Consider the following 144,179-nt stretch of genomic DNA (forward strand, 5'->3'; position numbering starts at 1 on the left):
ACCCTGCTGCTTCACCTACTCATGAGGACGAGTAGATGCTCTATGTCTTCAAACCTTTTTGGTCATTACTGAAAAAAGGGGGAGAAGCATATGAGTTTGATAGTCTTCAAGCGGGTTCATAAGGGCGGTTGCTTTATATTTTGCCTAGTGTTTACAACTCTTGCTTTTGATACACTTCGTTCTTTGAGTTATAACACTTAAACTCGATGGTCGTCTGCTACTTATTTGCTCTTTCATGTGCGATGGTAACTTCCGCACTTAGATCATTCTGCAGACGTCCATTTTTCATTATGCATGTCATTCTATTTGCTATATCATTTCATGCATGATGAATTATCTTCATAAGTTGAAGTGGATCTCCACAAGTACAACCTACCATGTGCATTTGCATTCCAAAAGCAAATTACTTATATGCACATCTTCAGGGGGAGCCCTTGCTACTTATGAAGACAATACCCTATCCTTTACAATTTCACATACTTTATCCCCGTTGAAAACTTCAACCAGTTTGTCATCAATCACCAAAAAGGGGGAGATTGTAAGTGCATCTAGTGCCACCCCTAATTGGTTTTGGAGTATTGACGACAAAGTTGGTTGAGGGACTAATGCGTTTGTGAGAATTGCAGGATAACGCATGTAGTGTCCCTCATTGATTCGGTTTACCTACCGGAGATGACCCCTAAAAATGTATGAAGACATTGAAGACAATGATGGTATGTGAAGATATTCATATTGAAGACTATGACATGAGAAGACATTGAGTGAAGACTATGGAGCGCGAAGACTGTGTTGTTTCGCTGTTTCCTTTTCTTCTTTGTTGAGTCATAGGAACCACCGTACTGTTAAGTGGGGTCCAAGTGAACTAAGTCAAAATGACTGAAGTGATGCTCAACCCAAATCCTATATCTTTGAGCGAAGACAATGAGAGCAAATCTTATCCTGAGCTGGATAAGTCAGCTTTGCTTGTAGCCCAAGTAAAGTTGCCGTGTGTGTTTGAAATCTGACCGTTGGAACACGTGTCAGTTCCTTAGTGACCCAGGGTCATTTCAGACATATCAGGTCGGGTTGCCCAGTGGCTATAAATAGCCCACCCCCTACACCATAAATTGGTGGATGCTTAGAGTTAGTGCACGGCTTTTATCGTTTGAGAGCAACCCACCTCAAAGCCTTTGAGAGAGAAAAATCCTTGCGAGGACCAAGCCCAAACACCCAGAGCCAAAGAGTGTTAGGCATCACTGAAGTCTTTCTGTCTGTGTGACCTGAAGACTTATTACACTTGAGGACTGTGTATCCTCCAGCCGGTTAGGTGTCGCGTTCTGAGCATCCAAGAGTCATTGTGGATCGCTGGTGAACGAAGTCTGTGAAGGTTCGGAAGTCTACCTTGAAGACTTACCAGAGTGATTAGGCGAGGACTATGTGTCCTTAGCTCAAGGGGAATAAGGCGAAGACGCGGTCTTCTGAGTTGAATCTCAGCCTCCCTAACCAGACGTACAATTGTCACAGCAACTGGAACTGGTCCAACAAATCCTGTGTCTTCATCAAGTGACTGGTTCTATCCCTTCCCTCCTTTACTTTGAGTTTGTCTTCGTGAAGTCTTTGCTTATTTGTCCTATCTGTTTGACTTCATCGCTTGACTACTATCGTTTATTGGCTTCATACTATCTTCCATCCTGATCCTTACTACCTTGCTGATATTAGTCTTTGTACGTTCACATTATTGCATACTTGACTATGGCTTGCTTGTTGTAGTTTATCTTCCGCTGCATATCAATTAGGTCATTTCTGTTGTTTGACTTCGAAACTTCCACATTTTGAAGACTTTGATAAAAATCGCCTATTCACCCCCCTCTAGTCGATAACTAGCACTTTCAAGTACTACTGTACAAAAGTATACATTTTTTAAAAGGCTAGCGTACTGTTCTTCACATATATATATATATAGCCAGTTAAATTCTCAACCTAGAACAACGTTCATGCCATGTAGTAAACTGATCCGGAGTAAGTATAGTAAAAATGAGGTGATTTTACCCTGCGATCGGCGGGGGAGCATGGCCTGTCATGCGGTCCCACGTGTCATGATGTACCAAGGCGATGCGCATGTCCCTTTTGAGGCAGAAGCAATACTAGTACGTGGTTTGAGATGATGTCCAACCGAAGTGTGAAATAATGGTTGCTTTGTCCGTCTGCGAAGGTGCGGCATTGTGATTTGACGTCTCATTGCTCATTACTAACACTGGGCCGGTACGAGTGGGGTGCGTCCCCCCTGCTGTTCTGCACTGTTATTTTGTGTTTGACACGTCGACCCGGTTGCTATATGTCCCACATGTCGGCGAAAGGAAGTACATAATTCATGAAAGGGAGCGTCGACGAAGGAGTATACTACAGAATTCATGAAAGGGAGCGACTTAGTTTTGGAAAAATCTGTTTTTACGGAGTACGTACCCACCAGGGTTTATAGGGCTCATCTAAAAAACATTCGTTTTTCCATTTGATAAGTCTCAATTCTAGTACTATATTAGTACTCCCTCCGTTCCAAAATAGATGACCCAACTTTGTACTAAAGTTAGTATAAAGTTGAGTCGTCTATTTTGGAATGGAGGTAGTAGTAGTACCATTACATGTTGGATTTCGAGATGCGTTAGATCACCCGACGCAAGCAGTGTCAAGAGGAAACTAACCAATGCATGTACAAGTTCATGGAAATTTAGTGGTCATTCATGCATTCGTTCTAATTAATGCCTCGGTAAACATAACTTCTTGAGAAAAACAAGCGTACTGTGCAAACTACGAAATTAATTCGACCACTCACTGTCTACCTTGGTTGGAGAGATTTTGAAATTGAGCCATAAACTGGAAAGGAGGGAGTAGTAACTTTTGTCTCGATTACTATTTGTGGCCTTGTATAGATGCAAAATGTATTTTTTTATAGTGGCCTTTTATAAGTAAATAGAGGGAGTACTAACCAAAGTACGTAGTAGGGACGAGGAGTAAACGGAGGGAGTAGTAAAATTTTCTCCTCGTGCTACGAGCCACTGCGCGCGTGGGCAAGGGAGCGGGCGTAAAGGCGTACAGTAGTACTCCAGCTTCACCTCATCCTGCGAGCAACCGTGCCAGTGGGCGGGGGAGACGGCGTACTAAGCAAGTTTCTCCTCGTTCTGCGAGTTGATGAGACACATCAAAAGTACTCCAGTGTATAGAGCCTTGCCTCTAAGGTAGGCCCCACATGGTTTGCCTCTTTTTTTAATTTAACATAACGCGTCAAGTTGCAATTTGTTTGTTCACCCGTGGTAGAAGATCCTCCCTCCACCAAGTGGACAACCAATACACGTGCCAAATTACCACGTGGGCTGCCTTTTTCGTACAGAAATGAGCTCCACCGTGTACCCGCGCGGGTGTGGTTGGGAAAGAGACGGGAGTACGTGCGCCGTGCGTGCACCTCTTCTCTTCCTGCACGTCCCCCACCTATGTGGGTGTGTGTGAGAGAGATACAAACCTAGACATAATGCGCCGTCCATCCCCATGCCTCCGCCCAGTCCGACCACCAATCACCACCACGGCACCACGCCCCACTCCTCCTCACCTTATCTCTCATATTTCTCCCTCCATTTTTATATACAAGGGGCCACTATCAAAATTACAATTTGCAGATATACAAGGCCACTAACACTAATCGATGCAATATTAATGGTGTTTGCCTCGTGGTACTAGCAAAGGAGGACATTAATTATCCCTTGCATGCATGCGGGAGTTTGTAAAACAATGCATCTTGATGTTCTGTGCAATGCACGGGCATCTTGCTAGTCCATGAAAACAACACATGGCAAAATTCCACGGCGAACGAGAGATTTGAATCTGTTGGGAGGGCCTGTTTGGATCTTGCCCGGGGTAGCCAAAATATTGGCGACCCTTTTGTCGATCGGTGCCTTTGCCACCGATGAACGAGGAACGGCTCGGGTGCTCATGCTGTCATGCATCCTCCAGCGTGCACGTTGGAGACGAGCTCGCACGAGCTGTGTTTTTTGTCCCACAACGCCGCCCAAGCCGCCCGCAGACCGAACGGCGACCCGCAAATTACGCCATCCAACCGTAGCCACACACATTATGATAGCAACTCAACCAACCGGACGAAATTGACGCAAACACGTAGACAAACTGATACTCATTCACGCAACCACCGGAGTATTTCATATAAACAACGAAGGAAATCATATAAAATACCGGATTTTCACACAAACATGACGGATTTCATTACATTCAAATGAACTACGCGGTGCTAGTTCTGGACAACACAGGTATATAATACATGGCCTAAATGGTCGCCCGTCGATCAATTTGTGTTCCTCATGTCCGGCAGCACGATCACCGGACTGTCGGGAGCCCCGGAGGTATATGCTTCAGTGCAAAGGACAGCTCGCTTCCCCACTGCCCAACTGATATCATTGGCTGATGCCGAAGATGATGGTGGCCGGCACCGGTTCGAGTTCATCACCGGCCACTACTTCGCCATAGCCGGCACCATCTCGAGTTCATCCTAACATTGACCTCTTCCGTGGAGCCCATACGGGGTCGACGAAGGTCCTCGCAACAAAAGGATCCGGAAAGACACCTGCTGTGTACGCCGGTGTCGCCTCCGCGGTGGCCTTCATGGGACCCAAGCGGCGGCGGCCTCCCGTGTTCTACTTCTCCTCGATGATGGCGGTGGACGCAGAGGCGCTGGCCACCGACTTGTCGCTCTCCGTGCACCCGGCTTCTGTCGCTGCTTGCATGGCGCGGCCGCCGGCATGGGAGTCTCGGCCACAGAAATGGGAGACGCGGTACGAGGCGGCGGCATGGACGGCAGCAATGACGCCTGTGCGCTGCTCCTTGTCGAGTTGTCTTGGAGCGGCGAGTTGCTGAACCACGCGCCGGCTTGGGGCGGCAACTGGCTCCGTCGGGCGAGAGGAGGGAGGTGGATCAGCGAGCTGCATACCTCGTATCCGGCGGGCTACCCAGCCGGCTTGGATGCGGAATAACTACTCTTCGTAAGCCATTGTAAGAGTGGACAAAATGGTGGAGGAGATAGGGGAGCGGCGGAGGTGTGCGATTCTTGGCCGGCGTTTGGCCTCGTTTAAATAGGAGATTAAATAGACGGCGGACGGGAGGAGCTCGGCCGGCATTGCGTTTAACACCGGCTTGGTCATGAATGGACGTGTGTCCAGAGTGGGTTTCTCGGCTTCCACACGGGCGGGTTTCATGGAGGCGTTTGAATGCGGCACGAAGGCGTGTTCAGCCGGGCGTGCCGCGAGTGGCGCCCTCGACTCTGACCTAGGACACCGCGCCATTCTTCCAATGACGTGTGGGCTCTTTGGGTGCATGGCCTGCATGTCAGTGACCCAACGCAGGCAGCGCATAGTAGAGGAACCTTTGGTGGGCTAGGGCGGTCAGAAGCGGGCATTTCATAAACCAATGATTGTTCATTGAGTGTGACGTCATCTTTTTCATGTAGTTAAGCGTGAGTCTTGCATCGTGTGCTGTGTGCATGCAGGCGTGCGTGCAAGGGTGCGTTTCAGTGTTGCATGCATGGGTGCGTACGTGCAAGGGTGCATTTCTGTGTTGCATGCATGGGTGTGTACGTGCGTGTGTTCGTGAGTGCATGTGTACGTGTCAGTGTTGCACGCCAGCATCCATGCGTGTGTATGTTATGTGTATGTGTCAGTGTTGCACGCCTACATGCGTGCGTGTCTTGCGTGCGTGCATGTGTACGTGCGGGGTGAGGCTACACGTCAGTCGACTGACTTTTTCATCTCTGGTCATTAGATTTTCCAACCATTGGATACGAAATCAAGGGCCTCCAGTTTATCATCAAACTCCACCCCCCCGAGCCGCCAGCCACCACCGGCCGAATCGCCCGCCCCCGCCGCCCGCGGCCGGCCTGCCCTCCCCGAAACCACTCCCCATCGCCGGTCCACCGCCGCACCTTCGAGAGAGTGGGCCAGCATATATGATCTTGATATTTTACGAAATCACCATAGGTGCCTCGTAGTCGAGTGGAACGTCTCCTCCCACTGAACGTACATCGCCAGAAAATACTGAAATTAACACAAGATAAATTAGAGCACCGGGACTTTAACCTTGGTGGGCTCGAGAAACCACTGTCCTCTAACCATCCAACCACATGTTGGTTAGCATGACAAAATGTATGTGGTGACCGTTATGAGCTTATTCTGAAGTCCAGTGACCATATCGTGCTTTCGCTCCAAATACAATGACCATAAGTGTCGTCAAAAAAATACAGAGCACGCATCAAATGCAAAGTCCGTCAGTGTCATCAACAAAATATGGAGACGTATCGTGAGTTATATACCATTGTACTATTGTATATGCTTATTTTCTTAGTGGCCAATTGCGTGTGTGGTGTGGTGGGCACATCATTTCTAGTTGTGGTGGGTCAACATGAAGACTCATGGGTCGGTTCCATCCTGCGCCACATATAGGTTGGACCGAGACGTGTTATACGGAGACCCATGTGGAGGACTCGGCGTACACACGAAGCTGCCAGAGTCGCGGAGGACTCTATCCCCACTGGTGATAAGCCAACTATATATGATTTGTAACCCTAGACCCTTAGTATGTTATACATGCTTGGGGGCTAGTTCATCGATAGTATACACACACGCACAATGCCTGGTATTCACGTGTACTTTGTACACACCCCTAACACTAATATACAGTACCAGGAGTAGGCTCTTTCTTCAACTGCAAGGGTCCGATCCGAACTAGGGTAAAACTTTGCCTCGTATTACCATCCAGCCTAACAGCCAGGGATGTCCAACCGAATGATATGATGAAATCATATCTGCCAACTACTATTAGAGAGGTGTGTCGGGGGGGGGGGCAATGTGTGCGAGAGAGGCCTAAAGATAATGTGCGTGCGGGAGAAACGTAGGCACATATATGTGCGTATAGAGGGCTAGTAGAGACCGTGCATGTGTATATATGCATGTGAGAGAAATAGTGTTTTCCAACTGAGATTAGTGAAAAGAGTGGTACATAGTAGTCAGAAAGAGAGATAGAGAAACAGAGAGAGCATGTGCGTGAGACACCCCGACACCCTGAGAGAGATTGTGAGCATGTGTGAAAGAGAAATGCCGATGCATATAAAGTGTGTGCACTTATGCGTTAGATAGAGAGATATCTACGTGTAAAAGGCGGTTCTATGCATTAAATTAAAATATAAATGGCATTATTATTTGTGGATGAGATCATGAATTTTGCAAAATTGTGTATGGACGAAAATCGGTCTATCAGACACCCATACTCTATTGAACTCTAGCATGTTCATGTGTTTATTTCATATTATCGATCCATAGAGTGAGAGCGGTTTGAAATACAGGCAATGGATGCTTTTGCAATTCATATATAAACATTAATTAGTGCACTCCATGTTGTTAGTGTGAAGCACTTTATACATTTGTCACTTGCATGGATACATTCCAAATTGCTAGCTACGAAATAAAATACATGCCGAATTCAACATAAAGGGGGTTTCGAAGATTCCAATTCATAGGAAGTGCATTCATCTATTTGAACCCGAGATAATGGCATTTGTAAATCAGATGTAAAAGGGGCATCAATCTTTGTTGTGAGTTTGAACATGGTATATATATTCATACGCATATCTAACTTTTTTTTTGCAACCAAGGAGATTATACCTGGAACCATGCATGAACTGAGGTAAGTTGCATATTTTTTAATATATACTCGTGTACAATGTATATTAAAATGTACCCCCTCCATTCCAAAATAATCGTAGCTTTAGGATTTTCAAGAGTAAAGATTTGTGAAGTTTGACAAATCCTGAAAGTTCAATTCAAGAGAACCGAAAACGTTAATGCTTCTGCTCCCAAATATTGAACGAAGCGCCAAATAGGCCTCCGGTCACCCAAAACCGCGTGAGACTAATGTTTTGGTGGTAGGAAATTACCGTCCTGACTCTGGCCCATGTAGCCTATCGGCCCGATGTCCAAAGGTCTAAACCGGGGTAGGTTTGTAACTTCACCAAGACACCAGTCTCAACCGCCTCCGAGAAGCATTCATACGCCATGGGCGCCTAAACACCCATGCGCTCGGCCGAAATCTATCCCGCCCACATTTGGGACACCTGACATGACTGTCCTACCCCCAACCCGCAATATGTCCGAAATTTTAGATGGGGGCAAAGTTTGTAACTTTCCCCAAATTTCAGACAAGCGCGTCTCAAACCGAAACATTGTTCCCCCTTAGTTCCCCGCCTCCCTCCGTTTCCCCATTCATACTCCGTGGGCGCGAAAACGCCCTCTCCACCAGCCGCAAAACCCCAACCTCCTCCGTCCTCCACCCCATAGCGGCCAATCCACCGCCGCCCTCCTCCATCACGCCGGAGCCGGTACCCCGACGTCGTCGTCCAACACAACCGCAACTGCAACACCCTCAAGAACTTAGCAGCTGAAGCCGAGGCAGAGCTGCCTCCACGACACCGACACCGACATGCGCCGTACCAGAACCACTCCGACCACGCCGTCCTGCGCCTCACTACTGCGGCTCCACTGTCGCAACCGTCCACCGCACCGGAGCTGTTCCCGCTACGCCGTCGTTCGCCGCCTCGGATCTGCTTCCCCGCCGCCGACAAACGGCCACAGCACCACACTCAACAACTTGGCTATGGGTTCGTCCAAGGCTGCACCGTCATCCACAACTTCTGGTTTCCGGCGAACAACAAGATCGCCGGAAAAACAGAAGGAGGACACAGCACTGCCAGCAGAAAGAGGTACTCCTCTTCCCTTATTCGTGCAAATCTTACGTCTCCGCTCACACCGTATTCATCCCACGAAAGAAACTAGTTGAGCGCTTCTTACTGCATCTTCTTCGTGATACTAAATGCACAAGGTTTCTCCCTTTTACTATTTCACCTTTGCTAGAGGTCAGTAGCCCGCCTGGATTTCAATTCAGGGTCAGTTGAACCACAATTAAAAGAAGCAGTAACCGCTTAGGCGCGCGGAGCACCTAGTCCGCTTGTTTCCCGGGGAAGCGGCGCATCGGTGTCTATCATAGGGGTGTAGGGTGCAGGAGCTTCTTGCGCCCGATCTGGAGGTCGGCGGGGCTTGAATGGATGGCCGGGGGGGGGGTGCCAAGCACGGCGGTGCGGTGAGGTCGAGCGGAGGGCGCAGGCAGGGGAGGAATACTGGGCCGGTGGTCGCTGGCGTTTCGAGGAAGATCGTCAACACTGACTGGCTGGAGGTAGATGAAGGCGATCTCCCCGTTCTTTGTACATCGGACGGTGCAGAAAAAATGGACTGACCTATTTGCTTTCAGTCGACTATTATTTTCATAGAATCCTGTAGTAATTGAGTGTGCCATGCATGCTGTAGAGCTATCATATGTCTTCCGTCATTTATTTCTCACCGACCTGCTATCTGCTACCTTTACGCTGTACTAATTGTGCACACACTTCACCCATACTCACACTATTGTTTTTTTATGCATGGCTATTTCAGACTCTGACGCAGTGTTGATGAATGCAGAAAAGAAAAGACAGAAGTCGCTCCAGTATAATTTGAAGATAAGCAGTAAGCGTTTCAACGCTCTAATGGGTGCAGTGTCAGCAGTTGGAGACAGTAAAAGTAGCTCTGCAGTTGATGATCTCAATTGCCACACACAACCATCCCATGTGCTTGCTTTAACTTCGCGCTGTCAAATGTGGTTGCATGTTGCATATGGTGTCTAGCTTGTATTGCTTCCAATTTGGTTAAATTGCATCTGCTTACTTTACACATTATACCTTTGATAATGACATGCCTTCCTGTTTTTGATACATACTACATATGTCTATTAACCATGTTCTTACATCAAACTAATGCTCTTTTGTATCCCTCGTCAATCACTTATGATGAGACAGTCACCCGGGTGGGTTACTGTGAGACGCCCTACTCGTTTAAAGAGTGCAGTGTCATCCTCCCCACATGATTCTCAAGAAACAGCAAGGCTAAATGATGATAGTCAACGTAGCTCTCTAGTTGATCACCGCAATTCCCCTAGACCACCATCGCAGGTGCTTGCTCTTACTTGGCAGTGTGATATGTGGTTGCATGTTGCATATGGTGTCTACCTTGTAATGCTTCTAATTAGGGTAAATTGCATCTGCTTAGTTAACACATTATACCTATGAATATGACATGCCTTCCTGTTTTTGGTACATACTACGTCTTTCTATTAACCATGTTCTTACATCAAACTACTTCTCCTGTGTATCCCTCATCAATGCTCCTAATTTGTTAAATTGCATCTCCTTAGCTTACACATTATACATGTGAATATCACACACCTTCCTGTTTTTGGTACATACTACATCTTCCTACCACACCATGTTCTTACATCAAACTACTGTTCTTGTGTATCCTGTGTCTATCGCTTATGATGAGACAGTCACGCGCGTGGGTTAATATGAGACGCAATACTCTTATAAAGAATGCAATTTCATCCTCTCCACATGATTCTTAAGAAACAACAAGCCTAAATGAAGATATTGAACGCTGCTCTGTACCTGAAGACAGCACTTCCCCTACACCACCATCACAGGTGCTTGCTCCAACTTTGCAGTGTGATATGTGGTTGCATGTTGCATACGGTGTCTAGCTTGTAATGCTTCTAATTAGGGTAAATTGCATCTGCTTAGTTTACACACTATACCTGTGAATATGACATGCCTTCCTATTTTTGGTACACACTACATCTATGTGTTAACCTTGTTCTTACATGAAACTACCTCTCTTCTGTATCCTGCATCAATTACTTACGATGAGTCACCTTTATTCGTTGCATATTGCATAAGCCTATTGCCATGTATTGCTTCTAATTTGGTCAAATACATTTGTTAGGGCACCCTTTTAATTTGGCAGAGTGATATTGGTTTCATCTTTCATATGGTTTCTAGCTTGCATCGATTCTAACAAGTTCAAGCACCTTGTGCTTAGTTTACACTTTATACATCATACATGTCGATATGTCACGCCGTCCTGTTTTTCATACATATTCCATCCTCCTATCATGCGGCTGCCTTACATGAAAGTAGTGTTCGTCAGTATCATGCATCAATAAGTTCTGAAGAGCAAATTTTATTCCTTTTTCTTGTGGGTTTGACTTGACAAGGCAAAATCAAGAAAGAGGAAGGAAAAGAGTAAGGAAGGCAATGATGGTGGTCCTCTGCAGCAACGTAAATGGAGCATCTGTACTGATTCTCCTTGTACTGATAGTGCATTACATGGTCCAAGTCTCCGCTCCCCTACTCCACCATCCAAGGTGCTTGCTCTAACTTGGCAGTGTGATATCTGGTTGCATGTTGCATATGGTGTCTAGCTCGTATTGCTCCTAATTAGTGTAAATTGCATCCGCTTAGCTTACACATGATACATGTGAATATGACACGCTTTCCTGTTTTTGGTACATACTATATCTGTCTATCGCACCATGTTCTTACATGAAACTACTCTTCTTGTGTATCCTGCATCAGTCACTTATGATGGGACACCTTTAAGTTGGCAGTGTGATATTGGTTTGCGTCTTGAATATGATTTCTAGCATGTATTGCTTCCAGTTTGATGAACGCCACCTATGACGAGACAGTTTTAACTTGGCAGAGTGATATTGATTGCACCTTCCATATGGTGTCTTGCAGTGTTTCTAATTTGTTGAAGTGCCTTGTGCTTAGTTACCACATCATAGGTGTGAATATGTCAAGCCGTCCATTTTTTCATACATATTCCATCCTCTTATCATGACTTTGCCTTTCATCAGAGTAGTGTTCATCAGTATCATGCATGAATGAGTTCTGAAGAGCGAATGATATTCCTTTTTCTTGTCGGTATGACCTCAGAATGCAAAATCAATAAAGCTAAAGGAAATTGGCAAGGCATTGGATGATGGTGGTTCTTCCGAGCAACTGAAACAGAGGTTCTCTACAGATTCTACTCCACCATCCTCCCAACAAGATTCGCAAGACAACGCAAGGCTAGACAGTCAACGTAGCTGTGTAGATGATGAGCACATCTCCCCTACTCCACCATCACAGGTGCTTGCTCTAACTTGGCACTATTATATGTGGTTCCATGTTGCGTATGATGTCTAGCTTGTATTGCTTCTAACTTTGTTGAATTGCATCTGCTTACTTTACACACAATGCATGTGAATATGACATGTGTTCCTATCTCTACATCAGACTACTATTCTTGCATATCCCGCATCAGTCACTTATGATAAGGCACCTTTAAGTCACCACTGTGATATTGGTTGTGTCTTGCATATGATTTCTAGCATATACTGCTTCTAATTTGTTGAAACGCCATACAGTTTGAACTTGGCAGAGTGATATTGGTTGCATATTTCATATGGTGTCTAGCTTGTAGTGCTTCTAATTTGTTGAAATGCCTTCTGCTTAGTTACCACATCATAGGTGTGAATATGTCACACCATCCTGTTTTTCATACATATTCCATCCTCGCATCATGTGTTTGCCTTTCATCCGAATAGTGTTCATCAGTATCATGCATGAATGAGTTCTGAAGAGCGAATTTTATTCCTTTTTCTTATCGGTTTGACTTCACAATGCAAAATCATTACAGCTGAAGGAAATTAGTCCAGCAGTGGATGATGGTGGTCCTTCGGAGCAACTCAAACAGGGGGTCTCTATAGATTCTACTCCGCCATCCTCCCAACAAGATTCGCAAGACAACAGAAGGTTGGACAGTCAACGTAGTTGTGTAGATGATGAGCACATCTCCCCTACTCCACCATCATAGGTGCTTGCTCCAACTTGACACTATTATATGTGGTTGCATGTTGCGTATGATGTCTAGCTTGTATTGCTTCTAACTTGAATTGCATCTGCTTACTTTACACATAATGCCTGTGAATATGACACATGTTCCTGTTTCTAGAACATACGTGTACACGATGAGCACATCTCTCCTACTCCACCATCACAAGTGCTTGCTCTTACTTGGAACTGTTATACATGGTTGCATTATCCGTATGATGTCTAGTTTGTATTGCTTCTGATTATGTTGAATTGCATCTGCGTAGCTTACAACTTATACCTTTAACGATCACTTACCCATAAGACACATTTAACTTGGGACTGTGATGTAGGTTGCATCTTGCATTGTATTCTAGCTTGTACTGCTTCTAATTTCTTAAAATGTCACTTATGACGAGACACTTTTTACCTGATAGAGTGATATTGGTTGCATGTTCATATGGTGCCTAGCTTTCATTTCTTCTAATTTTGTTGAAATGCCTTCTGCTTACTGTTTTTCATACATATTCCATCCTCCTATCGTACGTGTGAATATGAAACGCCATCTTTTTTGTATATATTCCATCCTCCTACGCTTGCCTTACATCAAAGTAGTGTTTGTCTGTATCATGCATCAACCAGTTATGCAGAGCTAATTTTATTCATCTTCTTGTGGTTTTGACTTCATAAGGCAATATCAGAAAATAGGAAGGAAAAGAGTAAGTTAGGGGATGTTGGTGGTACTCCGCACCGACGCAAACAGAGACTCTCTAGATTTGCCAGTGCTACTGCTAATGAAGTTGAAGTCCCAAGTCTACATGATGAGTTCATCTCCCGCACTCCACCATCGCAGGTGCTTGCTCTAAGTTGACAGTGTGATAATTGGTTTCATGTTGCATATGTTGTCTAGCCTGTATTTCTTCTATTTTGATTAAATTGCACCTGCTGAGTTTATACGTTATACATGTGCATATGACATGGCTTTCTGTGTCTAGAATACACTACATCTATCTATCATACCATGTTCTTACATCAAAGTACTACTGTTGTGTATCCTGCATCAGTAACTCATGATTGGATGCTTTTAACATGGCCGTTTGATAGTGGTTGCATCTTGCATTGATTTCTACGTTGTACTACTTCTATTTTTTCGAATTGCCACTTATGACAAGACACTTTTAACTTGGCAGAGTAATATTGGTTGCATCTTTCATATGGTGTCTAGCTTGCATTACTTCTATTTTCTTGAAAATCCTTCTGCTTAGTTTGCACATCGTAGCTGTGAATATGTCATGCCGTCGTGTTTTTCTTACATATTCCATCCTCACACGGTTTTCTTAGATCAAAGTATTGCTTGTCTGTATCATGCATCAATGAGTTCTGAAGAGTGATTTTATTCTTTTTGTTGTGGGTACAGCTTGACATGGCAAAGTCAAAAAAGAGCAAGGAAAATAATATAGTAGGGAGTGCTATTACTCGTCGGGTGAAACGGAAAAGGATCTGCCGTCGAGATTCTGCTGGTACTTATAGTGCAGTAGAAGGTCCAAGTCCACCGGCTCAATCTACAAACACAGTATCACCTGCTCCACCAGCTGCAGCATCCGCTTCAACTGTACCAGCATCTCAACCAGTTACTCGTTCGTTTGCTCCGGAACTGGCCAGTTCCCAAGTTGCCTTCACACCTAACACTACTTCCGAAGCACTATTGACACAACAGGACTTGGCAAGATCAGAAGAACCTCATGAGCATCAACACCAAGACGGTACCTGACCGAGTCATGTTGCAGTTGCATGCTCCTTTATATGTACTCTCACAGTTTGATGTACACTAACACTTTCCATATTCGTTGTTGAACTAGCACCACGGTGCAAGCGGAAACAGACATCAGGGATAATGCTTGATAGATTAACAAAATCTAAAGGAGGAAGAATGGAGATCCATTTTGAGGCAGGTTTAAAAAGGCCACATGATGGTACAGAGTCAGCCAAGTTAGTATCAGAGGTAGCCGTTGCCGTTAGGTGTCATGCGCATATCCTCCCAACGTGGATCCAGTACAGGAATGAGAAAGACAATACCCAGCTTAACACCTTCCTTGACCATTTATCTGTAAGTAATGTTATTCATCGCAATTAGTAATATGGTCTTGCTCTGTCCCATACTTTCTAGCTTCCTCCTAATAAGACTCACATTCTTTTTTCAACAGATGAGGTTCAAGTTGGATCCGAAAGATAATGCAACTAAACAAGCATGCACTCATGTTTTTCAGTCTGCTCTGCGACAGTATCGGTACCACCTTAGAAAATCTCACTTTGAAGGCAAGGCTAACAATGAAATCACCCAAATATCTCCAGTGGAATATATTACAGATGAAGACTGGACAACCCTCGTTAAACACTGGTCTGATCCAAAGTATCAGGTAGGCTATATGTATTTGATCAGACCACATATTGAACTTGTATTTATGTATGTGCCTTACAAGTGTATCTTCTTCTAGGCTAACTGTTTGAAGAACAAAACCAACCGTTCTAAAGTGAAATTCTAACAGACAACAGGATCTCGTAGCTATATTGCACACTATGAGGCTCTTGTAAATAGCTGCTACTTCTTTTTTTTGTGCCATATTATCGTATCTATATTGACTTGTTCCAAATACAGCGGAAAGCCCGTGCGGACCAAAAAGAACCTGAACCGAATGCAGTGCAAATCTTCAAGGATTGCCACACCAGCAAGATGAAGGGCATGAGCACACCAGTTCAAGCCGCTGTTGTAAGTCCTTACTCCTCCTGCCTTGAACTGATTGGTACTGTGATGTGTTCATTTAACTACTTGGTTTGCAGCCAATGTCAGTTACTCTGTTCACTTTTATATACAGTTGTCTTAACGTATCATTTCACCTTACTGTTGGGGAACGTAGTAATTTCAAAAAACTTCCTACGCACACGCAAGATCATGGTGATGGCATAGCAACGAGAGGGGAGAGTGTTGTCCACGTACCCTCGTAGACCGTAAGCGGAAGCGTTATCACAACGTGGTTGATGTAGTCGTACATCTTCACGACTCAACCGATCCAAGCGCCGAACGTACGGCACCTCCGTGTTCAGCACACGTTTAGCTCGATGACGTTCCCCGGGCTCCAATCCAGCAAAGCGTCGGGGATGAGTTTCGTCAGCACGACGGCGTGGTGACGATGATGATGTTCTACCGGTGCAGGGCTTCGCTTAAACTCCGCGACAATATGACCGAGGTGGAATATGGTGGAGGGGGGCACCGCACACGGCTAAGGAACGATCCGTAGATCAACTTGTGTGTCTATGGGGTGCCTCCCTCCTCCGTATATAAAGGGGGAGAGGAGGAGGGGGCCGGCCAAGAGGGGAGGCGCGCCCTAGGGGGGGCAAACCTACTCCAAGTAGGTTTGGCCCCCCTTTCCTATTAGGAGTAGGAGAGGGAAGGAAGAGAGGGGAGGGAAGAAGGAAAGGGGGGGCCGGGCCCCCTCCCAATTCGGATTGGGCTTGGGGGGGGCGCGCCCCCTCCTTTGCTCCTTCTTCCTCCCTTCCACTAAGGCCCAATAAGGCCCATATACTTACCGGGGGGGGGGGTTCCGGTAACCTCCCGGAATTCCGGTATAGTCCGAATCTCATCCGGAACCTTTCAGGTGTCCAAATATATCTGTCCAATATATCAATCTTTATGTCTCGACCATTTCGAGACTCCTCGTCATGTCCGTGATCACATCCGGTACTCCAAACAACCTTCGGTACATCAAAATTTATAAACTCATAATAAAACTGTCATCGTAACGTTAAGCGTGCGGACCCTACGGGTTCGAGAACTATGTAGACATGACCTAGAACTATTCTCGGTCAATAACCAATAGCGGAACCTGGATGTTCATATTGGTTCCTACATATTCTACGAAGATCTTTATCGGTCAAACCGCATAACAACATACGTTGTTCTCTTTGTCATCGGTATGTTACTTGCCCGAGATTCGATCGTCGGTATCCAATACCTAGTTCAATCTCGTTACCGGTAAGTCTCTTTACTCATTCCGTAATACATCATTTCATAACTAACTCATTAGTTACAATGCTTGCAAGGCTTAGGTGATGAGTATTACTGAGAGGGCCCAAAGATACCTCTCCGACAATCGGAGTGACAAAACCTAATCTCGAATTATGCCAACTCAACATGTACCTTTGGAGACACCTGTAGAGCACCTTTATAATCACCCAATTACGTTGTGACGTTTGGTAGCACACAAAGTGTTCCTCCGGTAAACGGGAGTTGCACAATCTCATAGTTGCAGGAACTTTGTATAAGTCATGAAGAAAGCAATAGCAACATACTAAACGATCAAGTGCTAGGCTAACGGAATGGGTCAAGTCAATCACATCATTCTCCTAATGATGTGATCCCATTAATCAAATGACAACACATGCCTATGGTTAGGAAACATAACCATCTTTGATCAATGAGCTAGTTCAAGTAGAGGCATACTAGTGACACTATGTTTGTCTATGTATTCACACATGTATCATGTTTCCGGTTAATACAATTCTAGCATGAATAATAAACATTTATCAGGATATGAGGAAATAAATAATAACTTTATTATTGCCTCTAGGGCATATTTCCTTCAGTCTCCCACTTGCACTAGAGTCAATAATCTAGATTACATAGTAATGATTCTAACACCCATGGAGTCTTGGTGCTGATCATGTTTTGCTTGTGAGAGAGGCTTAGTCAATGGGTCTGCAACATTCAGATCCGTATGTATCTTGCAAATCTCCATGTCTCCCACTTGGACTTGGTCCCGAATGGAATTGAAGCGTCTCTTGATGTGCTTGGTCCTCTTGTGAAATCTGGATTCCTTTGCCAAGGCAATTGCACCAGTATTGTCACAGAAGATCTTCATTGGTCCCGATGCACTAGGTACAACACCTAGATCGGAAATGAACTCCTTCATCCAGACTCCTTCATTTGCTGCTTCCGAAGCAGCTATGTACCCCGCTTCACATGTAGATCCCGCCATGACGCTTTGTTTAGAACTGCACCAACTTACAGCTCCAACGTTTAATAAAAATACGTATCCGGTTGGCGATTTAGAATCGTCCGGATCAGTGTCAAAGCTTGCATCGACGTAACCATTTACGACTAGCTCTTTGTCACCTCCATGTATGAGGAACATATCCTTAGTCCTTTTCAGGTATTTCAGGATGTTCTTGACCGCTGTCCAGTGACCCACTCCTGGATTACTTTGGTACCTCCCTGCCAAACTAATAGCAAGGCACACATCAGGTCTGGTACACTGCATTGCATACATGATAGAGCCTATGGCTGAAGCATAGGGAACTCCTTTCATTTTCTCTCTATCTTCTGCAGTGGTCGGGCATTGAGTCTGACTCAACTTTATACCTTGTAATACAGGCAAGAACCCTTTCTTCGCCTGTTCCATATTGAACCTTTTCAATACTTTATCAAGGTACGTGCTTTGTGAAAGTCCAATCAAGCGTCTTGATCTATCTCTATAGATCTTAATGCCCAATATGTAAGCAGCTTCACCGAGGTCTTTCATTGAAAAACTTTTATTCAAGTATCCTTTTATGCTATCAAGAAATTCTATATCATTTCCAATCAACAATATGTCATCCACATATAATATTAGAAATGCTACAGAGCTCCCACTCACTTTCTTGTAAATACAGGCTTCTCCAAAAGTCTGTATAAAACCATATGCTTTGATCACACTATCAAAGCGTTTATTCCAACTCCGAGAGGCTTACACTAGACCATAGATTGATCGCTGGAGCTTGCACACTTTGTTAGCTCCCTTAGGATCTACAAAACCCTCCGGTTGCATCATATACAACTCTGCTTCCAGAAATCCATTCAGGAATGCAGTTTTTACATCCATCTGCCAAATTTCATAATCATAAAATGCGGCAATCACTAACATGATTCGGACAGACTTAAGCATCGCTACGGGTGAGAAAGTCTCATCGTAGTCAACCCCTTGAACTTGTCGAAAACCTTTCGCAACAAGTCGAGCTTTATAGACAGTTACATTACCGTCAGCGTCAGTCTTCTTCTTAAAAATCCATTTATTCTCAATGGCTTGCCGATCATCGGGCAAGTCAACCAAAGTCCATACTTTGTTCTCATACATGGATCCCATCTCAGATTTCATGGCCTCTAGCCATTTTGCGGAATCTGGGCTCATCATCGCTTCCTCATAGTTCGTAGGTTCATCATGGTCAAGTAACATGACTTCCAGAACAGGATTACCGTACCACTCTGGTGCGGATCTTACTCTGGTAGACCTACGAGGTTCAGTAGACACTGGATCTGAAGTTTCATGATCAATATCATTAGCTTCCTCACTAATTGGTGTATTTGTCACAGGAACTGATTTCTGTGATGAACTACTTTCCAATAAGGGAGCAGGTACCGTTACCTCATCAAGTTCTACTTCCCTCCCACTCACTTCTTTCGAGAGAAACTCCTTCTCTAGAAAGGATCCATTCTTAGCAACGAATGTCTTGCCTTCGGATCTGTGATAGAAGGTGTACCCAACAGTCTCTTTTGGGTATCCTATGAAGACACATTTCTCCGATTTGGGTTCGAGCTTATCTGGTTGAAGTTTCTTCACATAAGCATCACAGCCCCAAACTTTAAGAAACGACAACTTTGGTTTCTTGCCAAACCATAGTTCATAAGGCGTCGTCTCAACGGGTTTAGATGGTGCCCTATTTAATGTGAATGCAGCCGTCTCTAAAGCATAACCCCAAAATGATAGCGGTAAATCAGTAAGAGACATCATAGATCGCACCATATCTAGTAAAGTACGATTACGATGTTCGGACACACCATTTCTTTGTGGTGTTCCAGGTGGCGTGAGTTGCGAAACTATTCCGCATTGTTTCAAATGTAAACCAAACTCGTAACTCAAATATTCTCCTCCACGATCAGATCGTAGAAACTTTATTTTCTTGTTACGATGATTTTCCACTTCACTCTGAAATTCTTTGAACTTTTCAAATGTTTCAGACTTGTGCTTCATTAAGTAGATATACCCATATCTGCTCAAATCATCTGTGAAGGTGAGAAAATAACGATATCCGCCACGAGCTTCAACATTCATCGGACCACATACATCTGTATGTATGATTTCCAACAAATCTGTTGCTCTCTCCATAGTACCGGAGAACGGTGTTTTAGTCATCTTGCCCATGAGGCACGGTTCGCAAGTACCAAGTGATTCATAATCAAGTGATTCCAAAAGTTCATCAGTATGGAGTTTCTTCATGCGCTTTACACCGATATGACCTAAACGGCAGTGCCACAAATAAGTTGCACTATCATTATCAACTCTGCACCTTTTGGCTTCAACATTATGAATATGTGTATCACTAACATCGAGATTCAATAAAAATAGACCACTCTTCAAGGGTGCATGACCATAAAAGATATTACTCATATAAATAGAACAACCATTATTCTCTGATTTAAATGAATAACCGTCTCGCATCAAACAAGATCCAGATATAATGTTCATGCTCAACGCTGGCACCAAATAACAATTATTCAGGTCTAAAACTAATCCCGAAGGTAGATGTAGAGGTAGCGTGCCGACTGCGATCACATCGACTTTGGAACCGTTTCCCACGCGCATCGTCACCTCGTCCTTGGCCAGTGCTCACTTATTCCGTAGTCCCTGTTTCGAGTTGCAAATATTAGCAACAGAACCAGTATCAAATACCCAGGTGCTACTACGAGCTCTAGTTAGGTACACATCAATAACATGTATATCACATATACCTTTGTTCACTTTGCCATCCTTCTTATCCGCCAAATACTTGGGGCAGTTCCGCTTCCAGTGACCAGTCTGCTTGCAGTAGAAGCACTCAGTTTCAGGCTTAGGTCCAGACTTGGGTTTCTTCTCTTGAGCAGCAACTTGCTTGTTGTTCTTCTTGAAGTTCCCCTTCTTCTTCCCTTTGCCCTTTTTCTTGAAACTAGTGGTCTTGTTGACCATCAACACTTGATGCTCCTTCTTGATTTCTACCTCCGCAGCCTTTAGCATTGCGAAGAGCTCGGGAATTGTCTTGTTCATCCCTTGCATATTATAGTTCATCACAAAGCTTTTGTAGCTTGGTGGCAGTGATTGGAGAATTCTGTCAATGACGCTATCATCCGGAAGATTAACTCCCAGTTGAATCAAGTGATTATTATACCCAGACATTTTGAGTATATGCTCACTGACAGAACTATTCTCCTCCATCTTGCAGCTGTAGAACTTATTGGAGACTTCATATCTCTCAATCCGGGCATTTGCTTGAAATATTAACTTCAACTCCTGGAACATCTCATATGCTCCATGACGTTCAAAACATCGTTGAAGACCCGGTTCTAAGCCGTAAAGCATGGCACACTGAACTATAGAGTAGTCATCAGCTTTGCTCTGCCAGACGTTCACAACATCTGGTGTTGCTCCTGCAGCAGGCCTGGCACCCAGCGGTGCTTCCAGGACGTAATTCTTCTGTGCAGCAATGAGGATAATCCTCAAGTTACGGACCCAGTCCATGTAATTGCTACCATCATCTTTCAACTTTGCTTTCTCAAGGAACGCATTAAAATTTAACGGAACAACAACACGAGCCATCTATCTACAACAAACATAGACAAGCAAAATACTATCAGGTACTAAGTTCATGATAAATTTAAGTTCAATTAATCATATTATTTAAGAACTCCCACTTAGACAGACATCTCTCTAGTCATCTAAGTGATCACGTGATCCAAATCAACTAAACCATAACCGATCATCACGTGAGATGGAGTAGTTTTCAATGGTGAACATCTCTATGTTGATCATATCTACTATATGATCACGCTCGACCTTTCGGTCTCCGTGTTCTGAGGCCATATCTGCATATGCTAGGCTCGTCAAGTTTAACCTGAGTATTCTGCGTGTGCAAAACTGGCTTGCACCCGTTGTAGATGGACGTAGAGCTTATCACACCCGATCATCACGTGGTGTCTGGGCACGACGAACTTTGGCAACGGTGCATACTCAGGGAGAACACTTCTTGATAATTTTTAGTGAGAGATCATCTTAAAATGCTACCGTCAATCAAAGCAAGATAAGATGCATAAAGGATAAACATCACATGCAATCAATATAAGTGATATGATATGGCCATCATCATCTTGTGCTTGTGATCTCCATCTCCGAAGCACCATCGTGATCACCATCGTCACCGGCGCGACACCTTGATCTCCATCGTAGCATCGTTGTCGTTTACGCCATCTATTGCTTCTACGACTATCGCTACCGCTTAGTGATAAAGTAAAGCAATTACAGGGCGTTTGCATTTCATACAATAAAGCGACAACCATATGGCTCCTGCCAGTTGCCGATAACTTCGGTTACAAAACATGATCATCTCATACAATAAAATATAGCATCACGTCTTGGCCATATCACATCACAACATGCCCTGCAAAAACAAGTTAGACGTCCTCTACTTTGTTGTTGCAAGTTTTACGTGGCTGCTACGGGCTGAGCAAGAACCGTTCTTACCTACGCATCAAAACCACAACGATAGTTTGTCAAGTTGGTGCTGTTTTAACCTTCGCAAGGACCGGGCGTAGCCACACTCGGTTCAACTAAAGTTGGAGAAACTGACACCCGCTAGTCACCTGTGTGCAAAGCACGGCGGTAAAACCAGTCTCGCGTAAGCGTACGCGTAATGTCGGTCCGGGCCGCTTCATCCAACAATAACGCTGAACCAAAGTATGACATGCTGGTAAGCAGTATGACTTGTATCGCCCACAACTCACTTGTGTTCTACTTGTGCATATAACATCAACGCAAAAAACCTAGGCTCGGATGCCACTGTTGGGGAACGTAGTAATTTCAAAAAATTTCCTACGCACACGCAAGATCATGGTGATGGCATAGCAACGAGAGGGGAGAGTGTTGTCCACGTACCCTCGTAGACCGTAAGAGGAAGCGTTATCACGCGGTTGATGTAGTCGTACGTCTTCATGACTCGACCGATCCAAGCGCCGAACGTATGGCACCTCCGTGTTCAGCACACGTTCAGCTCGATGACGTTCCCCGGGCTCCAATCCAGCAAAGCGTCGGGGATGAGTTCCGTCAGCACGACGGCGTGGTGACGATGATGATGTTCTATCGGCGCAGGGCTTCGCCTAAACTCCGCGACGATATGACCGAGGTGGAATATGGTGGAGGGGGGCACCGCACACGGCTAAGGAACGATCCGTAGATCAACTTGTGTGTCTATGGGGTGCCCCCCTCCATATATAAAGGGGGAGAGGAGGAGGGGGCCGACCAAGAGGGGAGGCGCGCCCTAGGCGGGGCAAACCTACTCCAAGTAGGTTTGGCCCCCCTTTCCTATTAGGAGTAGGAGAGGGAAGGAAGAGAGGGGAGGGAAGAAGGAAAGGGGGGGGCGACCCCCCTCCCAATTCGGATTGGGCTTGGGGGGGGGCGCCCCCTCCTTTGCTCCTTCTCCCTCCCTTCCACTAAGGCCCAATAAGGCCCATATACTTACCGGGGGGGGGGGTTCCGATAACCTCTCGGAATTCCGGTATAGTCCCAATCTCATCCGGAACCTTTCCGGTGTCCAAATATATCCGTCCAATATATCAATCTTTATGTCTCGACCATTTCGAGACTCCTCGTCATGTCCGTGATAACATCCGGTTCTCCGAACAACCTTCGGTACATCAAAACTTATAAACTCATAATAAAACTGTCATCGTAACGTTAAGCGTGCGGACCCTACGGGTTCGAGAACTATGTAGACATGACCTAGAACTATTCTCGGTCAATAACCAATAGCGGAACCTGGATGTTCATATTGCTTCCTACATATTCTACGAAGATCTTTATCGGTCAAACCGCATAACAACATACGTTGTTCCCTTTGTCATCGGTATGTTACTTGCCCGAGATTCGATCGTCGGTATCCAATACCTAGTTCAATCTCGTTACCGGTAAGTCTCTTTACTCATTCCGTAATACATCATTTCATAACTAACTCATTAGTTACAATGCTTGCAAGGCTTAGGTGATGAGTATTACTGAGAGGGCCCAAAGATACCTCTCCGACAATCGGAGTGACAAAACCTAATCTCGAATTATGCCAACTCAACATGTACCTTTGGAGACACCTGTAGAGCACCTTTATAATCACCCAATTACGTTGTGACGTTTGGTAGCACACAAAGTGTTCCTCCGGTAAACGGGAGTTGCACAATCTCATAGTTGCAGGAACTTTGTATAAGTCATGAAGAAAGCAATAGCAACATACTAAACGATCAAGTGCTAGGCTAACGGAATGGGTCAAGTCAATCACATCATTCTCCTAATGATGTGATCCCATTAATCAAATGACAACACATGCCTATTGTTAGGAAACATAACCATCTTTGATCAATGAGCTAGTTCAAGTAGAGGCATACTAGTGACACTATGTTTGTCTATGTATTCACACATGTATCATGTTTCCGGTTAATACAATTCTAGCATGAATAATAAACATTTATCATGATATGAGGAAATAAATAATAACTTTATTATTGCCTCTAGGGCATATTTCCTTCACTTACATGGTTTAAAAGAGATGAAGGATATTCTTTTGGTCTTGATCTGTAATCTAGTTGTTATGTTCATATGCGCACACAATGATAAAATATCCTGTTTGTTTTATATCTGTTTGCCCATGATATGAATGATGTCATACTATGTTCATCCTACTTTAAACCATGTCTCTTTATCCTTAGATGTCAATGAATGTGTGGAAATAGACAATACAGTAGGCATGCTACATGGACATATGTTCTGAAAGTGATTTTATTATGTAGTTGGCACTACAATACATGCTAATGTATTACAGTAGTTCACCAAAATAAGTTATGTATAAATGTTTAACCTACTTTGTTTGTTTTTATCTCATTAGTAACTCAATGGACACTTTATCTCATTAGTAACTCACTGGTACACTAATCTACAAGTTCAAACTTTCAGGAAGCTATGAAACAAATGATTGAACAGCCACAACCACCTGAAGGTGATGAGGCTACTACAGGCACAATGTCACCTCTTGCTGCAGTGCGTCAGTATCTCTCCACTAATAGTGCAAAAAGCACCTTCCTGCGTAATTCTGGGTTGGTTGTCAAGGTAACCTCGTCCAAATCGCCTACTGAACAAAATCTTCCTGCTAGACAGAGTGATATATCTGTGCTCCAGACACAAGTCCAATCCCTAATGGACGTTGTTTCGGAAACAAGAATAGTGGTTGAGAAATGCCGTCAAGATATGAATGGTTTTGAAAACAGACTATCAGACATTCGCTTCATTGTTGAAGAGCAACGGCGGAGAAAAGGTGGAGATCGTGTTGCTCCATCAGATTCTACAGCCTGAAACATTAGCACTCAGGTCAAATGATCTGTGCTTCTATACATGTGATGGTGCTTTTATCTGGAAGGACTGTAAACTTTATGCCAACAGGCCTTTTGTTGTATGATTGGAATTTATTTTGTTGTGATACAACATTTATGATGCTGCCACAGGCTGCAGTAATTATAACGCTATTTTTGTATAGTGTATGTTTATCTTAGTAATGTATTCGGACGAAAGCTTCGTAGTAGCCCAACATGCCAACATTCGTCGGGCCCATTCCAATTGGGCTAAAAACGATTACGGGCCGAAATTGGCATGTAGCCCACTAAAAATATCTGGGCTTAAATTAGAATAAGCTTTCAAATTCTTCTGGTAGGCCTGTGCCCATAGTGGGCCTTTAATAGGCCTAAACATAATTTGGGCCCTCAGTAAAAGTAGGCCGTTTACAGGTGTAAATATGTTGAGCCCATAAAAAACATGGGCCTTTAATAGACCGAAAGTGAGATTGGGCCCTGATTGTGCCAAATAACCCACTGGAGTTAGCAGGCCGAAATGGTGGCCCATTTACGATGCGGATATTTGACAGGCCGAAATTCGGACGGGTCGTAAATGCGCCGACCTAATACACGGGCCTTTAACAGGCCGGAACATCGGTCGGGCTAGATTATCGTCATTTTTATATGGGCCGTTAATGGGCCCGATATGACATCGGGCCACATATGGCCCATGGTTTACGTCCGGCGTTAACGGGCCGAAAATGACAACATGCCTAAAGTGGGCCAAATCTATAGTGGGCCTCTAACAGGCCGAATGACAGACATGGCCGAATATGTCCCAAATCCTTCACGGTCGTTTACGGGCCGAAAGTTTTGATGGCCTGTAAATGGGCCCAAATGAAGCCAAACCTTTAACATGCTGGAAATACACCGGGCCGTAATTCGGCCCAATTACTTAGCAGACTGTTAACGGGCCAGAAGTGACCATGGGCCGCATTGATGACAAGTTTAGACCAGGCCGTTGACGGGCCGATTTGACAAAGAATGTTGGGCCTTTAGCTGGGTCGGCCCATTATGGTCTGCAGAATCTTGTGGGCCTTTAGCTGGGCCGGCCCATTGTGGTCCACAAAATCTTGTGGGCCTTTAGCTGGGCCGGCCCATTATGGTCCGCTAAATTTGGTGGGCCTTTAGCTGGGCCAGCCCATTATGGTCTGCTAAATCTTATTGGCCTTCAGTTGGGCCGGCCCATTTAAACTTTGTGGGCTACTTTTGGGCCGTTCCACGTGTCAACATATCATAGGCCCATCTCGACCATTGGATGAGTGACACCTGTGCCAACGCGGAGCTGACACGTGGATCCATCAGCCAATGAGAATTTTACACGTAGAAAATTGGCATTGGTCGTGGCTGTTAACGGGTTATCGGATCCAAAATCTGACCTGATAGCTTAACAGCATTCCGTTATGGTGGATGCCACGTGTCGGTCACCCTTGACGAAAGCACTTCTGTGATGCGCGATTTACCGTCATGGAAGTGGACACTTCCGTGATGATAATTTTGGTAATGTCATGGAACACTTCTATGACAACACAGGTATGACTATCTTGATTCTGTCATAAATTTGTCATGGATGTACATGCATGACAAAAAATGTGACCTACTGTGACAAACACATATCATCACAGAAGTGTATTTTTTTGTAGTGTTTGCTTATTTTGATGAATCTATGAGTAGTATCGGAGGGTATGAACCATGGATAAGTTAGAATACAGTAGATACAACACCAATATAAATTTAGAATGAGTTCACAATAGTACCTAAGTGGTGATTTGATTTATTATACTAACGGAGCTTACGAGTTTTCTGTTGAGTTTTGTGTTGTGAAGTTTTCAAGTTTTTGGTGAAGTTTCTATTGGGGAACGCAGTAATTTCAAAAAAAATTCCTACGATCACGCAAAATCTATCTAGGTGATGCATAGCAACGAGGGGGAGAGTTTGTCCATGTACCCTCGTAGACCGAAAGCGGAAGCGTTAAGTAACGCGGTTGATGTAGTCGAACGTCTTCGCGATCCAACTGATCAAGTACCAAATGCATGACACCTCCGCGATCTGCACACGTTCAGCTTGGTGACGTCCCTCGAACTCTAGATCCAGCTGAGGCCGAGGGAGAGTTCCCTCATCACGACATCGTGGTGACGGTGATGATGAAGTTACCGGCGCAGGGCTTCGCCTAAGCACTACGATGATATGACCGAGGTGGAAAACTGTGGAGGGGGACACCGCACACGGCTAAAGATCAACTTGTGTGTCTATGGGGTGCCTCCCTCCCCCGTATATAAAGGAGGAGAGGAGGGGGCCGGCCAGCCTCAAGGGGCGCACCCTAAGGGGGGAATCCTACTCCAAGTAGGAGTAGGTTCCCCCTTTCCTAGTCCAACTAGGAGAAGAAGGAAGGAGGGGAAGGAGAGAAGGAAGGGGGGGGGGCTAGTCCAATTCACTTTGGGATAGGGGGCGTGCGCCCCACCTTGTCCTGCCTCCTCTCTTCCACCACTTGGCCCATGAGGTCCAATAACCCCCCGGGGGGTTCCGGTAACCCTCCGGTACTCTGGTTTTATCCGAAACTTCTCCGGAACACTTCCGGTGTCCAAATATAGCCATCCAATATATCAATCTTTATGTCTCGACCATTTTGAGACTTCTCGTCATGTCCGTGATCTCATCCAGGACTCCGAACAACCTTCAGTACATCAAATCACATAAACTCATAATACCAATCGTCATCGAACATTAAGCGTGCGGACCCTACGGGTTCGAGAACTATGTAGACATGACCGAGACACGTCTATGGTCAATAACAAATAGCGGAACCTGGATGCTCATATTGGTTCCTACATATTCTATGAAGATCTTTATCGATCAAACCGCATAACAACATACGTTGTTCCCTTTGTCATCGGTATGTTACTTGCTCGAGATTCGATCATTGGTATCATCATACCTAGTTCAATATCGTTACCAGCGAGTCTCTTTACTCGTTCTGTAATACTTCATCCCGTAACTAACTCATTAGTCACAATGCTTCCAAGGCTTAGAGTGATGAGTATTACCGAGAGGGCCCAAAGATAGCTCTCCGATACACGGAGTGACAAATCCTAATCTCGATCTATGCCAACCCAACAAACACCTTCGGAGACACCTGTAGATCACCTTTATAATCACCAATTTACGTTGTGACGTTTGGTAGCACACAAAGTGTTCCTCCAATATTCAGGAGTTGCATAATCTCATAGTCTGAGGAACTTGTATAAGTCATGAAGAAAGCAGTAGCAATGAAACTGTAACGATCATAATGCTAAGCTAACGGATGGGTCATGTCCATCACATCATTATCCTAATGATGTGATCCCGTTCATCAAATGACAACACAATTCTATGGTTAGGAAACATAACCATCTTTGATTAACGAGCTAGTCAAGTAGAGGCATACTAGGGACAATATGTTTTGTCTATGTATTCACACATGTACTAAGTTTCCAGTTAATACAATTCTAGCATGAATAATAAACATTTATCATGAAATAAGGAAATAAATAATAACTTTTTTATTGCCTCTAGGGCATATTTCCTTCAGTCTCCCACTTGCACTAGAGTCAATAATCTAGATTACATAATAATAATTCGAACACCCATGGAGCTTTGGTGTTGATTGATATGTCTCCAACGTATCTATAATTTTTGATTACTCCATGCTACTTTATCTACTGTTTTGGACTATATTGGGCTTTATTTTCCACTTTTATATTATTTTTGGGACTAACCTATTAACCGGAGGCCCAGCCCAGAATTGTTGTTTTTTGCCTTTTTTAGTGTTTCGAAGAAACAGAATATCAAACGAAGTCCAAACGGAATGAAACCTTCGGGAACGTGATTTTCTCATCAGATAAGATCCAGGAGACTTGGACCCTCCGTCAAGAAAGCCACGAGGCGGTCACGAGGGTGGAGGGCGCGCCCTGCCCCCCTGGGCGCGCCCCCCTACCTCGTGGGCCCCTCGGAGCTCCACCGACGTACTCCGTCCTCCTATATATACCTACGTATCCCCGTATGATCAGAAGGGGAGCCAAAAACCTAATTCCACCGCCACAACCTTCTGTATCCACGAGATCCCATCTTGGGGCCTGTTCTGGAGCTCCGCCGGAGGGGGCATCCACCATGGAGGGCTTCTACATCATCACCATGGCCCCTCCGATGAAGTGTGAGTAGTTTACTTCAGACCTTCGGGTCCATAGCTAGTAGCTAGATGGCTTCTTCTCTCTTTTTGGATCTCAATACAATGTTCCCCCCCTCTCTTGTGGAGATCTATTCGATGTAATCTTCTTTTTGCGGTGTGTTTGTTGAGACCGATGAATTGTGGGTTTATGATCCAGTATTATCTATGGAAAATATTTGATTCTTCTCTGAATTCTTTTATGTATGATTGAGTTATCTTTGCAAGTCTCTTCAAATTATCCATTTGGTTTGGCCAACTAGATTGGTATTTCTTGCAATGGGAGAAGTGCATGGCTTTGGGTTCAATCTTGCGGTGTCCTTACTCAGTGACAGAAAGAGTTGCAAGGCACGTATTGTACTGTTGCCATCGAGGATAACAAGATGGGGTTTTTATCATATTGCATGAATTTAAATATCCCTCTACATCATGTCATCTTGCTTAAGGCGTTACTCTGTTTTAACTTAATACTCTAGATGCATGCTGGATAGCGGTCGATGAGTGGAGTAATAGTAGTAGATGCCGAATCGTTTCGATCTACTTGTCTCGGACGTGATGCCTATATACATGATCATTGCCTAGATATACTCATAACTATGCTCAATTTTGTCAATTGCTCAACAGTAATTTGTTCACCCACCGTAGAATACTTATGCTCTCGAGAGAAGACACTAGTGAAACCTATGGCCCCTGGGTCTATTCTCATCATATCAATCTATATCACTTTGTTTACTTGCTTTGTTTTTACTTTACCTTTAGTTTTTACTTTGCATCTATCTATCAAAAATACCAAAAATATTATCTCTATCAGATCTCACTCTCGTAAGTGACCGTGAAGGGATTGACAACCCCTAAGCGTTGGTTGCGAGTTGCTATTGTGTTGTGCAGGTACGAGGGACTTGTGCGTGACCTCCTATTGGATTGATACCTTGGTTCTCAAAAACCGAGGGAAATACTTACGCTACTGTGCTGCATCATCCTCTCCTCTTCGGTGAAAACCAACGCAAGCTCGAAACGTACCAAGAAGAATTTTTGGCGCCGCTGCCGGGGAGGCTTACGCAAAAGTCAACATACCAAGTACCCATCACAATCCCTATCTCTCGCATTACATTATTTTCCATTTGCCTCTCGTTTTCCTCTCCCCCACTTCACCCTTGTCATTTTATTCGCCCTCTCTTTCCCAATCTCCTCCTCTCTTTCCTGTTTATCTTTTTCCCGTCCTTTTGTTTGCTCGTGTGTTAGTTTGCCTATTTGTTGCGATGGTTCTACCTAGATTTGGTGACCTTCACCTTAAAAGGCTAGAGGAGATTGAAAGCAATGTTAGAAAGTTTATGGTTTTGCAATTTGAGCACAATAATTTCTTTAGAAACGAACTTAAGGAACAAAAAAGTTTTATGAGCTTTATGAATAAAGAACTCGATGATATGTCTAGAGAATTTGATGGTATAAGGGCCCAAATTGCTCGTCTTGAAAAGATGACCGCTGAAATTTCGGATATGCAAGCTACCTTAGTCAATAAGATGGCCGCTAAACCAAATTCCTATGAAAATCAAGATGAAGATCTAAAAGTTATTGATGTGTCCCCCATTAAATCTTTGTTTTGCAATATGAATCTTGATGAAACTGAATATGATCTTCCTTTACCTAGAAGGCGTTCTAAGAATTCGGAGTTTCTAGATCTTGATGATGAAATTGATGAAAGTGGGATTGAAATAAATAAAAACCGTGATGTTGCTAAACCCACTATTCTGGATCTCAAGGAATTTAATTATGAAAATTGCTCTTTGATTGGTTGTATTTCCTTGTTGCAATCCGTGCTAGAATCTCCTCATACTTATAGTCAAAATAAGGCCTTTACCGAACACATTGTTGATGCCTTGATGCAATCTTATGAAGAAAAACTTGAGTTGAAAGTTTCTATCCCTAGAAAACTCTATGATGAGTGGGAACCTACGATTAAAATTAAATTAAAGACTTTGAGTTTCATGCTTTATGTGATTTGGGTGCTAGTGTCTCTACTATTCCCAAAACTTTATGTGATTTGCTAGATTTCCGTGATTTTGATGATTGCTCTCTAAACTTGCATCTTGCGGATTCCACTATTAAAAAGCCTATGGAAGAATTAATGATGTTCTTATTGTTGCAAATAGGAATTATGTGCCCGTAGATTTTATCGTTCTTGATATAGATTGCAATCCTTCATGTCCTATTATTCTTGGTAGACCTTTCCTTAGAACGATTGGTGCAATTATTGATATGAAGGAAGGGAATATTAGATTCCAATTTACCTTAAATGAGGGTATGGAACACTTCTCTAGAAAGAAAATAAAATTACCATATGAGTCTATCATGAGAGCCACTTATGGATTTCCTACCAAAGATGGCAATACCTAGATCTATCCTTGCTTTTATGCCTAGCTAAGGGCGTTAAACGATAGCGCTTGTTGGGAGGCAACCCAATTTTATTTTTTGTTTTTTGTTTTTGCTTCTGTTTAGGAATAAATAATACATCTACCTTCTGTTTAGATGTGGTTTTATGTTTCAATTAGTGTTTGTGCCAAGTAGGACCTATAGGATAACCTACGATGATAGTTGATTTGATTCTGCTGAAAAACAGAAACTTTAGCGCTCACGAGATTAGCTGACATTTTTTTACTGGACAGTGATTTTGCGTTGATTCTTTTTTCTGCTGATCAATAAACAAATTGTACAGGACTTCCTATTTTTGTAGAATTTTTAGAGTTCCAGAAGTTTGCGTTAATTACAGATTACTCCAGACTGTTCTGTTTTTGACAGATTCTGTTTTTCGTGTGTTGTTTGCTTATTTTGATGAACCTATGGCTAGTAAATTAGTTTATAAACCATAGAGAAGATGGAATACATTAGGTTTAACACCAATATAAATAAATAATGAGTTCATTACAGTACCTTGAAGTATTCTTTTGTTTTCTTTCTCTAACGGAGCTCATGAGATTTCTGTTGAGTTTTGTGTTGTGAAGTTTTCAAGTTTTGGGTGAATTCTTTTGATGGATTATGGAACAAGAAGTGGCAAGATCCTAAGCTTGGGGATGCCCATGGAACCCCCAATATAATCCAAGGACACCAAAAAGTCAAAGCTTGGGGATGCCCCGGAAGGCATCCCCTCTTTCGTCCACTTCCATCGGTAATTTACTTGGAGCTATATTTTTATTCACCAACATGATATGTGTTTTGCTTGGAGCGTCTTGTATTATTTGTGTCTTTGCTTGTTAGTCTACCACAATCATCCTTGCTGTACACACCTTTTGAGAGATCCATTCATGAATTGAAATTTGTTAGAATACTCTATGTGCTTCACTTATATCTTTTGAGCTTGATAGTTTTGCTCATAGTGCTTCACTTATATCTTTTGAGCGTGATAATTTTTGGTCTAGTGCTTCACTTAGATCTTTTTGAGCACGGTGGTGGATTTGTTTTAAAGAAACTTGATCTCTCATGCTTCACTTAGATTATTTTGAGAGTCGTTAATAGCATGGTAATTTGCTTAATGTTAATATACTTGGTATTCAAGATATGTGAAACTTTCTTTTGAGTGCGTTGAATACTAAGATAAGTTTGATGCTTGATAATTGTTTTGAGATATGGAGGTGATAATATCATAGTCGTGCTAGTTGGGTGATGATGAATTTGAGAAATGCTTGTGTTGAAGTTTGCAAATCCCGTAGCATGCACGTATGGTTAAAGTTATGTAACAAATTTGAAACATGAAGTGTACCTGGCTTGTGCATCCTTATGAGTGGCGGTCGGGACGAGCGATGGTCTTTTCCTACACATCTATCCCCCTAGGAGCATGCACGTAGTATTTGAATTTTTGATGACTTCTAAATTTTTGCAACAAGTATATGAGTTCTTTTGACTAATGTTGAGTCCATGGATTATACGCACTTTCACCTTTCCGCCATTGCTAGCCTCTTCAGTACCGTGCATTGCCCTTTCTCACATTGAGAGTTGGTGCAAACTTCGCCGGTGCATCCAAACCCCGTGATACGATACGCTCTATCACACATAAACCTCCTTATATCTTCCTCAAAACAGCCACCATACCTACCTATTATGGCATTTCCATAGCCATTCCGAGATATATTGCCATGCAACTTCCATCATCATCATCGTGACATGCATTACTTTTGTCATATTGCCATTGCATGATCTTGTAGTTGACATCGTATTTGTGGCAAGGCCACCATGCATTATTTTCCATACATGTCACTCTTGATTCATTGCACCATCCCGGTACATCGCCGGAGGCATTCATATAGAGTCATATCTTGTTCTAAGTTTCGAGTTGTAATCCTTATGTTGTAATCAATAGAAGTGTGATGATCATCATTATTAGAGCATTGCCAAAAAAGGCCAAAAAAAAGGAAAGGCCCAAAAAAAAGAAAATAAAAAAGGGCAATGCTACTATCTCTTTTTCCACACTTGTGCTTCAAAGTAGCACCTTGTTCTTCATGTAGTGAGTCTCATATATTGTGCTTCAAAGTAGCACCTTGTTCTTCATGTAGTGAGTCTCATATATTGTGCTTCAAAGTAGCACCTTGTTCTTCATGTAGTGAGTCTCATAAGTTGTCTTTCTATACTAGTGGGAATTTTTCATTATAGAACTTGGCTTGTATATTCCTACGATGGGCTTCCTCAAATGCCCTAGGTCTTCGTGAGCAAGCAAGTTGGATGCACACCCACTAGTTTTCTTTTGTTGAGCATTCATAGCTCTAGTGCATCCGTTGCATGGCAATCCCTACTCCTCATGTTGACATCAATTGATGGGCATCTCCATAGCCCGTTGATTAGCCTCGTCAACGTGAGACTTTCTCCTTTTTGTCTTCTCCACACAATCCCCATCATCATATTCTATTCCACCCATAGTGCTATATCCATGGCTCACGCTCATGTATTGCGTGATGGTTGAAAAAGTTTGAGATTATTTAAGTATGAAACAATTGCTTCGCTTGTCATCGGGGGTATAGAAGTTGGGAACATCTTTGTGTGACAAAAATGAAGCATAGCCTAACTTTATGATTTTGTAGGGATGAACTTTATTTTGCCATATCATTTTGAGAAGACATGATTGCTTTGATTAGTATGCTTGAAGTATTATTATTTCTTTGTCAATATGAACTTTTGTCTTGAATCTTTCAGATCTGAATATTCATATCACAATTAAGAAGATTTACAGTGAAATTATGCCAAAGTATCACTCCACATCAAAAATTCTTCTTTATCATTTACCTACTCGAGGACGAGTAGGAATTAAGCTTGGGGATGCTTGATACGTCTCCAACGTATCTATAATTTTTGATTGCTCCATGCTACTTTATCTACTGTTTTGGACTATATTGGGCTTTATTTTCCACTTTTATATTATTTTTGGGACTAACCTATTAACCGGAGGCCCAGCCCAGAATTGCTGTTTTTTGCCTTTTTCAGTGTTTCGAAGAAACAGAATATCAAACGAAGTCCAAACGGAATGAAACCTTCGGGAACGTGATTTTCTCATCAGATAAGATCCAGGAGACTTGGACCCTCCGTCAAAAAAGCCACGAGGTGGTCACAAGGGTGGAGGGCGCGCCCCTCCCCCTGGGCGCAGCCCCCAACCTTGTGGGCCCCTCGGAGCTCCACCGACGTACTCCTTCCTCCTATATATACCTATGTATCCCCGTATGATCAGAAGGGGAGCCGAAAACCTAATTCCACCGCCGCAACCTTCTGTATCCACGAGATCCCATCTTGGGGCCTGTTCCGGAGCTCCGCCAGAGGGGGCATCCACCATGGAGGGCTTCTACATCATCACCATGGCCCCTCCGATGAAGTGTGAGTAGTTTACTTCAGACCTTCGGGTCCATAGCTAGTAGCTAGATGGCTTCTTCTCTCTTTTTGGATCTCAATACAATGTTCTCCCCCTCTCTTGTGGAGATCTATTCGATGTAATCTTCTTTTTGCAGTGTGTTTGTTGAGACCGATGAATTGTGGGTTTATGATCCAGTATTATCTATGGAAAATATTTGATTCTTCTCTGAATTCTTTTATGTATGATTGAGTTATCTTTGCAAGTCTCCTCGAATTATCCGTTTGGTTTGGCCCATTAGATTGGCAGTTCTTGCAATGGGAGAAGTGCATGGCTTTGGGTTCAATCTTGCGGTGTCCTTACTCAGTGACAGAAAGAGTTGCAAGGCACGTATTGTATTGTTGCCATCGAGGATAACAAGATGGTGTTTTTTATCATATTGCATGAATTTATCCCTCTACATCATGTCATCTTGCTTAAGGTGTTACTCTATTTTAACTTAATACTCTAGATGCATGCTGGATAGCGGTCGATGAGTGGAGTAATAGTAGTAGATGCAGAATCGTTTCGATCTACTTGTCTTGGACGTGATGCCTATATACATGATCATTTCCTAGATATACTCATAACTAGGCTCAATTTTGTCAATTGCTCAACAGTAATTTGTTCACCCACCGTAGAATACTTATGCTCTTGAGAGAAGCCACTAGTGAAACCTATGCCCCCCGGTCTATTCTCATCATATCAATCTATATCACTTTGTTTACTTGCTTTGTTTTTACTTTACCTTTACTTTTTACTTTGCATCTATCTATCAAAAATACCAAAAATATTATCTCTATCAGATCTCACTCTCGTAAGTGACCGTGAAGGGATTGACAACCCCTAAGCGTTGGTTGCGAGTTGCTATCGTGTTGTGCAGGTACGAGGAACTTGTGCGTGACCTCCTACTGGATTGATACCTTGGTTCTCAAAAACCGAGGGAAATACTGACGCTACTATGCTGCATTATCCTCTCCTCTTCGGGGAAAACCAACACAAGCTCGAGACGTAGCATTGATCATGTTTTGCTCGTGGAAGAGGCTTAGTCAACGGGTCTGCAACATTCAGATCCGTGTGTATCTTGCAAATCTCTATGTCCCCTTCCGACACTTGATGACGGATGGAATTCAAGCGTCTCTTGATGTGCTTGGTTCTCTTGTGAAATCTGGATTTCTTTGCCAAGCCAATTGCATCAGTATTGTCACAAAAGATTTTAATTGGATCCGATGCACTAGGTATGACACCTAGATCAGATATGAACTCCTTCATCCAAACTCCTTCATTTGCTGCTTTCGAAGCAGCAATGTACTCCGCTTAACACGTAGAACCCGCCACGATGCTCTGTTTGGAACTGCACCAACTGATAGCTCCTCCATTCAATAAAAATACGTATCCGGTTTGCGACTTAGAGTCATCCGATCAGTGTCAAAGCTTGCATCGACGTAACTGTTTACGACGAGCTCTTTTTCACCTCCATAAACGAGAAACATATCCTTAGTCCTTTTCAGGTATTTCAGGATGTTCTTGACCGCTGTCCAGTGCTCCACTCCGGGATTACTTTGGTACCTCCCTGCTATGCTTATAGGAAGGCACACATCAGGTCTGGTACACAACATTGCATACATGATAGAACCTATGGCTGAAGCATAGGGAATGACATTCATTTTCTCTCTATCTTCTGCAGTGGTCGGGCATTGAGTCTGACTCAACTTCACACCTTGTAACACAGGCAAGAACCCTTTCTTTGACTGGTCCTTTGAACTTCTTCAAAACTTTATCAAGGTATGTGCTTTGTAAAAGTCCAATTAAGCATCTTGATCTATCTCTATAGATCTTGATGCCCAATATGTAAGCAGCTTCTCTGAGGTCTTTCACAAAAAAAAAGCTCTTATTCAGGTATCCCTTTATGATATCCAGAAATTCTATATCATTTCCAATCAACAATATGTCATCCACATATAATATTAGAAATGCTATAAAGCTCCACTCACTTTCTTGTAAATACAGGCTTCTCCAAAAGTCTGTATAAAACCATATGCTTTGATCACACTATCAAAGCGTTTATTCCAACTCCGAGAGGCTTGCACCAGTCCATAAATGGATCGCTGGAGCTTGCACACTTTGTTAGCACCCTTTGGATTGAAAAAACCTTCTGGTTGCATCATATACAACTCTTCTTCCAGAAATCCATTCAGGAATGCAATTTTGACATCCATCTGCCAAAATTCATAATCATAAAATGCGGCAATCGCTAACATGATTAAGACAGACTTAAGCATCGCTACGTGTGAGAAAGTTTCATCGTAGTCAACTCCTTGAACTTGTCAAAAACCTTTCGCAACAAGTCGAGTTTTGTAAACAGTAATATCACCGTCTGCGTCAGTCTTCTTCTTAAAGATCCATTTATTTTCTATGGCTTGCCGATCATCGGGCAAGTCCACCAAAGTCCACACTTTGTTCTCATACATGGATCCCATCTCAGATTTCATGGCTCAAGCCATTTCGCGGAATTTGGGCTCGTCATCGCTTCCTCATAGTTCGTAGGTTCATCATGGTCTAGTAACATGAATTCTAGAACAGGATTACCGTACCACTCTGGTGCGGATCTCACTCTGGAAGACCTACGAGGTTCGGTAGTAACTTGATCTGAAGTTTCATGATCATCATCATTAACTTCCTCACTAATTGGTGTAGGAATCACTAGAACTGATTTCTGTGATGAACTACTTTCCAATAAGGAAGAAGGTACAATGACCTCATCAAGTTCTTTTTTCCTTCCACTCACTTCTTTCGAGAGAAACTCCTTCTCTAGAAAGGATCCATTCTTAGCAACAAAGATTTTGCCTTCGGATCTGTGATAGAAGGTGTACCCAACAGTTTCCTCTGGGTATCCTATGAAGACGCACTTCTCCGATTTGGGTTCGAGCTTATCAGGTTGAAGCTTTTTCACATAAGCATCGCAGCCCCAAACTTTAAGAAACGACAACTTTGGTTTCTTGCCAAACCATAGTTCATAAGGCGTCGTCTCAATGGATATTGATGGTGCCCTATTTAAAGTGAATGTAGCTGTCTCTAAAGCATAACCCCAAAATGATAGCGGTAAATCAGTAAGAGACATCATAGATCGCACCATATCTAATAAAGTACGGTTACGAAGTTTGGACACACCATTTCGCTATGGTGTTCCAGGTGGCGTTAATTGTGGAACTATCCCATGTTGTTTTAAATGAAGACCAAACTCGTAACTTGATACGTCCCCAACGTATCTATAATTTTTGATTGCTCCATGGTACTTTATCTACTGTTTTGGACTATATTGGGCTTTATTTTCCACTTTTATATTATTTTTGGGACTAACCTATTAACCGGAGGCCCAGCCCAGAATTGCTGTTTTTTTTTGCCTATTTCAGTGTTTCAAAGAAACGGAATATCAAACGGAGTCCAAACAGAATGAAACCTTCGGGAACGTAATTTTCTCACCGAACGTGATCCAGGAGACTTGGACCCTACTCCAAGAAGTGCCAGAGGCGGTCACGAGGGTGGAGGGCGCCCCCCCTGGGCGTGCCCCCCTACCTCGTGGGCCCCCTGTTGCTCCACCGACGTACTCCTTCCTCCTATATATACCTACGTATCTCTGAACGATTAGAACAGGAGCCAAAAACCTAATTCCACCGCCGCAACCTTCTGTATCCACGAGATCCCATCTTGGGGCCTGTTCCGGAGCTCCGCCGGAGAGGGCATCCACCATGGAGGGCTTCTACATCAACACCATAGCCCCTCCGATGAAGTGTGAGTAGTTTACTTCAGACCTTCGGGTCCATAGCTAGTAGCTAGATGGCTTCTTCTCTCTTTTTGGATCTCAATACAATGTTCTCCCCCTCTCTTGTGGAGATCTATTCGATGTAATCTTCTTTTTGCGGTGTGTTTGTTGAGACCGATGAATTGTGGGTTTATGATCCAGTATTATCCATGGAAATATTTGATTCTTCTCTGAATTCTTTTATGTATGATTGAGTTATCTTTGCAAGTCTCTTCAAATTATCCTTTTTGGTTTGGCTAACTAGATCAGTAGTTCTTGCAATGGGAGAAGTGCTTGGCTTTGGTTTCAATCTTGCGGTGTCCTTACCCAGTGACAGAAAGGGTTGCAAGGCACGTATTTTATTGTTGCCATCGAGGATAACAAGATGGGTTTTATCACATTGCATGAATTATCCCTCTACATCATGTCATCTTGCTTAAGGCGTTACTCTATTTTAACTTAATACTCTAGATGCATGCTGGATAGCGGTCGATGAGTGGAGTAATAGTAGTAGATGCAGAATTGTTTCGATCTACTTGTCTCGGACGTGATGCCTATATACATGATCATTACCTAGATATGCTCATACCTATGCTTAATTCTGTCAATTGCTCAACAGTAATTTGTTCACCCACCGTAGAATATCTATGCTCTTGAGAGAAGCCACTAGTGAAACCTATGGCCCCCGGGTCTATTCTCATCATTTACTTGCTTTGGTTTTACTTTGCCTTTTACTTTTCACTTTCTATCTATCTATCAAAAATACCAAAAATATTATTTATCATCTCTATCAGATCTCACTTTTGTAAGTGCCGTGAAGGGATTGACAACCCCTAATCGCGTTGGTTGTGAGTAGCTATCGTTTTGTGTAGGTACGAGGGACTTGTGCGTGGTCTCCTACTGGATTGATACCTTGGTTCTCAAAAACTGAGGGAAATACTTACGCTACTTTGCTGCATCATCCTCTCCTCTTCGGGGAAATCCAACGCAGTGCTCAAGAGGTAGCAAGAAGTTTCCAGCGCCGTTGTCGGGGAGGCTCACGCAAGCAAGTCAACCATACCAAGTACCCATCGCAATCCCTATCTCTCGCATTACATTATTTGCCATTTGCCTCTCGTTTCCTCTCCCCCACTTCACCCTTGCCGTTTTATTCGCCCTCTCTTTCCCAATATCCTCCTCTCTTTCCCGTTTGCCTTTTTCCCGTTGCCTTTCTGTTTGCTTGTGTGTTGGATTACTTCTTGCCATGGCGCAAGATAATACCAAATTGTGTGATTTCTCGAATACCAATAATAATGATTTCCTTAGTACTCCGATTGCTCCTCTTAATAATGATGAGTCTTGTGAAATCAATACCGCTTTGTTGAATCTTGTTATGGAAGATCAATTCACGGCCTTCCTAGTGAAGATGTCGCTACTCATCTAAACAATTTTGTTGATTTGTGTGATATGCAAAAGAAGAAAGATACGGATAACAATATTGTCAAATTGAAGTTATTTCCGTTTTCACTTAGAGATCGTGCTAAAGTTTGGTTTTCATCTTTGCCTAAAAATAATATTGATTCTTGGAACAAGTGCAAAGATGCTTTTATCTCTAAGTATTTTCCTCCCGCTAGGATTATCACTCTTAGGAACGATATCATGAATTTTAAAAACCTTGATCATGAGCATGTTGCCCAATCTTGGGAAAGAATGAAATTAATGCTTCGCAATTGCCCTACTCATGGTTTGAGTTTATGGATGATCATACAAATTTTTTATGCCGGATTGAATTTTGCTTCTAGAAATCTTTTAGATTCGGCCACGGGAGGCATGTTTATGGAAATTATGTTAGGAGATGCTACAAAATTGCTTGATAACATTATGGCTAATTATTCTCAATGGCACACTGAAAGATCTTCTAGTAAAAAAGTGCATGCTATAGAAGAAATCAATGTTTTGAGTGAAAAGATGGATGAACTTATGAAGATGTTTGCTCCTAAAAATACTCCTCTTGATCCCAATGATATGCCTTTGTCTACCTTGCTTGAGAATAATAATGAATCTATGGATGCGAATTTTGTTGGTAGGAATAGTTTTGGAAACAACGCGTATAGAGGGAATTTTAATCCTAGGCCTTATCCTAGTAATCATTCTAATAATTATGGAAATTCCTACAACAACTCTTATGGAAATTTTAATAAGATGCCCTCTGAATTTGAGAGTAGTGTTAAAGAGTTTATGAATTCACAAAAGAATTTTAATGCTTTGCTTGAAGAGAAATTGCTTAAAGTTGATGATTTGGCTAGGAAAGTTGATAGAAGTTCTCTTGAAATTGATTCTTTAAAGCTTAGATCTATTCCTCCTAAGCATGATATCAATGAGTCTCTCAGAGCCATGAGAGTTTCCATTGATGAGTGCAAAGAGAGAACCGCTAGGATGCGTGCTTCCAAAGATGCCTTTATTAAAGCGTGTTCTTCCAATTCCTATGAAAATCAAGATGAAGATCTAAAAGTTATTGATGTGTCCCCTATCAAATCTTTGTTTTGCAATATGAATCTTGATGAAACTGAATATGATCTTCCTTTACCTAGAAGGCGTCCTAAGAATTCAGAGTTTCTAGATCTTGATTATGAAATTGATGAAAGTGGGATTGAAAGAGATAAAAACCTAGATGTTGCTAAACCCACTATTTTGGATCTCAAGGAATTTAATTATGAAAATTGCTCTTTGATTGGTTGTATTTCCTTGTTGCAATTCGTGCTAGATTCTCCTCATGCTTATAGTCAAAATAAGGCCTTTACCGAACACATTGTTGATGCCTTGATGCAATCTTATGAAGAAAAACTTGAGTTGAAAGTTTCTATCCCTAGAAAACTCTATGATGAGTGGGAACCTACTATTAAAATTAAAATTAAAGATTATGAGTTTCATGCTTTGTGTGATTTGAGTGCTAGTGTCTCTACTATTCCCAAAGCTTTGTGTGATTTGCTAGATTTCCGTGATTTTGATGATTGCTCTCTAAACTTGCAACTTGCGGATTCCACTATTAAAAAACCTATGGGAAGAATTAATGATGTTCTTATTGTTGCAAATAGGAATTATGTGCCCGTAGATTTTATCGTTCTTGATATTGTCCAGGACTTCCTATTTTGGTAGAATTTTTAGAGTTCTAGAAGTTTGTGTTAGTTACAGATTTCTACAGACTGTTCTGTTTTTGACAGATTCTGTTTTACGTGTGTTGTTTGCTTATTTTGATGAATCTATGGCTAGTAAAATAGTTTATAATCCATAGAGAAGTTGGAATACAGTAGGTTTAACACCAATATAAATAAAGAATGAGTTCATTACAGTACCTTGAAGTAGTCTTTTGTTTTCTTTCTTTAACGGAGCTCACGAGATTTCTGTTGAGTTTTGTGTTGTGAAGTTTTCAAGTTTTGGGTGAATTCTTTTGATGGACTATGGAACAAGGAGTGGCAAGAGCCTAAGCTCGGGGATGCCCATGGAACCACCAAGATAATCCAAGGACACCAAAAAGTCAAAGCTTGGGGATGCCCCGGAAGGCATCCCCTCTTTCGTCCACTTCCATCGGTAATTTACTTGGAGCTATATTTTTATTCACCACATGATATGTGTTTTGCTTGGAGCGTCTTGTATTTTTTGTGTCTTTGCTTGTTAGTCTACCACAATCATCCTTTCTATACACACCTTTTGAGAGAGCCATACATGAATTAGAATTTGTTAGAATACTCTATGTGCTTCACTTATATCTTTTGAGCTTGATAGTTTTGCTCATAGTACTTCACTTATATCTTTTGAGCGTGATCATTTTTGCTCTAGTGCTTCACTTATATCTTTTAGAGCATGGTGGTGGATTTGTTTTAAAGAAACTATTGATCTCTCATGCTTCACTTAAATTATTTTGAGAGTCGTTAATAGCATGGTAATTTGCTTAATGTTAATATACTTGGTATTCAAGATATGTGAAACTTTCTTTTGAGTGAATTGAATACTAAGATAAGTTTGATGCTTGATAATTGTTTTGAGATATGGAGGTGATAATATCAAAGTCGTGCTAGTTGAGTAATTATGAATTTGAGAAATGCTTGTGTTGAAGTTTGCAAGTCCCGTAGCATGAACGTATGGTTAAAGTTGTGTAACAAATTTGAAACATGAAGTGTACCTAGCTTGTGCATCCTTATGAGTGGCGGTCGGGGACGAGCGATGGTATTTTCCTACCAATCTATCCCCCGAGGAGCATGCGCGTAGTACTTGATTTTTGATGACTTCTAAATTTTTGCAATAAGTATATGGGTTCTTTTGACTAATGTTGAGTCCATGGATTATACGCACTCTCATCTTTTCGCCTTTGCTAGCCTCTTCGGTACCGTGCATTGCCCTTTCTCACCTTGAGAGTTGGTGCAAACTTCGCCGGTGCATCCAAACCCGTGATACGATACGCTCTATCACACATAAACCTCCTTATATCTTCCTCAAAACAGCCACCATACATACCTATTATGGCATTTCCATAGCCATTCCGAGATATATTGCCATGCAACTTCCACCATCATCATCATGACATACATTACTTTTGTCATATTGCCATTGCGTGATCATATAGTTGACATCGTATTTGTGGCAAGGCCACCATGCATTGTTGAGGGATTGTTATATGATCTAATTATGTTATCATTGTTGAGAGAACTCGCACTAGTGAAAGTATGAACCCTAGGCCTTGTTTCCAAGCATTGCAATACCGTTTTCGCTCACTTTTGCTACTAGTTACCTTACTGTTTTTATATTTTCAATTACAAAAACCTATATCTACTATCCATATTGCACTTGTATCACCATCTCTTCGCCGAACTAGTGCACCTATACAATTTACCACTGTATTGGGTGTGTTGGGGACACAAGTGACTCTTTGTTATTTGGTTGCAAGGTTGTTTGAGAGAGACCATCTTCATCCTATGCCTCCCATGGATTGATAAACCTTAGGTCATCCACTTGAGGGAAATTTTCTATTGTCCTACAAAACTTTGCGCTTGGAGGCCCAACACGAGTCTACATAAGAAGGTTGCGTATAGACATCAGTGCGGCGCGGGCCGGCCGCTCCTAAGGGTGCTCGGGGGTGGCGATGGCGGGCGCTGGAAGGCTGGGGCAGCGGCCCCAGGTCACGCTCGGGGTTAGCATGCGCCTCCCTCACGGAGGTGGTCCGGCGGCTGCCTGTGAGGCGGCGGATCCGGGGCCTTCGCGCCCGGATCTGGTGAGGAGGCGGGCTGTCGGCCTCCGGCGTCGGTCTGGCTGGCATGCGCCTCCCTCACGGAGGTGGCCTGGCGGCAGCCTATGAGGTGCGGATCCGGGGGCCTCGCGACCGGATTTGATGAGGAGGCGGGCCGTCGGCAGAGGCGTCGCAACGGCGTGAGGTTAAGGCAGCGGTGGTGCTGGCCTACGTGCAGGGTGGAGACGCGGGCTGGGCGCGGAGACCACACGAGGATGCGCGCGGCGGGGCGCGATGTGCAGCCATGAGTGCGGTGTGCTGGTCGCCGGTGCAGATCTGGCGGGCTCGGTGGCCCCGCGGGCAGGCCTGGACGCCACGGATCCAGCCTTGGCAGCACAAGATGGGCAGTTTTCTATGCCCTGTTCTGCTTCTCTGGAGTCCAGGGGGCCGGAAGGAGACGGCTGCTGGTAGGAGGTCCGTGGCTGGCGGTCCAGGAGGGGCACTGCCAACTGCTGGTGGTGCCCGGTTGCCGCTTGTTGGAGCAGGGTGGCTCCGCTGCGGTTGGATGCGGGGTGCAGGACCCGATCTGGTCTCTGCAGGCCCGTCGTCGAGGAGGTTTGCGGGTGGCCCTACATAGCATTGGCGTGCCCGTTGTGTGGGGGATGTGCGGTCCAATGGAGGTACGGGTCGACCTCGGCCTGTTGTGTGGGAGTGGCTGCACTGGATGAAAGCCTGGCCGGTGCTGACCGGCCGGCGGCGACGGCGCCTATGGGCGTCGCTATCCTCCTTGGAGGCGTCGTCAGGGATCTTCACAGTCTCTACTCCCAGATCAAGTCCTTCTGGTGAAAGCCCATATCCTGCTACAGGGTCAGGCGGTGTCGTCGTCTTCAACGTCGTTCCCCTCTTTAGGGCGCCGTCTTGAAGAATTTGATCCCTTTGGTGCTTCCTATGACTGGACATGCACGGTGGCTTCTGTAGCAATGATGACAGTGGTGAGCAACGTCGGAAGCATGGCTTTGGTCGTGGTAGTCGGCTCTTCTTCTCCGGCATGTCCATGGGAATGCCTCGACTGCCTGGTGTTGTGAAGTCGAAGCCGCGGTGGGGGGCCGCTGGTATACGACGACGCGTGTCAGGTGGCTCGTTCGGTGATCCCTCATGACGCCAACCTTGCCTCGTTTCTTTGTGGTTCATCTTCGGAGTCGGAACTGCGTTGTCTAATGTGGATTGTATGGAGTGTTCTGTTGCAACCATTAGGGCTGATGTTTTTCTTTTTCTTTTGATCTTCGAATCTCCTGGTCCTAGGACCTTCACCACCTTGTTGTTTCCGTAATGAATGCCAGCGAAGCTGGATCTTTCAAAAAAAAAGAAAAAACTTGGCTCAGAACACACGAGGCAATGTGTGGCCATGGCTGGAGCAAGATCCCACGGTGGCCGAAGAAATCCCACGGTGGTCTCTGGCTAGAAATTCAACTCCTTGTCTGCCTTAAAGATTTTTTTTTTCTATAATACCTTAAAGATTCTTAGGCATGTGGCAATGAGACTCGACTCCTTGCGATGAATTTAGTTTAATGTGTTGTTAAATTTTGTTGGTTGGAATCAGAAATTCCCGTTGCTGCTTGAATGATGCACCTGGAATCTCCATAACAATTCTGCTTTCTGTATCATCCCAGGAAAGCTCCGCATCTCACAAATCAGCCGATGTACCTGCGGACTGGTGGACTCGTGGTGCTCCCCGGCAGCTATATCAAAGCTATATACCTGGGGAGGCAAAATGTGGCGGCAAAATTCAAAGCAAGCGAACGCTTTGTACGGTTTATTTTCGACAAAGGACTTTTGGCTCAATATTATGAGAGTAACACAATAATTTGCTGCAAATTTGTCTTTTTTTTTTTTCCCGAACGACCAGTCTAAAAAAACGTGTGCGCCACCCAAACAAATTTTGACATATTGGGAACAAAATAAACGTTACTCTGAAAATAAATTATTAGATCCGAATAAATTTGTGCTGCATTCGAAGCGAATTTCAGTTTGCAATGGGAACAAAATTCTATTGTACCGTGTGTAATCTTGAAAGCGGAAGAGTGAGAAATAAATATAGCAATTCTGGAGTAATTCTTACGAGCAGTTAATTCTTGGGGGAAAAAGGGGGTTAGAATCAGCTAGTCTTACTAGATGAAATATACAAGATTCCTCTACAAACCTAGTGCCAGTTATAACTTTTATGGGTAATGGCAGCACTTTAACCATTTTCCTCGGCGACGAGGTTAACCCTCATTTTTGTATATACTTGGACAAAGATAAAGAAGACTTATGTGAATGAGTGGTAGACTAATAGTAGCACTGAGGCTAAACAATAAATATAGTGCACTGCTGCATTGCAGCGATAAAACCAACTCCTAGCAGGTTAAATATCATGCCTTGACAAGCCAGCCACCTAATCACAAGTCATGAACGAAAACACCTAGCACTAGCAGGTTACGAACCAAGTAAATATCATGCCTTGCCAAGCCAGCCACCTAATCACAAGTCATGGAACACAAACTCCTAGCAGGTTGATTATCATGTCACCACAATATTCATCATGATATACTACTTAGGTTCGCAAAACCAGCAGGTCCTCCATCAGCCAAGATCATCTATGAACCGTATTTCTAGCAGCGGTCGATGACAACATGCCACAGTGTGCTCTTGACGACTTTGAAGGTGCAGATGTCTCCTGCCTTGAGCTCGTTCTCCTTACAGAAGGCCTTCCAGCCTCTCGTAAGACACCTTCCACCTCCCAAGACTTGTTCCTCTCCACGGACTTGAGCGTGATCTTGCAACGCTCCAGGAATCCGAAGCGCGCTGGAAAATGCTGCAAGCCATTGCGATCGCACGGGTTATTTGTATCACAGTTCGTGGGTGTATGATGACAAATATTATGCACCGAGTTGATAATAAACTGGCATGTCAAGTAGTTTGATTGGTTGGTTGGTTCCCTTATTTCCAAAAGGTGCACTCTTATTTCTTACTCTCTTTTTCAAATAATGATTGTACTTACAAGATATCTTTTAAGCGCGAGTTCGTTGATCTCCTTCCTTAACCAAGCCTGCGACCCCATCGACCCAAGCTCACAGAGAGCCTTCTTTCGGTGTTGTGAAGTTGTGGATCCGTCTAGCATGCTTTTGACTTCGCTTTGTTTCCTTTTCCGGGTGCAAACATGTTCTTCCTCTTGGCTTTGTGCTCCAGGTGCTAAGAGGACAATGGTAGTAATCAATTTAATCTATTACCAAGACATATAGTTTTTCAGAAAAAGTTGAGGCTTGTTTCATACTTTTGCCATTGCTTTGTTTCCTTTTCTGAGTGGACACAGGTTCTTCTTCTTGGCTTGTGCTCCAGGTGCTAAGAGGACAATGGTAGTAATCAATTTAATATATTACCAAGATATAGTTGTTCAGAAAAGATGAGGCTTGTTTCATACTTTTGCCATTGCTTTGTTTCCATGTCCGAGTGGAAACATGCATGTTCTTCCTAGTTTTTCAGAAAAGTTGAAGCTTGTTTCATGCTGGAATTTTGTCTATTTTGGGCCAGCCCAATAGCAGTTTCAGAAATTTCTAATAAATTCTAGAGGTCCACGCAGCCCATTCGTGCAAGGCAAGAGGTGGAACTAAAGTTTAGTCCCACATTGCTAGTTTAGAGGGAGTTGGACCTCTTTATAAGGGAGGTTCTTTCCCCACATGTATGAGCATGAGAACAAGAGGGACATTCATGCGCGCTCCTCCTCCGCCGCCCGCCGCGCCGCTGGTTGCGGGAATGAGCCGATGTCTAAATTTTTGCCATGCACTATGGGTATACGGAAGCTGAAAAGATTTTTACGATAGTGGAGTTTGAATGCGAACGGTACAGCCCTTCGGCTGCTGGCTGTTCGCTTCATCTCCGTCTCTTCGTTTCGCCTCCCGTCGCTGCCCTCTCGCCTCCTTCTCTTGCGCCTATAAAAGGGAGGTCGCTCCTCTCAGAGAGACGCACCAGAACTACTTTCTCCTCTCGCCACCGGTTCTTGAACACTGCGCTGCTGCTATGATCTTCCTCATCCTGGCTTGCGGCGTGCACCGCAGGTCGGGACAGTAGGCCTTTGAAACCGCACCTCTTTGAGTCCTGTACGGGAGAAAGGTGATAAGGTTTTTGGGGAGCACTTTGCGTGACTACTGACTTCTTCGTCACGGATGCCCCAGACTCAGATGACTGCTTCCCCAATGACGACGTCGACAACCTCTTCGACGACATGGCCACCGAGGATGTCGACCCCAAGTCCAGTGCCTCTGCTTCTGCTTTGTCCCGTACGTGTTTTTGTTTTTCCTGTTAGAGGTCCTGTCACAGTTCCTTGTTCTAGTGTTTGCCCTAGACATGTTAGGCTCTACTTCATTTATGCATCTTGATCTACTGTCTGCTCTAGAGATGATCGGTTCTAGCTCCTATATGCAGATGTTATTTACCTTCTCTTTGTCAAATCGCATGGTTTGTTTTATCACTGCTATACTAGTCATGCTTTATCTAGTATTTCTGTTAATAAAATCATTCGGTAAATCTCTCATATTTCCAACATTTCGTACTTATGCCATTGCTTTGTGTCCTTCTCTGAGTGGAAACATGTTCTTCCTCTTGGCATTGTGCTGCAGGTGCTAAGAGGACAATGGTAGTGATCAATTAAATCTATTACCAAGATATATTTTTCAGAAAAAATTGTTTACTCACATTACTCGCTTTGCTGAGATGAGCTTATTTTTTTCCTCGGTGTGCTCATTATTCCCATTTTGGAAGGTCTCGAATGAGAAGTTCATGCACCCCTGATACTTGATCAACAGGACATCGGTTTCAGCAATTTTAATGTAGGCCAGAAACTTTAGCCATTCGGAACCAGTGAAGAAGACATTCGGGCCATCCTTCTTGAGCTCGATATGCCAGGATTTTAAAAAAGTGGCTATTGGTCTCGGTCTGTTCAGGTCTTCTTTCAAGATGTATCCTCGTTGCAGAAACTCGGGAGGAATAGGCTACGAGGACAGGTGAAACAGCATAATGGAGTGAATATATTCAACATCTTAAAGATGGTGCACTTAAGGACTTGGTTCTGAACATTTAAACAAGAAAAGTAAGCAAACCATCTTTTTCATGAAACTTCTGTGAAGTGGCACAATGAACTGTGGCTTACGAGCAAAGGCGTTCTCAATCTCAGCTGGGCTCAAAACTAAACATGAACAAGAGTGAATTAGCTATGAATTTTTAGGCCGAAAGTACGAGTAACTGTGAAAGTCCAAACACACCAGTGATTGTTAGGCCGAACTCTTTAATGACAAAGCTGGCGTTGAATGCCTTTAGAGTGAGCACGCCGCATCCTTCATGCACTAGTAGAAAACAGGGCTTTCGTTCGGGCTAGTTAAGCCCATTAGTCCCGGTTCAGTCACAAACCGGGACCCATGGGCCCATTGATCCCGGTTCGTGAGGCCAGGGGGTCTGCCGGGCCTCGTGGAGGCATTGGTCCTGGTTCGTCTGGCCCCTTTGGTCTCGGTTGTTGGGACGAACCGGGACCAATGGGCCTCGCTCCTGGCCCACCACCATTGGTCCCGGTTGGTGGCCTGAGCCGGGACCAAAGGGTGGTCTTTAGTACCTGGTCAAGCCACGAACCGGGACCAGTGAACTAGCCAGGGGAGAGGGCTTTTGTGTGTAAAACATTAAAAGCAAAAAGAATTTTCATAAAATAAATAAAAAAGCAAAAAAGAAAATAAAATAAATAAGTAGAAACAAAATAAAATAGATAAGTAGAAACAGAAAAAACTTTAATAAATAAGTACAAACAAAATAAATTTAATATAGTAAAATAAATAAACTATAATAAAATAAATAAAAATAGCAACAGTAAGTAGAAACAAAATAAAACAAATAAAGCAAAAAAGAAAGAATTTTCATAAAATAAATAAAAAAGCAAAAAAGAAAAGAAAATAAATAAGTAGAAACAAAATAAACTTTAAAAAAGTAAAAAAAATTATAAAACCTATAGTATTATTGAAACTAAAATTTATGCAACTAAAATTATCAACGTATTTTCTGTTCAAAACATTAAAAGAAAAAAGAATTTTCATAAAGAAATTTTTTGTTAGAAAACTTTAATAGCAAAAAGAATTATCATAAAGAATTTTTTGTTAGAAACTAAAATAACAAAATATGTTTTTGCATATAATGATAAAACACAGTAATATTAAATAGCAGGAAAAAGAATCACTCAAAAATCTAAGTTTATAGTAAAGTTATTCAAAAACTAGTGATTCACACAAATTTCAAAAAATTCAAATTTAAACTATTCAAATTGGAAAACAAATTGCACTAACAGAAAGTTTATAATTTTTATTACCTAAAAGAAAAAGGAACTAAAAAATAAAGCAAAAAACAAAATAAAATAAATAATGCAAAAACAGAAGAAAAAAACTGGGAAAAATTAAAAAAAATGCCACCTACTAGGCCACTACGACGTGAATACGACTATAAACCCTACGATGGGCCAAGATTCAGGCCCGCAGAAGGCCCAATAGGGCCAAGAGGCATAGCAGTGATAATTAGGCCCGTAAGCCTGCAATCGAGAGGAGCTCGAGAGGGGTGCGGCAGTGGGGCTTATAAACCACTCCGCGCCCCTCTCAACTAGCAAGGTGGGACTAAAGTTTTGGCCACAGGCAGCACGAGGTTTGGTCCTGGTTCGTGGCCCCAACCGGGACTAAAGGTGGGCATTGGTACCGGTTCATGGGACCAACCAGGACCAATGCCCCCCTTTAGTCCCAGTTGGTGCCACCAACCGGGACCAAAGACCTCTGCTTCCCGCCCTTTGGGCTGCTGAAAAGAGACCTTTGGTCCCGGTTGGTGGCACCAACCGGGACTAAAGGGTGGCATTGGTCCCGGTTGTTGTCACTAACCGGGATTAAAGGCTTTGGTATATAAGCAAACACTTGTGAAAATTTCACTTCTCATCTCGCAGTTGCCCCCCCCCCCCCCCGACAATGCCGACGACATCGACGCCGCCAGGCTGCCCCAACGCCGCCCGCCACCCCCGTCGTCGCCGTTGCCGTCGCCCGCGCCCTCGCCCGACGCCGTCGCCTCTCCGAGCAATGCCCCGACGCCCTAGCCGGCCCGCGGTCGCCCTCGTCGTCGCTGCCCGCTCCTCGTCGCCGCCGCCCCGGCCCATGCCCCTGCCCTGACGCGCCGCCCCTGCCCTGACGCCGCCCCACGCCCCTGGCCTGCCCCGACCACACGCCACCGCCATGTTCGGTCCGGCCGGTGCTACATCTTGAGCTTGCGTTGGTTTTCCTTGAAGAGAAAAGGGTGATGCAGCAATAGTAGCGTAAGTATTTCCCTCAGTTTTTGAGAACCAAGGTATCAATCCAGTAGGAGGCTCCTCAAAATTCCCACGCACCTACACAAACAGACAAAGAACTCGCAACCAACGCAATAAAGGGGTTGTCAATCCCTTCAGGGCCACTTGCGAAAGTGAGATCTAATAGAGATAGTATGAGAAGATAAATATATTTTTGGTATTTTATAATATAGATGCAAAAAGTAAAGATGCAAATTAAAGTAGATTGGAAGCAAATATGATAAGAGATAGACCCAGGGGTCATAGGTTTCACTAGTGGCTTCTCTCAAGATAGCATAAGTATTACGGTGGGTGAACAAATTACTGTCGAGCAATTGATAGAAAAGCGAATAATTATGAGATTATCTAGGCATGATCATGTATATAGGCCTCACGTCCGTGACAAGTAGACCGACTCCTGCCTGCATCTACTACTATTACTCCACACATCGACCGACTCCTGCCTGCATCTAGAGTATTATGTTCATAAGAACAAAGTAACGCTTTAAGCAAGATGACATGATGTAGAGGGATAAACTCATGCAATATGATATAAACCCCATCTTTTTATCCTTGATGGCAACAATACAATACGTGCCTTGCAACTCTTTATGTCACTGGGTAAGGACACCACAAGATTGAACCCAAAGCTAAGCACTTCTCCCATGGCAAGAAAGATCAATCTAGTAGGCCAAACCAAACTGATAATTCGAAGAGATTTGCAAAGATAACTCAATCATACATAAAAGAATTCAGAGAAGATTCAAATATTATTCATAGATAAACTTGATCATAAACCCACAATTCATCGGATCTCGACAAACACACCGCAAAAAGAGTTTACATCGAATAGATCTCCACGAGAGAGGGGGAGAACATTGTATTGAGATCCAAAAAGAGAGAAGAAGCCATCTAGCTAATAACTATGGACCCGAAGGTCTGTGGTAAACTACTCACAACTCAACGGAGGGGCTATGATGTTGATGTAGAAGCCCTCCGTGGTCGATTCCCCCTCCGGCGGAGCGCCGGCGAAGGCTCCAAGATGGGATCTCGCGGATACAGAAGGTTACGGCGGTGGAAATTGTGTTCCGTTGGCTCCATGGATGTTTTCGGGGTACGTAGGCTTATATAGGAGGAAGAAGTACGTCGGTGGCCGCCCGAGGGGCCCACGAGACAGGGGGCGCGCCCTATAGGGTGGGCGCCCTACCCTCTCGTGGCCGCCTCGGCTGCGTCTTGACTTGCACTCCAAGTCCTCTGAATCACGTTCGTTCCAAAAATCATGCTCCCGAAGGTTTCATTCCGTTTGGACTCCGTTTGGTATTCCTTTTCTTCAAAATACTGAAATAGGCAAAAAAAACAGCAATACAGGCTGGGCCTCCGGTGAGTAGGTTAGTCCCAAAAATGATATAAATGTGTAAAATAAAGCCGATAAACATCCAAAAGGGGTAATATAATAGCATGGAACAATCAAAAATTATAGATACGTTGGAGACGTATCAGCCGGCTTCCTCTCTGGGTTTTTTTTCAGATTTTTTGTTAATATATATGACAATTTGTTTTTTGCATTTTTATAAAAATGTATATATATGTATGTATGTTCTCTGTCTATACATGTTCGTATATGCAAAAGTTAGATTTTTAGAAAAGTTTTATCTATGTATGTTCTCTGATTTAGCGCATTTTAGGTTAGTTTCATTTTTAGAAAAGTTTTATATATTTAGGAAGAAGGAAGAGAAGGAAGAAGGAAGAAGAAGAAAAAGTTTCATATATGGAAAATTTACATTTTTAGAAGAAAATTGTATATCTAGCTAGGAAGAAGGAAGAAGGAAGAACAAGAAGAAAAACTTTTATATATGCAAAAGTTACATTTTAGAAAAGTTTTATCTAGGAAGAAGGAAGAAGGAAGAAGAAGAAAAAGAAGGAGAAGAAAAAGGAAAATAATAAGAAGAGGAAGAAGGAGAAGAAGACGGAGAAGAAGAGGAGAGGAAGAAGAGGATAAAAAAATAAGAATAGGAAAAAAAGAGGAGAAGAAAAAAGGAATAGAAGAGAAAAAGAAAAAATAGAGTAATTTCTATTTATTTTCTTCACCTCTATTCCTTTCTTCTTCTCCACTTTTTTTTCTTTATCGGGTATGTCGTTGTCGATATACCACCTTCCCAATAACTTTGACATGAGGGGGGGGTCAATATACCCCCTCCCCAATAACTTCGACATGAGGAGGAATAGGGGTCGAGGGGTCGAGGGTTAGAGGGTCGTCGAGGGTTCGAGGGTTCGAGGGTTCGAGGGTTCTAGGGTTCTAGGGTCGAGGGTTCTAGGAAAATGCAAAATTTAGAAGTTTAAATGTTCATAGAATTTTTTTGGTGATATTATTGTCGAATATACAAATGTTTGTATGTTCCTATGTAAAGAATATGTCATTTTTTCTAGTAGATGATGATGATGATATATGAAAACTTGGTGAATTTTTTCTGTTGTAATTTTGTTCGATGAATGTTTTCTGTTGAAACTCGTATTAAGTTTGTTCGATGAATGTTTCATGGGAGAGAGGGAGTAAAAACTCATCAGACATGAGGGGGGAGGAGTCACCCTCCGGTTCCTAACTCTCTCGGGAATTCAACATATATTCAACATGAGGCGGGGGGGGGGGCGATACCCCCTCCCCGATAACTTCGATATGAGGGGGGGTCGATATACCCCCTCCCCGATAACATTTTTTTCCATGTATGTATGTCGTCGTTGTCAATATACCCTCTCCTTTACCAAGTTAAAAGAGCGTTGTCGTCGAGGCCACCCCGAACCCTTTAAGCGTTGCCGAGGCCACCCCAAACCCTAGAGAAGCGTCGAGGCCATTAATTAATATAATTCCTTGTTGTGAATAGCTATAGCTAGGTCTACGTTTGCCACTAATATATCCATCTGTCATGTTTGTATAATAATTGCCATGTTGTAATATTTGTAGAAACTATGGAGCACGGCCGAGACGGGGAAGTAGAACGGGTGTTGGGGGACATAATTGCAGCTGGAGCTGATGTCATGTCGTATCTCAACGAAACCAATGGTCTGGAAGGAGAGGGTGAAGAAGTAGGCTACGGTTAGAACAACGGAGGAGTAAGGACATGATTATGATGGCTCCGGTGATCGAATGCCGGTGCAAGAAGGAGGCCGTGATGACGACTCCGGTGACCGAACAGAGTCCGACCAGGTATATATATTAATTAGGCCTGTGCTGACTAGCTAATTGATGCATTCATTGTTTTGGTATCTACACATATTAACTCTCGTCTTTCTTCTTATTTCTAGCCCTTCGGATCGAGCACAACTTTGGTAAAGAGACAAGGCCCGAAGAAAAGTTGCGCTCAGAAGAAAGGTTCACGATCACAGCAATCGCGCGCGATGGCCAATAGATTGAACCCCTCCGGACCAAGGAGGCATTTACTGCTCAGTGCGGGGTTCTTGTTAGGGACATGATCCCGATCAGCATCGAGCTATGGAATCAGCCTAAGGATGAAGAGCTTCAAGTTTCTTTTGTCGAAGATAGACAGAAAGATGATCTTTGGAAAGCGCTGAAGGTAAATTTCACCCCACTGGAAGAGGAGGATCCGTAGAATCCAGTTATGGAGCCAATGATCAAGTCGTTTGCATTCAAGAAGATGGCAGATCTATTTAGGAGGTGGAAGAATGAGCTGAAAGCAAAGTTTGTCGATAAAAAAAAGACACCAGAATTCGTCGGCCGATTTGAGAAGCTCAGAGATCAATGGGACGCATTTGTGGACAACAATACATCGGAGAGGAGTAAGAAGATGTCAGCGATAAACAAGATAAATGCTGCGAAGAAGGAGCATCACCATCGCACAGTGTCAGGTAGCTACCTCAAAGCCCGACCGTTGTGGGCCAAGGCTGAGAACGACCTGCTTGATAAAGGGGTCGAACCAGAGACATTGAACTGGCCAGACCGTTGCCGGACTTGGTTCTTCGGGGTTGGCGGAACCTTGGACCCTGTAATAGGGAAGTGCATTTGGACGAGGGAGCAACTGTGAATACCCCTCATGAAGCTTCAACACTATATTAACGCAGCGCAGGAAGTGACGTTCATTCCAGACAGAGAGAAGGACGAGCTCATAATGGCCCTCGGGAATCCTGAGCACCCTGGACGGACACGAGGCACGCCAGACTTCGTTCCGTGGAAGCCTGAGTTTCCGGACACAGGCGGTTACAAATGCCAAGAGAGGATGAGGAAGGTGGAGCAGAGCGAACTGCAGGAGCTGCACACAAGGGTACAAAAGCTAGAGGAACGAGATGCAGTTTGAAGCAAGCGACCTGCCGAAGCTACCCCGACATCTCAGCGGAGAAGCAGCGTGGCTTCCACCGAGCTACTTTAGGTGGAGCCTGTCTTCATGGCTCCTGCTAGCTACCCCGTGGATGCTATCACATTGTCTCAACATTGCCACCTTATGACGCAATGGCAGAAGTACAAAGTCAAGGCGGCTGTCGGTTCTGTTTGACCTCCTAAACCAGGCGCAACTTTTCACTGCCGTCCAATTCCAAAAGGATATGCTAGGGTGACGGTGGAAGAAATAACGAAGGGATTTGAGGAGCTCTTGCTTGACCACCCTACCGGTGAAGGGGAGACTCGGCTAGGTTCTGCTTTGAATACTCCATGCCTATGGCGGAAGGAGCTCATCAACCTTCCGAACTGGACGCCTTCGCCTCCTCCTCCGCCTGCTCCTCCGGCGAGTGATCAGGGCACTCCGCCTCCTTCTCCACCTGCGCCGGCGCGCCCGACCAGCCAGCCTCCTCCATCTCCGCCTTGTCAGCAAGGGCGGAAGAGACCTGCCGCCACTCCAGCTGCTCCGACGCGTCGCAATCCTTCTCCTCCGCCTCATAAGCAACTAAAGAAGAAAGCCGCAGTCGCTCGGCCTGCTCCGGCGTCTAGCAGTACAGGCGGGAGGCAATACATATTCGGTCCATCTCTCAAGACTCCAGAGGAGTTACCATACGAGATGACTGTCGGTGTCAAAACCGGCGGATCTTGGGTAGGGGGTCCCGAACTGTGCGTCTAGGCGGATGGTAACAGGAGACAAGGGACACGATGTTTTTACCCAGGTTCGGGCCCTCTCGGTGGAGGTAAAACCCTACTCCTGCTTGATTAATATTGATGGTATGGGTATTACAAGAGTTGATCTACCACGAGATCAGAGAGGCTAAACCCTAGAAGCTAGCCTATGGTATGATTGTTGTTCGTCCTACGGACTAAAACTCTCCGGTTTATATAGACACCGGAGAGGGCTAGGGTTACACAGAGTCAGTTACAATGGGAGGAGATCTTCAATCGTATCGCCAAGCTTGCCTTCCACGCCAAGGAAAGTCCCTATCCGGACACGGGACGGAGTCTTCAATCTTGTATCTTCATAGTCCGGGAGTCCGGCCAAAGGTCATAGTCCGGCCAGCCGGACACCCCCTAATCCAGGACTCCCTCAATGACCGAGAAGGAAAACGAGGAGATCTGTCAAGCCTAAGTGAAGGACTACTTCGCAATGCAAAGAGCTAAGGGACATCCACCTTCGGAGGAGAAGATAGATCCGGTGAAAGCAAAGCGCACTTTGGATGCCCTGCAGCGACCACCACCGCCTCCGCCGCAAACCAACTATGAGTGCATTACTGAAAAGACATATAAGGAAGCGAAGTGGTCGGGAAGTACTTGAAGTGACAAAAGGTTACAAGAACGAAGAACTGGGAAAAAAATTCCCCAGCTCGACGAACAAGCAAACCAATCGTGCCCCCCGCTCAAGGTGTCTAGCGATATCGTCGCTAATCATCCGGGGATCTTGCCCGGTACCAATCCTGGAGATTACGACGATGCACATTTTGATATAATGGAGGTGGACGAATTCAAATACGAGTACGGGAAGCCTCTCGTCAAAGATAGAACTACTCTAACAATGATGATGCGAAGATTCCATGATTGGTACATGGAAACCTGCAGAAAGCAGTCAGCTGGGAAGAAAATCGATACTTTGACGCTGAAAGTTAAAGAGGATCAACACGACCTCTTTGGAATTAAGGAGTTGTCTGTTCCATTTGAGGAGTTCTTCCAGTTTTTTAATCTAAAGGCCCTCGACAAATTAACGGTCACTTGCTATTGTCTGTAAGTACTACTTCTGTCATTAAGTCCCTATATATAGCTCAACTCTTTTATTGCATGTATATATAATTATCCTCACTATATTATGCAGATTGAAGATCGTCGAATGCAGAAAAGCTGAAATGTATGATATTGGGTTCATTAACACAAATCTCATAGATGAATTTACGGTTAAATTTCATGCCGAAGAAACCGAGGAGAACTTGCTACGATCATTGGTAATAAATCAAAAAAAGATACAATACTCTTTCCTTACAACTTCAAGTGAGTGTTACTGTCTTGTGCATATTCGGTTTCCCTTAATTATTACTCGAGGTTATAGTAATTAATGCAATTGATGAGTTATATGCATGCATGCGCAGTTTTCACTATATTCTCCTAGAGATTAAGCTTGAGCAGGGACTAGTAAGCGTCTTAGACTCGAGACGAAAAAATCGCGAGGAATATGCGGACATGTCTAAAATGCTCGAGAAGTAAATTGACGTGATGCACAACCAAAGTGGGGGTCGTCACGGAAGTAAATATCAGAATTTTAGATGGACAACAGAACAGTAGTAACAGTGGTGTCGTTCTTACAAGATATTTGGAATCAGGCAATTTCACACACTGCTGGATCTTGATTGTCTTAGCACAGTTACTTGACAATCCCATTGCTTTAACAGATCCAAGAAAGAAGTTCCACCACGTGCAAGCAGTGAATAACATTTAAATGTGCACCAGAATGACAGAGAAATGCATCAATCAAATCAACTTGGGGACCGAAGCATCAAGTGTAAAAGAACGTTAAACAGTTTTTTCAGTCTTTTATGTACCGAAGAAAAGAGTCGGTAACTGCAAAGGCCCGCTTATTAGCTTGCATTATCTTCTGATACAGTGACTCTGTTCCAAAGCAACACTATGCAGAATAGGTGATCTTCTATAGTAGTACAAATGTATGGAGGCTAGTACAACTAACAATCAGTACTCTGTTATGGGCGTGTGAAAAAAAGGGGGCAGACTATTCTGAAGAGAAAATGAATAGCATATGCAACGAAATTTCAGAGATGGATCCACAGCATGAAAATTAGACGGCTAGGCCGAATTAGGTGGCGTTGGAACCCGATCCTAATTCTCTTCCATATGGAAGATGCACAATTAGTGGTACTCAAAGCCATAGACAGTGAAGGCAGGCTTGTTGGATCCCCATATGTGTCCTTGTCTTTCGACCCTTGAGCGAAGAAAAGGGGAGCACCACATCCGGGGCCGCCGCCCCGACGTAAAGTCAAACCGCCCCCTCTGGGTCGCATCGACCAGGCCGACGACCTCGCTACCCACGTAGCACCAAGTCGCCACCAAAACAATGCACAACTGCGACTCTGCCCCATAGAGCCACCGTTGCATCGCTATCCAAGGCCGCCACCTCGGCGTAAATCCACCGTCCGGAGCCGCCGCCCCGGACTCCATCACCCCGACGACGACGCAACTCTGCACCACTGCCATGAGACCACCACCTCCACAAAGGTCATCAATATTGATTCTTGTTAGTTTGGTCCAAACTGAAACTATTTGTGATGCTCTTCTGTCATGTGAGTGCAATTTCGTGCATACAAAGTAGCCCTCCATCGGAGTCTGATTCTTTCTAGGATTTAGAACCATGTGGGATTAATTACCCACTAAAATCACAAGGATACATCAGCAGCACACTAGATAGTATTACTAAGCTACTAGTGCATCACGACTCACTTTGGGTAGCTTCCACAAACTGCTCGATGGATTACAAACAGCTAGCAGTTTTAATTATTGCAGTTAACTTACTTAAGTAGAAACCCCAGTGTTCTACTCTGCTACTAGCACACATGGTGGTTAGAATTTCCTGTACAACAGAGTAAAAAGGCCACAATCCCAATAAAGGCCCTTGTTATTTTTCCTTGTCTCCATGATTGAGATTCCATTGTTGAGCAACCTGATCGATTGCAAACAACTGGTAGTTTTAATTTACCGCCGTTAACTTAAGGAGTAACCTGATCGATTGCAAACAGCTGGTAGCACACATGCATGGTGGTTAGCAGGAACTTCCTGTAGGACAGAGTAAAAATGCCACATTCACAGTAAAAGCCCAGGTTATTATTCCTTGTCTTCATGATTGAGATTCCTGTATGCTGTCTCCACTTACCAAGGGACCCATGGGTACCAGTGTGAGGTGTTATTTTTTTTTTCTGGAGTGGAGAACAGTAAATTAAGGACAAGTACTTTACTTGGTTCACACCCTGCTTCTCCATCTGTCCAACTGCTTTCCTGTCTTAGTTTGCATGTCAAGGAAAAATGCTGCTGCTAGAGGAGTACTCCTTCCGTCCTGTTTTCTCTCTCTCTCTCTTTCCAATAGAAACAAGCAGTAAAATGCGCACGTTCATGTCACGTGTCTTCTAATTTCCAATCAAATTCTGCAAAATAGCTCAATCAGTGTAGTGCGGTGCATGATGGAGTGGAGTAACAAATAAACAGATATATTACAGCAAGGGAAGGTTGGAAACAACTAGTACCCAGTGATGGAATTGTCAGTGCTCACTTTAAACTCCCCTATTTCAAATAGACACATGCTTACTGTTGGAAGCGATCTTGCATCACTAGATATTGTTACTTGAGTTTGTATGTGGTTCATATCCTTGGGAGCCTCATTTCATTTGGCCATGGAAAGAGTGTTGGCCAAAGGTGTGGTTTAGGCAGTCTTCGTCCCATGTGATATGTTCAAATCTTGGGCAATCACTATTATGAAAGATATGTTATTAACTACTCCCTCCGTTTTAAAATATTTGTCTTTCTAGAGATTTCAACAAGTGAGTACATATGAAGCAAAATAAGTGAATCTATACTTTAAAATATGTCTATATACATTCGTATGTGGTAGTCCATTTGAAATCTTTAAAAAGACAAACATTTAGGAATGGAGGGAGTATTATAGTGGAGGTAAGCAAGGGAGGGTATGTGCAATACTGAAGTTATGAAACGACATCAAAATACACGATTGAAAAATAAGCTATCCTCCACTGCCTCTTGGCAACATCATTACATGTCAGTGAACTAGCCTTCGCTAATTAATTATTATTCATTTTTCTCTTTCCACCACCGTTGAACTGCCCGCTCCTAGGTATACTTTGGATCTTAACGTCCCATTTCTCGTTTGGTTGGAGCGAGTGAACAAGACATGATGATTCACGAGGGAGGGTGGGAGGGTGGCTACCAGTTTGAGGTGTATGTTTTCTTCCTGTTGTGGAAATATCAGCACATTTTTTAATAGACTAATTCACGAGTAAATGAGAAGCATGGTAAATACGGTATGCAACTCATACCGATACCTAAGCATATGAGCATGTACAGTATATAGAAACAAAACATCTATGAATATAGCATATACGGCTAGCACATGTACGAGGGATGAACGGATCATACCCTCCGGTTGGCCAGGCCAACGCGGCGGCGGTAGGAGCAACCTCAGCGTCGTCCATGACCTTTTTCTTGGCGGCGGCGTCTTCGACCATGGTGTCGATGTAGGGGAAGTAGTGAAAGCAGAGGAGAACGGAGACGGATCGGGAGCAGCCGCATTGAGACACTTCCTAAAAACCTTATTCCCGTTCTCCTGGGCAAGATCTCGAACGACAGGGTTCCGGAGGCACCTACTCTCTCGACCAACCATGCACAGGATCGTCGCGACGGGATCGTCAGAAGCAGCACAGAGAGAGGAACGGTAGATGACGGCTAGGGTTGTGCAGGAGGGACTGAGTGAGTTAGGGTTCACTACATAGACCAGCACCTCTTTATATATGTCGTCGGGTATATGGGCCTGGGCTGCGAATAGCTCACGGTCCAACGTCTCGGACAGTGGCACTTTCGTAAGCGACTCGTTAATTAATCCACAATTATTAACCATTCTTGACTGGAAAAATAAGGCTCGGCTCGGCTCATTCCCGCAACCCGCAGCGCGCGCGTCGTGACAGGGCGAAGCGTGGCGAGGCGGCGGCGAAGGAAGAGGAGTGCGCGTGTACAACTCCTCTTCCGAAGCGCCCAATGGCATGTGGTAGAGCAGCCCTTATAAAGGGGTCTCACTCTTCTTACTCTAGCAGTATGATACTAAACTTCCCACCACTTGACATGCACATAAATGGGCCTTAGAGATTAACCAAGGATTATTGTCTTATATGGGCCTAAGCTCATCTATAATCCAATATTGTGTTATATGGGCCTAAGCCCACTATAATCCAATAACCCCCCCACCAAATCTCGAGGCACATAATTTTGTCAGCTATTCCAGACAATATTTGATATACCAGAATTTCTAGTGAAGAATTATAAGTTGAACTTCCACCAAGAGCAACAGGATTAGACTTCTTCACAACTGAACAATGGACTATGTCTTGAATTATCAGTTTAGCGTGCAGAAGTTTTGCCTATTGTCAGCTGATACGTGTCTGCTAAAGGCTAAACCCCACTGGAGCTTATTAGCCATACTCCTTACCTTCTCATGAGCTTTCTAGAGATTACCCAATCTCATGGACTGTGACCAGCAGTCGGTCTCACATAGGTGTGTTCCTCCAAAGAATGCTTTGTAGGCTAGCATCTTACTTACACAAGCTTTGGAACACATTAAGACAAAAGTCAGTGTGCCTTTCAAATTATGAGAGTATTGCATCTCCAATGGAGTGGGTTAGTAAGGATACTCTCCTCAGTTGACCGCTATATTATTTTCCTAGGTCCTAATTCACGGGATCTCCGATCACATAGATTATGTTAACCACATGGAAATTTATGTGGGTCTCATGCCCATCTCCCTCGATGCATTTTCTATCACAATCCGTGATAGCCCTTTCATGAAGGGATTCGTCATATTCTTAGCATTTGGATGTAATCCAACGCTATCACTCCAGAGTTTCTAGAATGCCAGACAGATTTTAATCTTCTTCTTATGTGCTTTGTGGATTCATAAGTATAGTCTGGACTGGCTTATCAACCACAAGCAAATCCATCAAGAGCTCTCAAAGCCATTCTGCTTCGATGCATGATTTGTCTAATGCTGTGAGTTCTGCTTCCATAGTCGATTTCGTTAAGATCGTCTGCTTGCAATACTTTCAGGAAACAACACCACCACCAAGTGTGAAGACATATCCACTTGTGGCATTCATCTCATCAGCATCAGATATCCAGTTCAAATCACTATACCCCTCAAGTACCGTCGGGTGCCCAGAATAGTGAATTTCGTAGTTCACAATACCTTGCAAATAATGCATCACTCGTTCAACAGCATACCAATGTACATCTCCCAGATTGAGAAGACCATGCGAGACAGCCAACGAGAGTAACACTTGAATGGTGTCAGTCTAGTCATGGGTGAGTAAGTATCAAAGAAATCTTCTTCTTTATGGATATAACACTTGGCCACAAGTCTAGCCTTGTACTTCTCAACAGTATCATCGGGCTTAAGCTTCTTTTTGAACACCCATTTACATCCCAATGATTAGAAACCATAAGGACGATCAATGATCTATTGTGTCCTGTTAGCCAAGATGGAACCCATCTCGCTATGGACCGCATCCTTGCAGTAGTCAGCATCCGGTGATGCATAAACTTCTGAATGGAACTGGGAGTGTTGTCATCCATGAGGTATATGAGGAAATCATCACCAAACAACTTTGCACTCCTCTGTATCTTGCTCCTAATAGGAGCTTCCTCATCATCCTTCGTGGAACTTTCATCACTTTTGTGTTCATAATCTTCCATCGGAATAGCAGGTTCAGGAGTCTCATAGGATTCCAATCTAGAAGTGCTTTGCATGTCTCTCATGGGGAAAATATCCTCAAACAATGTAGCATCTTTAGACTCCATGATCGTACCGGCCTTCATGTTGTGTACATTAGGTTTCACCACTAGAAATCTATAGCCAACGCTATGCTTGGCATAGCCTAGAAAAACGCAGTTCACAGTCTTTGGTCCCAACTTATGCTTTTTGATTGTCGGCACGTTGACTTTTGCCAAATAGCCCCAAGTGCACAAGTAAGAGAGTGTAGTTCTTTTCTTTTCCCATTGCTCATAGGAGTACTATAATTATCCTTTGTGTGAACTTTATTCAGGACATGACATGATGTCAATACAACCTTTTCCACCATGCCTTGAATAAATCTGATGTATCTAACATGGTGTTAACCAAATCTGTTTGAGTATGGTTTTTCCGTTCGGCAACCCCGTTTGACTGGGATGAATAGGGCGGCATCCTCTCATGAATAATACCATGTTTTGCACAAAATAAATCATCACCATGAACAGACCGGATTCACTTTATTTTCTTTTCAAGTTGGTTCTCAACTTATGCTTTATAGATCTTAAAGTAGTGTAGAGCCTTATCCTTAGTATTTAACAAATACACATAGCAGAATCTAGTGGAATCATCAACCAACATCATGAAATATTTCTTTCCACCTTTAGTCAAAGCACCATTCATCTCGCAGAGATCTGAATGTATGAGCTTTAGTGGAGCCAGGTGTCTCTCCTTCGTAGACTTGTGAGGCTTTACGAGGTTGCTTAGCTCGCACACACGCATGGCACTTAGAGCTTTGGCTAATGTAAAAATTGGAATTAAATCCATCTTAGCTATCTGCCTCATACAACCGAAATTTATGTGACAAGGACGTGAATAACAAACCTCGGATTCATTTACGCTAGAATGTTTTGGTTCATGACTTTATTGCAGAAATCCGCAAGGGAAAGGTAGAACAAACCACTGCAATCGTATCATTTTCCAACAAACAGTCCACATCAAGATACAACTACTTTATTGGATTCAAATACTAACTCAAACCCTTCTTTACATAGAAAGGAGCCACTAATGAGATTCTTCTTGATGGCGGGGACAAGCTGCACGTTCTTCAGTTGCACGATCTTTCCTGAAGTAAACTTCACATCTACCATGGCAACACCATGAACAAAAACATGCGAGCCATTCCCCATCAGGACGGAGCAATCTTGTGCGACCTCATAAGAAGAGAATAAAGACATATCAGCGCACACATGAATATTTGCACCTGTGTCAACCCACCAATCAGTGGACTCACAAACTAAAAGTACGCTAAACAGATTACCATACCTAGATGCCCCATCATTGTTTCTCATAGTCACATTGATAGACTTGGGAGTCCTGTCCTGACTTCTTGTACTTGTTTGGGCACTTGTTTGCCCAATGTTCATATGAACCACAAGTAAATCAGCCATCTCTTTTTTTTATCTTTCTTCTTACCCTTGTTCTTGAAGGTAGTATTCTGCTGGACAGTGTTCTTTCCCTTGAACTTGTGGAAATTCTTGCACCACATTGGCGCTAGAAGAACCCTCTTCTCCTTTGACGTGTGAGTCCTTTGCTCTCACTTAGATGACCGATGACATCCTTAACAGAGAATTCAAGTCTCAAGTTCTTGAGAGAAGTAGCAAAGTTCCTTCATCTAGGAGGGAGTTTTGCAATAATGCAACTCGTGACAAACTTGTTCAGCAACTCACACTTTAGGAGCTCCAGCTCCTTGGTCATGCAATTCATGAGCCTGGTCCAATACAGAACGGTTATCAACCATCGTGTATGTTGGGGAACGTAGTAATTTCAAAAATTTCCTACGCACACGCAAGATCATGGTGATGCATAGCAACGAGAGGGGAGAGTGTAATCTACATACCCTTGTAGACCGAAAGCGGAAGCGTTAGAACAACGCGGTTGATGTAGTCGTACGTCTTCACAGCCCGACCGATCAAGCACCGAAACTACGGCACCTCCGAGTTCTAGCACACGTTCAGCTCGATGACGTCCATCGAACTCCGATCCAGCCAAGTGTCGAGGGAGAGTTCCGTCAGCACGACGGCGTGGTGACGATCTTGATGTTCTACCGTCACAGGGCTTCGCCTAAGCACCGCTACAATATTATCGAGGAGGACTATGGTGGAGGGGGGCACCGCACACGGCTAATAGATCTCAAGGATCAATTGTTGTTGTGTCTTTGGGGTGCCCCCCTGCCCCCATATATATAGGAGCAAGGGGGGAGGCGGCCGGCCTATGGAGGAGGCGCACCAAGGGGGGAGTCCTACTCCCACCGGGAGTAGGACTCCTCCTTTCCTTGTTGGAGAAGAAAAGAGGAGGAGAGGGAGAAGGAAAAAGGGGCTGCCCCCCTTGTCCAATTCGGACCAGAGGGGGGGCGCAGGCCTCCTTCCTTTTGGCCTCTCTCCTCTATTCCCGTATGGCCCAATAAGGCCCATATACTCCCCGGCGAATTCCCGTAACTCTCCGGTACTCCGAAAAATACCCGAATCACTCGGAACCTTTCCGAACTCCGAATATAGTCGTCCAATATATCGATCTTTACGTCTCGACCATTTCGAGACTCCTCGTCATGTCCCCGATCTCATCCGGGACTCCGAACTCCTTCGGTACATCAAAACTCATAAACTCATAATATAACTGTCATCGAAACCTTAAGCGTGCGGACCCTACGGGTTCGAGAACAATGTAGACATGACCTAGAACTATTCTCGGTCAATAACCAATAGCGGAACCTGGATGTTCATATTGGCTCCCACATATTCTACGAAGATCTTTATCGGTCAAACCGCATAACAACATACGTTGTTCCCTTTGTCATCGGTATGTTACTTGCCCGAGATTCGATCGTCGGTATCCAATACCTAGTTCAATCTCGTTACTGGCAAGTCTCTTTACTCGTTACGTAATGCATCATTCCGTAACTAACTCATTAGTTACATTGCTTGCAAGGCTTATAGTGATGTGCATTACCGAGAGGGCCCAGAGATACCTCTCCGACAATCGGAGTGACAAAACCTAATCTCGGAATACGCTAACCCAACATGTACCTTTGGAGACACCTGTAGTACTCCTTTATAATCACCTAGTTACGTTGTGACGTTTGGTAGCACCCAAAGTGTTCCTCCGGTAAACGGGAGTTGCATAATCTCATAGTTACAGGAACATGTATAAGTCATGAAGAAAGCAATAGCAACATACTAAACGATCAAGTGCTAAGCTAACGGAATGGGTCAAGTCAATCACATCATTCTCCTAATGATGTGATCCCGTTAATCAAATGACAACTCTTTTGTCCATGGCTAGGAAACATAACCATCTTTAATAAACGAGCTAGTCAAGTAGAGGCATACTAGTGACACTATGTTTGTCTATGTATTCACACATGTATTATGTTTTCGGTTAATACAATTCTAGCATGAATAATAAACATTTATCATGATATAAGGAAATAAATAATAACTTTATTATTGCCTCTAGGGCATATTTCCTTCAGTGTAATCATGGAACTGCTCCATGGCATACAATTCGGTCAGCATTGGTTGCGCCGAACTTAGCTTCAAGCGCATCCCACATGTTTTTGGCAACGTGCATATGCAGATATGCGGCAGCCAACTTGTCTACGATCACAGTAAGAATGGCTCCCACAAAGACAGGTGTGGCATCCCTGAACACCTTATCCTGTTCAGGAGCAATCATTTCTGCGGGATCCACCGCACCGACCCAGAACACGTTTATAGCTGTGAGCCACAAGGTGGTACTCGTCTGCCAACACTTAAAATGCCTTCCAGTAAACTTTTCCAGTTTGAGTGTAGCGGTGAAGCCTTGAATCGAAAAGTGCCTAAAATAAGGTTTTTGGATTGTCGGAAATATCAGCATATTTTTTATTAGACTAATCCACGATTAAACGAGAAGCATGACAAATACGGTATGCTACTCATACCGATACCTAAATATGTGAGCACGTGCAGTACAAAGAAACAAAGCATTTATGAATTGTGACGCCCGGATAGTTAAGCTACAGTAACCTCTACTAATGATGCCACGTCACCACATTTACTGTTGACGATCTCGCGATGATTCAATCCCGTTCGAAATCAAAACTAAAAATCAATCAAATGGTAAAAGTTTTTCAAACTTTAAAAAGAAAATGTTCTAGAGGTGCCAAATAATTCTTAGGTAATTATGTTGGAGAATCCACATTTTTATAAAATATTTAAATGCACTAAAGTGATTTAAACAGTAGCAAAAACCCTTGTTTAATTGCCTTTGGTATTTCGTAAAATACTAAAAGATTTTATTTTGGGGAAAACTTTTTATGCAGTAGGTTGTCCTGAAACATTAATTTAGGAGCTATTGCCTTATTTTACAAAACAAAAAAAACAAACTTAAAAGTAAAATAAAAACTGGAGAAAAGAAATATAAAGAAAAAGAAAAAAAGAACTAAAACTAAAACAAACAAAAGAACAAAGAAAAAAACAACTCCCCCCCCCCCCGACTGGGCCTTGGCCTAGTTGGCCGTGTGGCCGAGCGGCCTGTCGGCCCACCCCCTCGCGCCCCTGGCCAACTAGCCCCCCCCCATCGGGAAACCCTAACTCCCGACCGCACACATCCCCCATGATCCCCCACATCTCTTCCCTCTCCCCCTCAATCTGGATCGGGGGGCGCACGCCCGATTCCGCCGCTGCCCGACGCGGCCTGCCTCCGTCCCCATCGCTCCGACGCCGTCGCCTTGGACCTCGCCGCCTCGTTCTCAACCGCCCATCGCCGGACCGCCTCGCCTCCCCCTCTTTCCCGAGCTGGATGCGCCGCTGCCCAAGGACCTCGCCGGAGGCCACGACGCCGGAGCCACCCCGTCGGCCTGCATCCTCTCCGCCGTCGCCTCGTCCCCGTCCTCCTCCTTGCGCCCCACTGCCAATCCCCTACACGCGCGGTGAGGCCCGACCTCCTCTCCCCTCTCGCCTCGCTGAACCGCGCTCGCCCCGCACCTGGCGCCCGTGGCCTTGCCTCGCACACGGCCGGCCCCGCGCGTGGCCGCCTCCGCCGGTCTGCTGTCCCTCGCCTACGCGCAGACCACCCGCCGCTCGCCCCGTCGCCGGCGCCTTCGGCTCTGTCGCCTTCCCTGCTCCTCATGCTGCCCGCACCCCCTATTGCTGCTCTACATCACCGACGTCACCCTTCGTTGGCGCCGCTCGCCGTCGACCGCCCGCAGTGCCGTTGTTGCGGCCTCGTCTCTGGCCGTTGCCCCTGTCGTCCTGGGCAAGCGCCCAAACAGGCTGGGCATCATCGCCCGCTAGCACCCGCCCCGCGGTGGCCCTCTGGGCCACTGACTAGGGGGCCCCACGCCCCAGAATAAAATAAATAAATAAATAAAATGAAAATTAATTAACTTAATTAAGCCCAATTAATTAATCTAATTAATCCTGTCTACTAACCTACTCACTTAGTTAAGACTAATTAAACTCTGTTTAGCTAATCTGTGACATTGACGAACGGGACCCACGCGTCTGTTGACCCAGTCAACAGACGGTTGACTAATGACATCATGCTGACGCCATATTTGCAATTTCAAATTTAATTAATTCTGTTAATTCTAAAAATATTTTAAAACTTTGAAAATTAATATAAAATAAATCATAACTCGGATGGGAAAACTTTATACATGAAAGTTGCTCAGAACGACGAGACAAATTCGGATATGCAGCCCGTTCGTCCGCCACACATCCCTAGCATAGCGAACATGCAAAATTCCCCCTCTATTTCATCTGTCTGAATATGTCAAACACCGGGAATACTTTTCCGGATGTTTTCCCCACTTCACCGGTATCACCTACCCCTGCGTTAGATCACCCCTGGCACCCTGGCAGCGCATATTGCCATGTTATGATTTGTGATGCTTTGATTGCTTTGTTATTTATTGTGTTCCCCCTCCGTTACTTCTTTCCGGTAGACCTCAAGATTGTTGCTGGTACCCCTGTGATCGACTACATCGACGACGAACCCTTCTCTTGCCAGAGCCACCAGGCAAGCCCCCCCTTGATCACCAGATATCGCCTATTCTTCTTTATATTGCTTGCATTAGAGTAGTGTAGCATGTTACTGTTCGGTTACTCCTATTCTGTTGCATAGCCTGTCATTGTTGCTACAATCATTGATACCTTACCCGCAATCCTAAATGCCTAGTATAGGATGCTAGTTTACCTTTAGTGGCCCTACATTCTTGTCAGTCTGCCATGCTATACTATTGGGCCGTGATCACTTGGGAGGTGATCATGGGTATATACTATACATACATACTATTCAGGTGGTGACTAAAGTCGGGTTGTCTCGTTGAGTACCCGCAAGTGATTACGATGTGGGGGCTGAAAGGACAGGTGGCTCCATCCTGGTAGAGGTGGGCCTGGGTTCCTGACGGCCCCCGACTATTACTATGTGGCAGAGCGACAGGGCGGGTTGAGACCACCTAGGCGAGAGGTGGGCCTGGCCCTGGTCGGCGTTCGTGGTTGCTTCATAATAACACACTTAACGAGATCTTGGTATTTGATCTGAGTCTGGCCACTGGCCTATACGCACTAACCAACTATGCGGGAAAGATATGGGCACTCGACGTCGTGGTATCAGCTGAAGCCTTCGTGACGTCAGCGACTGAGCGGTGCACGCCGGGTTGGACTGCGTTAATGCAACTTCCTTTGTAATGGAGGTTGCTAGGTCTGCTCACCGGCCGCCCTCGCAACGTGCAGGTGTGCAATGGGCGATGGGCCCAGACCCCTGCGCGCATAGGATTTAGACCGGCGTGCTGACCTCCGGGCATGACCCAGAAAAGTGTGTCCGGCCAAATGGGATCGAGCGTGTTGGGTTATGTGGTGCACCCCTGCAGGGAAGTTTATCTATTCGAATAGCCGTGTCCCTCGGTAAAAGGACGACCCGGAGTTGTACCTTGACCTTATGACAACTAGAACCAGATACTTAATAAAACACACCCAAACAAGTTCCACAGATAACCCGGTGATCGCTTTTCCACAGGGCGACGAGGGGAGGATTGCCGGGTAGGATTATGCTATGCGATGCTACTTGAAGGACTTCAATCTACTCTATTCTACATGCTGCAAGACGGAGGCTGTTAGAAGCGTAGTCTTCGATAGGACTAGCTATCCCCCTCTTATTCTGGCATTCTGCAGTTCAGTCCACCGATATTGCCTCTTTACACATATATCCATGCATATGTAGTGTAGATCCTTGCTTGCGTGTACTATGAATGAGTACTCACGGTTGCTTTTCTCCCCCTCCCCCCCCCTTTCCTTTCTACCTGGTTGTCGCAACCAGATGCTGGAGCCCAGGAGCCAGACGGCACCGTCGATGACGACTACTACATGGGAGGTGCCTACTACTACGTGCCGGCTGCTGACGACGACTAGGAGTAGTTTAGGAGGAACTTGGTATGGTGATACTTCTCACCATCACCATTCTTTCTTGGGTCCTCGTGTTGATTCCAACCGGGGTATCAACAAGTGAGCGGTGCTGTTTGGATTCTACCCTTCTAGCAACCCTCTTGTTTTGAAGTTAATGATCAGCCGTTCATTCTTAGACTATTGACTATTGAATCACCATTCCAACATTGGTCGTGCAACCCAGCCCATATTCGGGTGCACCTTTCAACCAATGTTTAATTGTGTATGTTTTCCTCAAGCATACATCATTATACCATTTGATCTGACAAATGTTATCTCCTTGTTCACATAATTGTGGAAATCCATCTTTTGTTAATCTCGATGAATTGCGCTGATTCTATCAGCCACCTCCTCATCCTCTTGTTGGTTTTCTGATTAACTCTTGCTTCAGGAACCCGCTCCCATAGTTCATTTCCCGAGAATCTTGCAATGTCATTTCGTCCATTTGTGTTGCACCTTTCTTATTGGACATCCTGAATCTGAGGTATCATGACACCAATCAGATTTGAATCTTGGTCAGATATGATGGTTGGAACATATTTTCAAAAGTTATAACATTGGTCGTTATATGACCTGGTAAGGTGGTGTCATGCCGAGTACACCTGGCCGGAGGACCTATTGTTATAGCTTCCTTTTTAGCAATGCTAGCTATTCTTCCATGAGGAAATTGTAAGACTTATTCTATAAGTTGTTCCTGATGGATACTTTGTGTATCCAAAGTTTGATCTTTACCCAGTGACCATGTCAATGCTATCTCGAAGCTTGTCTATGGTACTCCTATTTTCAACAAGAACATTTGAAGCCCAATGCTAAATGTGTCCTGCTCAATTACCCAAACACCACTGTATGGGTAATGTCATGAAATTTCTCTCACCTTATCTAAAGAGTTTTCTACATTATATCATGTCATGGATATCATGCTCTCTTGTCCTTGGGAAGGATATACCCTTGAAATATGTGTTTAAACACATTTTCCTTTCCATTGTTATGTTTAATATGAAGATCACCTTTTCCTTTCCATTGTTTTGTTTAACCTTTCTCGCAATCTATTTGATCTAAGCAGTAATGTTCTTCTGCTTATGTAAACACCTCGGTGTACAACTCTTTCAGTAAGACCCTGTTACTATTGTTGTTGACATTCCGGTAACCACCGATGGATGAGAACTTAGCCTATTGGTCCGCCTCGTTTCAACGAGCAGGAAAATGGTTCTCTTCGTCCCTCGCCCTTGGTACCAACATTGTTACTGACATATAACTGACAGGCTAACCTCTGACATGCCTTGCTTACATGATAATGCAAGACGTCATCGCCCTTCCTACTTTTAACCCATGTGGTGGGTCCATAACCCACTGTTCCACAGGATCGAAACCTGACTCTCATGTACACCCTGTTTCCAAAGATATTCCTCACGCTTGGCTTCGTATGTAATTCACGAGCCACCTTCCGTGTGATCCGCAGTTCTGGTATTAAACACAATACTTAATTTCGTTGCTCTGAACCCCCTTTCACACTTTGTTTCAGGCAACAGACGGTTGCCTGCCAGCTCGAAACTTCCCATAATACCTCCTTACTTTGCTCTCGATATTTTCAGAGGTTTCAATTCGAGAGTTACTTTCCACCTCCTTCCTCGATGTTATCTACCAGATAGTCAACCTTGCCGAGGTTCGTTCTCCCGGAATGCTCCCCCTTTATTCTTTCGTAAGTGCGATGGAGATCCCAAAGAAAGGACGATAACTTCATCATGATGCATTGATGCAGAGAAATGAAGACATCAATGAAAGGGATCAACCTCTTCGAAAGGGCAGCCAAGACCGAGAAGACTCGTTAGGTCTTTCGCTACCAGCACCTTTCCCCCCTTATTTCACCTCTTAAATCTCGGGACGAGATTTCTTGTAGTGGAGGAGAATTGTGACGCCCGGATAGTTAAGCTACAGTAACCTCTACTAATGATGCCACGTCACCACATTTACTGTTGACGATCTCGCGATGATTCAACCCCGTTCAAAATCAAAACTAAAAATCAATCAAATGGTAAAAGTTTTTCAAACTTTAAAAAGAAAATGTTCTAGAGGTGCCAAATAATTCTTAGGTAATTATGTTGGAGAATCCACATTTTTATAAAATATTTAAATGCACTAAAGTGATTTAAACAGTAGCAAAAACCCTTGTTTAATTGCCTTTGGTATTTCGTAAAATACAAAAATATTTTATTTCGGGGTAAAACTTTTTATGCAGTAGGTTGTCCTGAAACATTAATTTAGGAGCTATTGCCTTATTTTACAAAAAAAAACTTAAAAGTAAAATAAAAACTGGAGAAAAGAAATATAAAGAAAAAGAAAAAAGAACTAAAACTAAAACAAACAAAAGAACAAAGAAAATAAAACAACTGCCCCCCCCCCCGACTGGGCCTTGGCCTAGTTGGCCGTGTGGCCGAGCGGCCTGTCGGCCCACCCCCTCGCGCCCCTGGCCAACTAGCCCCCCCCCCCCCAATCGGGAAACCCTAACTCCCGACTGCACAGATCCCCCACGATCCCCCTCATCTCTTCCCTCCCCCCCTCGATCTGGATCGGGGGGGCGTACGCCCGATTCCGCCGCTGCCTGACGCGGCCTGGATCCGTCCCCATCGCTCTGACGCCGTCGCCTTGGACCTCGCCGCCTCGTCCTCAACCGCCCATCGCCGGACCGCATCGCCTCCCCCTCTTCCCCGAGTTGGATGCGCTGCTGCCCGAGAACCTCGCCGGAGGCCACGACGCCAGAGCCACCCCGCCGGCCTGCATCCTCTCCGTCGTCGCCTCGTCCCCGTCCTCCTCCTCGCGCCCCACTGCCAATCCCCTATACGCGCGGTGAGGCCCGACCTCCTCTCCCCTCTCTCCTCGCTGAACCGCGTTCGCCCCGCACCTGGCGCCCGTGGCCTTGCCTCGCACACGGCCCGCCCTGCGCGTGGCCGCCTCCGCCGGTCTGCTGTCCCTCGCCTTTGTGCAGACCACCCGCCGCTCGCCCCATCGCCGGCGCCCTCGGCTCCGTCGCATTCCCTGCTCCTCCTGCTGCCCGCACCCCTTATTGCTGTTCTACATCACCGGTGTCACCCTTCGTTGGCGCCGCTCGCCGTCGACCGCCCGCAGTGCCCTTGTTGCAGCCTCGTCTCTGGCCGTCGCCCCCTGTCGTCCTGGGCAAGCGCCCAAACAGGCTGGGCATCATCGCCCGCTAGCACCCACCCCGCGGTGGCCCTCTGGGCCACTGACTAGGGGGCCCCACGGCCCAGAATAAAATAAATAAATAAATAAAATGAAAATTAATTAAATTAATTAACTTAATTAAGCCCAATTAATTAATCTAATTAATCCTGTCTACTAACCTAATCACTTAGTTAAGACTAATTAAGCTCTGTTTAGCTAATCTGTGACATTGACGAACGGGACCCACGCGTCTGTTGACCCAGTCAACAGACGGTTGACTGATGACATCATGCTGACGCCATATTTGCAATTTCGAATTTAATTAATTCTGTTAATTCTAAAAATGTTTTAAAACTTTGAAAATTAATATAAAATAAACTGTAACTCGGATGGGAAAACTTTATACATGAAAGTTGCTCAGAACGACGAGACGAATCCGGATATGCAGCCCGTTCGTCCGCCACACATCCCTAGCATAGCGAACATGCAACAATCTCCCTCCGTTTCATCTGTCTGAATATGTCAAACACCGGGAATACTTTTCCGGATGTTTTCCCCCACTTCACAGTATCACCTATCCCTGCGTTAGATCACCCCTGGCACCCTGGCAGCGCGTATTGCCATGTTATGATTTGTGATGCTTTGATTGCTCTGTTATTTATTGTGTTCCCCCTCCGTTACTTCTTTCCAGTAGACCTCAAGACTGCTGCTGGTACCCCTGTGATCGACTACATCGACGACGAACCCTTCTCTTGCCAGAGCAACCAGGCAAGCCCCCCCCCCTTGATCACCAGATATCGCCTATTCTTCTTTATATTGCTTGCATTAGAGTAGTGTAGCATGTTACTGTTCGGTTACTCCTATTCTGTTGCATAGCCTGTCATTGTTGCTACAGTCATTGATACCTTACCCGCAATCCTAAATGCTTAGTATAGGATGCTAGTTTACCTTTAGTGGCCCTACATTCTTGTTAGTCTGCCATGCTATACTATCGGGCCGTGATCACTTGGGAGGTGATCATGGGTATATACTATACATACATACTATTCAGGTGGTGACTAAAGTCGGGGCAGGTGATTACGATGTGGGGGCTGAAAGGACAGGTGGCTCCATCCTGGTAGAGGTGGGCCTGGGTTCCCGATGGCCCCCGACTATTACTATGTGGCAGAGCGACAGGGCAGGTTGAGACCACCTACGCGAGAAGTGGGCCTGGCCCTGGTCGGCGTTCGTGGTTGCTTCATAATAACACGCTTAACGAGATCTTGGTATTTGATCTGAGTCTGGCCACTGGCCTATACGCACTAACCAACTACGCGGGAAAGATATGGGCACTCGACATCGTGGTATCAGCCGAAGCCTTCGTGACGTCAGCGACTGAGCGGCGCGCGCCGGGTTGGACTGCGTTAACGCAACTTCCTTTGTGATGGAGGTTGCTAGGTCTGCTCACCTGCCGCCCTCGCAACGTGCAGGTGTGCAATGGGCGATGGGCCCAGACCCCTGCACGCATAGGATTTAGACCGGCATGTTGACCTCTGTGTTGTGCCTAGGTGGGGCTGTGACGTGTTGATCTTCCGAGTCCGGGCATGACCCAGAAATGTGTGTCCAGCCAAATGGGATCGAGTGTATTGGGTTATGTGGTGCACCCCTGCAGGGAAGTTTATCTATTCGAATAGCCGTGTCCCTCGGTAAAAGGACGACCCGGAGTTGTACCTTGACCTTATGACAACTAGAATCGGATACTTAATAAAACACATCCAGACAAGTTCCACAGATAACCCGGTGATCACTTTTCCACAGGGCGACGAGGGGAGGATTGCCGGGTAGGATTATGCTATGCGATGCTACTTGAAGGACTTCAATCTACTCTCTTCTACATGGTGCAAGACGGAGGCTGCCAGAAGCGTAGTCTTCGATAGGACTAGCTATCCCCCTCTTATTCTGGCATTCTGCAGTTCAGTCCATCGATATTGCCTCTTTACACATATATTCATGCATATGTAGTGTAGATCCTTGCTTGCGAGTACTTTGGATGAGTACTCACGGTTGCTTTTCTCCCCCCTTTTCCCCCTTTCCTTTCTACCTGGTTGTTGCAACCAGATGCTGGAGTCCAGGAGCCAGACGTCACCGTCGACGACGACTACTACATGGGAGGTGCCTACTACTACGTGCAGGTTGCTGACGACGACCAGGAGTAGTTTAGGGGGAACCCAGGCAGGAGGCCTGCGCCTCTTTCGATCTGTATCCCAGTTTGTGCTAGCCATCTTATGGCAACTTGTTTAACCTATGTCTGTACTCAGATATTGTTGCTTCCGCTGACTCGTCTATGATCGAGCACTTGTATTCGAGCCCTCGAGGCCCCTGGCTTGTATTATGATGCTTGTATGACTTATTTTATTTTAGAGTTGTATTGTGATATCTTCCGGTGAGTCACATGAATATAGCATATACAACTAGCACATGTACGAGGGATGAACAAATCATACCCTTCCGGTTGACCTAGCCAACACGACGGCGACATCAGCAGCCTCGAGTTCGTCCGTGTCCTTCTTCTTGGCGGCGGCGTCTTCGACCATGGTGTCGACGGAGGGAAAGTAGTGGAAGCAGAGGAGGGCGGAGACGGATCTGGAGCAGTCATGTTGAGACGCTCCCAAAAAACCTTATTGCCGTTCTCCCGGGCAGGATCTCAAACGACAGGGTTACGAGGCACCTGCTCTCCCGACCAACCATGCACGCGATCGCTGGAAGCAGCACAGAGAGAGGAACAGTAGATGGTCCTGGGCCGCAAACAACCCACGGTCCAACATCTCGGACGGTGGCACTTCCATAAGCGACTCGTTAATTAATCCATATGGATTAATTAACCATTCTTGACCGACAAAAATAAGTCTCGGCTCATTCATGCGCCGCGCATGCGTCATGACGAGGCGAGGCAGGCGGCGGAGGAGGAGGAGCGCGTATGTACATCTCCGTTTTCCAAGCTCACAATGGCATGTGGTAGGGCAACCCTTATAAAGGGGTCTCACTCTTCTTATATGGTACTAAACTTCCCACCACTTGCCATGCACGCCTTTGAGATTAATCAGGGATTATTGTGTTATATGGGCCTAAGCCCATCTATAATCCAACACCTGTAGTGGGAACCATGACAAAGATTCACATTGTGCCGCGCCGAGGATAGCGTCCAGTCTTGTTGCACTCAATACTGCAACAAGGGAAAATGGAGAGAGAGCAGGTTCACGCGGGTCCCAACCCAAAGAAAGAAAAAGCCCATCCATCAACCATCATCTTCTCCCTCCCGTGACTCTGCTCCCTCCCCCACCCAGTCCTTCCTGCTCCCTCCCTCTATTCTTCCACTTCACTTCCCCCTCAATCACTCGCCACCCACCTCCTTCCTGCTCTGCTCTCCTTCCACACCACATTCCCGTGAGTCTCTCACCGCAGAAGACTGAGTAGATCTAGGAGGGCGCGATGGGTTGAGGAGCACTCCCTCGGTGTGGATGATTTGCTTGCTTAGTTGAGCAGCGATTCCTCACCTCCATCTGGCAGCAAGCAGTAACTTATAGAGGTAAATCTGATTCCTTTCGGTGTGATTCGTACTGGAGTTTATTCTACTGGCACTTGATTCTTCTGTTCGTCCTGCTCAATATCTCATCCTGGTGGAATTGTTGTCCTGTTTGGGTGCCCTACCAGATCGTTGGTAGCCAAGCTGCAACTTGTAAAAGCGATTTTGATTTCCTTCAGCAGTGTATTTAGTATTTGCACGGCATTGATGACGGCAGATGCACTAACCAGTGAACTCCTTTTGATTCATGGACGCAGGTGCGGTACTGAGAGATCTCTCTGCCTTGGATTTGAAGAGAGAGGGGGGGGGGGGGGCATGGACACTCTCCTCGGCGCGGCACAATGGGTCGTGGGCAAGGCGCTGGCCCCCCTTGTCGATGGCGTGCTGGAGGCTTGGAATGGCAGCAACGATTTGGGTCTCACCATCGTTGCTCGGAGTAGGGAGCTCCTTCTTGTAAAGGTCACCCTCGAAACTGCCAGCCGCAAGCAGATCGGCGGCCAGGCCATGGAGGAGCTGTTGGGGAAGCTGCGGCACTTGGCGCACTGCGCCGAGGACTTACTGGACGAACTAGACTACTTCCGCATCCACGACGAGCTCCATGGCACATACGAGGCGGCCGACCACCATGCCAAGGGCGGTGTCCACGACCTTGTCCTCAATAGTCGTCACACCGTCAAGGCCGTTGGCAAACTGGCATTTGTATCCTCACGCTGCTGCTGGTCTGCTACCAGCCCTGCAGGTGATCAAGTAGAGGATGCAAGACAACAGGTTAGCTGTTCCGCTTGGCCGCGTGCTAGGAAGAGATCACACGGCAATTCCTCCTCAGCGTCAAATGCCAATCAGGAGATCAGCGGATGCATGCCCAAGCTCGGTAAACTCCTGCCTTGCTCATCTTCCCCAGATGTTCCTGATGATAATCCTGTCCAGTCAACTATTTTTGGTGCGCCACTGAGAGAGCATGCGGAAGAGACACCAATGCAGGAGTTTAACAGGGCTGTTATCTCAGAGAGAATGAAGTGCATTGTAGAGCAACTACAGCCCTTGCGTACAGAGTTCACCACTATTCTGCAGAGTTGTGGCCATAACACTGTTCCAGGCATTACCCATGGTCGTCCCCTCACCACTGCTCGAAGTATAGAGCCAAAATTGTATGGGAGGGATCAGATCGTGAAAAACATCATACATGATATAACCAAGGGTAAATGTCAGAACAAGGATCTAACTGTGCTTCCGATTGTCGGTCCGGGTGGGATAGGGAAAACAGCTCTGATACAACACATATATCATCATAAAGATGTCCGAAATCATTTTCAAGTACTGATCTGGGTATGTGTATCCCTCAGTTTCAATGTAAGTAAGCTGCTTGAAGATATTAAAAATGATATCCCTGAGGTTAAAGAGGAAAAAGGGGGTAAACCGGATGAGTTGATTGAACAAAGATTGAAATCTAAAAGGTTTTTGCTTGTATTGGATGATATATGGGGGATTAGTACTGAGGATGATTGGGAAAAGTTATTGCTGCCACTCAAAACATCAGAAGAAAAGGGCAACATGATTCTACTCACAACCCGGTTTCCAGCAGTAGCAAAGATGGTTGGAACAATTGACCATTCAATAAATTTGGAAGGTTTGGAACCTAACTATTTTAGGGAGTTATTCCATGCAATTGTCTTTGGTGATGACCAATGTAGACAAGATCACATTTTTTTGCTTGAGACCGGTGAAAAGATAATGGTAAAACTAAAGGGATCCCCGCTTGCAGCAAAAACTGTTGGTAGATTACTGAGAAAAGGCCTTAATTTACGTCATTGGAGAAAGGTATTAGAAAGTAAAGAGTGGGAGAGACAGACTGGTGAAAATGACATTATGACTGCCTTGAAGCTTAGCTATGACTATCTTCCTTTTGAACAACAACAATGTTTCTCATATTCTGCATTGTTTCCCGAAGATTACGGATATAGTGCCACCGAGCTAATCGACTTGTGGATAGGACTTGGTATTTTGCAACCTGATGGTCAGAACCCAACATTGGAAACTAAAGGTTTGAATAATTTAAATGATTTGGTCACACATGGATTTTTCAGAGAAGACATTTTTTGTGGTCGTCTGCGTTATGTAATGCATGACCTACTACATGATTTAGCATTGAAGGTTGCATCAAATGAATGTCTTACTATGCATCATTCAACTGTGGGGCCTGTAGAAATTCATCCAAGCATACACCACTTGTCTATAATCGTAGATGGTAATGATACAGTGTCTCATGAAAACTTCAAGAGTCAACTGAGAAAACTGAAGACAAGATTGAAGGTTAAACAATTGCATACTTTGATGTTATTTGGAGTTATGGATGAAATCATGGCCAACATTTTGGGTGATTTGTTTAGGGAAGCAAGTGCTCTTCGTGTTCTCTGCTTGGTTAATATGTCGCCTTCTGTGGAGTCCATGTTACATAAATTTCCAACACTTATCCACCTACGATACCTACGTCTGGGAAAAAGGTACGGGACAGAGAGGCATTTACCACTTGCCATTTCTAGATTTTATCATTTGAGGATTCTGGATCTAAGATGGCAGTATGACTGTCGTGATTTGCTCAAAGACTTGAGCAACCTTGCAAAATTGTGTCGTTTTTATACCCCAACAGATGAGTTACATTCTGATATTTTTAATGTGGGAAAACTTAAACTCTTAGAAGAGTTGAAGAAATTTAGAGTCAATAAAGAAAGTGAAGGATTTGAACCAGAGCAACTAGAACATTTGACCGAACTAAGGGAGCTTGGCATCTATAACCTTGAGAATATACACACGAAAGAAGAAGCAGCCAAAGCAAAAGTGATAGAGAAAAACTACTTGGAGAGGTTAACATTGGATTGGGATAGTAACCGGTCTAATAGTGAGCCTGATGTGGAAGCAATGGTTCTTGAGAGCCTTCAACCACATAAATATCTTAAAGAATTGTGCATTAGAGGGCACAGAGGCCCTTTTTGTCCAACATGGTTGGGTGATGAGCCTGATGTTGAACTTCTACAATCTCTTCATCTCGATGATGTTTCATGGGAAAATCTTCCTTCTTTCGGGAAGATGTTGGATCTTCATACATTAATATTGAAACATATTGCCGCAATGAAGGAGTTTGTCATAGAGCGAAGCTTTTCTAGGCTGATAAGGCTTGAACTTGTTGGCTTGGAAAGTTTTGGAGAATGGGTACTATCACAGGATTCTCATCATATGTTTCCTCTTTTGCAAGAACTGATTATAAGGGACTGTCCTAATCTTTTGGAGCTGCCATTTTCAAACCACATTGCTTACCCACCAGATCAAGACTGGAACAGTGATTCGTTTGCCAAATTGCAAGTGCTTGAGATTCAAAACTGTCCAGAATTCTTGTTAGTGCATCGTATCCCGTGGACTGAAACTTTACATAGTGTCTTTATAATGGATGTAAAGCTACTACAAGACCTAGAATATACAAAGTACGACTCAAAATCATCCAAATTGGTGGTTACTGGGAAGGATGAACTGCGCAGCTTAGATCAGGTGTTAGCATTCAATAACCTGACAGGGCTCGAGTGTCTGGAACTTGACAAGTGCCCACCTCTAGAGTTGAAGCACATTGTGATGTTAAACTCAGTGAAGTATTTGGATGTAGTATCAGGTGATCTGGTTGGGCTATTAGGTCGTCAGAATGATTTTGAATGGCAGCTCCCTGTTGAGCATCTTGTGGTCAAGGACTTACGTGGTGCTAGTGGGAAGCAATTGACAGAGCTCCTCTGCCACCTCCCAAGGCTCTCCGAATTGTATATCAAAGAGTGTAAAAATATAACAAAACTTACAGTGGGGGTGGATCTGCAACAAACAATATCAGCAGCAAAATCAGAGGTTGAGCAGGAGAAAGAAGATGATGGGCTGGTGCTCTTCCCGGCCAATCTCTCTAACTCACTACAGCTGTTGGCCATCGGGGGATGCCCAGAACTGGTCCTGGTGGACCCTTCAAGTTTTATTCCTGAAAGAGGAGGAGAGTTCCCAGGCCTGCGATCCCTCGAGATGTTAGAAATTATTCACAACCCCAAGATACTATCTGGCGTCTCGTTTTCCTGCTGCTTTTCCCCGTCCTCTCTGCAAGAGCTCCGTCTCGAACATGTGGAAGACATGGGGACGCTGGAGCCCCTCTCAGACCTCACATCTCTCACCCGATTACAATTGTCGGATTGCGGAAAGGATCTAAGATGCAAGGGCTTGAGGCCTCTCCTTACCGCCGGGGGACAGCTCACATCATTAGAGGTCCGCGGCAGCCCTAGATTCTTTGCTGGATGGGATCCTAATCATCCTAGTCAGGTGATGCAGGACGGAGGAAAAGAGCAGGAGCTGCAGCAACTACAGCTAGTTTCCCCTCCGAGTTCATCCAAACTGCAGTTTCTCCATACAGATGAGGCCATGGGGCTCCTTGTTGTGCCCATCTGCAGCTTCCTGTCCTCCTCCCTCACCCACTTGCACCTTGATGGGATCTCCCAAGAGATGGAACGCTTCACCAAGGAGCAAGAGGACGCTCTCCACCTCCTAACCTTCCTCCAGCACCTCCAGTTTTATGGATTCATCAAGCTTCAGAGCCTCCCTTCAGTACTGCACAAGCTTACCAACCTCAAGCTATTAAGGGTTGTGGTATGTCCGGCCATCCGGTCATTGCCCGAGGATGGCCTCCCCAAATCACTCCAAGAATTAGATGTATACGCGTGCCGCAACGAGAATCTAAAACAGCAGTGCAGGGGGTTAGGGGGAACCATCCCAAAAATCAAGCTGTAAGAATTTGACTGACCCAAGGTACAGCTAACTTGTTTGTTCCCATCACTTTCCAGATCCCACCATTACCCTTGTTTTTTTCCTGCATTGTAATCGTCTGACCAGTGTTTGTTTCCATCTGCTATGCAGGCCTGTGCCTTGGAGACCCCCTCGTACATTCTTCTAGTCTTGTAGAGCTCAACTCTCGCCACACATGCACACTTGCCACATGGATGAGGGTCTTTGTGGCCATCTTCTTCCTTCCTCTACATAAATTTGGTAAGTACTCCCTCCGTTCCTAAATATAAGTCTTTGTAGAGACATACTGATGTATATAGACACATTTTTGAGTGTAGATTCACTCATTTTGCTCTGTATGTAGTCCATGTTGAAATCTTTACAAATGACTTATATTTAGGAACGGAGGGAGTACATTTAAACTAGAACTTTCCTTACTCCGGCTGTACCATATCAATTATTTAAGATGTCTTCTCCACTCTCCTTGTCTTCTTACTCTCACTTTGAGAAAGATAATTACTTCTGGAAGTTTGCTTGTTTTTTCTTCCTAGATGAGAATCATGCAGTCTGTCATGTATTAACATTTGTTTTGGTTTTCTGTGTAGGTGTTCTTATGTTCGTTCTCATAGGTTTCTACGTACTTTTCAACTGCATTTGGGTTTTCATTACTCATCGAAGACTTGGTGGTCTACTTGGCTAGTTCGGGTGTGGAATTGAAATATCACCATGGCATAATTCAGGAATGAATTAATACTTCGGTGCTACACTACAAATATAATGGCCATCTTCTTCCTTCCTATTAATAAATATGGCAAGTACATTGAACTGAAACTTTACTCCTGATGTACCATATATCAATTATAACAACTTCCACTTATAATCGTGCTATATCATATATCCATTTTTCTTCCCAAGACAGTGAAAATGCTTCTCCTACGAAATCATATCTAATTGTTGTTTTTTCCATGCGCCTTGTCTTCTTACTCACAAGTATTATCGGTTAATGTCTCTTGAGTGTTCCTTTGTTTTTCAGGAAATCTGTTTGTATTCATCATTTGTTTTGGTTTTCTGTGCAGTTGTTCTCATGTTTGTTCCCGTAGCTTCCTACATATTTTCTATGTAATTTCGGTGGCCGTCACTCATCAAGATTCGGTGGTGTACAAACTGTACATGATTAGTTCAAGTGTCAAGATCAAATATCACCATGGAATGTTGTAGAATAAATCAGGCTTCGATGTTCTGCTCCTGAGGTTTGCCATTTTCTGACTCACTAAGTACTATTTAATGTGGCAAGTGACCTGATATTCACTCATACTGGTACAGAATTCCCTACTAGACCTTGAATATGCACTTTCAGTTATTTTATCCTAACATGTTCTTTGCTTAGCAGGTCTGCTTGTGATATGGATTTTATAGGAATCACATACTCTATTATGTTCCATCTTTAAGAGATATCAGGTGTATTTTCTGTTACAATTCAGTGATGATTTTTTTAGGATCCTGATATTTTGAATAAATATAATCAAATTATGCTCTTTCTTGAAAATAAGAATGAAGGTATGCTCTTGTGAGAGCTCGAACCATACATACAATAGTCACCAACAGACTTACGAAGCTGCACAAATGTCAACATAATATGGCATCATATGATTTTTATTTATTTTCACATATTAATTATCATGTTATGCTTCGCAGGTCTTATAAATATTCTCTTTTGGTAAAAATCACCATGCAGTCCTAGACATGATTTGCATTTCAGGTGATGAGGAAGTTACCGTTATTGCTTAGTAATAAGGTACTGAACTGACCAGAACTCCAAAACAGTCTACTCTACATACTTATTTTTCAGTTTTGGGCTACAACAGTTTTCAGTGTTCACTGTTTTTAATCCTTCCTATTTTAAATAGACATATAATGTCGGAAGTTCACGCCAGTTACGTTTTCATACTTAAGCATGTAGGTCATCCGTTCGGCCACATGAGAATGGTACCACCCAGTGGATGCAACTTCCTCTGTTCAGATATCAGGCTATCACCAAAAGGTATGTCCAGCATGTTTCTCCCTATGCATATGTATGGAAGGTCGTTGTGTAGCTGTATGGTGTTTCTGCAGGAATATGTACTCACTTATGGTTCCGAAGTTTCAGATTCAACAAAGATTCTTCTTTTGCTTGATAATTGTGGCCGGATGCAACTTCAGAACTACACAACGCAGCAGTAGAGTGAAGGTATGCCTCCTTTATGTGCTAAAATAGTGAATTGTTCAAGTTATAGTGGAAGTAATATGTTGCTTGCAATTTTCAGAACCTATTAATAATCAGAACTAGCTTACTATGTTGACCAGTGCATCTCGATACAAATTACATGGAAATTACCTTTGTTAAGTTTGCCACTGTTCTTTCATCAATATAGTAAACACCGTTGGAAAAATAAAATTTGTTACCCAATCCTGGGCAGTATCTCAAGATCTCGAGCATTATTTTTGTAATCTTTATAACGATCTCAGCTATTGCCCTGTCAACACTTAACCAGGATGTCACCTGTGCCAAGAATTTAGTTGCTCCATGGTTGCTTATACGCGGATATTACGTGACCAGTGACTGATCAGTGAGTCCCTCACTCTTATTGCCCCTTTCCCCACTTCAATTAGTTACGTTGCTATTAGTAGAGCTAATCAATGCCAGTTATGGTGTTACTTCAGTTTTGTTGATCAATCTCCTTGGAAGCAAAAGGCTGGAATTGGCAAGAAAATGTGGTTGGTTCAGGTAGTCTTCTGACACTGCAACAGCCACACGGTTATGAACTGCAGGGTGCACACTCGTGAGTATACTTGGATCTTGATGTTTCTCTGAATTTCCCGACCTTGTGTGATATTATCCTTAATGACTTGTTCACCATTATGTTATCCCTAGGGCCTAGGCTGCGGTGATCGAAACCATCTTGAGCTTACACTGGTCAACTCATCGGTCAGAATTTGCCGCGGCGATTATCTAATCAGGCTAACCCTTTTTGCCTTCACATGGTGTGTGGTATACATACTATGATGCACTTTTCTGTTTGTATGGTATCTTCCCCGGGCGGAATTGTGGCAAGGCAAGTACTTGGAGTTTTTGGTTGGCCCCTTTGCCAGCACATGTGGAAGCTACTCGCAAAATGGCCAACGCTTCCTTGACAACCAGAGAAGTCCTGCTTGAAGTTGGCCAATGGTCTTCAGCGTCAGTACCGGAGAAATTACTTACCATGCCTCTCCATCTTTGAAGAATTCCAGACCTTCCATCACCGGTGCACTTAACTAACAATGGTCAACGCGCGGCCGCCCTAGTATCCCTTGCCGGATGTCTGCCGTCTGCTAGCCGGCGCACTGTACCGAAGAAATATAGGAATGAAATTACAAGAGCATTAATTCTGAATCCCCACACCCCCAAGTGTACCAGCCCATGATGGCCCGCCCATGTAGACGAGTCGTATCATGTTCACAGCCCAGCAACTGAATTGCTGTATTGGATGCCATATTGACGCCCCTAAAAAAATTCCCTATTGACCGGAAAATCCCTTGTGCATGGATCTCGGCACCATAGCCCACGCTCAGGATAACGGGCTACCTGTCGCCCGAGCACCAAAACGCCGCTCTCGATCATTAGCCACTAAACTATATAATAACCCCTAAAAAAACTAAACTATATAATAACAGTATTGTACACCATTTCATCTTTCTTACTGAATAAATTAAATAAAACCACAGTGTATAGCCATACGAAAGAATTCAGTTCTATTGATCTAAAACCAGATCCATCCAAGGTCACACAGCTGGTAATTTCCGCTATACCTATTCAGACTACAATGTACACTAGTTGACATAATTTTTGAAATATGTTTGTGACATATATAGCATTTTTTAAATGTTTGTAACACTTAAAAAATGTTCACAAATTGAAAAATACATGAAAAAATAAAAAATTGTTTGCGCAATTTAAAAATAATGTTAATAACATGTACCCTAAATGGGAGGATAATTTTTTTATGAATTTGAAAAAGAAGAAAAATAGAAGAATAAATAAATAAATAAAACGAAAAACACATGAAAAAGGAAAACGAAAAGCCCGGCCAGAACCTTCCCAAAACCAACGGAAGGTTCCCAAAACCGGGAGCAACTAATTAACGAGCGCTCCTTCGGGAGCCTCGCAACGATCAGCGCCATGTGTCACGCTCTGGGAGCTCCCTCCGGATTTTTTTTATTTTTCCGCACGCGTTTTTGGCTTTTTAAACGGTTTTTTTTGGGTTTTTTCAACGTTGTGGTTTTCCACCGGTCTTCCCTAGCTTTTAGACCCAAATTTTTTTTGAAAAAAAAATTGCGCAAAAAAACCCTTTTTTTTCGCAAGAGTCACGGTTTTGTTTCCGCGAGAGGCACGGCCATGCCTCTTGGAAACGGAAAAAAAAACGCGTTTTCGGTTTTTTTCCTTTTGCGAGAGGCACGGTTGTTCTTTCGCGAGAGTCACGGCCGTGCCTCTTGGAAACGAAAAAAAACACTTTTTCTGTTTTTTTCTTTCGCGAGAGGCACGGTTTTGCTTCCGCGAGAGTCACGGCCGTGCCTCTTGGAAACGAAAAAAACACTTTTTCTATTTTTTTTCTTTCGCGAGAGGCACGGTTTTGCTTTCGCGAGAGGCACGGTTGTGGTTTCGCAAGAGTCACGGCCGTGCCTCCTTGGAAACGAAAAAAAACGCATTTTTTATTTTTTTTCTTTCGGGAGAGGCACGGTTTTGCTTCCGGGAGAGGCACGGTTGTGATATCGTCAGAGGCACGGGTGTGCCTCTTTCGGAAAGGGAAAAAACCCGTGCTCCCGGTTTGGTTTTTTCGTCCGGTTTTTTTCGTGAAAAAAAAGTTCGTCAAAATCTATCAACATGGGATCAGTTTTGAAGATCTCGATGCGAGGAATCCAACGGCGAAAGGGGTTCGAGATTTGAGCGCACGGTTTAAAAGATAAAACGTTTTGAATAAACGGATTTACGAAAAAAGGAAAAACTCGCAGGTTGCGACAAGTGGTGCACATGCAGCGCGCCACTTGTCGCAACCTGGGGAAGTTCGAGTGATCTTCGCAAGGAGTACTCCTTAATTAGTGATTTCGCCCAAAACCAGTTCGCACTTGTACCTGTCTTTTTTTGCGGGGGAAAGCATATCATTTAATCAACCAGGGCCTTACAATCGTTTGAAATAATAATACTAACCTCCTTTGGGGAGTTTGCTAACCAACAAGCAGTGCGTTGGTGACTACGACCTAGAGGACCTAGAGCTGCCATAGCATGAGCAGCATTATTTTGTGATCTACAAATTTTCCGAAAATGTACAGGTCGTTCCTTCGTCATCTCAGCGATCTCAGTCACATGATACATGTTACTAGAGCGCACTTGTACCTGGGGATGGCTCTAGGGTTAGGTAACCCTGGCGACACCATGGCGGCGGCTGCGCCGCCGCCCCCGTCCGGCGTGGCATCGGCCCCTGCCGGCTGCCGTCCCATGTGCAGACGACATCTGCCCTATGGACACCTTGCGGCCCCGTCCGCGCGCTTGCCGTCGGGACTCCCTGATCGGCTCGGTCCGCAGCTCTCATCTATGATAGAGTTTGGCGGCTGCACAACCCTAAACCCGTTTGCTAAGGAAACGCATCGGAGCAACACCGCATATACAGCCAGATTGAAGGCAAGGTTCGCAGTTTTCCTCAAGGTCAGGAAGCCACCGGATCGCACCACTCCAACAGGCAGGTCACCGGACAAACTAGCTCCACGCGTTGCGATGTCGCCGGCTGTGTCCCCCTTTGCGATCCTGCCGGCTGCAACCATGGAGAAACCGGAAGGCGGTGGGGGCGATTATGGGGCTCCCCTAGTGGACGCTACCCGCCCGAAGCCGTCTGATGGTGGAACCGGGGTTGCCCTGGTAGGTAGTGCATGCGCGCCGGTCGCCGTGGCGGTGTACAGGGGCCTCAGTTTCGCCTCTGATGCAGACTCTACCCTCAGTAGGAGCAGCCGTAGAGAAGGCCGGCAAGGTGTTCACAAAGCCAATACAGCTTACCAGGAGATGCGTGGACTTGGCAGTCCAGCTACTGTTCGACGCAGGGGGCATTCATTGCTGTTCAACCTGAGTTCATGGACTTGGCTAACAGAGATGCTACAGCAGATTAGTACTACCAATGTGGCAAGTGCAGCTGCAACACAGGTGCAGGAGGCGTTCGTTGCTATCCAACTTGAGTCATATGCAGCGGGCCAACAATGGCACAACTCACTTGTCCCCTGGAGGTCCAATATGATCCTGGCCTTGCAATACCTCTTGTCGAACGCCCGCGCTGCAGATGCAGAGATGTCTGAGGACACATCCACTCTTGATAAACACAACACTAGTGAGCTTCTGGATGTTGGTTGTCAGGATACTCTGGGCACTGCTTTGGTAGTGCACGCCAAGGTGAGCGTGAAGGATAGACCCGAGGGGACACCAGAGAAGCAGAGGCTAGGTGTGATGGGAGGTTGTGTGCCGTCTGTCGCTTTGGAGAAGGAGAGGGATGATACCATGGAGGCAACCGGCTTTGGGGCCGCCGGTCAACTGACGGGGCCATCAGTGGCGCCCCGTCAGGAGCAATGAGTACCTTAAGTTGGAACTGCCGAGGGGGAGGGAACTCTCGGACAGTTCGGGATCTCGTGAGTTTGGTGCAAACTCATTCCCCTTGTATTGTCTTTTTATGCGAAACTAGCCAGTCAAAAGAAAAAATGAAAAGATATCGCCCTCGATTAGGCTTGAGTGGTTTCGAGGCAGTTGATAGCAATGGTCTTAGTGGAGGTCTCGCACTATATTGGCACGAGTCTGTGCAAGTTGATATAAAAGATATGAATGAACGATACATTGATGCGTATGTGACTTCTGTAGCAGGTGAGCCACCTTGGAGGCTCACTTGCGTCTACGGCGAGCCCCGGACGGAGCACCGACACCACATGTGGTCGCTCCTTCGGGTAGACATGCCATGGGCGGTGATTGGCGACTTCAACGAGGCCATGTGGGGCTTCGAGCACTTCTCTGATACTCCTCGCCCGACAGGTCAAATGATTGATTTTCGTGATGTATTGGAATTATGTGGACTAGGTGATCTTGGTTTTTCAGGACTGCCGTACACATATGATAACCGGCGGTCCGGACGAGCAAATGTCAAGGTGCGGCTGGACCGGGCAGTGGCAAATAATCTGTGGCGTGATTTATTCATGGAGGCGAAAGTCCAACACTTGGTAGCACCAACCTCTGACCATGCCCCGATCCTCCTTCAGTGGGTTCCTGAACCGCCTAGGGAGAAGGCGGGCAGGAGGTGCCGCCACTATGAGGTGGCGTGGGAACGTGACCACGCACTGCCGGAGGTGATCCTACAGGCTTGGACAGCGGCTGGTAGTATGGGGGACCTGGGCAACGTTGCGGCGGCCCTAGGGGAGCTCATGCATGCGTTGCAAGGGTGGAGTAAGAAAATTTTTGGTAACGTGATAAAAGAGATTAATAAATCCCGTAACCGCCTTGAGGAACTAATGGCTATGAATGCAGATCAAAGAACCATCAGGGAAGCTAGAGACCGCCTGAATGAATTACTCTATAGGGAGGAAATGATTTGGATGCAACGGTCTCGTATTGACTGGCTACGAGAAGGCGACCGGAACACTAATTTTTTTCATCCTAAGGCGGTTTGGCGGGCACGGAAAAATCGTATTAAATCTCTTGTTGATGAGTCTGGGGAAGTACAGAAGGAGAGCACCAAGATGGCTGATATGGTCACTGAGTATTTTACCAAGCTTTTTACTGCTGATCCATCCCTTTGTGCAGACCCAATAATTAATCTTCTTGGCACCCGTGTTACCAATGGTATGAATGACAAACTATGTGCAGAGTTCTCTGATAAGGAGATTGCAGATGCGCTTTTTCAGATTGGTCCTTTGAAAGCGCCAGGGCCGGACGGCTTCCCAGCCCGTGTGTTCCAGAAAACTTGGTTGGTCATGAAGGCCCAAGTCACTGCCGCTGTAAAGGAGTTTTTCCGGTCAGGGATTATGCCAGAGGGGGTGAACGACACTGCCATTGTTCTCATCCCAAAAATTGATAATCCGGTAAAGCTTACTGAGTTTAGGCCTATAAGTTTATGCAATGTTATTTATAAAGTGGTGTCGAAGTGCCTAGTGAACAGGCTAAGACCTATGTTGGAGGACATCATATCACCAGAACAGAGCGCCTTCGTTCCAGGTAGACTGATTACAGATAATGTTCTCGTTGCATTTGAGTGCATTCACCATATTCAGCAGGAGAAAGACCCAGCGAAAAGCTTCTGTGCCTATAAGCTGGATCTGTATAAAGCTTATGACAGGGTTGACTGGGGGTTCTTGAGGCGGACGATGCAAAATTTGGGTTTCGCTGACCGATGGGTGAACTAGATTATGACTTGTGTCACCTCGGTTAGATACACTATCAAATTTAATGGCACCCTCTTGGATTCGTTCGCACCGTCGCGCGGGCTACGGCAAGGTGATCCCCTTTCACCATTTTTGTTCCTGTTTATTGCTGATGGGTTATCTGCTTTGTTAAAGGATGGAGAGGAAAAGAGAAAATTCTCATCCCTGAAGGTATGCAGAAGAGCTCCAGGAATATCTCACTTGCTGTTCGCGGACGACACCTTGCTCTTCTTCAAGGCCGACCCACAAGAAGCGGAGAATATCCGCAATATTATTTTGGCTTATGAAGGGGCCACGGGGCAGCTAATTAATCCGGCAAAATGCAGCATTTTGTTTGGGAAGCATTGTCCTGAGATCTATAAGGAAAATGTGCGTATGACTCTACAGGTTCAGCTCACCACTTTTGAAGAAAAGTATTTGGGGTTGCCGACGCCTGAAGGTAGGATGTCCAAGGGTAAATTCCAAAACCTACAAGCCCGCTTAATGAAAAGGATTATTGCTTGGGGAGATACGCTTTCTCTCGCAGGGAAGGAAACAATGATCAAAGCTGTTCTTCAAGCTATTCCCACTTATATGATGGGGATCTTCAAGTTGCTCATGTCCGTATGTGATGACCTGAACAGAATGGTTAGAAATTTCTGGTGGGGTTAGAAGGAGGGTAAGCGGAAAACACACTGGATGGCTTGGCCAGAGATCCAAAGGCATAAACAGTGCGGTGGTCTGGGATTCCGTGACTTCAGGGTGTTTAATCAGGCCCTGCTAGCGAGGCAGGCTTGGCGTCTTCTAATTAAACCCAATAGTCTTTGTGCGCAGGTGTTAAAGGCTCGCTATTACCCCGACGTACGGCTAGAGGACACAGTGTTCTCTGGGAACTCATCTGTTACATGGCAAGTGATCCAACACGGCCTCGAACTCCTCAAAAAGGGGCTGGTGTGGCGGGTCGGCAGTGGGACACAAATTCGCATTTGGCGGGATCGATGGCTGCCTCGGTCACCCTCAGGCCAGCTCATTACCTCGCAAGGCACGTGTAGACTCCGAAGGGTCTCGGACCTGCTGGATGCGAGAGGTGCTTGGAGGCTGGACCTTCTTTGTCGTCACTTCCTGCCAGTCGACATCGACATCATCACGAGCATCAAGACCTCTCCACGCGCCACGGAGGATGTCCTAGCTTGAACTCTGGAGAAATGTGGTGTCTTCTCCGTTCGGTCAGCCTACCGCTTTGCCATGGACGAGCGCGAGCGTCCATCGGCAAGCGCCTCGAGCAGGGCACCGGATGGTCGTCGCGCCATCTGGAAGACCATATGGGGGTGCCCTGCTCCCCCAAAGGTACGAGTGTTTGCATGGCGGCTGGTCTCAAACTCCCTTGCTACTTGGGCTAATAAATTTTCTAGAACTTTGGAGCCTAATGATATGTGTCCACTTTGTGGTGTGGAACGCGAGGATGTCTTCCATGCTATGTGCAGATGTCCACGGGCAAAGGACCTATGAAGCGCGATGGCGAAGGACTGGATTCTTCCGGACATCAGTTTGATCCAGAACACGGGGCCGGAGTGGTTATTCGGTGTTCTGGAGCCCCTCTCGGATACTTCTCGCATGGTGGCCCTAATGATATTCTGGAGATCATGGCACGTTCGTAATGAGATCATTCATGACAAGGAACCGCCCCCCACAGAAGTTTCCTGCAGATTCTTGCATAGCTATATTTCTTCGCTTCTCTGTATTCAGCAGCACCCAATGGGAGACGTTGTAAAAGGCAAAATGGTGCTCACAGACCCGGCATGCCTAGCTGGTGTAGTTGCTGCGCCGGCGCCGAGCACGAGAGGCGCAGACCCGCGACCAACAGAGAAGTGGGAGCCTCCCCCTGCTGGATGGCTAAAGCTAAACGTCGACGGTGCCTTCTCCGAGCATGCGGGTAATGGTGGAGCTGGTATGGTCCTGAGGAACAGGGACGGCAACATTATCTTCACTTCATGCAGACACTTGTTTGCATGTGATAATGCACTACGAGCTGAGTTGGAGGCGTGCAAAGAGGGAATTTCTCTTGCGCTGGAATGGAGTTCGTTGCCTTTTATCATTGAAACGGACAGCTCAGTGGCTGCAAGGATGATCAGCCAAGCTGCTGTTGATCGATCTAAGGATGCTGCACTAGTCCAGGAGATCAAAATGCTAACCAGGGGTGATAGGAGGGTCCAGGTGAAGGCTATTAAACGTGAGAGGAATCAGGTTAGTCACGAGCTTGCTCGTATAGCTCGTACAGACATAAAAACTGCAGTTTGGCTGGGTTCTGGCCTTGAAGGGATTGTAAATCTTTATGTACTGGATCAGCTTGATTCAGGTTGATTGGTACAAATCCTTTTCCCCCGCAAAAAACAAAGAAAAAAAGAGCGCACTTGTACCTGTCTAGCTGGTAGCTTCCGAAAACCGCTCGCACACAATCGCTGTTTGGCCGGCCTAGTCGCGGCGAGCGCTGGATCGGTCTCGCAGTAAGCGAGACATAGTAATTATGGCTCGAGTTCGTTCTTTTTTCTGCAGACTGGTCCGATCAGTCACATGGCTGGTAGAAGGAGAGAAGAAATGGTCATAAATGAACCCCAATCAATCAACGAGTAAGCGTACGTGTAAATTCCATGGAGACGAGAGGAAGTAAAATGAATCACATGGAAGATGCATGGAGTTCCATAAACACAGCAGAGCACCCACCCAAGAAAGACCCAACCCAAACTTATGTATGTCATACAGTGACACGCCAACAGTCCTGTTTGCATGCTGCTGCAAACTACCTAAAACATCACCCACCCGAACTACTATGTTTTTCAATCACATGGAAGATGTATGCACTTCCACACACAACACCGACTCAACCGAAACTATGTAATGAATATCATAATCAAAAGGCAGATCCTTCTTAAACTCCAAACTCACACTAAATTCTCAGGCATGCAGGTTCCACTTCATCCATTCATTCATATATGAAGTGATTTGACCTCACTCACATATTTAGCGAAGTTAATTAGTTTTTCTAAATCGCCAGCATCACATCTCTTGCAGCAAGTTCACACGAGATTGGGGTTTTTTGACCTCCTGCCGGCTCCGCCGCCGGTCCGCCTCGTCTCCGGTGACCTTAGGGCCATGCAGGCAGGAGGGTTGATGTTCCGCTTTTAGGCGTTTCTTTGAGATTGGTTAGGGTGTGTGTCCTAGTCAGAAAGGCGTGGCGGCGGTGGCGGCTCCCTGAAGATGGAATAATATACTCTCTCCGCCTAGGCCCCGTGCCGATGATGCAACTAGCGTTCCATAAAGCATGATGCTGCGAGGGTGAGACTTGTCCTTTTTCCGGCGGCCTCGGTCATGGCTTCTTTGTTCTAAACTTCGGTATTAACTGATAAAAATGGCAACGCATAGCACCTGTACAAGGTGGAGCATTGGGAGGAGCTTTTTTTTTTTTGATGTGGCAAGTTATTTAAAAGGAGAGAGATGAATGTGGTGATCCCAGGAAGAAACAATGCTAAGCGTGTGAACCTAGGCAAAACTTTTAAAGGAAGGAAGCCCATCAATACATGAAGAGCTTTAGTTGCTAAATCATTAAATGAAGCAAGCTTAGCAACCATAAGCTAAGAACCTATACATTGAAGAGTATAGCTACTAAGCTATTTAATGTGCTTAGCACCTCATCTAAGCATTCATGCATTGGCAGCAGCCTAAGTGGATAGAGTAGGATGCTCCTCTTACTACGAAGTTTGTACTACTACTACCACTATACAACTAGGTACATGCACGGCACAACATCGTAGGAACAAAAAAAAGAAAAAAATTTGTTTTGGGTGATTTATCTTTTTTTTCAGTCAACGTAGTATGAATAATATGATGCGGAGAGCACCCATGAAGTCACGTGACACGTCTGGAGGTCTTATTGAGAGCTTCTTGTGTGGATCGATCACACTGTCGTGTTGCCGTTCGAGAAGAGCGTGTATGGGTACAATTGGGTTATAGTATTAGATCTGAATCGCAGCCACCTGGACCATTGGATCAACATCAATCAACGGTTTATATCGTGTGCAAATACACGCATTGGCTGCATAAAAATAATGGATATAGAATATATAATACATAATACACAATACCGCATATTGGGTTTCTCTAAAGTCAAATGTTGTATATTCTCAACAAGTTTGTAGGAAAATGTATTAACATATACACCACCAAATATATATCATTTGATTCATCATTGCTTTTATTTCCACATCATGTAAATTAGTTAGTATAAATGTTCATATTGTTTTCACCAAATTTGGTCAAGCTTTATAAAAATTTGGCTGCAGTCAAAGCTACATGCGGAGTAAATTACAAATGGAGGGAGTGGAATAGATATAGATATAACTACACAAATAAAAAACACAGTTTAGTAATATAGTCTATAGATATAGATAAGGCTACTATCTTTTTTTCTAGATTAGAACTCGCGTTGTTGTGTACACATTGTTTTGCCGCTATAATTTGGATTTGCGGGGTGTGTAGGACTACTGTCTTGTTCAGATCCTATAATCCACCATTATCCATAATTAATTAATATTGGTAATTAAGATTGTGTTATCTTAGTTCTAGCCGGTTCTTCAGTTGCTTGGAGGAACTCCATCTCGTTATTCAGGTTGATTTTGTGCATACGACAAGATCATCGACCATCGAAGATTGGTTTAGTAACGATTGTCGATTTGTATATATCACCGGGTACGATATAGCTGGATCGTCAACATCAAATCTAGCAAATCGATACTTATCCCACTCTGATTGAAAGATTGGGTCACCATCATAAGACTACCACCTAGAAAATTCATTCCCTATAACATACACATGAGTACCCATCTCATTATCCAGGTCCATTCCTCCCTCTCTTTCTCGAAACACACACACCTCTCCACACGATGCGTGTCTCTTGGTCTCTCCCTCATCCCATGAAAAAGGGCACACCGCCATTCTCTTCTTCTTGCTATCCCCATCTAGGTAGTTAGATATCCCTGCAACAAACAAAAATTCATCTCTCTCTTGACTATCTCTTTCTACCACACATAACCTTAGACCCCCTAGCTAGTTGTGCTGTCGAGGTCTATCTAGCTCTCTCACAAGTAAAAAGACGTTGTCTGTGTCCCTTCATCGCACACACACTATCGCTCTCCCATATCCCCAACCTCGTAACCTTGTCGATCCCGACGTCACACGCACCTCTCTCTCTCTCTCTCTCTCTCTCTCTCTCTCTCTCTCTCTCTCTCTCTCTCTCTCTAACACAAACACGCACACACCCTCTCTCTCCCTTTCGTACACTCCTCTCTCTACCACACACACAGTCTTTCGAACACGCATATGCCCCTCTCTCGTTAGATATCGTTGTCCCCGCCCCCCTCTTTGTCACACAAATATTCTCTCTATATCTATCTTTCGCAATAACACATGCATGGTCTAAATTGAAATCAACTACAAAAATGAGCTCTGGTTACAAAAATCAAATCCACTCCCAAAAACAAGATGAAAATAGGGTGAAATCGTGCACACAAATGTTTGTTGCGTGCATGAATGTCCATGATATGGATGTACTACTCTTTTTTTTGGATTATATGGATGTACTACTCGTACATCCACACAGACCTATTTTACACAAATTATGGTGCGCATGTGATGTTTGTTGTACTACTCCTGCCAGCCTTCCTCCGACATGTTCCAACATATTGTGCTACTTGAGATTCTACTTTTTTTTCTCAGACCATGTGAAACCATGAAAAGGTCAACCCCCGCCCTCACCAGTATTGTAGCTCGAAGCTCCCATACGGACACAACACCCACCGGAGTACGCAGCCGTTGCCGAAGCGTACGGCGCCACGGCCTTGGAAGAGGACGGAGTCTCCGACATTGCCGAGGTGGAACACGCCCTCGACGGCCGCGAGTAGCGTGCGCTGACTAGCCATGCGGAGAACAGTGTGATCTAGCGGCTCGTGCTCATCGGCCACGAGGGGTAGCTATGCTCCAGCAGCATGCCCTGGTCGGTCATAAGGAGTGCATCGCGTCCTTGCTGCTCATAATGTGGACGAGCGCGTTCTCCAGCGCATGCTCGCGAGCATCGCATCCTCGCCGCTCTCGACGTGGACGAGAGCACGCCCGCGAACATCGCATCTTCGCCGCTCCTGACGTGGACAAGCGCTCAGGCGCACGAGTGTGTGCTCCAACAGCACGACCGCAAGTATGACATCCTCACAGCTCACGAGGTGGTTGAGCACGTGCTCCAGATAGTATCCAAGGAGTCGGGACGCGAGCACCGCGCCCCTGGCTACGAGGAGTGTTGCATGGTGCCCATCGCGGTTTAGGAAAATCCCGTGACTCTGCCCCTCAGGAGCGCGAGCTCTAGTGGGCACTCGAGGAGTCCCACGCCGATATGTAGGTGCCGGCGGACGTGCAAGATTATCCTTCGAGCTCTCCTCCTCCTATGAAGACATCTCCACCGTCCCCGTCGTACGTCCTCTGCCTCGGCTCCGGTGGACCTTTGGAGTTTAGTTGTATGGAACATTAATATTTGGATTAATTATACATCTACCAAAATGTGAAGGATCAAGAGTAATGCAGAAAATAACATATGACTAACATGAATAGATGATGTGGCGGCATTGCATGCTGAAGAGTAACGCAAGTATATTACAATTTATGGATTGCATGCATGACTAGCTTATGTGACATGGTTGCATGGCTAGGAAAGGCTAGGGAAAAATAAATATATAATGTGTTTAGAGTGCACTTCACTAAATGGGAGCACGTAAATATCATATCTTTAGAGTGCACTCCACTTTTTTGGACGCTTAGGTGCACCGGATGCCGTGCCACACTATAAAATGTTAGGAAAAAAATCTGCTCCAATGTTTAAAAAAATCTATTATTATCTTGAAACCAGCCACACCCGTCCTCATCTCATCAAAACAGCCTGAGGAATATGTCTTGGGTGAAGCATAGTTTTTTTACTGATATATGAATATCAAAACTAGAGTGTTTATATTTCAAATTTGTGAACAAGTATTATTCTACTACTTTGGATCCATTGCAACGCACGGGCCGGCACATTGGTAGTACCGTAGTAGTAATAAGAAATGATTTTCGAGTTTGACACGAGTTCATACAGCGGGAGCACCACAAGGCCTGACGCAGGAGTTACATTTCCCTCTCGGGGCCCACGGGACTGAGCTTCAGCGGCTTACTGCACCTGCCTTTGTGTCAATGACATGTGGACCCTATATGTGGATGGCCCACATGTCATTCTCACAAAAGGCAGAGGGGCGGTGGAACCGAGAGGGGTGAGGCGCAGGTCGGGGGACGTGTGGAGTCATGGGTTCGAGCGGCGTCATGGGAATCGTGTGTGGTTGTGGTAAAAACTTGATGGTCGACGCAGTTCAGCTGGCCCACATGTCATGCACATAAAGGCAGAGGTGTGGTGGGGCCGAGAGGGGTGAGGCGCACGTCGGGGGACGTGGTGTAGTGGGTTGGAGCGGCGTCGTGGGAATCGCGTGTGGCAGTGGTAGAAACGTGATGGTCGCCGTAGTTCAACTTTCATGGACAAGTTGCCATGTCTACTAACACATGCATTGCATACCAATCACTGCAAGGAGTAGTAGAGAAAACTAGGCGGGTAAATAGTTCATTATAGTCAAGCGAACCTACACTACTACACTTGTTCCAAAGACATCCACACCAGCGGAATAGTTCATCTATATCAATGTGCATAGAGAAAAAAAAATATTTTTTACAAGAGAGGAAATAGTTCATCCATCTATAATGCCCTGCTGCTGGTGCAACTTCTTCTTCTTCTTCTCATTTTCTGTGGGAGACGGCTTCACAACAAGCTCTTTCAAACTTGCAGCTATCTCGAAACTCACGCAGGCATCAAGGACAGCATATTTTATCCGCTCATAGGTCAAGGGACAGAATTTGCTACGTCGAATAGGGATGGTGTTTCTTTATCACAATCGTCTACATGAATTTTGGTTTGTAGGCCAGCGATGTTTTCCAAGTCAAGGTTGTACGGCTCCAGCTTCTGTGTGTCCCCTTCGATAGCTGCCCCCCAGAAGTATATGTCCTCCTGAGACATGAAATCATGGAGCTCACCTGATAGGGAGGGCGCATGTATGATGTGATACACCAAAACTTCATCTTCGAGGCACAGCTGAAGGACGACGCGTGTTGGATCTTCCCAGTGGCACGCTCCATGCACTCTGCGCTGAGACAGATGACCTTCATGTCCACCTTTTCGAGGGAGTTGGATACACTGTTGATCCACTCCCGAACAACCCTTGGGTGGTCGGTGACGGTGGCAACTATGCTCAATGAGCCTTCGACGAGGACATGTTTGACGCTAAAAACCTGCATAGGGATCTCTTTCACCATTTGTAACCGCTGGACCGGAGGGCTATGGTTTGGAGCAGGATTAAGATGGCTAGTCTAACTGAAGAATATGATTATTTAAAGGGGCTCCGGAATTACTCCAGGAGTATCTGAAGAGGTTAAAGCAATGTGAATCCAGTGGGGTTTGAATGCAAATTAAGGAGAGGTGAAGAAGCCGAGGAAAATTGATTCCCGATGAAGAAGTAAATGCGAGAAGTGGCATGCAAGCAGTTGATTAGACGGCTAGGTAGACCAACCTGCAAAACAAAAAGGCTATGCGGGCAGCATACTGAGAAGTGGTACATGTCCGTGTACGTGTTCATCCTTCTATCGCTACATGTGCCACTGGTTAGTTGAGGTCACTCTTGGCCAACAACGTGGCGTCGGGATGGTCGCCACGATCATGTTCTATGCCGGCGAGGAGCGCATGAGGGCCGTCGCCATGCCTGACGCCCATTGTAGGCTTCCTTCAGTGAGCACCGATCTTTGTTGAAGCCGGCGGCGAGCTCACATGCTTCTGATAAGTAGCACTTCCTCTGTCCTAAGAGCGTTTTTGACACTGCACTAGTATCAAAAACGTTTTTATGGACATAGGGAGTAGCAAACGTTGTGTGGTCCTTTACGGCGAGCCCAGTGCCCACTCCTAAGCTTGTTGCTCAAGGCCCGTGTTGTTCTCCATGGCTTCACAACTTTCTGGTAAGTACTCCTTCTGTCCCAAATATGTGTCGTTGATTTAGTATAATTTTAGTACAAAATTGTACTAAGTCAGCGACACTTATTTTGGGCCGGATGGAGTAGCAAACTAGCAGCTGCTGCTCATGTCTTATTTCTCTTCACAACAGCACACACAATGCAATATTGAGGGGTTAGTTTAACTTGGCTCAGAACACACCAGGCAATGTGTGGCTGGAGCAAGATCAAGCCAAAGAAATCCCACGGTGGTCTCTGGCTAGATATTCAACTCCTTGTCTGCTTTAAAGATTCTTAGGCATGTGGCAATGTGACTCGACTCCTTGCGATGAATTTAGTTTAATGTGTTCTTGTTAAATTTTGTTGGTTCGACTCAGAAATTCCTGTTGCTGCTTGAATTATGCACCTGGAATCTCCATAACAATTCTGCTTTCTGTATCATCCGATGTACCTGGGGACTGGTGGACTCGTGGTGCTCCTCGGCAGCTATGTCAAAGCTATATACCTGGGGAGGCAAAATGTGGCGGCAAAATTCAAAGCGAACGCTTTGTATGGTTTATTTTCAACAAAGGACTTTTGGCTCAATATTATGCGAGTAACACAATAATTTGCTGCAAATTTGTCCTTTTTTTTCTGAACGACCAGTCTAAAAAAACTTGTGTGCCACTCGAACAAATTTAGACATATTGGGAACAAAATAAACGTTACTCTGAAAATAAATTAAATAAATTTGTGCTGCATTCAAGCGAATTTCAGTTTGCAATGGGAACAATATTCCATTGTATCGTGTATAATCTTGAAAGCGGAAGAGTGAGAAATAAATGTGGCAATTCTGGAGTAATTCTTAGGAGCAGTTGAAAGATACTCCTGTACAAAACTAGTACTCCCTCCGTTCACTTTTGGAAGTCGTTTCAGACAACTTTGCACGCTGTCTGAAATGTCTTAAACACCTTATAAAAGTGATAAGTGAACAGAGGGAGTATGAGTTATAACTTTTATGCAGAAAACTACCGGTAATGGCAGCACTTTAACTATTTTCTCTGGCGACGAGGTTAACCCTCATTTTTGTATACTTGGACAAAGACAAAGGAGACTTTTGTCAATGAGTAATAGACTAATAGTAGCACAGAGAGAACAATAAATATAGTGCACTGCTGCATTACAGCGATAAAACCAACACCTAGCAGGTTAAATATCATGCCTTGACAAGAGCCAGCCACCTAATCACAAGTCATGAACGAAAACACCTAGCACTAGCAGGTTACGAACCAAGTAAATATCATGGAACACAAACTCCTAGCAGGTTGATTATCATGTCACCACAATATTCATCATGATACTACTTAGGTTCGCAAAACCAGCAGGTCCGCCATCAGCCAAGATCATCTATGAACCGTATTTCTAGCAGCGGTCGATGACAACATGCCACAGCGTGCTCTTGATGACTTTGAAGGTGCAGACGTCTCCTGCCTTGAGCTCGTTCTCCTTACAGAAGGCCTTCCAGCCTCTCGTAAGACAATTATAAGACCTGTTGGTGCCTGGATGGTAGTTGACACCTTCCACCTCCCAAGACTTGTTCCTCTCCACGGACTTGAGCGTGATCTTGCAACGCTCCAGGAATCCGAAGCGTGCTGGAAAATGCTGCAAGCCATTGCGATCGCACGGGTTATTTGTATCACAGTTCGTGGGTGTATGATGACAAATATTATACACCTAGTTGATAATAAACTGGCATGTCAAGTAGTTTGATTGGTTGGTTGGTTCCCTTATTTCCAAAAGGTGCACTCTTATTTCTTACTCTCTTTTTCAAATAATGATTGTACTTACAAGATATCTTTTAAGCGCGAGTCCGTTGATCTCCTTCCTTAACCAAGCCTGTGATCCCGTCGACCCAAGCTCACAGAGAGCCTTCTTTCGGTGTTGTGAAGTTGTGGGTCCGTCTAGCATGCTTTTGACTTCGCTTTGTTTCCTTTTCCGGCTGCAAACATGTTCTTCCTCTTGGCTTTGTGCTCCAGGTGCTAAGAGGACAATGGTAGTAATCAATTTAATCTATTACCAAGATATATAGTTTTTCAGAAAAAGTTGAGGCTTGTTTCATACTTTTGCCATTGCTTTGTTTCCTTTTCTGAGTGGACACAGGTTCTTCTTCTTGGCTTTGTGCTCCAGGTGCTAAGAGGACAATGGTAGTAATCAATTTAATATATTACCAAGATATAGTTTTTCAGAAAAGATGAGGCTTGTTTCATACTTTTGCCATTGCTTTGTTTCCTTGTCCGAGTGGAAACATGTTCTTCCTCTTGGCTTTGTGCTCCAGGTGCTAAGAAGACAATGTTAGTAATCAATTTAATATATTACCAAGATATAGTTTTTCAAAAAAGTTGAAGCTTGTTTCATACTTATGCCACTGCTTTGTGTCCTTCTCCGAGTGGAAACATGTTCTTCCTCTTGGCATTGTGCTGCAGGTGCTAAGAGGACAATGGTAGTGATCAATTAAATCTATTACCAAGATATAACTTTTCAGAAAAATTTGTTTACTCACATTGCTCGCTTTGCTGAGACGAGCTTATTTTTTCCTCGGTGTGCTCATTATTCCCATTTGGGAAGGTCTCGAATGAGAAGTTCATGCACCCCTGATACTTGATCAGCAGGACATCGGTTTCAGCAATTTCAAAGTAGGCCAGAAACTTTGGCCATTCGGAACCAGTGAAGAAGACATTCGGGCCATCCTTCTTGAGCTCGATATGCCAGGATGTTAAAAAAGTGGCTATCGGTCTCGGTCTGTTCAGGTCTTCTTCCGAGATGTATCCTCGTTGCAGAAACTCGGGAGGAATAGGCTGCGAGGACAGGTGAAACAGCATAATGGAGTGAACATAGTCAGCAGCTTAATGATGGTGCACTTAAGGACTTGGTTCTGAACATTTAAACAAGAAAAGTAAGCAAACCATCTTTTCCATGAAACTTCTCTGAAGTGGCACGATGAACTGTGGCTTACGAGCAAAGGCGTTCTCAATCTCGGCTGGGCTCAAAACTAAACATGAACAAGAGTGAATTAGCTATGAATTTTTAGGCCGAAAGTACGAGTAACTGTGAAAGTCCAAACACACCAGTGATTGTTAGGCCGAACTCTTTAATGACAAAGCTGGAGTTGAACGCCTTTAGAGTGAGCACGCCGCACCCTTCATGCCGGATCACCAAGTACCAGCCAACGCCAATACCGTGCGCGGCAACAAACTGTGGCCACCCATCACCCAGGAATGCCCCTTTGGCGTCTCGGTCGACCTTGACAGGCCAGACATTCTTGCCGAACGGGCTGAGAACGAGGGCCGTCCGCCCATCACCATGATCTTCGGTACCAAAGCACCCAGCGAGCTCATCGTTGATGTGCTGCATAACCAAAGTGGGGGTCGTCACGGAAGTATATATCAGAATTTAAGATGGACAACACAACAGCAGTAACAGTGGTGTCGTTCTTACAAGATAGTTGGAATCAGACAATTTCACACACTGCTGGACCTTGATTGTCTTAGCACAGTTACTTGACAATCCCATTGCTTTAACAGATCCAAGAAAGAAGTTCCACCACCTGCAAGCAGTGAATAACATGTAAATGTGCATGAGAATGACAGAGAAATGCATCAATCAACTTGGGGACCCAAGCATCAAGTGTAAAAGAATGTTAAACAGCATATGCAAAACTGTTTAATCTTAGGGATGCCTTTGAGTATGTACCCCTAGGAGTACTAACCCATTTTTTCTTTCTTTCTTATATATGCCCTGTGAAGAGTTCTATTTTGTGATTGATGCCTGGCTGTGCCCTGGGTTTCCTCTTCACGCTGCCGGACACCTAAATCTTAGTGATTTTTTTCTTTCTTATAAAATTTTTTTGTGATGGCAATGCTAAATTTTAGCATCGTGTAGTTTATTTGCACTGGACCTTAGGGATGCTTTAAAAAAATGTGACAGCATCACAGCAATGCTAGATTTTAGCCCATTGGAACCGGCCCATTTATTGTAGGGGTTGGACCTGGCCATCGTTCGTGCACGGAGTAGAGGGCGGCGCCGCCGCCGCCTCTTCCTCCTCACAAGTAGCCCGTCCCTCCCCCGCCTCACACCCTAGTCCCCATCAAGAACCGGCCGGACGCGACGCCCAGGCCGCCGAGGTCGCCGCTACCGCAGATCCATTCCCCGTTCACCCTCCCACTGCTCAACACCCTCGATTTGAGTGAGGGAAACTAATTGCATCTAACAAGCCAAGGGTTTCAATCAAGAATTTAGGAGGAGAGGAGAGGGGGGAAAGGAGGGAGGAGATGGAGTTACCTCCTGCCCTTCCGGCCTTGCTCCTTCCTTGCGCTGGCCGTCGGCCGTCGGCCGCCGCGCAAGCTGCGCGCGTGCCTACGCTAAGGGAGGGGAGACGAACTGGAGGAACGGGGCGAGGGAGGGGAGGCCAGCGGCGGACGAGCTAGTCGATGACTCGATGATACTCCTTTACTGCACTGCATTCACTCGAGTGGAGAGCTAGCTTCCTTTCTTGGCTTGTCAGCGTGTCATATTTTTTTTTAGACATGTCATCGTGTCATATGGATTTATTTGCCCTGCCCAAACCTGGCCAAACGGGCCGGCCCGACCCATCGTAATCGTGCCTGGCCCGGCACGGCCCATCAGGACACGATTACTATACGGGCCGTGCCGTGCCGGACCGCGTGCTGCACCTCCCTGCCCAGGCACGACCCAATTAGTAAACGGGCCGGCACGTTGGCCCGTTTAGCACGCGGTTCAGACCTATTGGGCTATATTTTAGGCATACATATATAAAAAATGAAAATTATATAATAAATAAACTGGTCGTGTCGTGCCGGCCCCGCGTGCCCAGGCTTCAGGCCCAGGCACGGCCCAAGGCGTGTCGCGTGCCGGGCACTGCCCATTTAGCCTGTGTCGTGCCTGGCCCATGACGGGTCATGCCGGCGTGCTCGCGGGCTGGCACGTTTAGCCTGACACGTTTGGCCAACCCTGCCTCCAAGTTCATGTTTTTTTCTTTGCCAGAAAATTGGTTAGCTCAAGTCATGCTCTTACCTGATACTACTACTCTTGTAGAGAAAGTTTATTTGTAAGAAAGTTTATTCGTTGCAGATGAACGGATGAACAATACTTCGTCTGATCAGTTAGTTTATATTTACCCACTACATTCTTTACTATTGACTATTATCTATTGACTCCTGAATTTGTTAGCTCCGGCTCCTCAAAAGTGACCCTCGTATATGTCTATAGACTGTCTCGCGTTTCTGCGTCAGGGTCTAGTCAACCCTCATTTCCACTGCAACCACAAACCTCAAATCTCATATATTTTTTATGCTACATCATGTAGCATAAAATGAGCTAGTGTATAGTGTCAAAAACGTTGTTATATTATTGGATAGAGGGAGTATTAAGTAGCCACGACTTTTCTAGTTCTCCAGACGTTCACAACCTCACTGTCGCAGCGCCGGACAGTATCTGTGAGGAAGCAATCCATAGCATTCACACTTATCTAGACAATTTTAGAGTGTTTGTTAGAGTTGTCTATGATTAATAATGTCTCAAGTAGTCATTAACCACATACACGACTATTTCAATAGGTTTCAACCCTGCGGGGTGTACTTTTACACACATGCTCCATCAATTACCACCTTGGGATGGAGTCCTTCCAGAGAATACCGGTGAGGATGTTACCATGACCGTAGGCTACGGAAGTCGCCTATCTGAGTGGGAACCCGCGATTGGAAGTTTGACCGAAGTTTTCAACACGGTCTCAAACGTTGTTTGTGTGGCCCAAGCCTGTCACGATTGGGCCGTTCATCCACTTTGTAGGTCGTACCACGTCCTACAAACTCTTCAAACTACTACAACTCATAGACTGAGATGAAGAAAATTAATAAGTTGAGAGGGTCGATAGCTGCAATCCGTAGTTCCGGCTCCTCGTCGTATTCCATGTCTGAAGACTTCCTCCAGCTCGCGCTGCGGAGGATTACTGTGACCTCGAGCTCCGGCCGAATGGACTCAAGGATGGCCTACTGCTTTGCCGCCTCCTTCGCTTGGGCCAACACGTCATCCATGACGAATCTGGTTGAAGGAAGCACCGGATTCGCCTCCCTACCCACCTCCTCCATTTCATCTGTTTCCGCGTCCCGTGCCTACTGCTCCGCCTCCTCCTACTCTAGTCTATTTTGTGATTGATGCCTGGCTGTGTCCTGGGTTTCCTCTTCGCGCTGCCGGATGCTTTAGTCTTCGGGATTTTTTCTTTCTTAAAAAAATGTGATGGCAATGCTAAATTTTAGCATCGTGTAGTTTTTTTTTAGACATTCGTGTAGTTTATTTGCACTGGACCTTAGGGATGCTTTAAAAAAATGTGACAGCATCACAGCAATGCTAGATTTTAGCCCATTGGAACCGGCCCATTTATTGTAGGGGTTGGACCTGGCACGTGCACGGAGTAGAGGGCGGCGCCGCCGCCGCCGCGCCGCCTCTTCCTCCTCGAAAGTAGCCCGTCCCTCCCCCGCCTCACACCCTCGTCCCCATCAAGAACCGGCCGGACGCGACGCCCAGGCCGACGAGGTCGCCGCTACCGCAGATCCATTCCCCGTTCACTCTCCCACTGCTCGACACCCCAAGGGTTTCAATCAAGAATTTAGGAGGAGATGAGAGGGGGGAAAGGAGGGAGGAGATGGGGTTACCTCCTGCCCTTCCGGCCTTGCTCCTTCCTTGCGCTGGCCGTCGGCCGTCGGCCGCCGCGCCAAGCTGCGCGCGTGCCTGCGCTAAGGGAGGGGAGGGGGAAGGGGAGACGAACTGGAGGAACGGGGCGAGGGAGGGGAGGCCAGCGGGGGACGAACTAGTCGATGATACTCCTTTACTGCACTGCATTCACTGGAGTGGAGAGCTAGCTTCCTTTCTTGCTTGTCAGCGTGTCATATGGATTTATTTGCCCTGCCTCCGAGTTCATTGGTGTGTTTGGTTTGTGACCAATGTTGCCCCACCAAAGCATTGGCTAGGTACAATTTTGATTAAGATTTTGGTTGCCCATAATTTGGCCAACATTGGCAATAAAAATGAACTAGAGTTGGCTAGAGTTTATTGGTATGCCAAAAATTGGCAACCATTCAAACAAAGACCAATCCTTGGGTCATCACCAAAAAATTTGTAGGGTGCACTTTGGCCACAATCCAAACACACTCCATGTCTTTTTTCTTTGGCAGAAAATTGGTTAGTTCAAGTCATGCTCTTGCCCGATACTACTCCCTCTGTTTTCAAATATTTGTCTTTCCAGAGATTTCAACACATGACTACATGCGAAACAAAATGAGTAAATCTACATTTTAAAATATGTCTACATACATCCATATATTGTAGTCCATTTAAAATGTTTAGAAAGACAAATATTTAGGAACGGAGGGAGCACTACTCTTATAGAGAAAGTTTATTTGTCAAGAAAGTTTATTTGTTGCAGATGAATGGGTGAACAATACTTCGTCTAATCAGTTAGTTTACATTTACCCACTACATTCTTTACTATTGACTATTGACTCCTGAATTTGTTAGCTCCGGCTCCTCAAAAGTGACCCTCGTATATGTCTACGGACCATATCGCGTTTCCGCAACAGGGTCTGGTCAACCCTCGTTTCCACTGCAACCACAAACCTCAAATCTCATATATTTTTTATGCTAATGTAGCATAAAATGAGCTACTATAGTGTCAAAAACGCTCTTATATTATGGGACAGAGGGAGTATTAAGTAGCTACAACTTTTCTAGTTCTCCGGACGTTCACAACCTCACTGCCGGCAGTGCCGGGCGGTATCTGTGAGGAAGCAATCCATAGCATTCACATTTATCTAGACAATTTTAGAGTGTTTGTTAAAGTTGTTTATGATTAATCATGTCTCAAGTAGTCATTAACCACAGACATGACTATTTCAATACTCCCTCTCTCTCAGTTTACAGGGCGTGCGCGTACTCTTAGATCATCAATTTCACTGACCTAATACAAGTCATATATTGCAAAAAGTATAACAATATAAATTTCAGATGTTCTATTTTCAAAAGGTATAATTTTTGTGTTATATAGTTTATATTAGGGTGATAAAATTGGCAACCTAGGTAATCGTGCAGGACTTGTAAACTGAAACGGAGGGAGTAGGTTTCAACCCTGCAGGGGTGTACTTTTACATACATGCTTCATCAATTACGACCTTGGGGTGGAGTCCTTTAAGATGATGCCCATGAGAATGTTACCATGACCGTAGGCCGGGGAAGTCGCCTATCTAAGTGGAACACGCGATTGGAAGTTCGGACGAAGTTTTCAACACGGTCTCAAACATTGTGTGCGAGGCCCAAGCCTGTCTCGATTGGGCCATTCATCCACTTCGTAGATCGTGCCACGTTCTACAAACACTTCAAACTACTACGACTCCTAGACTGATATCAAGGAAATTAATAAGTCGAGAGGGTCGTTAGCCGACGCGAAGACTTCCTCCAACTCGCGCCACGGAGGATTACCGTGACCTCGAGCTCTGGCCGGATGGACTCAAGGATGGCCTACTGCTCTGCTGCCTCCTTCGCTTGGGCCAACACGTCATCCATGACGAATTTGGACGAAGGAAGCGCCGGATTCGCCTCGCTGCCCACCTCCTCCTCTTCATCCGTTTTCGTGTCCCGTGCCTGCTGCTCCGCCTCCTCCTACTCTAGCGACGCCTTCTTTGCCTCGTCCTACTTCCGAGAGTCCGGATGTAAGTCGGTGACGATGCAAGCAGCGTGCCATGCCTCGATCTCCGCCTCCTCCTAAAGTGAGCATCTTGTACGTGGTGATCCGTTGGAGGACCATGGCTATCGGCGGGTGGCAAGCTTGGAGCGGATTGGAGTGGATGACAAGCTCGGAGTTCGGAGTGGTGTGCGAATGAGAGGGAGGGGATGGAAATGGGAGTGTCTAGGATTGAGACTTGTCGTCCGGCTTAAATAGCCAGATATAGCCCCTCGGGAGGCGCGCCGGAGCGACGACATGAATGCATCCTCACCAGGCCGATAGGTTTTGACGTGTGTCCAATTGGGTCATCCATGTCAGTCTGAAGTGGAAGATGCAATTGCTCTTCCTCATATCCACCCCAGATTTGAGATGGGTATGAGGAGTGTCGTCAGTCCGGATGTATAAGGCCCATTTGAGGAATCTGGTTGGGTCGTGATTTTGTGACCAGTCACTGATTGGGTCGTCCGCCTGGACCTATAGGTTGCATTTGAGGAGACCGGTTGTATATGCTTTATGGGGGCATTTGGCAGTTTGCACTATTCTTGTGTTATTTGCACTTGTGGCTGAGGTGGCCCTAGTTGAGTGAATATAGGCCAAAAGCTATGTTTTGTATATAGTTTGGTAGCCTGCATTGCAACACTGAGTAGTTTCATGCCTGATATGTGCGGCAATTATGTGTTATGATTGTCAACATGCAAACACATGGCGTTTGGTTGTGCACGGCTTATGTTGTGGTCATCCTTTCTCACTAATAGTGACCTTACCACATATTACACTACATATGCATGACGAAATAAACATCAATAAATTACAGTACAAATAACAACCATACGGCTCAATAAGACAAACTTCATCGACGTAGAATAGGGTGAAGTCCATCCTCCGTTACGTCTTCTTCTTCAAATCCTTGTGTTACCTTTGTTTGCCTGCATTGCCTAAGCCCACTCCAACCTTTTACTTTTCTAAGCTTTATTGTCATATGCCTCCACACAATGGCCGGGGTTATCAGTATCATTTGTTGTCACATCTTTCTCCTGCGTTACAAGCTCATCAGAACCCCATTTTAGGATCTAGTTATGGAGAAATGCAACATGCAAGAACAAGTCTAACTTGAGTCGGGAAAGGGTGGGATGGTTTCTGATCCAGGATCTTATATATATTCTCTCAGAGCTCCAACTGCCCTCTCAACCATAACTCCAAGAATAGAGTATATGAGGTTGAACAATTCATGTGTAGTCTTAGAAGAGTTCCTACGAGATAACTCGTTCAGATCGTACCTGGTTTCCTTGAAGAGTGGAAGAACACCAGGACAACATGCCATGGGAAATCCTGCACGACAGGACACGGGTTGTAGCTAGTATGTGTTCTTGAACGAGGAACTTTTTGATTGGCATAGAACCCTCATGTTCGATGAAGGGTGAAAAATTCTTCACTAGAAAACATTGATCCAGGCCTAGTCGGTTAGGGAATTTGAGTTCGTCCACCAGTGAACATCATGGAGATTACTTTCAAGAATTGTGTCATTTCGCCTGGCCAAATTGTTTAAGTTTTTTTATAAGTTCTATGGTTTCACAACGACATTGTTGTGGCCATGGATGGTACGAGGGCGGCCGCCTTGGCCTCGCACATAGCCTAGAATGACCAAATCCACCGCACGCCGAGCAGCCCCGTGGCACAGAGCTTACGGACCACAGGGTGTGAGGTCGATGCGAAGGTTGTCGGCGATGAACATGGCGATGGCGTCGGTGTGCATCCGCATGGCCAAGAAGGTGTCATGGCTCTTCATCATCTCCATTGTCGCACCCGCCAACGAGGCCACGGCCATAGGGAGGTCGCCTATGCGGAGCAGCATGAGTGGCCCATGCTTGAGGACAGTGTGGGAGCGCGCCCACAAGGTGGTTGTAGGATCGAAAGTAGGTCTAGAGGGGGGTGATTAGACTACTTGACCAAATAAAACTCTAGCATTTTCCCAATTTTAGTTGTTGGTAGATTTTAGCAACTAGTGCAAGTCAAGCAATCAAACTACACATGCAATTCTAAGAGTATAGTAGCGAAAAGTAAAACATTGCATATGAAGGTAAAGGGAAGGGATTGGAGAGTGCAAACGCAATGTAGACACGGGGATTTTTGGCGTGGTTCCGATAGGTGGTGCTATCGTACGTCCATGTTGATGGAGACTTCAACCCATGAATGGTAACGAATGCGCGAGTCCACGGAGGGCTCCACCCATGAAGGGTCCACGAAGAAGCAAAACATTGTATATCCCACCATGGCCATCGCCCATGAAGGACTTGCCTCACTCGGGTAGATCTTCACGAAGTAGACGATCTCCTTGCCCTTACAAACTCCTTGGTTCAACTCCACATCATGTCGGAGGCTCCCAAGTGACGCCTAAACAATCTAGGAGACACCACTCTTCAAAAGGTAATAGATGGCGTGTTGACGATGAACTCCCTGCTCTTGTGCTTGAAATGATAATCTCCCCAACACTCAACTCTCTCTCACAGATTTGGATATGGTGGAAAGATGATTTGAGTGGAAATCAACTTGGGGAAGGCTAGAGATCAAGATTCTTGTGGTAGGATTGGTATATCTTGGTCTCAACAAATGAGTAGGTGGTTCTCTCTCAGAAAATGAGTAGTGGAAGTGTAGGCACGTTCTGATGGCTCTCTCACAAATGGAGATGGGGGTGGAGGCGTATATATAGCCTCCACACAATATCCAACCGTTACACACATTTGACCCAACTCGGTCAGACCGAATAGAAGAACTCGGTGAGACCGATTTAGTTCAAAATGTGAACGTTAGGAATCTCGGTGGGACCGACGGGAACAACTCGGTGTGACCAATGTGCTAGAGCTTAGGGCAAACATTAGCTCGGTGGCGCTGATTGCTTCAACTCGGTGAGACCGAAGTGAAACAAAAGACAACAGAGCGGATGTCAAGCTAACTCGATGGGACCGAAAGAATGCAACATGTCACACGGAGGATGCAAGGCCATCTTGGTGAGACTAGATCTGTATCGATGTGACCGAACTGTTAGGGATTCTGGCAGTGGCTATGTCAAATGAGCTCAGTGGCTCTGGGTAGAAAGAATCGGCATGGCCGAGTTTGACTTTGGATTTTGGACATATTTGGAAATGAGAAAGTGGTTGAGGGATTTTGAGCAATATCACTAAGCATTTTGAGCAAGTAGACCATAAAGCAGCACCTCACCCCCTTTTAATAGTATTGGCTTTCCTATGGACTCAATGTGATCTTGGATCACTAAAATATAAAAGAAGAGTCTTGAGTTTTGCCAATATGTGTCCTTACCATTTTGAGGGGTCCACATACCTAATCCATGTCATGCCAATCATTGAACTATCTGAATATTGAACTTGAAAGGACATTAATTCAATGAGCTATATGTTGTTATGAATAACCAAAACCACCCGGGGATTAGTTGCACTTTCAGTGGTGCATGTTGTCGATCACCACCAGCTACCATGGCCCTGGAGGCAGGTTCGACGACGGTGTGGCGTGAGCTTGACGAGGAGGAGAAGGGAGAGCAGTAGGATGACAGTCATTGCTTGAGACCAAATCGAGTGTAGTTTGTGCTGGAGCTGGTAGCTGCATACTCTGGTTTCTCCCAAAATGGTTAGGTGATGGATGCCATTTGAGCAGATTGCGAACAATGCTGCTAGCGTCGTTCCATGGATCATATTTTAGAATTACTAGTTCTATCATACGACCAAGCTTAGTAAAGCTGAAGAGTGTAACGTAAACATATGCATTACTTAGGGCAGCTCTAACCAGCCCCCTATCTGTTAGAGAGGATATGGTCGAGTGTCTTTAGAGGAGGATACCTATCCTCTAATGAGGGACGAGCGTAACTGATCCCCTATATTTAGAGTAGAATATATATTTTTCTTAATTCTTTTTGCCTAGCCGCATACATTTCAAATAAGTTCACCATATATTATCAACCATTCGAATATTTCAAGATAAACATACACGACATATAAACCATGAACACGCATAAACATGCACAGATCAAGCAATTCAAATTAAAACACGTGAATAGTTCATCCAAAAGGCATCACATCGATCAAGTTTGATCCAAAATCACCACACCATTGCATTTTTTATGTGGCTAGTCGAGCCCAACCAAAGACATGCATCACGAACCCAAACACCATCCTCATCGAAGAAATCATGACCACAGCCATCATCACCACCATCTCCATAGGCACCCCATCTACATGTCCACCACCATCACCACCATCCACACGGCCACCACCACCATCATCCACACGGATAGCACCATCACCATTTTGAATAGAGACCTCAGTTTGGGTCAAGATCTCTCCAGGAGTGAGCTCCCAAAACTTGTTTTCCATGCCATCCATTGTGGTTGGGTTCATGAACATGATAGCACATTCTCCAGTCTACATTTTGTTTCAAATTCACTCCTCCTCGAGTGCAAGCCTACGTTCCCCTGCCTTCAACTTTCTTTCTCCGGGGGGCAACTTTGACCTCCATTTCTCATCTACCAAGAACTTGAGCTCATTCCATCTCATGCCCTCTCTTCTTTGCATTCAATCTCCAAGGCTTTTTTGGTCTCAGTCGTGACCACAAGCTCTTCTTTGTATGTGTTGTCAAATGCTCCTCTCCTCTTCCTCTCTTTTGCAATCTTGTTGCGATCTGATCTATTAGTGGATCTTCATCCTCCTCATCTCATACTCAACGGGTATGCTTAACCTTGATCTCTTTGATGTGGTCTCAGAGTTTCTTCTAATCCACTTCTCGTTGGTGCAAAGTTCTCTGTAGCAATGGTACAATGTGAAGGGCATGTGAACGTGCTTCTTGTTGCATTGCTTGAAAAGGTCTTGGATGATAGGCCCATACTCCGAGACTTGCACATCGCCTAGTGGCACATGGTTTACTTGATCAATACAACTGGACCGTCAGTTGATTGGTCTCGGATGGTACCCTGATATGTCTCCAACATATTTACTTTTCCAAACCCTTTTGACCTTGTTTTGGACTCTAATTTGCATGATTTGAATGGAACTAACCCAGACTAACGTTGTTTTCGTAGAACTGCCATGGTGTTATTTTTGTGGAGAAATAAAAGTTCTCGGAATGGCCTAAAACTTCACGGAGATAACTTTTGGAATAAATAGAAAATATTGGCGACAAGGGTGGGGGCGCGCCCTACCCCCCTGGGCGCACCCCCTGTCTTGTGTGCCCCCTGGACCTCCACCGACCTCAACTCCAACTCCATATATTCACGTCCGGGGAGAAAAAAATCAGGGAGAAGGATTCATCACGTTTTATGATACGGAGCCGCCGCCAAGCCCTGTTCTTCCTTGGGAGGGTAGATCTGGAGTCTATTCGGGGCTCCGGAGAGGGAAATCCGTCGCCATCATCATCATCAACCATCCTCCATCACCAATTTCATGATGCTCACCGCCGTGCGTGAGTAATCCCATCGTAGGCTTGCTGGACGGTGATGGGTTGGATGAGATTTACCATGTAATTGAGTTAGTTTTGTTAGGGTTTGATCCCTAGTATCCATTATGTTCTAAGATTGATGTTGTTATGACTTTGCCATGCTTAATGCTTGTCACTAGGGCCCGAGTGCCATGATTTCAGATCCGAACCTATTATGTTTTCATGAATATATGTGTGTTCTTGATCCTATCTTGCAAGTTATAGTCACCTACTACGTGTTATGATCCGGCAACCCCGGAGTGACAATAGTCGGGACACTTCCCGGTGATGACCGTAGTTTGAGGAGTTCACGTATTCACTAAGTGCTAATGCTTTGGTCCGGTACTCTATTAAAAGGAGGCCTTAATATCCCTTAGTTTCCAATAGGACCCCGCTGCCACGGGAGGGTAGGACAAAAGATGTCATGCAAGTTCTTTTCCATAAGCACGTATGAATATATTCGGAATACATGCCTACATTATATTGATGAATTCGAGCTAGTTCTATGTCACCCCATGTTATTACTGTTGCATGTGATGAATGGCATCCAACATAATTATCCATCATTGATCCATTGCCTATGAGCTCTTTTCATATTGATCTTTGCTTAGTTACTTTTCCGTTGCCACAGTTACGATCGCTACAAAACTGCTACTATTATTTTTGCCGCTGTTACCGTTACTTCCATACTACTTCGCTACTAAATACATTGTTGCAGATATGAAGTCTTTCAGGTGTGGTTGAATTGACAACTCAGCTGCTAATACTTGAGAATATTCTTTGGCTCCCCTTGTGTCGAATCAATAAATTTGGGTTGAATACTCTACCCTCGAAAATTGTTGTGATCCCCTATACTTGTGGGTTATCAAGACCTTTTCTAGCGTCGTTGCCGGGGAGCATAGCTCTATTCTCTGAGTCACTTGGGATTTATATCTATTGATCACTATGAGAAATTTTAAAGACAACAAAACCAAGATCTATCCCTCAACTACGAGGAGAGGTAAGGAATTGCCATATAGCTCTGCACTTGATTCATCTTCTGTTTCGAGTGAACTTGCAACACCTACACCTGCTATTGATTCTGATATGTCGCATGTTATTGATGATGTCACTTCTGTTATGCATGGTGCTTATGATGATACTACTTCTCTGCTTGATAATGTTGTGCCACTAGGTGAATTTCTTGATGAACAACTTGCCAGAGTTAGAGAGAATGAAATTACTGAAACTGATGATATCATTGAATCTTATGATGAAGATTCTCCCCCTAAATATGGATTGCCTATTGTACCAGAGGGTTATATTATGGATGAAGAAACTGCTAGAGACTCTTTTTCTTGCAATGATAGATTTGATCTTAAGAAACTATTAGTTAATCTGAAAGAAAAGTCTTTGAATGCTAGAATGCAATATGATCCTGCGTTTGCTACTTCACCTATCTGTGTTACTGATAAGGATTATGAATTCTCTGTCGATCCTGAGTTAATTATTTTGGTTGAATCTGATCCTTTCCATGGTTATGAATCTGAAACTGTTGTGGCACATCTTACTAAATTGAATGATATAGCCACTCTATTTACTCATGAGGAAAAAAATTCGCTACTACTATATTCTTAAGTTGTTTCCTTTCTCATTAAAGGGTGATGCTAAGTTATGGTTTAATTCTCTTGCTCCTGGTTGTGTGCGTAGTCCCAAGGATATGATTTACCACTTCTCCGCAAAATATTTTCCTGCTCATAAGAAACAAGCTGCCTTAAGGGAAATATTTAACTTTGTGCAAATTGAAGAAGATAGTCTCCCACAAGCTTGGGGGAGGCTTCTCCAATTACTTAATGCTTTGCATGATCATCCTCACAAGAAAAATGAAATACTCGATATCTTTTATAATGGATTAACTGATGCTTCTAGAGACCACCTGGATAGTTGTGCTAGTTGTGTTTTCAGGGAAAGAACTGTTGAGCAAGAGGAATTGCTATTAAATAATATATTGAGTAATGATAATGATTGGACACTTCCTGAACCAATTCCTAAGCAAACTCCAAAGAAAATAGGCATTCTATTTCTCAATCCTGAAGATATGCAAGAGGCAAAGAAATCTATGGAAGAAAAAGGTATTAAAGCTGAAGATGTTAAGAATATACCTCCCATTGAGGAAATACATGGTCTTGATAACCCGACACAGGTAGTGAAGGTAAATTCTCTCTATAGATTTGATGAAGGTGATATAACTCATAATACAATGCTTGGATGAGTTTGATAACTTTATTGTTAAACAAGAAAACTTCAATGCTTATGTTGGTAGACAATTGAAACGCAATGCTTATATGGTTGAACACTTGAGTGATTATATGTCTAGACTTAAAAGTGATCTTAAGCTTATTAATAAACATGCTTCCATGGTAACAACTCAAGTAGAACAAGTACTTAAGGCACAAGATGATGATTTTCTCAACGAGTTAAATAATAAGAACAATGATAATGTTGTAAGGGTTTTGACTAGTGGTGGTAAAATGACCCAGGAACCTTTGTATCCTGAGGGCCATCCTAAGAGAGCTGAGCAAGATCTCAGAGAATTAATACTGATACACCTAGTCCTACTAATAAAAATAAAAGGAATACTAATAGGACTTTGCATGCTTCTAGTGAACCTGTTATTGACACACTTGAGAACCCCAATGATATCTCTTGATGCTGAGACACAATCTGGCGATGAACATGAACCTAGTGAGAATGTTAATGATGATGCTCAACCTAGTAATGATAATGATGTAGAGATTGAACCTGTTGTTGATCTTTATGAATCAACGTTATGATAAGAGAGACTTCGTTGCTAGAAAGCACGGTAAAGAAAGAGAACCATGGGTTCAGAAACCAATGCCTTTTCCTCCTAAGCCATCCAAGGAAAAGGATGATGAGGATTTTGAGCACTTTGTTGAAATGATTAGACCTATATTTTTTGCGTATGCGTTTGAGTGATATGCTTAAAATGCCTCCTTATGCTAAGTATATGAAAGATATTGCTACTAATAAAAGAAAGATAATGGAAGCTGAAATTTCCACCATGCTTGCTAATTATACTTTTTAGGGTGGAATACCAAAGAAACTTGGAGATCCAGGAGTACCAACTATACCATGCTCCATTAAAAGAAACTATGTTAAAACTGCTTTATGTGATCTTGGAGCCGGTGTTAGTGTTATGCCTTTCTCTTTATATCGTAGACTTGATTTGAATAAGTTGACACCTACTGAAATCTCTTTGCAAATGGCTGATAAATCAACTGTTATACCCATGGGTATTTGTGAGGATGTGCCTGTTGCGGTTGCAAACATTACTATCTTAGCGGACTTTGTTATTGTTGATATTCCTGAGGACAACAGAATGTCGATTATCCTGGGTAGACCCTTTTTGAATACTGTAGGTGTTGTTATTGATTGCAACAAAGGCAATGTCACTTTTCATGTTAATGTTAATGAGCATACGGTACACTTTCCGAAGAAACAACCTCAAGTTCATAGTATCAATTCTATTAGGAAAATTTCAACTATTACTATTGGAGGTTTTGAATTCCCTCTTCCTACTGTCAAAAAGAAATATGATATTCTTATTGTTGGGGACATGCATATCCCCGTTGAGGTAACCTAGTGTTATTCGAAGTTCTCCGGTTTCATGTTATTCAAAAGAGGTTTGTTAACAAGACTTGATCAACCTTGTTAGTGGATTCCTTTTGATGAGCATGAGATGGATGAATTAAGGAAGCACAACTTTCTGTACCCTCCTTTTCCTTTCTGTTATTTAGATTAAATAAAGCAAAAGTAGTATTTTCTGTCTGTTTTTTGAATTATCCTTGCAATAAAAAATACCCTGAAAATAGAAGTTCTCCAAATGTCCTGAAAATTTAGTATGATTTTTATAGAATATTTGAGAATTTCTGGCACTGAGAACACACCAGGGGGATGCACCAGATGGCCACAAGGGTGGAGGGCATGCCCTACCCCCTGGGCGCCCCCCTGTCTTGTGGGCCCCACATGGCCCCCTCCACTTATTCCAGCACCTATCCATTTCGTCTTCCTCCAGAAAAAATCACCCCGTAGCTAAAACCTGTGTTCTTGCTCATTTTACTGCCATTTTCGATCGCCTTGCTCAAAGCTCCATTCACAAAACTGCTTTGGGGGATTGTTCTTTGGTATGTGACTCCTCCAATGGTCCAATTAGTTTTTGTTCTAGTGCTTTATTTATTGCAAACTTTTGCTGCTGTGGTGACCCTGCTCTTAAGCTTGCATGTCAAATTTATATGGTCCAAAGTAGTTTTGATGCATGATATAGCCTCAAGGCACTTGTAGGAGTAGTTGCTATCAATTTTGTTGAGTTTAGTTCACTTTTATTTTCAGTCACTAAAAATTTCAGAAAATTTCAGAGGGAGAAAATGATGAGGAGATTGTTGAGAGGCTCCTCGAGCCGGGATTCGAAGGAAAACGAGAATGAAGAAAATGAAAAGCCCAAGTACAACCTTCCTCGCACCGCGGAGGTCCGGCCTTGTGAATGGCCAAGTGATGCATTCTTAAAGGCACCCAGAATTTATGAAGATTTCTATTACTTGGCTGAGAATGCAGGCATCACCGACTTTCTCCACGATAAGTGTGATCAGTACCTCCTACTCACTAATACTTTTACACAAAATTTTCACTTTCATGCTAGGAGATCACCACCCTCGGTAGAATTTTGTTTATATGATGAGCATAAGGAGATGTCGCTCTATGATTTTTGTGAGGTTTGCAAGTTACGTTTTGAGGGCATCGTCGAGGAACCACGTCCTAGTGATCTGGACGATTTTATTAATGACGTTACTATAGGGGAAAGGAGAAAGGTGTCGGCAGCACGAACATCTAGTATACACTTTCCTATCATGATTTACTACTCATTATTTTCTAGTAGATGTTTAATTGGTCGCGGGGACAATGGGGGCCTTAGTGCCCTGACCTTGCCATTTTTTGCCATGCTTTACTTCATGATAAAACTTTCAGTTTAGGCACTATGGTTGCTAAACGGTTGAGTTTAAACCGTACAAAGGGTACTATCTTTGGAGGTATCTATGCTTCTCGTCTCGCTAAATATTTTGAGATACCCATTAGACACTATGAAAAAGAGGAGAAGTTGCTGCCCACTATTTACTTAGATTATAAGAGTGTGGTAGCGTGTGATTTTCTTTGCTATGATAAGGAAAAGATACTCATTTATAAACTGGTATTTGACGAGGATAATTTTAAGATTGTTACCTTGCCTGCACCTACTTTGTTCGATCTTCATTCAGACAGGTAATTTTTTTGCCTGCGGATATTCACGCATATTGGAGGGGGACACGATCCCCAGACCCGGAGCTAGAGCCATCACCTGATCCATATCAGGAGTCTATTTATCAGTGGGATCCACAGGAGCTCGCTAACCAGTGGAACCCCCAGGATCCTCCTCAGTACAATGGAGAGGGCTACTTTGATCCATGGGCTTAGACCAACTTAGGCCAAAAGCCTAAGCTTGCACTATTAGGGAAAAGCCTAGCAGCAGCGCGGGTTTTAGGGTTATTAGTAGCGCGGGAGGCGGCGCTACTAATAAGGCCCTACAGCTAAACCATAGTAGCAGCGCGTGCGCACCCGCACTACTGATATACAAGTGTAGCAGCAGCGTTCTTCTGTGGAGCTCGCTACTGCTAATAGCTATAGTGCGCTTCCCGTGTGCGTGCTACTGATACTACCGCGCTGCTGCTAACACTACCAGGGAAAACCTTATACACAGAACTTTAGCAGTAGCGAGGGTCAAAAAAGCACACTGGTGCTAAGTAGCAGTAGCGCGCCTAAGGAAACCGCGCTGCAGATAAAGTTCTAGCAGTAGCGCGTCTGGCTGTAAACACGTTACTACTAAAATTCCCACGGCTTAGCCGATAGGCTACACATAGTAGTAGCGAACTATAACGAACCGCGCTACCGCTACTTTATTTGTAGCAGCGCGTTTTAATATAAACTCGCTACTGCTAAAGGTTATAAAATTAATGGAAAGAAAATAGAAAGGTAATTGAAAATGAAAGAAATATAATAAGGTGAAAGGAAAAAATAAAATGTGAAGAAAACTAAATGAAAAAGGGGGGAAAAGAGAAAGGAGTAGCAGTAGCGTGTATCCCAGAACGCACTGTAGCTAACATAGTAGCAGCGCTTTTCCTGGAATGCGCTACTGCTACTTCTGACTTAACCACGGGGTTCGTCCTTTCCCACGCGGCCACTTCCCCCAAATCCAACTCTCTCCACTCTCGCCGCCGCCGTCGCCTGTCGGCCGCCGCCGTCGCCCGTCGGCCGCCGCGCGCTCTCCGCACACCCTCTACGCTGCCCCGACCCCAGATTCAACGCTGCCCGCGCCCCTGACCTCAATGCCGCCCCGGACGCCGCCTCGACCCCGACCTTGACGCCGCCATCCGCCGCGCGCCCGAGCCCCAACCCTGATCTCGACGCCGCCCTGCCCCTCCCTTGTCGCAGGCACCCGAGGTGAGCACGCCCGCTCCTCCCTCTCCCCTACCTCTGCCTAGGGTTTCTTTATATTTTAGTTGCATCAAATTAGTTAGGGTTCATGTAAGAGTGGAAACAAATCGGATGCGGATGCGGCTCAAATGAGTTAGGGTTCATGTAAGGGTGAAAACGAATCAAATTTCTAAGATGAGTCATAAAAAGAGTAAAATTTGACCACTTATTTCACTTTATAGTTGGATAATTGGAATATCTGCTACCAGTTTCCACCCCTATAGGTTCATCAAATTAGATGGTAATTAGGGCAGTAGTTCCTAGGTACTAATTAGTTAGTAAGAACTAGGTACTAATTAGGTACTAGAATATTTTTATTTATAGTAAGTTTATTTTTAGTAAGAACTAGTTGAATTAATAGAACTAGTTAGTAAGAACTTGTTGCTATTTTTAGTTAAAGCAATTTTTCCTGCCTCGACATGGACGATGCCTATCCCGCATCCTCGTCGTCGAGTCGGCGGAGGATGACACCTGCTTGACCAGATCGGCCATGTTCGGGACTGGGCTCCGCCGGGGTGGTACTGGGAGGCGCTACCTACCGGAGGGCGCAGGTTGGTGAGGAGCCAGCCTATCGTTGACCTGAACCTTCTTTGGTGGCGGTCGCGTGGGCCAGTGACGGTCCAGAGGCTCGAGGACTCCGTGGAGGTGGTGCGTCACCGTGTCAGTGAGGAGGACGCGCACGTCTATCGCTACTTGTTTGCGTTGGAGCACATGTCGTTCTCCAATACCTGGCAGGTTCTCCAGGGATCTCACTGGAGCTATGATCCCGTGATGGTTCCTTCTCTGTGGGTGTCCACCGCCCACGCCGATACCCGTCGTGTGCTAGGGTTTTAGTTGTATTAGTGATGTTATATGTATGACACAATTCGTGATGTATTAGTGATAATATTCGACGATGTACGGACGCATGAGATGATTTACTTTTGCTTATTGAATGCATGCTAATTTGAGTCCTATAAGATATTTTGAAATGTATATCTTGTGTTGCTCAATATCCAAGTGGCCGGTCATGTTTGCAGGTTACACCTCCGAGTGGCCTATGTTTTGCCGGAGTGTTGATTCATTTCCGTTCCGGCAAATTTCAGGCGCTCGATATGTCCTATTTTCGCAAAGGTCATGCCAGATTTTTCCGTGAATTTTGGCATGACTTGTGCCAGAATATGTAGGAAATATCGAGTGCTCCGGATTTGTGTGTTGAGTATCCTGGTAGTTGTCTTCGATCGATTTTAAATTAATGTTTTAACTATGAACATAGGAAATGTCTGACGACGAAAAGGATTTCGGTATTTGCAAATACTGCGAAGACGAGCGCGGCCTGTGCGACAGAATCTTCCTAGATGATGATAGGCGCTTTAGCATCAAGCTGGACGAGAACTTCGAAGTGGATACAGTAAGTCACAACGACAAGTCTTTTTTCGTAATTAAGCATGACATCTGCTTCATTTGCTTCAACTTATATTTTTTACTATTCTACTAGCGTATCCCCTGCCATGCAAGAGTTTTTGTATTGGATAAGATAGGTTTCAGTCATACTACGGAGGAAAAGAAAGTTTACTTGAAGACCGAGCATGGTTATATTTTCCATGCAAAATTATACAATTCAGACGACTACACCTATTTTGGATGCAAAACATGGCGAGCACTATGCAAGACTTATGCATTTGAGCCTGATATGGTTATCACCTTTGATATTCGTCCGGAAGATGATATTGAAGGTAATACCGACATCTAGGTCGATGTGCAGACGCCTCCAGTTATACCATTATGTAAGTTTCTCAACCATATTTATGTCTTTGATATTGTTTATTCAAAAATAGTTGACAACTAATTTGTATTGTCAGCTTATTTCGGTGCAAGAAAACATGTCCAGCGCTTGGTAGGCAGGACCGTATACTGTCCAGGGGCTGAACTCAACTGCGAGGAGCTCAGTCATTATGTTTCATGGATTGAGGATCTTGATACTGTCAAGACAACTTTTCTTCCTGCATTTAGAAATGTTAGTACTGAAAATGTGCGACCAATAGTGTTCGTAATGAACTACGGTCACATCTATTTAGGAAGGATGGTAAGATTTTTACTATTTGTTCTCAGTGCATCTTTTCCATACATTGTTTTTGAAGCTAAACTTCATTGCTAAGTCTGTTACCATACGATGTTCTTCAACAGGGACTCCCGATGAATGTTGTGCCCTATGGGATTGAGACTAAAGGTACCATGAGTATTATCAGCTTACGGCCAAGATATCCTACAAATTACTTTAGTGCATTCAAGATTAGCGACGGATGCTTAATAGTGCAAGACTGGACCAAATATGTGATGGGGGAGCGTAGAGAAGTACTAGGGGGCAACAAATAGATGCGCTACCCACGATTAGGAGACAGGTTCATCTGCATGCTCCAACTTGATCAAGGAGGAGAGCTATACATGTTTTATGTTATTTTACCTAAGGGAGAGCAGCAGGAGTGATAAGCTAGCTAGAAATGAGTTTGAGGATGATGATGTGCTACACTATTACTATGATGATAAAATAGCTAGTGTTGGTGGTAATGACTATGATGATTATTATTAGCTAGTGTTAGTGGTGATTAAATAAATACTGTTGGTGGTAATGACTATGATGATTATTAAATAGCTTGTGCTAGCGGATTAGATTCAAGTGGAGGCAACATGTGGTGCACATCGAAAGTACTACTAGTCCAAACTAGATCAAGTTTGGATTAGTAGTATACTTTTGACATGCACCACATATTGCCTCCACTTGAACCTAATCCACCTTCATTTGACACACTGTTATGGACATAATGATGTAAACCTCATAACTGGTATTGTACCAATATTTGTACGATGGCGCATAAATACACTAAAAATAAAAAAATAAAAAGAATACTAGTAGCGATGGACAGAAAACACGTTGCCAGTAGTTACATTAGCAGTAGCGTGGGATTGAACAAACACTGCAGCTATTTGTCCTAGCAGTAGCGCGTGCGGGCACGCGCTACTGCTAAGCAATAGCTGTAGCGCCTTATTAGTAGCGCGCCTGCCCGCGCTACTGATACACCTAAAACCCGCGCTGCTGCTAGCTTTTTCCCTAGTAGTGTAACTTTTCTCCACCCGCTACTGCTAATTTTAATATATATCTTTCTGCATATTTGTTTTGTATTTGAACAGGCTTTATAGAAGAATCTTTAGCACATACGAATGTCATCATGATACACATACAAATTTCATCATGATACACATACAAATGCCTGCGAGACCACAAATGTAATCATAGCATACACATACAAATAGTCTCATCATAATCATCATCCAACACAAAGTGGTATCTTGTCATCATCTCGAAAATAGTGATACATGCAAGTCTCGAATACTTGCAACTACAACGTCATCCATCTAAACAAAGGTATACGCGAGAAGAGCTATCACTATGAGTGAGAGCGGAACTATGCAGTACATGAGGCGGCGGTTACGAGTCCTCTCTCGCGCTAGTGTGAACCTCAAGTAACTAGCTTCTCCTTCTTGTCTGCTCTTGAAGCCTTTATGGCTGGCGCCCGAGAACCCATTCACTTGCGCCCGACATTCAGGCCACTCGTTGTACACCCCTGGAACCTTCCCTTTGTACACGACATAGCACTTCCATCTCGCCATCAAGAAACTAGGTACCTGTTAGAGATGCATGTTCATGAAGAGGATGTACAATCATATATATGCAACAAAATATACTAGAGCAACACCGAAAAAGAAAGGGTTAGCAACTAGATGCAACATACAGTATGCAAACTAATTAACTAGAGGTATGCAGGTCATCGTACGCAAACTAACAAAGTAGCATTACGCAAGTTCGGCAGGGACCATGGACATCACAAAGTTTCATCGCTACAAAAAGTATACAAGTTCAACCGACACATATCATCATCATCGGCATCATAAATCACTAGAAGTTCCATCCTTCCATATCATCGAGGATGGACCCTAGCTTCTTGAACGGCGTGAGGTCTAGACATTGCATGCCTATGCGAGTTCGGACGTCAGCTTGCGATATAGGGCCGTTGTGGAACCTCCCCTTCTCATCGATGACTTCTTTCATGATGATCATCGCAATGTCCCTTTGGATGCGAAAGAAGTCATCTCTAAGTTTATAATCCGCTTCTCCATGAGATTCTAGCCACTTGTGGATATGATCATCATTTCTGCTTCTCATGCAAAGCTTTTGGTGATCCGTGTTGAACTGAATCATGAGATGGACGATGTAGAATCCATCCTTCTTGCTTGGTTTTGGGACATGGATGAAGGAGAAGTTAGTTTTATGCGCGAAACCCATCTTCTTGTTCCTTTTGTTTCCTGATCTGCATGTGGCCACCTCTAATGTTGAAGCCTTGGAGAGCATCATCTAGAATATTCATTATGTGGGTGTAGTCTTTTTTCTCGTAGTCTCTGGAAGGGTCAAAATACACGGCGTGGGAGACTTGCGGGTAAAGAACGATAAGGATGGCGTGCCCGTTGCTGCGGGGAAAAGACACCTCAAATTATTCCCCATATGAGAGAGAAGGAATGATTGAAATGTAAGAAAGGGTTGTCCGGAACTGTCTTACTTTGGATGATAAGGCACGAGGACAATTTCCCGGTCCTTATTCTGTACCATGAAGTTTTGGAGGTACTCCCTAGTAGTTTCACGCTCAAAGTCGCCGAGACTCAAGAAAGACTCGTGCATGTAGTACGGATCCGCCACACAGATTTGCGAGACTTCTTCACTCTTCATGACTGAGCTCATATGTAGCGCAAAAAGGCGGACGATTGTAAAATCGAGCCGCCTTGTCAGAAACATCTCAAAGATATGGTCAAACCGCAGGAAGAACACCTCCGCGGGCCGTGTCTCGACGTAGCACTTTCCCTCAGGCACACGAGCCGCGTATGTCGGATATCCTGGATCTTTTGAGGATAGTAGGCTTTTCTCAGTCGACAACACATGGTCATGCAGTTTCCTGAGATCCCCTGATAGTGCCTCCAGCGGTTTCGGCGGTAGCATCGGCTCGCCCGTGAGATGGAACATGGCCGCACCTTTCACGGGTACACGCTCTTCAGAATGCATCGTCTGGCTGCTTTGTGCTCTGGCTTGTTTGGAGGCAGCTATCTTCCCCGATCTCTTCCTCTCCTTTTTCTTGGGCACACCTTCTAGACCGTTCCTTAACCCCTGCCCCAGGGTTCCCGGGCTAAGCACTATACGACCCCCGGCTAGTTGAGCCTGTCTTGAGGCGACATCTTCAGGCGTGTCCTGTGAGGAATTCATGAAGAGAGACTTTTTGCAATCCTTCCAACGACCTTCCTGCATGGGCATATCATCCATATCCTCATTAGCATGCTGATAGCCCGATTCGTCATATGGTTGACTCATCATATCTATGTCACAGTCATACGCATTTGTATTGAGGAAACCCATAGGGTCGACCTCCATCTCATCATCCATTCTCTATTCTATAGGACTGATTACATCAGCCAGTACTATTGCACCCCCTTCATCACGTCGTCCGCCGCTCTCACTCGGCACTACAGGAGATGGTAATTGCGTAGGCGGGGTGGTGGTCTCCGCACATGCTTGTTGATGTGTGGTTATTGGTGTGCTCTTGGCCGGCTCCAGACGAGTAAGATTCTTCGGCCATAGCAGCACCCAACCCTTTCAGCTTCCAATCCGCGGCGGGGTCTCGTCGTCCTCTCCCACATGCTATACTGGAGGAGGCAACGCCTCGTGCAACAATTTCACACTGGACAAGCTAACCCTAAAGTGCCCAGCGGGGATCGGCTGGTTGTGCAACGTGGGTTTCAAGGGGTTCAATATCATCCCCTTTCCCATGTCGACCTTCTGGCCTTTTATCAAGTAGAGTATGGTGCACGGGGTTTCTTCGCCCTGCAAACACATATGTCTGTGGCGTAAAACATCCGAAAGGCAACGAAAATGGAATAATATATATATATATATATATATATATATATATATATATATGTTGGTGCGACATGTAATTACCGTGACGGCGTCGAGCTCAGCCAAAGACGAAGGCCCACCTAGCACGCCAGAGACTGAGGATGGGCTGCTATGAGCGGGAGCGACCGCGAGAGGAGGCCCGGTTGCATGAGCAAGTGATGGTGCGGTGTTGTTGTTGTTCATGGAGTTGCTCCCGATGAAACTGGGCATCGGGAAATCATGTACCATCTTGTCTGGATTTTCCTTCGTCCAGTTGATGATAGTTGGAACCAAGTTAGTAGCAAAATCATTTCTGCAGGCAGTTACAGCTGCATTGACTGCCTGCTGTAGCAACTCATTTTTCTCCTCGGCTATTTTTTCCGCGTCCTCAGCTGCTTTTTTCTCGACCGCTAGCTTCACCTTTGCGTCGATGTCTGCCTGACTAAACTTCTTTTTCTGCTTCTTGGCCTCTGGGCCCTCGTTGTAGAACACCTTCCACGTGGCGCCGTCTCCAGCGTCGTGCACACGACGATATTGCGGCCGCTGGCCCAAAGGTAGTCCCTTAAGTTCGTTCAAGGCCCGGTTGAGAGGGGTGTCCCATTTGGGCCTCATCAGAGTAGTAGGGCTTTCAACTGCAAGCTGGTGATGCTTCTCCAATAGTCTAATCAATTTCCTCGTGATTTGGTCCGTGTAAAAAACCTTTTTCTCCCTGTCCCACTTGTAGCGGGCCCTAATGAAGTCACGCTCCAAGGGGTTGGTGAACTTCGCGAAGGGGTCTGGGAGACCCGCGGCTTCACGTTCCGCGTCCTCCTTATCCCATATGGGCCTTTTATCGAGGTAGCCATGGCTTCCGAGGCGATGCTTCCCCGTGTTCCTTTGCTGAAGGCTCTTGAATTTCGCAGCCTTAGCCTTGGCTGCCTCGGTAGCGCAAGTGTCCTTGAACTTTTCGAACTCCTCTTTCGTAAGTGTCGGATTTTCCTCCAGAATCTTGGACAGGGGTTCCTCAGCCTCAATAGATCGTTTCACCCTCCCTTTCCAGGAGGCCAAATCATTGCTGAACATGCCCATGGCATGATTGTTAATCTTTTTCATCTTCGGATCATCCCACGGGTGTTCTATGTTATCATCCCGGTCGGGGAACTTGAATCTCTTGTGCAACTTCGTTAGGAGCAACTGCGTCAAATGTTCTTTACTCCTTAAGTCATCATCGTTGATGCTCGCGCATTCCCGTAGGATGCATCCTACTTGGTTCCATAGCACTTGCGAGGTTCTTCTGGCTCTAATGGCTCAAACTTGCTAGGTGCCATCTTTGTGATCACAAGTCGTCCAATCCCTAGTTTGTTAGATTTTCGTATCCTCTGCTTCTTATGCTTCCTCTTTTCGGTAGCGGCATCGGCGCCGGTACCTTTCCCGCCGGTCTCGGCGCCGCCATCGGTGCCGGTGCCGTCGGTGTCGATGTCGGCGTCAGTACCATCATCGAGGCCGACCTGGAAACCTTGCTTAGCAGTCAAATAGTCGAGGTACTCTTGTTCACCCTCATAATCCATCTCGTCTGCATCTTGGTCAGAAGGCCCAGTTTCTTCGTTGTTCGACATGTTTCCTATGATTAGATGTCCTCGTTTATTTCTAAAAGTATGAAAAAAAATGAGAAATGACATAAAAAAGAAATCTATGTGCCAACACTCGATATGCCAACTATCTAGCACAAATCATACCAAAATTCACGGCAAATTTCGGCATGACGTTTGCTAAAAAGTGGACATATCGAGTGCCTGAAATTCACCGGAACAGAAAAGAATCAACATTCCGGCGTAACATAGGCCACTCGGATCATTTACCAAAATTGAACCAGAACATCACATGTCCAAATGACATGTTCAAATTCCAAACATGACATGTCCAAAACATGACATATCCACATATCACATGTCGAGTTCAAATTTGCATATAAATTCAGCCTACCTAAATTTGCTTTAACAAGGGATGTTGATTTGGACAATTGCTTAAATGCTGCCTTTTCTTTTAACTACAATTGATTAACCCTAAATTTCTGTCCTATTTTAAAACCTAGCTAAATTCATAACTAAATAGATAACCTAATTAACCTACTGCCCTAACTAAAACCTAAGTAAATTAACCGAAGAACCCTAGCTAGCAGAGAGAGGGGAGGGAGGGGGGTTTACAGAGGGTGCAGGGGCGAGGAGGGGAGGAAGCAGAGGAGGGAGGCAAGGGGCGACGGGTCGGGGGCGAGGGCCGGGTCGGGGGCGAGCGCCGGGTCGGGGGCGAGGGCCGGGTCGGGGGCGAGCGCCGGGGTCGGGGGCGAGTGCGCCGGGGTCGGGGGCGAGGGCCGGGTCGGAGGCGAGCGTCGGGGCCGGGTCAGGGGCGAGCGCCGGGGTCGGGGGCGAGCGCCGGGGCACGGCGGTGCGACGGGGGAAGAGAGAGTGGGTATTTGGGGGAAAAGAGGCGGGATGAAGCAGGGAGAGTGAGAATTTTGGGTTAAGTGGACGTAGCAGTAGCGCGTTTAGACTAAACGCGCTGCTACTACCTTCACTAGCTATAGCGGTTTAGACCAAACGCGCTGTTACTACCTTAACTAGCTGTAGCGGTTTTATAAGGAAATTGCTACTGCTAGCTTGACTGTAGCTTTTTTTCAGTAAACTGCTACTACTATAACCAGTTTTCCTTTTTCTTTTCCTTTATTTTCTCCCACTTATTTTCTCCCACTTTTATTTCCGGAGAGCAGTGAACGAAGGGAAGGCGATATATATTGCATCATTTGACGGTTAAATATGTATACAAAATAGGAACATATATATTACATCATTGGACCCATGCATAATAATGGCTAAGTGGCTATATGACAAATGTTTATATAGGACAAATGTTTCCTACAAGCAGTGGTAGTTACCACCACTTGCGTTTTGTATGTTGTATGTAGTATCTGTCGAAACCGAGAGTATGTACGTGTAGTATGTAGTATATAACAATGATTAGGTAGTATATATACTAATGTTTAGGTAGTATGTATCATTTTTTGAGTATGCTCATTTTTACGTATAAATATGTACGTATTTTACAAATATAACAAAAACTATGGGCTCATATGCAATTTTTTCATGTAACTTGCTTTGAAATATCTTAGATATAGTATATGAACATATTTAAAATAATAAAATAGTATATATAGTACCACATGGTAGTATATGAGACATGTGGGGTAACTACCACCGGGTGGTAGGATGGATTTTCCTCAGCGTTGACGTTTTCGTTTTTGAGTCAGCTTTCTTTCCCTTCTTGTTCGTCGAAGAGTAATTGAGCCCCTCATTGTGACTTTGCCTTTTCCATGGAGTACGATTTTTCTTAGGTAATGTAGTATTAATTCTTCTTTTGACGTATACTTCATCATCATCGTCATCTTCCCTCATTGGGTTGCTATACTGATCATAGTCTTCCTCGTTGGCGACTCCATCCATTCTAATGATGTTCCTTTTGCCTCTCCTCATGACAACACGGCCGGGATTGCGTGGGTCGGTTATGAAGAAGCATTGTGTCATGTGCTTAGCGTGTACCCATGGCTCGTTTTTTGCGATAGCGTTCACGGTAGCGCTCTTGGCGTCGGGTATAGTCATGGTAGTGAAAATCCGGTTTTCTCTTTCGACATTCTTAGCCCATCTAACACGGAACATCGTTGTGTTGTGCAGTCCAGAGTAGTCAAGCTCCCAGATCTCCTCGTTCCTTCCATAAAATCGTTCAGTTACGTCGTTGTCGCTGCCGGTCATGCATTCCATCGTCACCCCTGAGTTCTGATCATCACTGTCCATATCTTTGGCCTCCATGTAGAACGTGTATCCGTTGATATCATATACCTGATAGGTTACGAGGTTGGGTGAGGGGCCATGTGCTAAGGCGTATGTGAGCAATCCGTCCTTAGAGCCCTCCTTCGGGGGATTAGCAATAATATGCTCTTTGAACCAATGCAGGAAAGTGGAGTTGTGCTCTTTAATAACTCCGGCGTCCGTCCTGCATAACCCCCAGTCACGATACTTCTTTGCGATAATTTGTTTGTGCAGTGCCACGAAAGGGTCTACCTCGTCTAGGTGTTGTAGCACTACCAAGTTTGCTCTGTCAAAGTTGATGCGTTGATCTGAGTATGCCGCGTGCAGTTCCCTGCGACCGTTGTAGTGACCTTCTCCTTCGAGCCTCCCATCGTGCTTGTTAACGGGCAAACCAACACTAACACCAGGCAGCTGGTCTGTGCCATATAGAAAATTCTCACGTAAAGAGATGCACTCTTGTGTCACATAGCCCTAGACGATGCTTCCATCCGGACGGGACATGTTACGAACGAATCCTTTGATGATCCCATTCATCCTCTCAAACGACATCATGTTGTGCAGGAATGACGGCCCCAGGTCTATTATGTCATCCACAATATGGACACACAGATGCACCATCACGTCAAAGAACACGGGCAGGAAGTACATCTCAAGCTCATTCAGTATCATAACGATCTCTTCCTGTAGCCTTCGGAGCTGCTTCACATTGATCGACTTTCGAGAGATGACATCGAAAAAGTTGCAGAGACCAATAAGCGTGTCATGGACGTCCTTGTCCATTATCCCTCTAAGGGCAACAGGTACTATCTATGTCATCATCACATGACAGTCATGGGACTTCATACCGCTGAACCTTTTCTTGTCCGTGTCTAGATATCTGCTTATCTTGCCACAGTAAATGGAACTAACTTTGACTCCGGTAAGGCACTTAAAGAATTGATCGATCTCAGCCCGACTTAAGGTGAAGCAAGAAGGGGGGCAATAATCCTCTTTCTTTATTTTCTTGCCCTTCTTCTCCCGTGCCTCTGTCTCCGTCTCTGTCTCTTCTGACATTTTACGAGGCGGCATGTGCAGGTCTTCCCTGATTTTCAAATCTTGCAAGTCTTTTCTTGCCTTCGGCCCATCCTTGGTCTTATCCGGCATGTTTATCAGTGGTGCGAGCAAGCTCTCAAGAACATTTTTACAGATATGCATTTGATCAAGGCAATGAGGTGTATCGAGTTTGTGCCAGTACTCCAAGTCCCAGAACACAGACCTCGTCTTCCATACCTTCAGCAGCGGCTCCGGCGCCTTTCTCATCGTCTTTCCCGGTGCGGGGCACTCCTTCCAGTTTTTCAACAGCTCATCGATTTTGGCACCGCTCCACTTACGTGGAGGTCCTCGATGCTCAGCGTGACCATTGAATAGATCTCCACGGTTTCTCCACGGGTCGTCCTGTTCGAGCCATCTTCGATGCCCCATGTACACGATTTTCCTAGACCCGCCATCTTTCCTTGACGTTAGCTGCTGAGACGTCGTATCATCCATGCACCGCGTGCATCCGCAATATCCATGGCACACCTGGCCTGCCACATATTCGTAACCGAGATAGTCCTGCACTGTCGTGATCAGCGCGGCTCTCATGTTGAAATACTCGCCTTTGCTGGCATCCCATGTCTTGGCTGGTGTTTTCCATAACGTGTCTAACTCCTCTTGAAGTAGCCCCATATACAAATTAATATTATTTCCTAGTTGTTTTGGCCCTTGAATAAGCATGCTCATATGAATGTACTTCGATTTCATGCACAACCAGGGGGGAGGTTGTACATCCATACAAACATGGGCCATGTGCTATGGTTGGTGTTCTGGTTGCCAAACAGATTCATGCCATCGATACACGCGCCGAGCACGATGTTCCTTGCATCACATTCAAAATACCGTTAGAAGTTGTTCAACGCTCTCCACTGGCTTCCATCCTTGACGTGTCTCAGCTTCGGATCATCTCCAACGTCGGGATTCTTCCTCTCCGCGTGCCAGCGCATTAGCTTTGCTTCCTTGGGATCTACAAAATACCTCTGGAGATGGGGAGTGATCGGTAAGTACCATACAACTTTCTGGGGACATTTCTTACTGGCCTTCTTGTATCGAGAAGCATTGCACACCGGACAGCTTGTTTTTTCCGTGTGCTCCTTCCGATAAATTATGCAATCATTGATGCATGCATGGTATCTAACGTGTGGCAGATCAAGAGGGCACACGATCTTCTTGGCCTCATCAACACTACTAGGACATAGATTACCCGCGGGAAGAACATCCTTTAGGTACTTGAGATGCTCATCGAGGCTAGTGTTGGTCCATTTGTTTTTAGCCTTCGTCTTCAGGAGTTGGAGCGTGAAACTCAAGTGGGTCACCTCAGGATTGCAACCATCATACAATGTAGTGTTCGAGTCTACCACCAGTTGCTCCAGCTTAGCCTCCTCTCTAGAAGCAGCTCTCTCAGTACTCGTCTCCTTGCGAAGCAATGCTTGGACATGAGGGTCCCGCACGATTGAACTTAGTACCGACGAACTCTGCTGCGTGGAGTCCATGTCATTCTCTCCGCCGCCATGTCCGACCCCTTCTCCTCCGCCATGTCTGGACCCTTCTCCGCCACCATGTCCGGCGTCTTCCCCGCCACCATTATCGATCATCTCTTCATCTTGCCCCGTGTCATCATTGCCTGCCCCGTCGGCATCCTCAACATCGTCATCCTCATCTTCAATTATCCACCAAGTATAGCCATCCATGAAACCAGTCATGAGCAGGTGCGCTTCGACACGACCATCGTCATGGGGGTCGAGCCAAAATATTCCTTTGCATTTTCGACACGGACATAAAACCTCTGTCCGGTTATTTTCTTTCATGTCCTACACCGCCGACCGCAACCACCTGTACACCATCGTTCCACTGACCATCGTCAACTCTGCATGGTAATAATAAACAAATTGATTATAAAAATGTGTGCATGCATCAAAGTCATACAAAAATTCGACATGACCTTCCTTAAAAATAGGACATATATAGATCTAGAGTTTGCCCGGAATTTGCCGAAACAGGCAAAACATAGGCAACTCAAAAGCACAATTTGGCGTTAACTCATGCCACACACACAATTTCCATAAACATATTTCCATTTTGCAAAAGCATGAAATTTTAATCACCTCTATCTCGAGATCGAGCACACGGTGGAGATGATGATGTAGGGAGATCAAAAGTGCACAAAGCTCTTCTTGACAAAGATAGATCTAGTTAGGGGGCAAATAGGTCACTTAACTAAATGCTACATCTACCTAGCTACCTAATTTGGGAGGAGACAACTTCAACTAGTGTAGGGGGAACGAAAAAGAGAAAGGAGATGCATTAATGGAGGTGGTGTAGTTAGGTAGGAGTAATGAAGAGAGAGAAAGGTAGGTAGAAGAGGGAGAGTAATGCGGGAGAAGTGTTGAGGAAGAAGAAGAGTGAGAGTGGGAGGATGTGTGGGAGGTAGGGGAAAGGGAAGAGAGGAGGGGGGGACGGGTAGGGAAAAGGTGGTGGGTTGGTGCGGATTAGCAGTAGCGCAATTTGAAAATTAGCAGCAGCGACCTCAGAAAAATCGTGCTACTACTAAAGCTTTAGTAGTAGCGCGGCTTGCGGCACCGCGCTGCTGCTAAATGGAGTTGGGGGCACTGTCGGTCGATATTTGTAGCAGCGCGGGTAACACCGAGCGCGCTGCTGCTACTTTCTTATCAGCAGCGCGTTTTACACACCCGCGCTACTGCTAATTAGCAGCAGCGCTCCTTTTTGAGCCGCGCTGCTGATAAGATTCTGTGTATAGGGTTTTCCCTAGTAGTGTTGGGGGAGTACATATTTCTCACCGACATTACATTCATGTTCACACACTCATTTTAGTTGTCGGTGTTCATACTTTTTCATTGTATTTATCCATGCTAGTTTATTTTCTTTTCTTGCTTTCTTCTTGTGTGTTTGAAAAACTTTGAGAAAAAATAAATAGTTCTAGCTTCTAGCTAGTTTACTTTCCATGCTTAGTAGTAGTATTAAAAAGAAAACCCAAAAAGATTTCTCGTTCTTCTTTTGCTTGTTGGGAGCTTTCCCGTGTAAATAGTTTTTATCGTTCTTGTTTTACTTCCTTCAGAAAAACAAAAACTCCAAAAAAAATTCAGTGTGTTTCTTTGAAATTCTTTTCTTTTCTTTGGGGTTTGAGAGGAGAATACCACGATGAAAATGATGAGTGGCTCTCATATGCATTATTGTTGATCTAACAAAGAGCCTGTATTACCTTGTCTTCTCCTTTGAATAAATGTTTGCAGATTCCAGCATAGTCCAATGCATGTGCACTATTATTATTGTTCACACCGTTCGGTCGTGCAAGTGAAAGGCAATAATGATGATACATGATGAAATGATTGAGATGAGGAAATGCTGATATGAACTCGACCTATCTTGTTTTTGTAAATATGATTAGTTCATCGTTCCTGATTCAGCCTATTATGAATGAAACATGTTTGCAATGACAGTTAGAGATTATAGTTACTCATGCCATGCTTAATTAGCTAGGAGTTTATAATGGTTTACCTTGCGTGCCAACATGCTATTAAAATGGTTGTGATGTAGTATGATAGGATGGTATCCTCCTTTGAATGATTTGAGTGACTTAACTTGGCACATGTTCATGCATGTAGTTGAAACAAAATCAACATAGCCTCCATGATATTTATGTTCATGGTGATTTATATCCTAGTCATGCTTGCACTCAGTGTTGGTTAATCTTAATGCATGTTTATGACTATTGTCGCTCTCTAGTTGGTCGCTTCCCAGTCTCTTTCTAGTCTTCACTTGTACTAAGCGGGAATACTTCTTGTGCATCCACTTCCATAAACCCCAAAGTTGTTCCATATGAGTCCATTATACCTACCTATATGCGATATTTACCTGCCGTTCCAAGTAAATTTGCATGTGCCAAACTCTAAACCTTCAAATGAAATTCTGTTTTGTATGCTCGAATCGCTCATGTAGAAACTAGGGTTGTCCATATCTTCCATGCTAGGTGGGTTATTCTCATGATAAATGGACTCTGCTCATCATTCATGAGAAAATGGCCGGTAATCGGGATGCCCAGTCCCATGCTCAAATCAAATCAAAACAATTGCAAACAAAACTCCCCTAGGATTGTTGTTAGTTGGACGGTACCCATTGTTTTGGACCAGCCGTGGAATGTGCTTGTTGGTGGTGGGGGAGTATAAACTTTACCATTCTGTTTGGGAACCGCCTATAATGTATGTAGCATGGAAGATACCGAGATCTCTTGGTTGTTATGTTGACAATGAAAGTATACCGCTCAAAATATTATTTATATCTATTTCAAAGCTCGAGCTCTGGCACCTTTGTAAATCCATGCTTCCCTCTACGAAGGGCCTATCTATTTACTTTTATGTTGAGTCATCATCCTCTTATAAAAAGCACCAGTTAGAGAGCACAACTGTCATTTGTATGCATTGTTATTAATTGATACTGAGTATGACTGTGACTGGATCTCTTTTGTCATGAATTACAATGTCTAGTCAGTCCTTGATATTCAGGGGTGCTCTACATTTATGTTTTGCGGTCTCAGAAAGGGCTAGCGAGATACCATCTTGTTATATCATATCAAGATTATTTTGAGAAAGTGTTGTCATCCGAGATTTATTATTATTACTCGCTGGTTCATTATGCCATTGATATGAGTAAATGTGAGACCTAAATGTTATTTTGAATATGGTTAGTTCATAATCTTTGCTGAAAACTTGAATGTTGGCTTTACATATTTGCAGCAACAAGATCAAACAGAGTTTGCAAAAGTTTTTCTTTATCACTTTCAGTTTATCAACTGAATTGCTTGAGGACAAGCAATGGGTTAAGCTTGGGGGAGTTGATACGTCTCCAACGTATCTACTTTTCCAAACACTTTTGCCCTTGTTTTGGACCCTAATTTGCATGATTTGAATGGAACTAACCCGCACTGACGATGTTTTCAGCAGAACTGCCATGGTGTTATTTTTGTGCAGAAATAAAAGTTCTTGGAATGAACTGAAACTTCACGGAGATAACTTTTGGAATAAATAAAAATATTGGCGAAGAATCAACCGAAGGGGACCCACACCCTAGTCACAAGGGTGGGGGGGCCTACCGCCTAGGCGCGCCCCCTGTCTTGTGGCCCCCCTGGACCTCCACCGACCTCAACTCCAACTCCATATATTCATGTTCGGGGAGAAAAAAATCAGGGAGAAGGATTCATTGTGTTTCACGATACAGAGCCACCACCAAGCCTTGTTCTTCCTTGGGAGGGCAGATCTGGAGTCCGTTCGGGGCTCCAGAGAGGGGAAGTCGTCGCCATCGTCATCATCAACCATCCTCCATCACCAATTTCATGATGCTCACCACCGTGCGTGAGTAATCCCATTGTAGGCTTGCTGGACGGTGATGGGTTGGATGAGATTTACCATGTAACTGAGTTAGTTTGTTAGGGTTTGATCCCTAGTATCCATTATGTTCTAAGATTGATGTTGTTATGACTTTGCCATGCTTAATGCTTGTCACTAGGGCCCGAGTGCCATGATTTCAGATCCGAACCTATTATGTTTTCATTAATATATGTGTGTTCTTGATCATATCTTGCAAGTTATAGTCACCTACTACGTGTTATGATCCGGCAACCCCAGAGTGACAATAGTCGGGACACTTCCCGGTGATGACCGTAGTTTGAGGAGTTCACGTATTCACTAAGTGCTAATGCTTTGGTCTGGTACTCTATTAAAAGGAGGCCTTAATATCCCTTAGTTTCCAATAGGACCCCGCTGCCACGGGAGGGTAGGACAAAAGATGTCATGCAAGTTCTTTTCCATAAGCACGTATGAATATATTCGGAATACATGCCTACATTATATTGATGAATTCGAGCTAGTTCTGTGTCACCCCATGTTATTACTGTTGCATGTGATGAATGGCATCCAACATAATTATCCATCATTGATCCATTGCCTATGAGCTCTTTTCATATTGATCTTTGCTTAGTTACTTTTCCGTTGCCACAGTTACGATCGCTACAAAACTGCTACTATTATTTTTGCCGCTGTTACCGTTACTTCCATACTACTTCGCTACTAAATACATTGTTGCAGATATGAAGTCTTTCAGGTGTGGTTGAATTGACAACTCAGCTGCTAATACTTGAGAATATTCTTTGGCTCCCCTTGTGTCGAATCAATAAATTTGGGTTGAATACTCTACCCTCGAAAATTGTTGTGATCCCCTATACTTGTGGGTTATCAAGACCTTTTTCTAGCGTCGTTGCCGGGGAGCATAGCTCTATTCTCTGAGTCACTTGGGATTTATATCTATTGATCACTATGAGAAATTTTAAAGACAACAAAACCAAGATCTATCCCTCAACTACGAGGAGAGGTAAGGAATTGCCATATAGCTCTGCACTTGATTCATCTTCTGTTTTGAGTGAACTTGCAACACCTACACCTGCTATTGATTCTGATATGTCGCATGTTATTGATGATGTCACTTCTGTTATGCATGGTGCTTATGATGATACTACTTCTCTGCTTGATAATGTTGTGCCACTAGGTGAATTTCTTGATGAACAACTTGCTAGAGTTAGAGAGAATGAAATTACTGAAACTGATGATATCATTGAATCTTATGATGAAGATTCTCCCCCTAAATATGAATTGCCTATTGTACCAGAGGGTTATATTATGGATGAAGAAACTGCTAGAGACTCTTTTTCTTGCAATGATAGATTTGATCTTAAGAAACTATTAGTTAATCTGAAAGAAAAGTCTTTGAATGCTAGAATGCAATATGATCCTGCGTTTGCTACTTCACCTATCTGTGTTACTGATAAGGATTATGAATTCTCTGTCGATCCTGAGTTAATTATTTTGGTTGAATCTGATCCTTTCCATGGTTATGAATCTGAAACTGTTGTGGCACATCTTACTAAATGAATGATATAGCCACCCTATTTACTCATGAGGAAAAAAATTCGCCATTACTATATTCTTAAGTTGTTTCCTTTCTCATTAAAGGGTGATGCTAAGTTATGGTTTAATTCTCTTGCTCCTGGTTGTGTGTGTAGTCCTCAGGATATGATTTACTACTTCTCTGCAAAATATTTTCCTGCTCATAAGAAACAAGCTCCCTTAAGTGAAATATTTAACATTGTGCAAATTGAAGAAGAGAGTCTCCCACAAGCTTGGGGGAGGCTTCTCCAATTACTTGATTCTTTGCCTCATCATCCTCTCAAGAAAAATGAAATACTTGATATCTTTTATAATGGACTAACCGATGCTTTCAGAGATTGATCCGTTCCAACCAATGCATCAAGGGAGATGTTCATCCAAGCTTAACACAAAGGTACATCTTCATCTTGAGAATAGTTGTGAGTCTTTGCTCTTGATGGTGGCTTCATGGTTGATTGTGTCTCCATGTGATCATCAACATCTTCGGCCTCGGCCTCCTCTTTGCTCAACAACCCTACGGTCGCAAGCAATCACCTGACAATGCACTAGCCAAAATGAAAAGAAATTTTATTACCTTGATGGTATTTCATTGACCACTTGGCAGCCACAATCCTTGTTGCCGGCGGCGGAGGCCGGACGCATAGGAGGAGTAGCTGTAGCGGTGGCCAGAGACGGGGTCCATGGCACCAGACGAGGACGAGGCATATCGAAGATACCTTCTTGTTGTTCTTCTTCGCCACGTCATCAACGAGCGCCAACACAGTTGTTGTCTACTTCTTTGCCCTCTTGCCGTAGCTGGAGCAGCGGGAGGGCGGCCTGCCGTCACCGGAGATGTAGCCGTTGTCTGCTTCCTTGCCCGCTTGCCGATGGCTGGAGCAGTATGAGGGCGGTCAACCGTCGTCGAAGATGCAACAACCTTGCCATCGACCTTGCTACCAGCGGTGGTTGCCGGTAAGGTGACCCTGAGGAGGTTTTGGTGCCCAACCTCTTTTTTGGTGCGGGCGGCGGCGCTGGGGTTGTTTTCGCAGTGAAGCGCCGGTGGTGGTGGCGGAAGGGTCTTGCCTCTCCATCCCATCCATAATCAGGGACATTGGTGGTGTCTGCGGCGAGTAGGGGTGACGTGACGGGAAGGGATAGCCGCTTAGGCGGGAGAAAGGGGGAAAGAAAAGTTTACTCCCCGTGGCCTCGGCCGAGTATATTTGAGATACTTGGCCGAAGTTTTCAGGCCAAGGAGGATAATCCACTAACGCTTTGCGAGTTTGGCTAGGTGTGGTTAGCCGCCTATTATCCTCCACTAAAGGATTGCACCTCCACTAAAGGATCGTAGGGGGTGGGTTAGAGATGTAATCGATTTGATCAATAATGTCCAATCGTGACTAAAAAGAAATCAGTAATCGACTGGATATGTCTTTGTGAACCTTGTTCTGTCCATGCTGTATTGCTCTGTGTAGCCTTCCGGTAACATGAACAACCGATCTTTTGTACAAAAGTGAGCAAGAATACAATCATTTTAAGCAACAGAAGGAGATTATTAGGTCCATGAGGAAGCAGGCAAATACATATAATCGCAGAGGTATTACACATAAGGTTTGTGAGAGGCTAACATTCACATCGTCACTCGACGAGCTACTGATACAAACATTGGATGGAGCACATGGCAGCTAGCCTCGTTCGCTTAAGCAGCAACCTCCTTGATCTCGTCCAGGGCGTAGTTGTTGGTCGACACGCCGGCGTAGTTCACCTTGGCGAAACGCACCACCACCGGGTAACGGGTGTTGGGATCCTACACGCGCCATTCATCATTGTTTGGTAATCGAATTCACTAACAGAAGCATTCCATTGCAATTTGCAATAAGTGAAGATTGAAGGGGACAAAGCCGTTGGTTACCTGATCAACCGTGACGACGGATCCGGTCCCGTTGTACCAGTAGGACTCCCTCCTCAGAATCTTCACCTGATCAGTTCATTTCAGGCAAAAGTTGAGCCACAAATGGTTACTCATGCTATTAGATTGCAGAGAAATTTGCACTGACCTTGGTTCCCCTCTTGGGTCCCCTTGGCGGCGGCTTGGCTTTGGCGGGCTCTTTGGTGGCCACGGCGGCTTCCGGTTTCTCCTCCGCGGCCGGTGCTGGTTCCGCCGGTGCGGCGGCAGTCGGCTCCTCCTCGGCGCGGGCCACGAGCTTCCAGCCGAGCCGGTTGGACGGGACGAAGCTGACGCGGCTGCCCACGCCGCCGTTGGAGCCGCTGGGGATGCCCGCCGCCAGCATGAATCTGGAGGTGGCCGACGCCATGTTGGTGCTTGCCATCGGGACGGCGAGCTCAGAACAGCAAGGTATTGTTTGTCGGTGGTGCTAGCTCGTGTGGCTCCGGCCAACAGAAGTATGTAAGTCGATGGTGAGGTGTAAGGCGAAATAAGGTGCAAACGGCCTTGGCCGGGATGGCGAGCGGAGATAGGCGGATTATCTATCTCCAGCCAAGTGGGTGATTTGTGCCGGCCACTGCGGTGACGCCACATGGCGTATCTTATCCTCCCATGTGGATAACCTCCCATCCATGCGATGGACTTGCTTGCTCGCCCACATACACAGATTGCAATCTTGGTTTATTTCGGCTATCGTTGGTTACTGCGAGTTAATTGTATGAGGGCTAGGTTTGTACTAGAAAACACACTTCCACAAAATTCTGTCAAAAGACACTACGTCTACGTTAATTTTTGTGTGTAAGACACCGATCGGTGGATTAGAGCGTTTTGAGTATGCTTCTTACCAATGCCCCGCGTTCCGGAGCCGGCTTGGCAAAGAAAATGAAAAAAAGAAAGAATGTTTCTATCCGGCAGCTTCGGCCGGTCGCGCGCGCCCGTCCGATCCACTGCCATCCTATGGCTAGCAACGCACGTGCTCTCTCTCGCGTGGTGGGACGCGTGGCTGACGGGACCCCACGAACCGCTCGGCACCTTGCCTTATCCTTTCATGGAGTCTCTACATCCATTCATTTTTCCCACCGCCGACGCACATGTTCCTCTCCCGTGTTCGCCCCCCCTCCCTGCCCGCACACCTGCCATCGATGCCGACGAGGCCGCCAGCATCCGCATTTTTCAATTACTGCTTCTTGCGAGCTCCTGCGCCATCAAGCGCATCTTGCAGGTCATGCTGCAACCCATGGCCATCTGGCTGCGACCGAGTCATTGTCGCCTCGTCTCTATAGACCGACCCCCTTCATGGTTGCGCTACCCCCCCCCTCTCTCCCCACACCCGACGAACACCGCGCTAAGCTAGATCAGGCAACTCCATGGGGCTACTCCCGGCGATGCTGCACCCCGCGGCAGCGGCAACTTTTTGCTGCAACTATGTTGTTTGCTACGTCCACCCCCAGTGATGTCACAACTGATGTGGCAGCGTTGATTTTTTTGCTGCAACCATGTCTGCTTTTGCTACGACCAGCGAGATGAATTGCTACATCCATCTACGGCGATGTCATAACCGATGTGGCGGGCAATCTGCTACAACCGACAGGGCACACAATGATGTTACATCCAGCGGTGCAAAATGCTACAACCGGTGACGCAACGTGATGGAATCAGCGTCCACTATTACTGGAACCGAAATGCACCCTTACCGACGAAGTTTTTTTGCTGGAACCAAAGCAATGTTTTGCTGGAACCGACTAGTTCATTTGCTAGAATTGAACATTTTGGAGTTTGATAATGTGGCTTTTTTGCTAGAACCATTGTTAATTTGGCTCAAAGCGGCTTTTTCTTCTTCAACTGACCACCAGAGATTTTTTTCTGCTGAGAATTTTTCGCTGGAACACGACGGTTATACTCAACGACGGCGGCGAGCGGGAGCCGGTGATGCGAGAGATACTGCAACCTTGGCGACCGTGAGCTGGAGCCAGCATACGTTAGTGTTGGAGATATTCCCTAAAGACAATCATGCATGATGATATTTCATATGTGTTTATGAATAAAGATAATCTTTGGATCAATGATGTATATCAGCAAGTACGTGACTTTTTTGTGGGACTATACATTGTATGATGACTGTCCTAAAAGGTCCCTAGTTGAAAGGGTTGTGTGGACGCGCAGCCGACTAGACTAGCATATGACACGGTAGGTGGCTCGGTTTCACTAGCCATGGAGCATTGGATGCTAACCGTAATATGAGCTCGGAAGGATCTGGTCGGATTTGACATGGTCGGATTCGAGTCGAGATAAGGTTCGAGCCGGACAGACCCAACTATGAGACGCGGCGATATGTCATATGTGAGTTTCTAGTACAACATATGTTCTATGTCCTAAGACCTGAGCTGGCGCATGTACTCGGGATGGTGACAGACCTGCTTTGGGCTGACCAAACGCTACTCCATGACTGGGTAGTTTTAAAGGTAGGTTTCGAGCTTGTCCAGACTCATGCTGCAAGACATGGTCGACCAAGATGGGATTTGCCCCTCCGATCAGAAGATATATACTATGGGCCCCTCGTGTGATCCGACCAAGATAAGCATGGCCATGCCACAAAGATTATGAGATAATCTGGTTTGTGGTCGGTATCACTGGAACGAGAAAGAGGTCGGGCTAGCACAAGGATGACTGACTCGCCTTGAGCCTGACAACATATATCATGTGGCAAAGGGAATAGAAGTGTGATGTACAGATTCACCAACCGGCTTCATGGTCTGCTTCGTGGTCGGCACGCCTTGCTAGAGGCCATTACCAACCGAGCGGGTTGGACGTGATCCGACCTGCGACCAAGGCGACTTGAACCTACGGGGCCACGCGCTTAAGGGAAGGAACCTACGAGGTAGGATCCGAGGACACTGGTCGGATGTGATCCGAGCTCGACTTGGATTGTGACCGAGTAGACTTGTGGGCTTGAGGATCATGTGAGGCCCAAGAGTTGAGCCTATGACAGATGCCTATAAATAGTGATGGTGCGGCACACTCATTTGGTTGATCGCTTTGTGTAAGTGCATCTAGTGCCACCCCTAGTTGGTTTTGGAGTATTGACGACAAACCTGGTTGAGGCACTAGTGTGTTTGTGAGAATTGCAGGATAACACAGGTAGTAGTCCCTCATTGATTCGGTTTACCTACCGGAGATGACCCCTAAAAATGTGTGAAGACATTGAAGACAATGGTGGTCTGTGAATCTATTCACGTTGAAGACTATGACATGAGAAGACATCGAGTGAAGACTATGGAGCGCGAAGATTTAGTTGTTTTGTTGTTTCCTTTTCTTATTTTTTGAGTCATAGGAACCACCGCACTGTTAAGTGGGGTCCAAGTGAACAAAGTCAGAGTGACTGAAGTGATGCTCAACCAAATCCTAT

At 44.9% G+C, this 144,179-nt stretch overlaps 4 protein-coding genes and 1 pseudogene across 11 annotated transcripts; 2 read left to right on the plus strand and 3 right to left on the minus strand.

Annotated features, from left to right (window-relative positions):
• Window positions 1–47,215: 47,215 nt before the first annotated feature.
• Window positions 47,216–61,384, minus strand: LOC123115212 (uncharacterized; annotated as a pseudogene).
• Window positions 61,385–67,203: 5,819 nt separating this feature from the next.
• Window positions 67,204–76,519, plus strand: LOC123115213 (uncharacterized). The gene is made up of 4 exons (XM_044536437.1): window positions 67,204–67,419; window positions 73,612–73,979; window positions 75,004–75,080; window positions 76,410–76,519. Exons 1-4 carry the CDS (start codon window positions 67,204–67,206, stop codon window positions 76,505–76,507), a joined length of 759 nt encoding a protein of 252 aa, XP_044392372.1. The 3' UTR covers window positions 76,508–76,519.
• A 1,085-nt stretch (window positions 76,520–77,604) lies between these two features.
• Window positions 77,605–86,219, plus strand: LOC123114019 (putative disease resistance protein RGA3). The gene is made up of 12 exons (XM_044535363.1): window positions 77,605–77,877; window positions 78,132–82,695; window positions 82,804–82,932; window positions 83,277–83,482; window positions 83,748–83,921; window positions 84,062–84,129; window positions 84,367–84,466; window positions 84,625–84,712; window positions 84,818–84,898; window positions 85,203–85,277; window positions 85,372–85,490; window positions 85,583–86,219. Exon 2 carries the CDS (start codon window positions 78,190–78,192, stop codon window positions 82,675–82,677), a length of 4,488 nt encoding a protein of 1,495 aa, XP_044391298.1. The 5' UTR covers window positions 77,605–77,877; window positions 78,132–78,189; the 3' UTR covers window positions 82,678–82,695; window positions 82,804–82,932; window positions 83,277–83,482; window positions 83,748–83,921; window positions 84,062–84,129; window positions 84,367–84,466; window positions 84,625–84,712; window positions 84,818–84,898; window positions 85,203–85,277; window positions 85,372–85,490; window positions 85,583–86,219.
• A 15,126-nt stretch (window positions 86,220–101,345) lies between these two features.
• On the minus strand, window positions 101,346–107,118 carry LOC123114020 (putative B3 domain-containing protein Os04g0346900). Of its 8 annotated transcripts, none has more exons than XM_044535365.1 (10): window positions 106,932–107,118; window positions 103,699–103,807; window positions 103,329–103,608; window positions 103,167–103,252; window positions 102,764–103,058; window positions 102,621–102,689; window positions 102,473–102,541; window positions 102,325–102,393; window positions 102,052–102,242; window positions 101,346–101,865 (listed from the first exon to the last, which is right to left on the minus strand). In XM_044535365.1, the coding sequence occupies exons 2-10, from the start codon at window positions 103,771–103,773 to the stop codon at window positions 101,626–101,628; spliced, it is 1,374 nt and encodes a 457-aa protein (XP_044391300.1). In that variant the 5' UTR covers window positions 103,774–103,807; window positions 106,932–107,118; the 3' UTR covers window positions 101,346–101,625. The 8 variants fall into 8 exon arrangements, with proteins under 8 accessions (XP_044391300.1, XP_044391299.1, XP_044391304.1 ...); XM_044535364.1 differs by lacking the exon at window positions 106,932–107,118 and adding an exon at window positions 104,542–104,766; XM_044535369.1 differs by lacking the exon at window positions 106,932–107,118 and adding an exon at window positions 104,542–104,736 and having other exon boundaries at window positions 102,473–102,532; window positions 102,621–102,680.
• Window positions 107,119–140,257: 33,139 nt separating this feature from the next.
• On the minus strand, window positions 140,258–141,294 carry LOC123114022 (photosystem I reaction center subunit IV, chloroplastic). Its single transcript, XM_044535374.1, has 3 exons — window positions 140,886–141,294; window positions 140,741–140,806; window positions 140,258–140,635 (listed from the first exon to the last, which is right to left on the minus strand). Exons 1-3 carry the CDS (start codon window positions 141,156–141,158, stop codon window positions 140,528–140,530), a joined length of 447 nt encoding a protein of 148 aa, XP_044391309.1. The 5' UTR covers window positions 141,159–141,294; the 3' UTR covers window positions 140,258–140,527.
• Window positions 141,295–144,179: the final 2,885 nt, after the last annotated feature.

Source organism: Triticum aestivum, chromosome 5B, assembly GCF_018294505.1.
Source record: "Triticum aestivum cultivar Chinese Spring chromosome 5B, IWGSC CS RefSeq v2.1, whole genome shotgun sequence".
NCBI lineage: Eukaryota > Viridiplantae > Streptophyta > Magnoliopsida > Poales > Poaceae > Triticum > Triticum aestivum.

Coding starts and splice junctions, on each gene's coding strand:
- LOC123115213 (XM_044536437.1), top strand. CDS start 67,204: ATGGCATACAATTCGGTCAGCATTGGTTGCGCCGAACTTAGCTTCAAG. Junction 67,420..73,611: donor ACCGCACCGACCCAGAACAC/GTTTATAGCTGT, acceptor CTGGCCAACTAG/CCCCCCCCCCCCCAATCGGG. Junction 73,980..75,003: donor GCCAATCCCCTATACGCGCG/GTGAGGCCCGAC, acceptor ACTTCTTTCCAG/TAGACCTCAAGACTGCTGCT.
- LOC123114019 (XM_044535363.1), top strand. CDS start 78,190: ATGGACACTCTCCTCGGCGCGGCACAATGGGTCGTGGGCAAGGCGCTG.
- LOC123114020 (XM_044535365.1), bottom strand. CDS start 103,773: ATGGGATTGTCAAGTAACTGTGCTAAGACAATCAAGGTCCAGCAGTGT. Junction 103,609..103,698: donor TGTCTGATTCCAACTATCTT/GTAAGAACGACA, acceptor TTGGTTATGCAG/CACATCAACGATGAGCTCGC. Junction 101,866..102,051: donor TCGCGCTTAAAAGATATCTT/GTAAGTACAATC, acceptor AATGGCTTGCAG/CATTTTCCAGCACGCTTCGG.
- LOC123114022 (XM_044535374.1), bottom strand. CDS start 141,158: ATGGCAAGCACCAACATGGCGTCGGCCACCTCCAGATTCATGCTGGCG. Junction 140,807..140,885: donor GACCCAAGAGGGGAACCAAG/GTCAGTGCAAAT, acceptor TGAACTGATCAG/GTGAAGATTCTGAGGAGGGA. Junction 140,636..140,740: donor CCGTCGTCACGGTTGATCAG/GTAACCAACGGC, acceptor TGGCGCGTGTAG/GATCCCAACACCCGTTACCC.